The sequence below is a fragment of the Mauremys reevesii genome, linkage group 2 (assembly GCF_016161935.1).
Source record: "Mauremys reevesii isolate NIE-2019 linkage group 2, ASM1616193v1, whole genome shotgun sequence".
NCBI classification, from domain to species: Eukaryota; Metazoa; Chordata; order Testudines; family Geoemydidae; genus Mauremys; species Mauremys reevesii.
The window spans coordinates 187,155,396-187,292,509 of NC_052624.1; the positions used below are offsets into that span (position 1 = coordinate 187,155,396).

At 41.4% G+C, this 137,114-nt stretch overlaps 1 protein-coding gene and 1 long non-coding RNA gene across 2 annotated transcripts; both read right to left on the reverse strand.

The window, feature by feature from the left end:
- Nucleotides 1-60,584: 60,584 nt before the first annotated feature.
- On the reverse strand, nucleotides 60,585-85,105 carry LOC120396414. The gene is made up of 5 exons (XR_005593115.1): nucleotides 84,986-85,105; nucleotides 79,179-79,232; nucleotides 78,416-78,578; nucleotides 64,109-64,517; nucleotides 60,585-60,818 (listed from the first exon to the last, which is right to left on the reverse strand). It is a non-coding gene; the product is annotated as an uncharacterized LOC120396414 (long non-coding RNA).
- Nucleotides 85,106-98,784: 13,679 nt separating this feature from the next.
- GALR1 (galanin receptor 1) lies at nucleotides 98,785-117,402 on the reverse strand. The gene is made up of 3 exons (XM_039525637.1): nucleotides 116,070-117,402; nucleotides 109,073-109,138; nucleotides 98,785-100,031 (listed from the first exon to the last, which is right to left on the reverse strand). Exons 1-3 carry the CDS (start codon nucleotides 116,766-116,768, stop codon nucleotides 99,714-99,716), a joined length of 1,083 nt encoding a protein of 360 aa, XP_039381571.1. The 5' UTR covers nucleotides 116,769-117,402; the 3' UTR covers nucleotides 98,785-99,713.
- Between the last annotated feature and the right edge of the window lie 19,712 nt (nucleotides 117,403-137,114).

Sequence of the window (137,114 nt, forward strand, 5' to 3'; positions counted from 1 at the left end):
GTAAATGACAGAAGCACAATGTTTTTATTTACAGTCATGCTGGTTTGTCCCTGTCATACAATGTTCACCTAAGTGAACCTAATTATATTTTAAATGTTTTTCCATCCAAATTTCCTGTTGCTGAATTAACGCTCTCTGGCGTGTAATTCTCAAGATCATCCCTGGTTCCTTTTTTTAAGACAGGTTCACCACTTGCTACCTTCCAGTATATTTGCTGACTTTACCAAAATATTCCATATTTTAGAACAGCTAATTCATTCTCAAGTTCCTTCAGTACTCCTGGATGAATATCATTTGTCCCTGGAGGATTTTTAATACATGAAATAACTAAGCCTTACACCATCCCTGGGAAATAGCCAACTATTTACAATGACATTAGCTTACATGAGTTCTGCTTCTGCCATTTGAAACCTCAATTAAATTGGATTTTGGGGGCAATATATAGCAGACTGGCTTGATAGCATAGGCCTTCCAGCAGGAAGCTGGGGGACACTGAGGTAGCACAGGGCCACGATCCTGTAACATTACAATTAATGGGATTTTAATATGGGAGCAAGAGCAAACCCCTTGAGGGGAGGGGCAGAGAGCTCTCTCCTACTGACAAAGAGCGGCTACCCTGTGTGCCTTACAGCGGTACGGCCGTACCAGCACAACTGTTCCACTGTAAGGTGTGCAGTGTATACATATGTGACAGGTTTGGTCACAAAGATCCCCTGGAGACTGTCACCTGATGTGATGAAATGTTCTGCTTCTGAAGTTACCTAATCTCATTTTCAAAGTGTAATTTGGTAGAGAACTTCAAACTGCAACAGATATGTCATAGCCAAACACCAATCAGTTGATTTATAATGGCAGCCAGGATTTGATATGAATCACCTTTTATGCTTTCTCTATTTCAAAGTGCAAAGGGTTAATAAGATACCTAATTTGAATAACTATAGATGAGAACAGATTTAACTTTGCTTTCAAATTGTCATCTGCTGCATGTTTAATTCATCCCTACTTCTCTCAAGTTATAAAGGAGAAATGAAATTGTATGGTTCACTATATTTTCAAGAAGTTTGCTTGTATGTTTATGCTGAGCATATGGCTTCACTGATTTCCCCTGGGACTTAATGCAAGTATTTTTGTAGGTCCCTCATTGTTCAAGTGCATGAGCAGGTGTTCCCAGCAAAATAAGGAGACTGATAATGTGACTTGAAAATGGCAACTTCAATCAAGCCACAATTGACCCAAAAAGTAATTTACATAAACATGTTAAACAGAATTGTGGTTACCACAGGGAATTAACATTATTATGGAAAATGCCCTTATTATTTACATGTTATTTAAAATGTGGTTGAATTTCACAGGAGGCAGAAATCATATGAAATGGCATTCTTGAGAAGGGAAAAAAGGTATTTTTCTCTCTAGAGAGAATGTTAAAAGCACAAGAGAAAAATATGCTTGTTGAGGAGAACCAACAATTCTCTCATTTGCTAAAGTCTTATTTATGTAATCAGTGTAATTAGCAAATAAATTCAACATTTTCTGTTTCCCTTCATTATTAATCCATGTAGATACTGACTGAATTTTATATGGGCACTGCCCATTGTTTGTTTCTACATAATTGCTGAAGAAGTTTACCTGGAAAAAAATGATTTAAAAAAACAAAGTTGGTAACTTCCCAATTCCTATGTAGATTTCAATTTCATTCAGCTTCAGTGGCTTTTTGACAACATTTTGTCCTGCTGTTTTGGAAAGGTTATAAGAAATATAGCAGTGACCCACAAGGAGGCTATTTCCTCTGTTACTTTTGAGTTGGCAGTGAGTTGAAGGAGAGATGGTGAAATAACTCCTAAAAAATACAGACTAACCTGAACATTCACCCATAACTTGAATCACGCTACTTGATAAACTTGCCTTTCAATTTCACATGCTTCTGCCAGTCAGTGGGGTTGCACAGATATAACTGAGGGCAGGAATTTGACCCCATATGTATTAAAAGAGATGGTAAAACTGTGTTGTCTCAAGAGGATATTTACATTGAACTGTCCACAATGATGTCAATCTCTGACCTCTTGTCTTCCTCCATAATGCACACGTTTAGTTTTGCAAATATTAGTGAAAAAATCAAAACTGTACCAGCAAAAAATCATAAATAAACTCTTTGCTGCTTTGTTTGTATTGCTCTAATCAAAGGACAGGTCCAAATTATGCACCAGGGAATGGGTGTTCTTTTCTGAATAAGAACACTCTGCACCTGCTCGTCCCTTTACAGACAAGGAGCGGCAGCTGCAAAGTGTTCTTGTGCAGAAAAGAACACCCATTCCCTGGTACATAATTGGAGTACATCTGTAGCTCTCTGTGGAAGTTGGAGTTAAACTGAGGTTTTAAAAGAAAAACCACACAAGCTTACAGAGAAGCCAAGAATCAGGCTCTTAGCTTTTCTAACTTAGTAATGGTTCCAGGGACAAGCTGAAATGCTAGTTTGATATTCATTAATCATGCTGCTGTGCCTGACACCTTGTCTACCCTACAGAATGCTGTTGATAAAAGTTATGCCGACTGTGATGTTATTGACATGAACTGTAACCATATAGCTCATTGTTGCAACCAAGGTCATATAGTGGCACCAAATTTTGTACAAAGAAGGTTAAGTAAGGTGTCTACGACAAGACTATGATTTGCTGATTGTGATTATCCTAGCTGTATGTGTGTGTCATTTTTGTAGTTGAAGTTATAAATATTGGCTATGTATTTGTATCTCAATGTGTTTGATTCTAAGCGCTTTGAAGCGCTAAGTGTAGTCAAAGCACCAGCGCTGGGAGAGAGCTCTCCCAGCGCTGTCCGTACTCCACCTCCCTGTGGGGAATAACGTACAGTGCTGGGAGCCGTGCTCCCAGCGCTGGGGCTTTGACCACACTGGCGCTTTGCAGCGCCGCAATTTGCAGCCTTGGAGAGGGTGTGTTTTCACACCCTGCTGCAGCGCTGCAAATTTGCAAGTGTAGCCATGGCCTAAGTAGCATTAGTGAAGCATTTGGTCAGCATCTTGAGAAAGGAATTTGTAAATTAAGTGCCCAATCAAGACACACTTAATTGATAATGGACCTTGGGAGACTCCAAACACTTAACTGACAATAGACCTTGGGAGACTCCAATTCACATGAGAAGTCTTCCTGGGGACGTTCAAGGTAGAATGTGAGCAATGGCTGCTGCTTGAAAACTGAGGGCTTGGCTACACTTACAAATTTGCAGCGCTGCAGCAGGGTGTGAAAACACACCCTCTCCAGCGCTGCAAATTGTGGCGCTGCAAAGCGCCAGTGTGGTCAAAGCCCCAGCGCTGGGAGCGTGGCTCCCAGCGCTGTACGTTATTCCCCACAGGGAGGTGGAGTACGGACAGCGCTGGGAGAGCTCTCTCCCAGTGCTGGCGCTTTGACTACACTTAGCGCTTCAAAGCGCGGCCGCGGCAGCGCTTTGAAGTGTAAGTGTAGCCAAAGCCTGAATTATGCATGGGCATGTGACTTGCCCAGGTAGCTACAAACTCCATCTTGTTGCTGTGCTTTTGCACAGGAGAACAAAGGGGTTTCTGCCAACAAGAGAGAGAATATAAAAGGCCCTGGAAACCCCTCCATTTTGTCTACAATCCTGCTTCTTACCTCTGGAGGAACTTTGCTACACTGAAGCTCTGAAGAAAAAAGTGAATGACCCACCCCAGCTGTGGATGTACTCCAGAGACTTGATTTGAGCCTACATTTTATTCCATCACTGGTACAAGCCTGAACCAAGAACTTTGTCATTACTGTATGCAATTGATTCCATTTAACCAGCTTTAGCTTTCATCCATATTTCTTTCGAATGAGAAACTTGAATGAGAGAGAAGGAAGCCTTGGCCCAGCTGGAGAAGGAAACTGCTAAAAGAGAGGAAAGGGCTCATAGGGAGTGTATTGAACTGCTGGTTGCTGAGGAGAGGGTTTGCCAGATGCAACAAGAAACTGCCAGACTTCAGCTCCAAGTCAAAAAAGCAATGTAAGAACAGCAGAAACTGTATCATCTTAAAAGTCCAGTTTATAACAGTGTTGGTATGCTATATTAATTTGAGCAGTTTTCTGTGTTAAACCAGTTTTGCTATGGCCAGGGAGAGGGGGATTCTAACCTGGTGGGAAATAGCTGTTTGTCTGTGAATGAAGTTTCTGAATGTCTGTCTAATGTCTCAAAAGTGAATCTGGAATTAGATCAAGCACAGAAAGATCTCATTGGTCAGGAAAATGTTTCTCAGGAGCAGATTAAAGTGGATGGTCAGGTTAAAGCTCTAACTGAGGAAGGAAAGGGTAGATTTTTGATGGGTGATGAATTGTTGGCTAGTACAGCTTATAAAAGTGATCCTGAGTAACTGTGGTTTACTGGAAGTAGCTCAGAGTATGTCTCTACCCACCGGCTCTGCGGGCAGTGATCGATCCAGCAGGGGTCAATTTATCACGTCTAGTCTAGACGTGATAAATCGATCCCCGAGTGCTCTCCTAATGACCCCTGTACTCCACCGCTGCGAGAGGTGCAGACGGAGTCGACGGGGGAGTGGCAGCAGTCAACTCACTGCAGTGAAGACACCACGGTAAGTCGATCTAAGTATGTCAACTTCAGCTATGTTATTCACTTAGCTGAAGTTGCGTAACTTAGATTGATATCCCCACCCCTCCCACCCCGCAGTGTAGACCAGGCCTCACTGTAGTGAGAAAAGCAGCAGTTTATCTGTTGGGAGTGGAAATGTGCCAGGTAAGGAAGCTGCCCCACTATCCCAGTATTTGTCTGTAACCAGCCCTGTGTGCGGGGACAAGGGAGAAGAGGACAAGAAAATTGTGGATGAGCCTAGTCAGCCTTGTGAGCTGATGGCTTTGTCCAATCAGCAGTTTGGGAAGGCAAGGACAGTGGAAAATGGGTACTGTTACTAGTGTGGAGAATTGTGACAATGAAGGAAATGTACCTGTATCTGTTAAGGGTATTTACTTGCCCATGAAGGAAGCTACCCCAATCTCCAAGCCATTGTCTATGAATAGCCATGTGTGCTGGGACAAGCGAAAGGGTATCCCGAGCTGTTGGTCTGGTAAAGGAGAATGTGTCTCCAGTTCTTTGTCTGTGGAGCAGACAGAAGGTTCCTTTCAGCCTGTGATAGTTGAAAGTAGTGCAGTTGTCCCAAAGTTGGTTCTGAATATAGCTAAAGCCCAGGAAGGGAATGGTCCTAAGTTTTTGTCTGCTAGGGAGAATGCTAGGCACTGTAACTAGGTTGCATCCCGTTAGTGTCATGGCAAAATCCCAAAGACCAAACAATTCTGGTGCTTTTATTTTGCCTGTTGCTAATGTGTTGCTGGGAAAGGGTGTAGCAACTCTGTCTGATCAAGGTGATACCATAGCTGGGGCACAAGGAAAGCATAAAGGTGATTTGATTGCGTTACCCACTGATGGTGTGGAAACTTGCAACAAGGAGGAAATGATTTCTAAACTTGTGTGTGTTGAGCCTGACAACTTGCATGTTGCCAGTGACTGTGAGGAAAGTTGCAGAGGGAAAAAGAGTCCCTCTAATCTGAACCTAGTGAGTCTGAATTTGCCTGAAAGGGGATTGTGTAGGAATCTGCCTGATGAGCCAAAGGTGATCCTGGATGTAAGTAAGACCCAGAAAAAGTCTATTGTTGCTCAGGAAAGTGTTATTTTTAGAGCAAGCCCTAGGTGAAGAGGGTAAGGGCAGAATTTCTGTGAGGGGTGCATTGTTGCTTAGAGAAGCTCCTAGGGAAAGGAATCCTCATGGTAATCTGTGCAAGGGTGTGGAATCGATTTGATCAAGGAAGTTTCAGTTCCTAACAGCCAGAAATTTTCTCCTGTGAATGGATCCACTGACTTTCCTTTTGAAAGATCCAGTGTCGATCGCTTTGAGAAGGTCTCAGATGAAGTAAAAGCTGTTAAGAAAGTTGAACAGCCCTATGACCAAGTAGCTGTTTTTGGCCAGCTTGTTGGGAAAACAATGGTGTTGGGACAGGAATGTCTCCATGCTAATTCTTTAAGTGAGCAGTCTGTGCTCCAGGGTCCAAGGACAGATTTGGTTACTTGTGTTTCAAAGCAGAACAGTTTTATGGCCGAATGCTTAAGGATGCATGGGAGAGCAAGCAAACTCTCACCCTCAGACTCTTTGGATTTGTGTGGTATCTCTTTAAGACAGAGTCCAGCCTTGGAATTGGTAGCAGTTAAGGATCTGAAAACTGGTGAACAGGGTCCTCTCTGTGTTGATGCAGATTACCTGGCTGACAGGGAGAAGAAAGACTTGCTAATAGCTGTTAGCAAAGATAGCACACCCAACCAGCCAATGGATTCTGTTAAGCAAAAGAAATCAGGGTTTGATCCTACAGGACAAGGAGAAAAAAAAACCCTGAATTTTGCAAAGGGAAGCCACAGGGTAACCCTAAAAAGCCAAAACCCCAATGGTATTGAGCCAAAAGTGTGGCATGACAAAAAAGATTGTAGATGTACACTTGCAATGAATTTGTTGTTATTGCTAATGGTGATTTTTGTAACTGTGTTGCTATTACCAAAAACTGTAAAAATGTACAATGTGCCTAATCTATTGGAAAATCCATTGAATATGTTAAAAGCGATACATAAGAACACACTTTATGTTAAAAGGCCTTGTGTCTCAAATCACTCACCTCTTGGAAGCACACTTCCCCCCTCCCTCCCCTTCTCCTGAACCACAGGTCTACACTTAAGCACAGCCTGGCCCCTGGCAAATCTCCCTCATAAAGAAACAAAGAACTCTCCCAAGTTCTAAACTTATTAAAGTCACAATAAGAAAAAGATACATCGGATAAAAATCTCACAAAAGAAAAGATAAATAATCAAATATAACATCTAGAATTTGAAGAAAAGAATTCATAACAATCCACAATAACTAGAATTGCAGCACACAAGATTCTCCACAAATTGCACCAGTTCTAGAAATAGAAATCTACAGTACATGCAGAAATGCAGACCGGACAAGCTAACTTGCATAGAAAGAAGAACACACAAAAGTCATAGAACAGACATTGATTAGTCAGTTCTTCACACTGAGGATTAGGTTGCGCTCTCTGGGATTTTCAAATTCTCTTCCAGTTTTGTCAATGGTTCCAACACACAGAAGACTTGTGCTGCATCCTGAACACAGGTACATAACCCTTAACTAAACCCCTTTGACATTACCCCAATAACTAACTGTACTTTTTTGTGGAACCAAAACACTATTACTAAAGCACCATGTGATAACCTTAAACTCACTACCACAAGGTCTAAACTACAATTTCACAGAAATAATAACACATGCTATATTACATAAACTACTCAACTTATAACACTAGATTCTGGGAAACTTTTAAGAGGAAGTTGAGAAAATACTTTCACGAGAAACTGCATCTGCAGTGAATGTCAAAGTCACTGAAAAGTTTCCCTTGTTGGAGCTCAGTTACTTCAAGAGTTGTTTTTTTCAGTTGCAAGTTCTTGTTTTTGTAGTGTTTTAACATGTTTAGTTGTAGCTTTTCAGTTTGGTCCCAATGTAAAAGTTTCAAATACACTGCAGAGCCACAGGCTCAGAGCTATGAGATGTCAAACTGATGTCTTCCAGCATGACATGTTCCTTCTCAAGTCAGACAGCTCCTGTTGCAGAAACACCCTGTGGTGCATCCTAACCGCTCCTACCCCACTGCACAGATCAGTCCACTTAACTGCATTTGGCTGCATCTTAAGCTGGATAAGCATAAGCTGAGCAAGTCAGTGTCAGGTCCTTGGGTAGGTTCAGGCTTCCTCAGACTTGTTGAGTGGGGACACTCGTCAGCTCTTTATTTGGTGGTACAATGCGCCTGTGTTAATACCGGTGCTGGATAGTGATGGTGCTGCCTGGCCTGGCCCACCTGGACAAGTGGAGCTGTAATCCTCGGCTGGCCTAAGAATTGGGCCTTGGTGTTTTTTTGATCCCCACCTGAGAAGTCCCTGAAGTGCTCTTTTTTGGCCTGCCTGACACTTTTGGCCCTGACCCACCTCTTGTCCTAGGTAAGTGCGCTCAAAACCCTTTTTTTGACACTGCCTGGTCAGTGCCCCACCACAGGAAATGGCCCTGTTCTATCAGCCCGTAGTCCTGCCAACTTCATCAGTTCCTGGCCATGAAGCAGAGCCATCCCCCAAGCACAGGCTACATCACAGTGCACTAGGCTCCAGTAAAATCAAACACCCTTGTTCTCATAATGGAAGAGGAATGTAAAGGCACACACTTCCAATGGGGGAGCATAGCCATTTTCCACCCCTGCATGGGTGATGAAGATGGATTTTTCAATGCCTGTGCATCTCCCAGTATCTGATGCGTATTTCTGGTTCTTGATTGGGAAGAGAGAAGCATCAGTGATGAGCAGCATCTAGTCAAGGTGTGTCACCATTGGTATGTCCCCACCATCTGGCGATTGTTAAACTGATGATCATCTGGTTTGCCAACCAGGTCCCCTGTCCCCACCTGGTTCAACCAACATGTGCCAATGGATAGGAATGCAACCAATGCAGTCACATGTTGTCAATCTCCAGTGAACAGCAAACTTTGGTCATGTGTCTGGTGGGGTGGACTTTGGGGTGGCTCAGTCCTGGGTGGGGGGGAGGGTAGGTGGCAGGTTTGTCAGTCTGGGTTGGCTGAGTTGCAGAGGCTCAGTGAGGGGGCATGATACTCATCTCAACACACCATTTCTTTGCTGCTGATCTGCTGGGCAGGCTGGAGCTGCCACACTCCCAGTGGGTTCCTTCCTATGACACACCTTGGCATTGTTGGTGGCTGCTGTAAAACTAGAGAGCTGTAAACTGACAGACCTGTTTCCTAAAGTGGCTTGACAGCTCTAGATCTTTACTCCTTGCTCTTTAAGCCTGGACATGGTCATGGTCATGTCTTGCTCCCATCTTGGGGGCCTGTTGGCGACCAGGAATCCTTCATTCCCTTCCCTGACCTCCTGGGCATGGCTTCCTCCAGCCGCTCCGCCCAAGGGTCTTTGCTCCCTCTTCCTAGGTTCTTAAGTCTGTCGCCAAAGGGCCCAAGGTTCTCGGAGGTCGTTTGAAGCTTTTGTTCTCTTCAAGCTGTAAAGGCCGGTCAGAGGAGTCAGCCCTGTGTTGTTGTTGCTACCTGCCTTATCCAGAAATACTGGTTAAGATGGCCATGCAGGATTGGCCCCACAATGGTGCTGCCCCTTTAACCTCATGGCCATATACCAGCTCAAATGCTGTGAATGCTATTCCTGTGTTATCCCTAAACTGTGTGATGCAAACTTGCCCAAACAACAGCAATGAATCCAAAATATGCCTGTTGAATCATTTACCCATTAGTTTCTTTCTTTGGTGATGGGAACCAAGAATGTTCCATGGAACCTTTTCCACAGGTTCTTCAGTGGTGGTTGATACTGGGTGGTAATTTGTTTCCCTAGGTCATTTCCTTCAATTTATTCAGGCCTCCTTGGAAAAATTTGTTAGGGAATTTGTTCCTATTTCAGAGGGCTGAGCACAGTTAAGGCACCCTGGGCAGTTTCCTGGTCTGTGTAAGACAGGAGAGTGCTTGTGCCTTGCTCTGGTCTTCTTGCTGTCAAAGAATATGTATAAAGTTCACAATCCTCTGGTCCTCTGGTTTGGGTTGCTTCCGGGCTAGATGGGGAGAGGAAACTTGTCTTGAGGTTAGCTCAAGTATGACCTGTACCTCAGGAGACCGGACATACCTAGCGTCCTTCCTTGCCTCCCAGTTTTCACCATAGACCAGTACCACAAGACCTGCATACTTCACCCCAACCTGTCTTTCCCCCATTTCACCCACCTAAGACCACTTTTTTGTGGCTGGGTTCCTCCCAGCCCCCTTTGGGATGACAGCTGCCAAGCTTCCACCTTTTAAACTCTTTTCCTTACTAGAATCCTCCCTGATTGAGGCACCTTAAGGCCAGTGTGGTGAGCTGAGGCTGTCACTTTGCGCCAATAACTTCGATGCTCTGCAGCCTCTTGGCGGATCCTTAGTGGTCTCTGTCTGGTGGCTTGCTTGACCCCTGCGAGACTCCAGTTCCTCGTGGCTCTGTGCTTGCTGTGGAACTGTCTGTGTTAGCCTCTGTGCTCTCCTCTGGTTCTCCTGGAGGAACTTATCTCCTCTAGGTGTTGAAGGTGGCTGCTGGTCTTGGCTCGAGTTCCAGGATCAGGCTCTCCGCTGGCCCGGTGGGGTTGTCCGTCGGGCTTGGCGCGGTGCTGGCGCTGCAGTCGCTTGCTGTGGAGTGCTGGGACTGGCGTTGGCGCAGCTGGGCGTGTGGTGCCCAGTGGGATCCGCCTCTGGGACTGTCGCTTGGGTAACACAGAGCACAGGTGGGTGGGGGATGCTGGGAACAGGGATGGGTGTCCTGGCTCGTGGCACAGGATGGGGTGTGGGGCTCCCTCTGTTCTGGGGGCGGTGGGCGAGCCGCCTCTGCATTGGTTCACGTGGCTGGTGGTACTCTGCTCCTCTTGGGTAAACGGCCCAAAGTCCACGTCGCTGCAGCAGACATGAGCCAGAAGACAGCCCTTGGCACTGGGGGTACAGGCAATTGTGAAGAGGTGTACTGGTTTGTACTGTTTTTAGGGATTACTTGACAAGGTAGGGGCACTGGTTCGGTTTTGGACATGGTACACATGTGTGTGGGTCTCGTTACTTTGGTTTCCAATTCCTCTCACTCCATGTGCTGCTTCAAAAAGTATCTCTCATTTACCTCTTCCATCAGTTTCCTGGTTTCCTTGGTGCATTCCGGGTGAAGTTGGTGTGCAGGTGCAAGGAGTTGGGGGTGGTTTGTTTCTTTCATTAGTTTTGCCAAAAAAATTGGTGGGGGGCATTTGGGTTGTCGCTTTGGCTTGCATCTGCACGCTGGAAATGGGGAGGTAGAAGGTGTGGTGGTGGTGTAAGGGAGGTTGGTGGGTAGTGGTTGAGGTGGGGGGTAGGTGTGTTAGGCCTTGTGGGGTACCTTGTGTGATTGCCCTTGGGGTACCTTGTGGTGTTCTACCCCTTGGCAGTAGCTGTCTCCATCTCTCTCTCATGCCTCAGCCTCCAATGTCTCCTTCCTCAGTGGTGGGTTTTGTTCTCCTGCTCCCCTGTCTCTCCCTAGGAATCTCTCCTACACCATCAAGGAACATCATCATCATCATCAGGAGGCTCTCTGGAAGGAATCTTCCAATCTCTGATCCATGATTCCAGGTAATGTCCGTTTTCCAGATGATTGCAGTAGTGTCTTCAAATGTTATCTCTGGTGCTCTTTCGTCCATCTGGGGCGTGATCATTTGAGCTGCATTCTCTGGTTGGCTTGCCAGGCTGGAGCTGGGTCTGCGTGATGCCCATCGTTTTCTTGGTCTGCTCTAGCCACTAGGCATGTAGCTGCCATCTGAGCTGTGATTGTCTCTCCATCATGTACCTCAGCTCCATCATGTAGTCAGTGACCCTCAAATGAGATTTTCTAAAGGCCTTTCAAATCCATCTCAACAGGCTCCAAAATTTTCTCAAAAAGTTTGGGATCTAGTAGGCATTGGGGTGGGTGGATTATGCTTCTAGCCTGTCTCTGCCTGCCTGGTGGATGGGGTGGATCTTTCTCTCTTTCTCCTCTTGTTGGTTGTCTCTCCATCTGCTTCTGTCTCTTTTTCTGCTCTGCCTCCATCTCTGCCATGGCATATCTGTGCCTCTCTGCTTTTCTCTCTCTTGTTTTATTCCAATTTTCTGGCAAGCTTCCAGTTTTTCACGTTGCATCTTTGTTTTGTGTCCCTTGTGGTGCTGCTGGTGTGTGCTGGGGATAAGTTGAGTATGATAATTTGAGTTAATGTAATTGATAATGAAAATTAAATTGTGTGTTGCAACTCTCTATTGTTCTGTATCTCTCAAACTCAAAAATCTAAAAACTAAAAAAGAAACTGAAAACTCTCTAAAAAGACTGAAATCTCTAGTGAGTGAAAAAGTCAAAAAAAAAAGTTTCAAAAAAAACAAAAAAAAAAAAACTTTGCCTTCTTTAGCCAATTTTTCTTCTCTCCTGGAGGAGATCCAGGACCAGGGGCACTCCCACCACCCAAGGAATCACAAGGACACAAAGGACCACAACCTCCAGAAAACTTCCTCCACCTCTGTCTTCTGACCAGCATCCCTGTCCCTCTGTTCACCCACCCCACCACTTCAATGCACACCTCCTGCACACACTTTTTGCACAAACTTGCTTTTTTTCCTATGCCAAAAAGCTTTTTCTCCAAAGCTTTTTCCTCAAAGCAACCAAAAAAAAAGAAAAAAACTCAACTTCAAAACTGGCTCTCTCCTTCTCAATTCCCAGCTGAACCTTCTAACAGATTTCTTCTAACAATGGGTTGAAAACCATGTCTGCCACCCCTTCATCCACCTCTCCCCCCTTTCCTTCTCCCGCACAGGGACTCTCTAGGACCCCCCACCGCTCTCCACCACTCAGGATTCCTTCTTCGGTCCACCACAGGCCAAGGTTCCCGTGTCCCCCGCCTGTTCCTGTCCCAAGCCCCCAAACCCAATCCAAGACCCTTGAATGAACCCACACACCCTCACTTCCCTGCTCTCCTCCTCCTCTCTCTCTCTCTCTCTGAGACAACTCTTGTCTCCACAGACCCCTGCTCCTTCCCCTTCTTCCCCTCAGGTAAGGAAACTAACTAAATTCTTTAACTTTTTTAAAAAAAAGAAAGAAGAAAAAGAAAAAAAAAAAAGAGAAAATCTATAATCCAAAATTCAGGATTCATTTAGGATTTAATCCCTAAATCTGGAGAAATCCTCCCTCTTTTCTACACTACAAACAAACAAAAAAATTAAAAAAAATCAAACAATCACACAACACACACAGAATTGCACACAGGACTTATATATTACACAGTTCTTCTTCTACTATACTCACTAGCTTGAAGAAGAGAAAATAGTTCAGAGATGAGCAGACTTGGTTAGCGTCTGGGCTGGGTGTAGTCAGGGCCAGGCAGAAGAGAAAGAAAACACACACACCCAAGTTCCCACCTCTCTCTTTGGATTTTTTCTCTTCCCTGATTGGTCCTTTGGTCAGGTGTTTCACCAGGTCTGTGTTAACCCTTTACAGGTAGACCTTAACCCTTAACTAACTACTTATGACACCTTGTAATGCTGATATTTCACAGTTAGTGCCTGTAAACAGTCTTGGAACTTTTCACAGGAAAAAAGACATTCCAAACCTAATGTGCTGTAGGAAAAGGGAAACTAAGGCACGCCACTATATTGCTTTCCAGAGTCCTATACTATGAACAACATCAATATCTACATTGTCTTGATATTAATTGGGTTCCAAACGTTTGCCAGAGCTTGTATGGATAAAGTAGCTATGTTCTTTAGCTCTTGGCAAGATCACATGAAACATACAGGAACCATGCTGCAAGAGCAAATCCAATTCACTATTGTTCTAACCAAGTTTTACCTTGAGTTTGTAAAGATATTCAATCATGTTATTGAACATGACTTTGATAAAACCATTTTTGTTATACGCTGGTATGGCTTCTAACCCAATACTAGCTGTAGTAAGACAGAACCAAGGAAGGGGGGTTCTTGGGATGCAGTCAGCAATGTTTGTATCATCCCTTCCTGCATAAATTTTGCATTGGGGGTGTGATGTTATTGACATGAACCGTAACCGTATAGATCATTGTTGCAACCAAGGTCAGATAGCGGCACCAAATCTTGTACAAAGGAGGTTAAGTATGGTGTCTATGACAAGGTTATGATTTGCTAGTTATGATTATGCTATCTGTATGTGTGTATCATTTTTATAGTTGAAGTTATAAATATTGGCTATGTACTTGTATCTCAATGTGTTTGATTCTAAGGAACATTAGTGAAGCATTTGGCCAGCTTCTTGAGAAAGGAATTTGCAGATTAAGTGCCCAATCAAGAAACACTTAACTGACAATGCACTCTTTAGCACAGTCCTGTCCAGGGCACATTGCAGGAAACTTCCATCACTTACTCCACCGAGCGCTCACATAAGTAACTTATTCATTCCCCTCACCCCACTGTGGGACCATGTGGCACAAGGACAGGTAATGGGGCAAAGGTTCCACACTAAATTCTAGGCTTTGGAGAAAAGGGTGGGGCTTAACTTAATGGCTTTTGTGGGGTTCTCAGACTCTCTTGAATCACTCCTGCTTTATCATTTTCCAGGGCACTACCTGTTGTGGCAACTAATTTAAAAAAAACAACCAAGCTGAATAACTACTACTTGTATCAATAAAAGAGGATACACCTGCCTTGAATATATCCTGGTTATTTCATCTGATGGAAATCCTTCAGCGTAGGAGATGCTTCTGTGTTCTTTGTAGCCATGTTAGGACCCTGGGGCCCCAGTCCCAAAATTAATTATGCTCACTCAGGCCCATGTGAAGCTCCCATTGAAAGCAATGGCGCGCTACATGCCAGCACTAAACCAGTTACAGAATCAGGGCCGCCTTATCTCTTATTTTAGTATGATCCCCATCAGCCAGAATCATCTGTACTTCTGAATTTTGACCAATGGCACCAGTAAATTCTGCGTTGTTAAAATATTAAAACATCTATTCCCTCCCCATCACAACCAGTACAGTCAAATATTTTCTGCTCTTAGTATGACATTGAAACTGTGTAGACAAACAATTGCAATAAACTAGGCAGGAAAGAAAGACAAATATTTGTCAGTATTGTGGTATTTGTCAGTATTGTGGTTGATATGCTATGAGGCAAACATACTGCCATTGCTGGTAACTTGTTTACTGATGCTATAAAGCAGCGTAATGACATATTAATAATGATAAATACTGTGGAAGAGTAAATAAAAGGAACCAGGGCACAAATTATGTAGCCACCCACACAGAGTAGGAGTGGATATATTAGGATAGGTCACAGTTACAACCATGGTGAAATAAATAATCTTTTTCCCTTTTTTGTCTCACTTATATTTCACTGGAAACAGTGTTTATATTATCTACTGACGGGTATGTGTTACTTTCCATACATGTGCAAATATACATGTATATGTAATATGGCGGGGATAATCATGTGAAAAAATAACAGCATTATTCCGTGCTGTACACACCATGCTCTGTTACAAATGGATGAATAATGCCAAAAAATTTCCTCTAATATGAATTAGGATTTTTTTTAAATAAATTTACAACAGCCAAGTAGTGCCACCTGCTTGGTCACTTTTTTATGAAAATTCAAGATACTAAGTTCTTCTGGCTAAAATAGAAGCAGCAAGAAAATTGTCAACAAGCAAGAAAAGAGGCTAAATTAACTGAATACATGCTAGTTTCTCATGTGGTCAGTATGCACTGTGACAGTCTCTAACACATTGGTTTTAAGATGTAGTCAAAACAGTTTAAAGTATTCTAGGCTGTATCTGAGGAGGGCTGGTGTTGAACTGCTAGTGGCTGAATATGGAGTTGCAGTATGAAAGAATGAAAAACTCCTGCTTCAACCTGAGACTACAAAAAATTAGACCATAAATAGGAGACTAGGAGAGGGCACTGTATTGTTGCACCTATCATAAGAACATAAACATAAGAATGGCCATTCTGGGTCAGACCAATGACCCATCTAGCCCAATATCCTGTCTTCCAACAGTGGCCAATTCAGGTGCTTCAGAGAGAATGAACAGAATAGGCAACCATCATGTGATCCATCCCTTGTTGTCCAGCTTCTAGGGACACCCGGAGCAGGGAATTGCACCCTGACCATCTTGGCTAACAGCCGCTATCCTTCATTAACTTATCTAATTATTTTTAACCCCACTATAGTTTTGGCCTTCACAACATGCCCTGGCAACAAGTTCCACAAGTTGAATAAGCATTGTGTGAAGAAATACTTCCTTTTTTTTTTTAAACTGATTGCCTGCTGCTTGTATAGAAGGAAGAATGGGCTCCAAGGGACTTGAACACTGACCCAAAAGGCTTAAATATTACAACTGGATGGGAAGATGTAAAGTTATTATACATTTTTTAAAGGAACTTCCTTTATGAACTAATGAAATATTGAGCTTCCCCTGAGACCTCTCACTTGGGTCTTCAAGAATTCAGTTCGACTTTAGTATTATAACTTATGTTTCTTTATTTGGCATACAGCGGTGCTAAAGTGAATTGATCAGGATCAAGCATAAAGGATGGGTATAGGATATATCAAGCATCCGCAGTTATACAGCAAACTTCTTCCTTTGTAGACATTTACACATTACATTGTATATATTATACATTGCATCAATCATTGGGATTGGCTTGGTCACTTTGTGGGAACCACTGTCTGTATAGCATGCTTTGTCCACACACTGTCCATGTTTGACTCTCATCTTTAAGTTCCCAACTTCTTATCCATTGTTCCGTTTATCTTAGCTAGTACAGACATTCTGTTTCCAGCTTGCTGATTTATTTGCCTCTGTAATTGTCTTTCATGTCAAGGCAGGCTTAAATTCTACTGCCTTTGTTCCCTTTTCTGTATTAACATACCTTTTCTTTGCATTATATTTGTTGTGCATTTTTTTAAAGTGTATTACCCAGCAACATATTCCTGAGACTACAGTATTTGTAATCATTTAAATACTAGGCTCAGCGTACAAACTGGGGGTGCAAGCTTACCTTCTATAACTCATCAGGGTGTAATTTCACATTATTAACTTGCTCTGCCTTTAAAGCATACTTCTGTAATTTTAACTTTGTTTTTATTTTAATTACATTATAAAAATTGTACAAAATATTTTTTTCAATTTATCAATAGAGAAAATTTAGGTGTGAAACAGAACGTAAGTTAATTAAAATAACATCCTTGGCTCAACATCAGAAATGGTCCTTTTCAGCCACCAAACAATACTTATTACCAGTATAGGCAATTTTTACTTTATTAGTGTCCCAGCATCTCAACAGTACTGTGCAATTTGGGGACTGTTCCCCTCACATGAACGCACAGGCCAACAACTCTGTCTGTAAAACATTACATGTGCATATGTAAGCCTCCCCCAGGTGCAAACAGCAGTACAAGTCTGGGGGTTTCCATACTTTGCATTGTCTTGCAACAGTATTTGAGGAGGGAAAACAAACTTCTTCCACATTGTATGGGTTGCAATGGTTTTACATTTAACTTCATGGTACGGACCCTTGCTAATTTTCTTATCCTTCACCAATTCTTGTTCCAAATGTTTAACTTTTTTGTGGAGATAGAAGAGTGCAAGTTTTCTTACTTCATACCACTTAAGGCCACTTTTACTTTGTATAGTATGTATCCCCCAAATACTAAAAAAGGATAGTGGTAGTAGTTGTCACCACATGACTTTCTCAATTAGTTTAGTTACAAAGGATTTCACCAGGTATGACTGCACTAAGTTATATTGCCATAGCTTGTTTTCATTATTAAACCAAGTATTCCTTTTTTTATATAAACACTTAAACATCATTTTTAACACTTTATTCCTTCCATTGCCCTGGACTATTTAGTTCCCTTCAAGCTTTGAAGTATTAATTTGTGGGCAAGCTCCTTTTAACTGCACGTACCTTTTTTTTAAATCACTCACTTCAGTTTTTCTTTAATAAGACACTTCCCAAGACCTCACTATCTACTAAATTCTGGGATCATAACTCTTCTATCTTATCTACCAGAAGAACACATTTCTCAGACAACTTTTCTTTGGGAGCAGCTAAGCTTATCTCTTACATTTTTTCCACTTATTTCTTAATTTAGTACACTTTGCCTAAAAAGCTTTACTCACTAAATACAGTCATTGAAGTATGACAGCCTTTTACTTTGGATTTATGCAAACAGGCAACAGACATGTTCACCCTGACCTTACAAGAATCTTTTGCATTTAGTGTGTTCCCTCCTCTACAACTCTGATTTGCTCTTTATGCTTTTAGCCTTCATCCCTCAAGATAGCACATTTTATTATGTTTTAGTCACCAGAAGTAATCCTCGTAAAACTGCTTCTTCGATCTGGGCTTTCTTTGCCTTAAGATAAAAAAAACCTAGATATTTTTTCTCAGTTTGCCAACGGGTCCTATTTTTGGAAAATGTCCGTGGCATTCAACAGACCTTTGCTATGCTCTGCTAATAACTTATTTATTTTTGGTATTTAATGGACTTTTGCTGTGCTCTGCCAAGCATTCTTTTCTTTTTATCTAATACCATTTTCTGAAGTTTCTTTTTTAGCCAGTCCCAAGTACATAGGGTCTCCCCTTTATTTAATACACTTCTCCAGCATGGTACTAACTTCCTAATATTTAAACTGTTAAACCCTTCTGTAATGGGGTCCAACCCACCTCTCGTGAGTGCCCTCCCTTGGTCAATGGTTTCTTCAGCAGATCTTCAGTGACTCAGCCCTCCAGCCAAGTCACACACACTCCCTGTAGGTGGAACAGAACTAATCCCTTCTGGGGTATACAGGCTTTACCTTCTTCCAGTCCTTATTCAGTCCCAGCAGCCAGCCAGGAGCTCCTTCTTAGCTCCCCAGTCCCTTCCTGCACTGAGCTGTCCATGGTTCTGCTGCTCTTTCAGCCAGCTAGGAACATGGTCCTCCCTCTTTTAGCTCCAGGCAGCAATTGACTGCCTCTGTCTTTGCTGCTCCTTTTTATATGGCCCTCCTGGCCCCCAATTGACCAATTCTGAAGCCCCTCTGATTGCCTGCTTCCCCTGCAGCCATTCTAGGTCACTTGGAGGACTTCTCTTCTGATCCTCTCCAGGATAGTGTATGGCAACACCCTGAGGCTTCCAACAGGGGACCTTGGGCCTAGTCCAACCCGTCACACCTTCCAAGACATTTCACGTAATGCTAGGTTGCAAACCTCACACTAAGGAGTGTATATGTTTCCTGCTCCAGACAAGCAGACCCGACTCATGGTACTATGTTGAGGTTTTCCTGAGACCTATTCCAGTTGGTTCCCCAACAACTCAGTTCAATTCTAGGTTCCTTTATCTGGCATACAGCAAAGCTCCTCTGAATTGATCAGACACAAATATGGGGAGTGGGTATAGGGAACACTACACATCCAAAGTTACACAGCAAACCTCCTCCTTTATATACATTCATATGTTATGTTGCATTTACTATATATTGCATCAAACTTTTGGGGTTGGCTTGGTTACTTTGTAGGAACCAATGCCTGTGTAGCATGCTCTGTCCACAGAGGCCATGTATGATTTACTCTTTAATTCATCTTTACATTCCCAAATTATTTTATTCATTGTTATTAGTTCCATTGTAAATGGTTCCCTGTGTGTCCCCTCACTTACCTTAGCTGGTACAGACTTTCTGTTTTTAGCCTACTGATCCATTTACCTCCCTAATCCTATCTCCCAAGAAATGAGGCGTCACCTATGTTCAATTATTCATGTCATCAAGCCTAGGCTAAGAAATATTGCAAGAGCTCTTATGCTATCAGAGAATTCTAGAATATTACAGCTTTTCATTCAAAGGCATAATATGACCCCCCATAATAATGCTGGGCTCAGCAAACGCAGTAAATACATTAAGGACAAGTTTCAGCCTAAGTAGATTTCCTTAATTACAATTGGAAATCTCTAAGTTTTTAAGATAAATAGAAAGAAAACTTCACAGCATAAAACAGAGTTGAGGACAAATTAAGGTAAATCAATGCCTACTCTTGGGCTGCTTCTCATCAGAACTCAGAAGCTAAGTGAGGTAGGACAAGATAAAATACAGATTCTGTATGAAGTGCTGTCACTGGGTTATGAGGATGGTTGCTTTCCCTCTTTATCAGTATTCAATCCTGAATCAAAGTCTTGGTTCAGCCTTTTCTGAAGAGTTGAATTTCGTCTATGTATTTGTTTCTTATAGGTGTAAGGCTTATGATGACCTTGTTTTTAAGTGCTTGGGTTTGGTATATGATGTGATAAGTGTATTATTGTTACTTAGCCATCTTAGTTTGTTTTGTATATGATTTCTGTTTGCTTGGGAATTTGTGGCAACATCTTCTACACTGTTATTCTTTTTTGCTATTATTTTAGGGAGATTGTACTTTTTTAAATAAAATGTATGAATAGAAATTAATTTCAAACCTAATGAACATTTTTCCCTGTTACTTTTACATCCTTCATTCTGCATGTAGATATATAGGGAAGGCCTTATTGGCACTGTCATAATATGCTTTCCTATACAGGTCCAGGTGTTAACTGGCTGAGCATACTCAGATTTTACTGAGTCTCTACTTTTACAAAACAACCATATTTTAAAATGAGATCCAAATTCTTCATTCTGTAGTCAAACAAAACTCCCAATGATGTTAATCAATTAAAGACTGCAGAATTTGGCCCTGGTCTTTAGGATTTTGCTCACATATTTTATTCTGTGCACAAGTGTGATATATCAGCTGGAAAGAAATAATATATATAATAAAGTAATTTTTTAAAAACCCAATGGTTACATAAAATCTAAGACTGAGCTTTATGCATCTTTTCATGGAATAATAAAATAAGATATGCAATAGTGACTATCAACAATACATTATAATCCAAATACTTATATATGGGTGTGACGTTCCTCTCTGGTCTTATCTGGACCTGTGATCTGCTAGGTCACTCCAATCCTTGACTCTGGGAGCCAGCCTTCTCCTGCTCTGCTGTGATAACCCCCACTCCTGGGCTGTTCATGCACAGCCGCTGGCATGTAAGCTGCTCCTTGAATTGTGCAACTGAATGACACTAGCCAGCATCTCTGGTTCAAGACAAAACCCTAGGAACCTCTGTCTTGTAGTGTCCAGTTATGCCCACTGGACGCTGCAAGCTTATATGAGTTCGTCAATTTAACAAAGAAATTGATATGCACCAGGCTTGTTATCACAAGGGGAGTCTCTGACATGCTTCAAACCAAATGCATTGCTTCAGGTAGAATAAACAAAAAGATTTATTAACTACAAAGATAAATGTTAAGTGATTATAAGTCATAGCATAACAAGTCAGATTTGGTCAAATGAAATAAAAGCAAAATGCATTCTACGCTGATCTTAACACTTTCAGTGCCCTTACAAACTTAGATGCATCTCACCACAGGCTGGCTGGTTGCTCTTCAGCCAGGTTGTCTCATTTGATCAGCGCTTCAGTCTCTTGGAGTGGTGTCTGTAGATGTAGGTGAAATAGAAAGGAAGAGTATAGCAAACATCTCTCCCTTTTATCATGTCCTTTCTTCCCTTGTGGCTTTGCCCCAATGCACTTCAGAGTCAGGTGAGCATTACCTCATCGCAGTCCCAAACTGACCAAAGGAAGGGGAGTGACTCACTTAAGAGTCCGACAGATCCTTTGTTGTTGCCTAGGCCAGTGTTCTTTGCTCCTGTGAGGCTGGGCTGGGTTTGTCCCATACATGCCCTGATGAGATGTGAACTGCCTCTCTGCTCTTGGAGAGTTTTTTTCCTGGGCTTGCATTAAGCCATGAGGGCACATTTTCAGCCTCATAACTATATACATCAAATTACAACCTATAACATTACTGTAGCAACAATTACTATAACATCACTATAACAACAATGCTCAGTGCATCATGAGCCTTCCGAAGACACGCGACATGACAAACTTTGCATTGAATACCAAACAATCATTTTACAAGGATGAACATGGGGGTGTTGGGTGTTCCCCCGAGGTACAGAGCATCACAATGGGTTCAGTGATGGGCAACCTGCAGCCCACGGGCCGCACGTGGCCCATCAGGGTAATCCATGGTCGGGCCATGAGACAGTGTTTACATTGACTGTCCGCAGCTCCCAGTGGCCATGGTTCACCATTCCCGGCCAATGGGAGCTGCAGGAAGCAGCACGGGCCATAGGGACATGCTGGCCGCTGCTTCCCACAGCTCCCATTGGCCAGGAATGGCGAACCATGGCCGCTGGGAGCTGAGGGCTGCCATGCCTGCAGACTAGTGGTCCCCAACACGGTGCCAGCGGGTGGCATGGTGCCCGCCAGGGCATTTATGTGCGCCCGCCTAGTGCTCAGCAGGGGAAAGAAACCGCGGCCCCGCGCCTGCCGGGGACAGAGAACTCCAGGGCTGCGGGCGCCGGTGCTCTCTGTCCCCGGCAGGCACGGGGCCCGCCTCATGCCCAACAGGGGAGAGAAGCCAGGGCCCCCTGCCTGCTGGGGACAGAGTACTTTGGGGTTACAGGCTGCAGGCACCGGTGTTCTCTGTCCTCGCAGCTTCTCTCAGGCTTCTCGTTGCACTGCCCAGAACTGTCGTGAAAAAAAAAAAACGCTCCGCCTCTGCAGAATGGACCAAATGCTGCCCCGTAGCATGTGCTGACACAGGCACCTGCTTGCTCCACTAGTGCCTGAAGCCGGCCCTGTATGTGAGTATTCTTCCTGCACTGATACTACTGTTTTCTTGTGCTCTGCAATTTATTATTTTTTTTAACATTTTGCTCCAAAATGAGTGGTTCAAATAAGAGACAACGTACGTATTATTTCAACCCAGAGTGGGAAGAATCCTATTGCTTTATTGAAAATAAAGGGAAATGTGTTTGCTTATTGTGCAGGGGTGCTGTTGCAGTGCCGAAAAAACACAATGTTGAATGCCATTTTCAAACTAATCATGGCTTTTTTGACATTAGCCATCCACTTAAATCTGAGTTGAGAAAGGTTTGATTTGAGTTGATTAATTTTCTTCTATCTGCCCAGCAATCTGTTTTCACTAGACAAGTGGTAAAGTGTAAAAGTGCTACTGTTGCTTCCTTTAAAATTGCTCATCTGCTCGCAAAGAAGAAAAAACCCTTTCAAGATGGTGAATTGTTGAAGGAAGCATTTTTGACAGATGCCTGTTTTAAGGATTTCCTAACAAGGGTGAGATTTTGTCAGCAATACAAGACTTGCAGTTATCAGAGAACACAGTTACAAGGGGGATACATGCAATTGCAAGTGACATGCAAACTCAGCTAAAGGATGACTTAGAAATATTTGACTGGTTTTCACTGCAATTTGATGAGTTGACAGATATATCGGATACAGTGCAGTTGGCAGTTATGGTGAGGATGGTATTTAGTGACTTCACCGTAAAAGAAGAGTTACTAAAAGTATTGCCTATGAAAGGGCGAACAAAGGGTGAGGACATCTATAATTTATTCAAATCATACACAACATCAATTAGTATGCCACTACACAGGCTGTCTGCGATCACCACTGATGGAGCACCAGCAATGATGGGCAGCGCCAATGGATTCATTGCACTCTGTAAGAAGAATGAATCCTTTCCAAACTTTATGTCTTATAATTGCATTATCCACCAAGAAGCTTTGTGCATCAAAGTTCTCTCTTTTCAACACGTCGTGAATGTTGTTATTAAAATAATTAACTCTATTCGCAACACCAACTTTTTAAGGCCCTGTTGGAAGATGTTGATGATAAACAATCTGATCTTATCTTGCACACAGAAGTACGATGGCTGAGCAAAGGTAAAGTTCTTGCACGTTTTTTAAGCCTAATAGAAGAGATCAAAGAATTTCTGAAGTTTACAAATCAGAACTTCGAGCAACTAGAAGACACTAGCTGGTTAATGGACTTGGCTTTTCTTGCCGACATCACTGACAAATTGAACATTTTAAATCTTGAACTCCAGGGGAAAAGACAAAAATGTGGCTCAAATTATAGGTTCTGTAAAATCATTCAAAGCAAAACTGATCTTGTGGATGTCACATATGAAGATGAAGTCTCTCGAACATTTCCCAAGTATGAAGAAAATGGTATTTGACAGTGATTTTAACCCATCACCATTTGTTATCCACATTCATACACTTCTGGAACAATTTGAAAAGATATTTCAACAATTCACCATCATTGAGCCTGTAGTTGTCTTTCTTGTGAATCCTTTTACTTGCCAAATAGAGGTAACAGAAATGGCTATCAATTGCAAGTCTCATTCAAGTAAGAACAGAAGATGTGGAACTGGAGATTTTGGACCTTCAAAATGATATTGTTCTAAAATCCTGCACAACACATGAAAACTTTTGGAATCTGGTTGACCGAAAAAAGTTTCCTACCTTAAAAAATGTAGCATACAAAATAAAATCTTATTTCGGTTCCACTTATCTGTGCGAAATTCTGTTTTCAACAATGAATATCATAAAATCAAAATACAGATCTCAGATTACAGATGCCCATTTTGATGATTGCTTACGAACGGGAATATCATCCTACTCTTGGGAGAGTACGAAAAATTGGCTGAAGAAATGCAGTGCCAAAAATCATACTGACTTTATTAGAAAAACCATGTGAATTAATGATACCTATTTTCCATTAAGTGCTGATGAGCGCATATGATTAACTTGTGTTTAACTTTTTTCATACTTGTTTGTTTGTTTATTGAAATATAGATACAAGGAACAATACAAAGAATATTTTTAATTAACCATAACTGGCTATCTATGTTAAAGTAAGAATAATAAATATATTTGGACCAGCAGTTCAACAATGTTTTACTTTTTTAAAATAAATAAGATGAAAACTGTTTATGATATTTATTTTGTAAAAACTCCTTAATTTTTCTTACAGGTAGATAAAAAAGAGCAAATTCACATGGTAAGGTGAAAGAGTGAAAGAGTAATTGACAAATAATTTAATTAATACCTTTTCCATGTACAATTACCTTTTTTATCTTATGGATTCATATAATATATAATATTAAATATGATGTTTTTCATATTATTTAATGTACAAATACAAAATAAGCCTTGAAAAATTGTTGGCGCCCACCACACTCTTCTGAAAACATGAATGTGCTACTGGCCACAAAAAGGTTGGGGACCACTGCTGCAGACGGTCAATGTAAACACTATCTCGTGGACCGCCCATGGATTTCCCTGATGGGCCAGGTGCTGCCCTCAGTCCACAGGTTGCTAATAGTTAGATGAATATGTGAGTCACAAATTTTCCCCAAGCTACACTGTATTTTGATTTTTCATTGTGTGCATTTAAAAAAACTGTCAAAAGAGGTAAACTTCAGCAAAGTCAGCATATCAATCTTCCATATTTTAAATATAAGTAGTTAAATTATACAAACATAAGAAAGCAAATAAAATATATACATTCTTTAACATTTGTTTATTTGTAATGGGACAAACTGTTAATCAAAAATATGCATTAAAAATCGATATTTTGTTTGTGAAAAGGCCCAATCATACAACTGTTAGATGCATGCAATTATCATTGAATTCAGTGGCAATTGGCATACACCAAGACTGCAGAGTTACATAGCATTAAGGACAACAAAGGGGGAAGACTGTTAGTGAAATACTGATTATGACATTTAGAAAAGCCATGTGATTAGTGCCGCTGTGTTAATGTGATCCCTATAACTGCTATTCTTGAGAAAATTTAAGGATTTTGATTAGAGTTCTTTTAAAACTCACTATTCCCTTTGTACTGTGTATATTTATACTGTGTACAAATATAAATATAATACACACAGGTTAGGAATCAGTAATATTAGGTGTAGCAAAAAATGGACAAAAACAGTTCCCAAAACAAATCCCTGTACATGAATTCAGATTCTGCTTAGTGGAATCCTGAATACTTTGTATCCTAACAATGCCTCAAGCACAACTTGTTTGACCAGAAACAAAAATGTGTGTGATTCATCATGCTGCTTTATCCTTTCAATAAAATGAAAAAGAAGCAATCTTTCCCCCCCATCTAAACATTTACTAATTGTTTCCATAAATTCTAATCACACAGGTGTTTACATTTAAGACCTATTGCCACACTTCAGAATTCTCAAATTCTTTCCTGTTGCTGACCAAAGACAAAAAATCATTCGCTATGTTTGAGATTTTTAGAGGACTAAAATGAATTAGATACCTAAATTCCATTGCTTTTTAATGGGATTTGGGCACCTAACTTTGTTAGGTTAATTTTAAAATCCTAGCCTATTTCTTTCCTAGGGGGAGCTTTGGATGCACTAACCAAACATTTTCAAATTAACTATACAATATGTACTGTAGTATGTGTATTTACTTAGTAAGATCACAGAAAGATCCAATACTGTAACGGCAGCAAGCGCTTTTTCTTTAGAAAATTCAGTGAATTATTTCAATTTTCTGTGTAACTTCTTATTCTGAATTTCTCTCCAAAATATAAATACCAGCCAGGGACAGAGATGATAGAAGTTTCACCCCTTTTTTCTAACCAAAAAAAAATCTATATTGATGCCTCCACCAGACAAAAAAAATTCTCTTTCAGGATATTGTTGTCATCATGTACTAAGTTCAATATCATTTGGACATTGTCACAGATAACTCTTGAAAGTGCTTGGTGAAACTGATCAAGATTAAGGAATGCAGTAGTGGCACAGAGCCAGTTCTGCTTAAAGAAATCTTCATTAGGAAAGACAATAAAATTAACTGAACAACAAGGTATATTCACCCCCACATTTCTGTTGTTTGTATCATTAAATCAATGAGACTTATATATTTGCTTTGCTGAACAAGGATAGATTTAAGCATGTGCCAAATTGGTGTGAACTGAACTAAATTAGAATAACTGAATCAGAGTAAGAAGCAGCTCCAGACAGTTGTGCAACTGTCTTGCTTGTCAAGTCCCAGGTACTTCAGATTCTCTTTGCTACACCTAATATTATCGTTCTGAAAAATCACTTCTGAAAAATTATCTTCCCAGAACTAAATCAATGTAGAAATATTTACAAAGGTATTTAACAATGATAGGACCTTTAAAACATTTCAGTTCTCTGAGGATAAAGAGAACAGAGACTCAGGATTAGATTCTTCCTATCTTTAAACCATATTATTTAAATCAGATTAATGTTTCTGATGAAGGAGTAGGTTTTCAGATTTTTATGTCAGTGATAAAAGCGTCTAGCTCAAGAACCTTCCACAAATATTTCTCATGGCTTAATGAAAAGAGGTAAAGATTGGCTTCAATTTTGGCCATCCAGTTAAAAAAAAAAAGGGAATTTTATGGTTCAGTAAATCAGTAATAGGATACATAGACTTTCACTTCTTGTCACCACTGGTTCAAACCCTGCCCAGACTGATAGCTAATGAAAAGTTCAAACATCTGAGAGTTGTTTGGCACCCACATGGTGCTTTTATCCTAGTCCCTAGTGGACAGATGACTTGTGCACATAAAAACACCATGAGCTCTAATTTGCATGCTTGCTGTCAGCATCATTAGCGATGTCAAAGATTTAAGTGAAATCTTGGCAAAACTCCCATTAACTTCAGTGCTGCTAGGATGTCACCCTTGACTGGGCCTGGAGACAGACCGTGTCAGTGCAAGCTTCTTTGTCACTGTGACATTATTCACAGGACAGATATCAGTATGAGAGGACTTCAGTTGAGAAGATTTTTAGTCTGCCTCACCAACCAGAACTAAATTGATGGAAATAAAAGCATCAGACCCATGGGAACTGCCTACTTAAAATTCTCATCAGGCAGTTGTGTGCCCAGGATGAGATTAGGCTCCTCGGTACCATACTACAATTCAGTGAGGATTCATACATTTGTCCTCAGGGCCCAAAGGGTTAAAAAAATAGTTTGTTCAATCAGTTTTTCGCCTACCAGGTTTTATCATCATTGTTTTACCTAGCTTTCTTTATATAGTGTTTTAGTTATCATTCCAGCAAAGATCTTGACACAAGACATAGTTCTAGTTATGCTGATAAGACTCATACAGTTAGGCTATGTCTACACAACACAGCTTTTAGTGACATGACTGTGTTGCTACAGCCATGCCACTAAAAGTTGTGCAGTGCAGCCGCTATTTGTCGGCTCTCCTGACAACAAAAAACTTCCACCAGCAATGAATGGCATTTGCATTGTCCAAGGGCGGCTCTATGTTTTTTGCCGCCCCAAGCATGGCAGTCAGGGAGCCTTCAGCAGTGTTTCTGCATGAGGTCCGCCGGTCACACAGATTCGGCGGCGGTTCTGCGAGTGATCTAACGGTCCCACGTGTTCAGCGTATCCGCCGCTGAATTGCCGCCAAAGCCGTGGGACTGGCGGTCCTCCCGCAGAAACGCCGCCGAAGGCTCCCTGACTGCCACCCTCACGACGACCGGCACACCGCCCCCTCCGGCTTGCCGCCCCAGGCACGCGCTTGCTGCGCCGGTGCCTGGAGCCACCCCTGGCATTGTCAGCAGGAGAGTGCTCCTGCCAACAACACGCTGTTCACACGGGCACTTGTCATGGCAACTCTTTTGTCTTTCGAGGATGGGGAGGAGAGGGCTTAACGCTCTGAAAGACAAAAGTTTTGTCGTTCAATTGCTAGTGTAGACATAGCCTTAGAAACAGAGTTCCATTACACCAAGAAACGCATACTGTCTACATCATATTTTTGATATTGTTTATGATACAGAATGCAATTGATTGTCTCTTCACTGAAGTTTGGATCAAGGATCTGATGGAGTCTCTTGATAAAACACTGCAGCAAATTTGAGATTTTTTAAAGCTTTTTCCCCTTGTATGTATAAAAAACTAAACCGAATTAACTGTTGAGGGGAGAGACCTTTATGATGAGAGTGCAGTAAGTACTCGCAGAGCTCTGGGGCTAGATTCTGCTCTCAGTTACTTTGGATTTATACTGGTTACTCTGGATTTACACTGGTGTAAATGGAAGCAGAATCTAATCCAGGGATTGTAATTTCCTGTTTAACTTTTAATGTACAGTCCTGGTGTTTGGAGATAAGTAGGAGAAGAGGATGGAATGCTAATTATTTTTATTTTTTTACTGCAAATGACACTTTCATCTCCTAAAGTTTCAAAGCCTTTATTTTATACTGGGAAGAATAAGCAGTGGTAGGAGGTCAGGTAGAGGAGTGGGTTAAAAAAAGTGATATTTAACTTAAATTTAACAAAAGCTGAAAAAAGACTAGTGCAGAAGACAAAAGAATAAAACAGGATAATAGGGTAGGGAGAGGATGGGATAATTAGATAATGAAGTAAACTATTTTAATGCATTTTCATATTGAAAAGGTTCTATTCAAATTACTCTGTTGCTTTATCTGCAGAAACTAGAAACCACTTCTGAGAGTGATACCACTGAACATTTGCAGTAGTACTGAAAGAAGTAGCACTTCTAACTGATACCAAGAGGGGAAGCTGAAAGGATATACTGTGTATAATTAATGTCCACTGTGAAAGAAGCAACGAACTGACATCAACCTGAAAAGTTTAGATCCAGATCCCAAACTTACTCAAAAAGTTGCAGGGTGTTGGGATCTGAGCTTTCTCTGGACCCCTCTCCAATAAGGACTGGGGACTAACAGTAATATCTAGCTCTTATATAGTGCTTTTCATGAGTAGATGACAAGACACTTTACAAAGGAGGTTAAGCATTATTATCCTAATTTTACAGATGGGAAAACTGATGAGCTGATACATAACAGAATAAAGTCATTTTTAGCCACCTTTTTCTTTTATCTTGCTATTATACTACAGGAGTGGAGCCAAATCCCACTCATGTATGGAACTAATAGCATGAACAAAAAGTCAGTGAGAATGAAGAAAGGTGAATAGGATTTTGTCCCTATTCATTTACAGTATAACAGCAAAGCGATAATGTCAGCACTTTATGATATAACTGGGTGCATGAACTTGGAGATGAAGTGTTGGGATAAAATGATGCATTAATTGAAATTTAGTTCCTATAAAGTATGTATTTAGATTTACTGAATGAATTAATACCAAGGCCCTGGGCGCCTTCATTCTATATTAAAATGACTAATGCTAGTACAAATAAAAGGGAACTCATCAGCCCCCTAAAACTGCTAAAGGGAAAAAAAATAAACCCACTCCAATTTCTATTAGGAGCTGTCAGCAGACAGAACCCAGCTATCAGCACACCCAGCCTGTGATAGAGATGGGATTTGCAGCACATCCCAAAGGTCCAGCGATCTGAGCTATTTTAACCAGGGAAGAGAATGAACTAAATGTAAGGTCTATCAAAGAGAATGCCCTGCCTTGCTTTTAAACCAAGGAGTTTCCGATTCCAGAGCCTCTGCTGATCAGAATTGCAGTAGTATCACAGAGACTGGACAGGGGAATGGGTACAGGCACGGTATACAGTCTCAAACAGGCTAGGCTTTATAGGTCAAAGACAATAAAAATTAAAAGTGAGTGTTTCTCCCCCTTCCTCCTCCCCCGCAATTAAATGTTTTCATAGAAAAGGTGAAAAATTCACTGAATTTTTAACAAAACAATGTTCTTTTTTTTTTCATTAAATATACTTACTTTTTTGACCTCCTCTATAAATAACTTGTTTCCTTTTTCAATTTTCTGGAAGAAGGAAATATTTGTCCTTTGTATCAGGACTAATAGCTGGAGAAATACTTTTCCAGTCCTGAGTTGTTTTTGTTATTTAAGTGAAAAACTACTTAGTTTTAGAATGAAAACGTACTGGTTTTCACTGCATAAGGATTACTATGCCCAGTAGATATATTAAAAATTTTAAAAACAGAATGACTAGTATAAGAAGATGAGTACTGTCTGTGTATTCACAGCACATTTAGTTATAATTGTTAATAATTACACTTAACAATGTAAAAGCTCCACAATACACGGTGACTCAATTCAGAGACAAATTGTAGATCCATTTAACATTTCCATACTGTTGATTAGTAAATGTCTAGTCTAAAAAAGAACTAATCAAAGACTATAACTCATGTAACACTGAACATGTTTAAATTTTATATAGTTATAGGAGCTAAAACTATTATCGCAACAAAAGTTGGAAAGATCAAATGTCTCTGAACGGATATTTTTGTTACACTGTATGATAGGTTGCACTAATAGAGTTTTAACAGCTAAAACCTCTGGTCTGTCCTTCCTGAGAATGCTTTAGCCTCTTACAGCTTCTAATGCTGACCAAACTGCACAGCCAACCTTAATTATGGAATTTTCTACCTTTTGTCCCAAGGTCATTAATGAAGATGTTAAATAAGACTGATCCTAAAACCAATCCCTGAGGAACTCTACAAGTAACATCACTCTGGCCTGAGAGTTCACCATTCAGTATGACCCATTGTAGTTTCCCCTTTAACCAGTTCCTTACCCACCTTTCAATCCTCATATTAATTCCCATCGTCTCCAATTTCACTAATAGTTTCCTATGTGGAACTGTATCAAATGCTTTACTGAAATCCAATTAGATTAGATTTACTGTATTTCCTTTGTCTAAAAACTCAGTTATCTTCTCAAAGAAAGAGATCAGGCTGGTCTGGCATGGCCTACCTTTTGTAAAACCAGGTTGTATTTTATCCCAATTACTGTTTACCCCATGCCTTAATTATGCTTTCTCTTTCACAATTTGTTCCAAGACATTGTATACAGTTGAGTTCAAACTAACAGGCCTGTAGTTTCTTGGATCACTTTTTTCTCCTTTCTTAAAAATAGGTACTGTATTAGAGATTCTCCAGTCATAGGATATGACCCAAATTTACAGATTTATTAGAAATCCTTGGTATTTCATCTGCCAATTCCTTAAATATTTTTGGATGGAGATTATTCATGGCCCCCAGTCTGGTCCCATTAAGATGAAGGAGTTTGACATCCACCTTAGATGTGGTAATTTCTACTTCCATATCCTCTTTTCCATTAACCCTGCCACTATCCCTAATCTCCTCATTATGCTTATTAAAAACTGAGGCAAAGTATTCATTTAGGTCTTGGGCCATGCCTAAATAATCTTTAATCTCCACCCTGTTTTCAGTCTTTAGCAGTCCCGCTTCTTCTTTCCTTGTTTTCTTTTTATTTATATGGCTATAGAACTTTTTACTGCTGGTTTTAATTTCATTTGCAACTCAGCTTGGCTTTTGGCAGTGCTCACTGCTTTCCGGCACTTTCTGACCTCCAAGAAGTAGCTTTCCTTGCTTATCCATCCCACCTTCCATTCCTTGAAGGCTTTCTGCTTTCCCTTAACCACCTGTCTGAGATGCTTGCTCATCCGGTTTGGTCTGCAACCTTTCCCTACAATTTATTTCCCCTTGCTTGGGATGCAGGCTTGAGATAGCATCTTTGACTTTGTAACTCCAGCCTCCTCCACATAAATAGTATAGCTGTGGTAGTATGGGCAGTGGCAGCACGGCTAAGGCTACATACCCACTATTTAAGGGGTATTTGTACTTGGCATAGCTCAGCTATACTGCTGCTCCCCTTGCTACCATGATTACACTGCTACTTTTACTCTCATCGAGCTCCCTCAAGTATGTGAACATGAGCCGGTGAATCACACCCCTAGCTCGTAGTTGCTGATAGTAGAGGAATGGTGAGACTCAGGTATATTGGATTCCATTCCAGTGTCTGTAGGGGAGTGTGCTCTAGTGAATACAGACTCCTCTGCCCATTTCCTCCCAAGTTTGATGACTCCTGCCCTGTCCTGTCTCTTTCCCACCCCCTTGGCTCCTTTTCCCATTCTCCTGGTCCTCACAGTCCCAGTATCACAGTCCCAGTCTCCTTGCCCAGCCAGTTCTCCTTTCCTAGCTCATTGTCCAGTTTCTCTCTCCCCATCTCTCCCCACACTGGCTCTCAGTCCTAGTCTCCTTCCCTGGGCTCCTCATCCAATCTCAGTCTTCCCTGACCTGCTTCCTCATTCCTTGTCCCAGCCTTTCTGGCCAGTCAGACTCTGCATGCCAGATGGGTCTCCACTCCCCCAACCTATCCCCCCACTGGTTCCTAGTCCTAGTCACCTTTTCCATCTAGTCTCAGTCCCCCAGCAGCTCATCTTATCTCAATGTTTTCCACTAGCCAACTGGCCTCCAGTCTCTTTTTCTCTTTGGCGCAAGCGCACACACACACACACACACACTTCCCTCACTGGCTCTCATTCCCAGCCTTCCTTCTGCCCACCTCCAGTTCCCAATTACAGTCTCTCTGTCCAGCCAGTCCCTCCAAATTTCTCCCCCAACCCTTTCTCCACTCTGTCACCAGAGACCTTGTCCCGGTCTATTCTTTTGTCTCTCACCAACCCAGATTTTGTCCCTTCTGTATTTGAACCAAATGGTTTTCTCCTCTACACTGCCTGAGTGCCAGCAGTGAAGTCTTAAACACAGGAGAGACAGACTCCCTGCTCTCATTTCTGGTGCTCAACCCCACGCAGGCCTGGAGCAGCCATTACAGAGAAAGTCCAGCTTTGCCTCGGTAGCCATTTTGGAGCACGGTCACTCTGGGAATGGAGCATGACACTTTGGTCAGGAATAGGAGCTGTGAAGTGATGAAGCATGCTCTGTGGAGGTGGTGCATGTGCAGTCCAGTCACATAGAGGTGCTGAGTAAATCAGCCGACAAACCCTCCATGCTGAGTTGTAACATGCGTAAAGCTGGACCAACAACATACGTTGGGGTTGTCAGTGATGACAGTGCCAGGATTCATTGAGCTGGTGCTCATGGAATTCAGCTCGCAGGTTGGATCATTTGCTTCCCTGACTACTGCCAGGTACTGGCGGGTGGCATGATGAGAACACTGATCCACTGCCCCCAATGACCTTTTTAAACCAATGACCTTTTTAAACCACCAGGTTTACGTTTGCCATCATGTCTCCCTTTATGGTCTCATCCACTACGCCAGGATGTTAGGGTGGAAACACTCTGGTGAGAGGAATGGATATCTGTTATAATCCCCAACCAGTCCCTCATCACCGACCTCACAATTTGCCCACCTGGATTTGACCTGCCCCGTTGCCAATGATCCCCGTTAAATAGGTTCTGGACTGTGCAAGGTCTCTGTGCAGCCAATCAGTATCACTGGGGCCTTTGTGACAGCCCTTTGTGCAGCTGCGGTGCAACACGGACTATGACGCGCATAGTCGATGAATGCCTGCTGATTAGGTTCAGCAGTGGCCTAGAAGAACTGCATCACGCCACTGAAGATGCCATTGTTTGGCTATATGACTATGCACCTGCTAAATAAATAGAGGTGCTATGAGGAAATGGAGCATTTGCTTCGGGGGAGGAGGGGAGGTAGTGAATGCACAGTCTGGTCAGCACTGGGAGAGATGAGATTCTTGAGCATGCTCAGTGAGGAAGGACTCTTCAGATACTTTAGCTACTAACAAAAGAGACTGTATATTGTGCATGCGCAAACTGAGATTTTTCAAAAGGCTTGTTGGCTAAATCTGGGCAGATTTTCACTGAGATAGCAAAATGGATGCTCCTGACACAAAGACCACCCAGTCCCAGATTTCAGGTCCCTGCTACAATACAGGGCCACCCAGAGGATTCAGGGGCCTGGGGCAAAGCGGGGGAGCTGCAGCGCTTGTACTCACCTGGCGGTGGTCCGGGTCTTCAGTTGCATTTCGGTGGCGGGGAGCCCTTCAGTTGCTCCACGTCTTCGGCAGCACTGAAGGGCCCCCCACCGCCGAAATGCCACTGAAGACCTGGACTGCTGCCAGGCCAGGGCTTGCGGGGCCCCTGTGGGGCCCAGGGCCTGGGGCAAATTGCCCCACTTGCCTCTCCCCTCTGGGCGGCCCTGCTACAATACATGGACACACTTCAGCTATTGAAAAGGTGGCCAGAATATTTTAACATGCTCTATACAATATATTTTTCCCTATCCTCATTCTCTGGAATGGCTGAATCATTTTGGCTGACATTTAAAAAAAAATTCAGTCTGAGGCAGATACGCAGCATGCACAGTTCCAGTCTGAACAGTTAACATTTGGCCAAGTTGTAAGCAACTGAAAACAGGGTCTTATAATGGGATGTGTCAGGAACCTGAATAATAAGTGGCACTACCAGTCCATCCTACAATAGTACTAATACAGATCCCTGTTTTTAATCATGCTTGAGAGGACAATGGAAATGAGGAAAGGATCCAATTTTCAAATCAACCAATTTTCTCATCCCAAGTTCAAAGCAAAATTATTCTCAGCAGAGGAAATGAATGTTTACCAATGGCACAAAGACACTTTGTACAACCTTGATAATGCATGAATATGAATAACAACTTGGGATCTTAATGTACAGTTTAATCTTCAAGTATCTACTTAGACACTTACAATGCCAAAGAGGATAATGATAACAGCTCTTTGATCCATACAGTATGCATGAATGTTTTTTTTTGTCAAAGAGATGCCCATTTGTCTTCAGTAATAAGAAAACATTCATATCATGTAGGTTTAATTTAATTCCCATTAGCAATTTACTGATTCATCCCCTTAAGCTTTCTCTTATTATTCTTTGACATATTTTTGGTCTACCAGTCTTGTTTATGGAAACCAGAACACTAATACATATTGACTATGCCAAAGATATGATCCTATTTGGTATACCAGAGCACAAACTGAACATGATCCTCAATTTTTGAATAGTTTGAAACATATATTTTACGGGATAAACCAAATTGGGGGGGGACATTTCTGATAAGCCACTCATATTGGAACATACTGAATCAGATCATTCTAAGCCAGTATAAAGTCCATTGTACAGCCTCCAGAAGTTCCTCATACTTCTTGATTGTGCCACCCCAAGCATGGCAGGCAGACTGCCTTTGGCGGCTTGCCTGAAGGAGGTCCCCGGTCCCGAGGATTCGGCGGCATGGCTGCAGGAGGTCCGCCAGTCCCGCAGCTTCAGTGTACCCACCGCCAAATTGCCGCCGAATCCACGGGACCGGCAGACTTCCCGCAGGCAAGCTGCCAAAGGCAGCCTGACTGCCACCCTCACAGGGACCAGCAGGCCACCCCTCGTGGCTTGCCGGCCACGGCACAGCTTGGAGCGCTGGTGCCTGGAGCCACCGCTTATAGCTATGCAAATTATTTTGTTCTGTATTCCAATTTTAAACATCTAAATCTGCTGGCTACACTGATGGCTGCCATTATGTGAAGCTGAGTGATGTAATATGTTACAGAGGAGACACATTTTTAATTACTCTCATGATTTTTGTTTCCCAGACCTTTTTGGAAATCCACATTATTCCTTTTAGAAACACAGACTGTGTGATTCCTTTATTATGTTAGCTTTTCTTATGTTTTAAATACAATCACCAGTGGTGTACTACTAACATTTTATTAGAAGTATGAACTTCCTTTATTCAGCCCCTCAGTTTTTGCCTTTTTTTTACATTATCACCAGTAGTAATGATGATATTGCAACAATACCTCAAGTCTCATCTATTCATTTTTTTCTCTTCTCTGACGAACAGATTCTTTTATCACTTTTTGTTGCATATTTCTTAATATGTTTTTAATCCATAGCAGCACTTAAAAAAAAGTAAATTTGTCATCTTTACCTAGTAAAGTATTAACTTTTTCAAAAGACTAAGTTTAGATGCAAAAATTTCCTTTACAAAAAGAAATCCTATTGACGTGACCTTATCAGGTTTTACTTAACCAACTGTCTAATCCTTAATTAGACAATTAAGGATCTAATTAGTTTCTTATTATTAAAATGAGGATGCTTGGGCTGTAATTCTCTCATTCTGTCTGGGTTCATCAACACCCACTGTGTTTCTTATCCCAAGGTAGAACAAGAAAGCCATCAATGCAACACACTGTGACTGAAGCAGTAGTCATTAGCAAGTAAGTAGTCTGCATATGCAAATTGGTCAGTTTTAATAATAGCAGCTCTTCCTCATTAACTGATAAAACATCCTAAACAGATTTTATAGCCAACTTGTTTATTGTTTCAAAGCTATTAATCATCAGGATGGATTTGATTTAAATGAAAGTGATTTAAAATCACCAATTTTAATAATGATTTAACTCAGCAAGCAAGAAAACCTGATTTAAATCATCAATTTTAATCATGTTTTGTACTTGTACTTTTTAGATATTTTCCTAAAGAAAGTTTGATTCTAATTGGTGGATAACCATTAAAACATGTGCATTTGCAACTAAACATAGCCTTCATGCTATATCTGGTGTTTCTTTTTGCTAACCAGAAAGATACACTATATCTATACACATTTATTTAAGCAGTTATATTGTCAATTTACATCTATTCAGATTCTTAATTTTTACACTTTTATTATGTTAGAAAATGGTGAACAATACATTTCTTACTATATTATTTTTTTACTTATGATTTGTGTCAAGCTCTACTTGCATGGGAATACAAAAAACTAGCATTTTAGAGGTTTGGTGGGGTTTTTTAGATTGAAGAGAAAACCAAGTTTTTAAACTTTGAATAAACTAATTATTGAACTGAACTAATTACATAAACTGAAAGGAAGAAAATATTCTCTCTGGACCTGCCTAACAGGCTACTTTTGTCAAATGCTCTTAACACTTCAACAAATCCTGGTTCTTAGCTAGTGGCTAGCAGCTTCCACCAGTCTGACTTTCTTTAAAACTTTGGCAGCAAACATATACCGCTTAATTTTTTATTTAAATGATTTAATAGATTAAAGTAAATTCAGGTCTTTACATAGGTTGTTATTTTCAAATTTTATTTTAAATAGGCTTATTTTAAAATATAAACCTGTAATTTAAATTAAAAAGTCCTATTGAAATAAAAAATCTGATTTTTTTTAAATTATTGATTTTAGACATCCTGTTAATCATCTAAATTAAGTGTGAAAAGTAACAATTAATATATACAATAATCATTGCACTGTTCCCACATATGCCTTTATGATACGTGGGCTGGATCCCTAAGACCAACTGTTTGGTGGTCCTTACAGCTTGCAGAGAGGGAAGAGCTGGCCATCAGCCACTAGTCTGGTCTGAAGGAGCAAATCAGAATTGATCGAAGCCCTCATCCACACACAAAGTTGTAGTGGTTTAATGAAAGGTGTGATTTTTGTAGTGATTTGGTTAACTTTTTGAGTGGGCACAAGCCTTTGGATACCTAGGACAAGCCAGGATAAAGCTAATGTCACACAATACTCAGTAAGGCATGTACATACTTTGATGGAACCATTAATAGCATGGGTGACTGGACACTTAGAACGTCACAGAATCCCTTGGAAATCTACGGGACTGTGGTGAGGGTAAGGTTCTGCTCTCATGAATCCCTTTACAGGCTCAGGTCTTTAAGGGTTTTTTTTGTTGTTGTTGTTTTTCATTTGCTTCTCAGTAGATGGGGGAAGGGAGGTGGGTTTTGTTTTGTTTTGTAGAGGGATTTTAAACATTCCTAAATTTGGTTGAAGACAAAATGGGTTACTAACACATTTGTGCAGCCAGTGTGGATAGGGCAATAGTATGTTAGGAGAGCCATGATATAGCCTAGCCCACAGGCCAAATTATATTAGAAACCCCATTTGGCTACAACTAGCATTCAACCATTTTAAAACATGTCTGTATGGTTAAATAAATAGGATTGGCTGGGCTTAGAAGTTAATAGTTCATTGAGGTGAACAGGGGTAGCAAAATCAATTCACACCTTTTGCCTCTCTTTGTATAGCTGAAGGCAAAAATCTAATTAAAGTTTGATTAGGACATATAATTAGGAAAAAAACATTCACAGTTGTTTTTATATCAATGTTTTTAAGCCACTATTTGAAAGTGTAAGGACTGAAGATCAGAGACCGGTGTACATGTAAATAATCATTGAAAGGAAAGATATTTTAATAAAGAATAGAATTGAAATGTAGTAATACCAAATCTTAGATAAATAATCCTTCCTAGCTAAATTTAAAATCTCCAAATGTAAATGTCAGATTCGCAGTGATTCTTATGCCCTTGACATTAAAATACTGTTGTAAAGGTCACTTTATTGAAATGTTATGTCTGAAAAATCTATACACATTTACTCATTCTAGGTCTCAGAAATGACAAAACTGAGGAAATGACCTTCCAGACACCAATATTTAATTATCTTAAGGTCTCATGCTATCCAATTGTTATTGATAAATACCAGTTTACAAATCCAAGTGACTGGGAAATATATTTTATATTTAATGTATTTTACATGTACGAGATAGATCTAATGCAAATACTCAGAGAATGTAGCATACAAAAGCACTACTTAGTGACATATTCAAATACACAGAGAATGTAGCATAATAAAGCACTACTTAGTGACATAACAAATTGACCAATATGAAATAAATAAACTATCACTCAAAACAGAAAGCCACCAGCCATTCCACCCAAGGAATATGCCTGTGTAAAATCTTAAACTGAGCCTTGCAGATTTGCTATGCAGGAAGGAAAGTGAGGGTGAAGATGACTTTACACCACCTCCATCTTGACTGGACTGAGGTTCAGCAAACCTACTCTCAACTGTACCCACTTTCAGCCAGGCAGTAGGAAAGAACAGACTTCCTCATTCAGCTGTGGTAGAAGGAAGCCATAGAGCTCAGAATCACCAGTTCAATGAAAAGCAGCTGAGGACACCTCACTATCTTTCCTTGTGGTCCAGCATGCATGCTGGACAGCAGGGCTAATAGAAGAGAGCCTGAAGAACCACTTAGGGCTGTTGAGCAATTGCCCAAAGTAATCCTTTCTGACTTCTTTAAGAGGAAAAAAGTGAAGTTACTGATGTGTGACTCTACCGAGCCAAAATCTTCAAATAAGTCAAAAGAACAAGATATTTTTCTTTGAGGGCCTCTGTGCATCCCCACTTGTGGAAGATAGTGCCCAGAGTTGAGTTGCAGAACTGGCTGTACATAGGAGGTTTTTCCTAAGGCTACTAGGCCTGATGGCCTCATTGACTCATCTCATGCCTTTTACTTGTCTGAACGCAAGACCCTTGCACTGGATGGTGGGTCACTAAAACAATGAACGTGTATAGCCTTTACAGAAGACTGACCATCACTCCTTGAATGCCCAAACAGCTTCATATGATTGGAAAACAGGGAAAAAGTCTTTCATGGCGAGGGGGCTTTTGTTCCCCTCTTCTCTACCATCACAATCACCACCAATGCCTCCACTCTAGGCTGGGGTCCACATTACCAAGACTTCCTGGTGTATGGTCTGTGGAACACCTGGGAATCCAGATTCCATATGAATTCAAGGCCTTTTGCCCATCACTGCAGCATCATGTAGTACAGGTACTTGCAGACAATACCATGGCCATGTACTACACCAGGGGTCTCAAACTCAAATGACCACGAGGGCCTAATGAGGGCTAGTTCATTGGCCTGAGGGCCGCATCACTGACACACACACCCTCGCTGCCCCAAGCCCTGCCCCCACTCCACCCCTTCCATGAGGCCCTGCCTCTTCCCACCCCTTCCCTGCCCCCATTTCAACCCCTTTCCTGAAGTCCCCACCCCAACTCCGCCCCCTCTCTGCCCCCAGAGGACGCATGAGGGGTGTGGCGGGGGCTCAGGGCAGGGAATTGAGGTGCAGCAGGGGTGTGGGATGCAGGTAGGGAGCTCAGGGCAGGGGATTGGGGTGCAGAAGGGGTGTGGGATGCAGCATGGGGCTCAGGGCATGGGATTGGGGTGCAGCAGGGGGCTCAGGGCAGGGGGTTGAAGTGCAGGCAGGGGGCTCAGGGCAGGGAGTTGGGGGACGGGGTGCAGAAGGGATTTGGACTCTGGGGTGACAGCGGCACACACCGGGGCCAGGGCAGGCTGCTGGTCCCGGCCCCAGCCCCATCCCCGCTCCACTCTGGGATGTAGCTGGAACCATGTCCCTGTGGCCCCTGGGGGAAGGGGATGCAGGGCTCTGCAAGCTGCTTGCCGGTAAGCAGGTACCTCCCCCAAAGCTCCCATTGGCCGCGGTTCCCTGTTCCCGGCCAATGGGAACTGCGGGGACAAGGGTGGTGCCTGGAAGCCAGGGCAACACACGGACGGAGCCCTCTGCTTCTCCCTCCCTCCCCACCCCGGCCGCAGAGATATGATGCCAGCCGCTTCAGGGAGCGGCACAGGGCTCAAGGGGGGCAATCCTGCAGCTGTAGTTTGCCCACCCCTGGCCTGGAGGTAGGCCGAGGGAGCAGGCATGGGCCGCTTGGTGGGCCGCATGAAATAGCCCGCGGGCCGCATATTTGAGACCCCTGTACTACACCAACAGGCAGGGAAGAGTACATTGCTAACTCTTATCTGTAATGGTAAGAAAATGATGGATGTGGTGCACCCAGAACCACAGTAACTCTTCATTTGGCTGAGGAGAACATGCAGGCAGACTTGCTTAACAGGAGGTCTCAGGATCAAAGTGAGTGGTTCTTCAAACTTGTGATGGCCCATGCACTGCTTCACAGATGGATTCACCTGGTGATAGACCACTGCATCTAAACAAAACACCACATGTGACGAGGATTGCACAAGAGCACAGAGACAAAAACTTTCTCTTGGCTGTGTCTCTGCCGGACTGGAGCCAACATCTTCTTACCCCTTCCTTTCCATTCCCCTTATGGCCAGGGTCCTAAGGAAGATCAGATTGGCCAGAGCAAAACTTGCATTAATAGCACCAATGTAGTCTCATCAGCACTGGTATCCATATCTCATGCAGCTACCCAAAAACCATAGACTCTGTCCCCAGACCCCTTGTCTTAACAGCAAATGGAGGATTCTGCATCCCAAAATGGGCATTCCAAGTTGCAGCTTATAGGATAACCTGTTTCCAAGCCATCTTCTCACAGCCCAAGAAGGGTTCCATCCTGAAATGCTATAAATAAAAATGGAAACTGTTTACTGTTTGGGTCACTGGTAAAGGACTCACTCCATCTCAAGCAAGGGTTCCTGTAGTCCCAGAGTACATTCTATACTTTAAGTCTAAAGGCTGACCCTTAGTCTCCCTTTGACAGCACATTAAAGTCATGTAAATCTCTTACCCTGCAGTCTCTAGGTTCCTTAAAGCCTGGTAAATTCATTTCCTCTCAGCAGGGAGACCCACCTTCAGGGGATGAGATCTAAATATTGTTCTAACAAAGCTGATGGGCGCTCGTTATGAGCCTCTGTGCAAGCATCTGTCAAACATTTAGAGATCAAAACAGTCTTCCTCATAGCAATTAAATCTGCGAGGTGGGTGACCTTAATGTTTTGATGGCTCCTCTAGATTAGTGGTTCTCACACTAGGGCTGCCGCTTGTGCAGGGAAAGCCCCTGGCGGGCTGAGCCAGTTTGTTTACCTGCCACATCCACAGGTTCACCCGATCACGGCTCCCACTGGCCGCGGTTCGCCACTCCAGGCCAATGGAGGCTGCAGGAAGCGGCGCGGGCCAAGTGACATGCTGGCCTCCCTTCCTGCTCTGATTATAATGAGGTCCACAAGAACAAAATCACCATGCGGCCCCATCCCAGCTTTCCATGTATAGTGAACTCAGATTTCCACCTGTCTCATTGTATTTCCCTTCCTGGGAAAATATACCTCCATATCCTAGTGTGAAGGGACAGCCCCTCACTCTGGTGGAGAGGAGACTAATGAGCTCTTCTGGGCCTGTTTAGCTCTAACAAGGTGCATCTATAAGGCTTGTTCTGCCTGGAAAGTGAAGCTTAAAAAGAGAAATCCTGCTACAAGAAAGGGTGGTGGATAGGAGGAGGGCTGTTCTACCCCCTCCTCCACAGCTGCCGATGACAGAGACAGGTCAGCTGAGATGGAGACAGTTGCAAGCCTCATTGCTCCCAAAGCTGCATAGAGTAGTTGCAAAGCAGTATGTCCGAAAAGAGGGGCTGGAGATAGACCCAACTAAGGGGTAATAGACCCTGGCAAACCAACCTTATAGAACTGACTCCGGAAAGACTGCCTGAGAGATGGGCTACCTTTCCCTTTTTTGTTGTTTTTTGTTTGTTTTCACTCAGATTCCCTTCTCTTATAAGGGAAAGAGATCAGAGAGGACTTTTCTTTTGTCTGTTTGTTTGACTCAAAGGGCAGGTCTACACTAAGGGCGGGGGTCGAACTAGGGTACGCAAGTTCAGCTACGTGAATAGCGTAGCTGAATTCGAAGTACCCTAGTTCGAACTACTCACCCGTCCAGACGCCGCGGAATCGAAGTCCGCGGCTCCAAGGTCGACTCCGCCACCGCCTTTTGCAGTGGTGGAGTACCAGAGTCGACTGCAGCGCTTCCGGAGTTCGAACTATCGCGTCCAGATTAGACGCGATAGTTCGAACTCAGAGAAGTCGAACTCACCGCGTCGACCCGGCTGGTAAGTGTAGACTAGCCCAAAGAATCCCCTCATGTGCTATGAACTGGGGGCAAGAGCAGCATCTTGACTGGCAGAAGGGGTTTGGGAGAGTTCTCCCCCCCCCCCCCGATATAAAGATTGGTCTTTTTTTTTAATCTGGTAAAGATGAAGCCATTAAGAAAAACCAATAGATTATTTGTAGCATATGAGGAAAGATGTCAAGGAAAACCCATTACCAAACAGACTTTCACACTGGATTGAGTGATGTCTATACGCTCTTATATCTTAACTAGCAAATCAGTATCCCTGATTTAAAGACCCATTTTATGAGATCCACTGTGGCACAAGTGCTGTGCCTTAAATGGGTTCCCCTGGTGGAGATATGTGACTTTAAATCTCTGTGCACACTTCATCAGACACTACTCCTTCGACTTAGCATTATGCTCCAATGCCCATTTTGGGTGAGTGGTGCTACATTCCATATTTATCTAAAAACTCCTCAATCAATGCCCTGGTGGTAGAGCAGTGCTTACTAATCTCCCAAAAGTGGTAATACACAGAAGGCCTTGAAAAAAAAGAAGAGCCAATACTTACCAGTAACTCTTGTTCTAGATCAGAGGGGTAGCCATTAGTCTGGGTCTGTAAAAAGCAACAAAGAGTCCTGTGGCACCTTATAGACTAACAGACGCATTGGAGCATGAGCTTTCGTGGGTGAATACCCACTTAGTCAGACGCATGTCTTATAGACCTTATAGACTAATAGATGCTTCTGACGAAGTGGGTATTCACCCACGAAAGCTCATGCTCCAAAACGTCTGTCAGTCTATAAGGTGCCACAGGACTCTTTGTTGCTTCTTGTTTTAGAGTCACCTTAATGTATTCATGCTACCTGCCCATCTTCCTCTCTACCTCCATGTTCTATATAATGGCAGGACCCTGCAACAGTAGCAAAGGAACAGAGGTTGTGAACTTCTGTACACAGAGTAGGACAATGACGTCGCTCTCCTGTGAAATCTTTCATGTGCTCTGCAATGGACATGGCTTTTTAAGACACTCCCACAGCTCAGTGCCAGGGGTACCATATCCCGCACGTTTGAATGCTCAGCAGTTAATCTCAAAGAACAACAGTTACTGGAAAACAAAAAGCAGCCTCTCCTTTTGCATAAAGTGAAACAAGATTTTATTTAGATTTAATATTGCCTCATATTCTAGACATGACAAATAGATCATATGATACTGCCACATCTGCACTGTGGACATTCTGATATTGAGCTATATTTCTGCATTTAAGGAGTTGACAACATTTGCCCTAGCTAAAAGTCCCCTGGTATATTCCAGTCCTCCAAAATGGATGGATTTTCAGATACTTTTGAACCTGCAGTGTTTGGGTTGGTAGAACTTATACCAAACATCTGCCAGTAATGTGCATGTAACTTCCATTAAATTTCACTCATATAACCAAGACTCTTCCTGCCATAAGAACATAAGAACATAAGAAAGATCATAATTGCATTTTTCTTGGAATTGGCATTTTCCCATCCAGAAAATTCAATTTCAGTGAAAGAGGGGGTTTAATGACAGGAAAACTTTCTGCACTAAAAGTTTCAACCAGCTCTAGCTTTAAGTGGTATCAGAAGTTATTCTGTTTCTTCATATGTAAAATAGAGATAATACCTATTTACCTCCCTGTGTGTTGTGAGATGACATTAATTCTGTTTGTAGAGCAAACTGAGATCAGAGAGAAGGCACCATGTAAAGTACCAAGATTTTATTATTACCACATTGACATCTATAGAAGAAACCACTGTCCAATCAACTATCTGAGACAACCTGACTAGCCAACATCCTGCCTTAAATTTGTCCTTAAATTTGTACCTAAATACTCCAATTAAAATTTTACTCCATCTTTATTTTAAATCCCACCTCCAAAGAATGGCCCATTTTCGCCCATCCCTTGACTGGTCACTTAAGATACGGTAAATTTTGCATCATTATTATTATTGAGACAGAACTTTAGTAGTAGGAGATAATTAATGGTACAAGAAAAATATGAATGACTTATTCCTTAGGGTTTATTTCTTTTTTTCCCCACACATAGGATAACTAAGGCTGAGTGCTCTTGAGAGGTAGTATGTTTAGTGCTGAAAGGGAAGTTACACTTCATATCGCTCTTGATGACTGATGCCTTCCTTTTAGCCCACTGAAGAAGATAATACAGAAAAACACCAAACATCTAGCCCTCTTCATCTGAAGATCACGTTGCTTTGTACAGAGCTACCGCTGGCAGAGAAACTAAAAAGAGATGGAATCTCAAAGTATTTCTCTCTTTGTTATTATTAAATGGTATTTTGTGATCCAAGTTTTCTTTCACTGCTTAATAAGCCAGATGGACACATTTGTTCTTCCAAACAGCTAAAGGATGTGCTAAACCTCTGATAAAAGAAATACACATCTCAGACTACACTGGTCTACAATTTTTTAGAATTCATCTGCTTCAGAGATAAAATGTGATATTTATTATGTATTTTGATGTGCTAAATTCAAATGTGACAATTAAAACAACTGATTGGCTACTGTTTCTAAGATATTTAAGTTTTTACATTTGATGTCTATGTATATTGTGTAGATGGTAGAGTTTTAATCATAAATTGTAAACCTAGGTCTTTTCATGTGTTTATGGTTGCTTTACATGATAATATTTCACCTGTCCTGTTTATGTAACACTTTAAAAATCAACAAAAGGGTTATATAAATAAAATTTATTATGAAACAAAAGGCAAAAAACTATTATGTACATAGTTTAGTCCTATTCAGTGTCTACTCGGCGCTTCTTGGCTTGTCTTTTGTATTCATTAAATGGAGCATCTCTTGTCACTGTCCAGCAATAGTCTGCAAGCATTGATGGGCTCCATTTGCCCTGATAGCGTTTCTCCATTGTTGCAATGTCCTGGTGAAATCGCTCGCCGTGCTCGTCACTCACTGCTCCGCAGTTCGGTGGAAAAAAATCTAGATGAGAGTGCAAAAAATGTATCTTTAGTGACATGTTGCAACCAAGGCTTTTGTATGCCTTGAGGAGGTTTTCCACCAACAACCTGTAGTTGTCTGCCTTGTTGTTTCCGAGAAAATGTATTGCCACTAACTGGAAGGCTTTCCATGCCGTCTTTTCCTTGCCACGCAGTGCATGGTCAAATGCATCATCTCGAAGAAGTTCACGAATCTGAGGACCAACAAAGACACCTTCCTTTATCTTAGCTTCACTTAACCTTGGAAATTTTCCACGGAGGTACTTGAAAGCTGCTTGTGTTTTGTCAATGGCCTTGACAAAGTTCTTCATCAGACCCAGCTTGATGTGTAAGGGTGGTAACAAAATCTTCCTTGATTCAACAAGTGGTGGATGCTGAACACTTTTCCTCCCAGGCTCCAATGACTGTCAGAGTGGCCAATCTTTCTTGATGTAGTGGGAATCTCTTGCACGACTATCCCATTCGCAGAGAAAACAGCAGTACTTTGTGTATCCAGTCTGCAGACCAAGCAAGAGAGCAACAACCTTCAAATCGCCACAAAGCTGCCACTGATGTTGGTCATAGTTTATGCACCTCAAAAGTTGTTTCAGTTGTCATAGGTTGTCATATGGACTGCATGACCAACTGGAATTGATGGCAAAACATTGCCATTATGCAGTAAAACAGCTTTAAGACTCGTCTTCGATGAATCAATGAACAGTCTCCACTCATCTGGATTGTGAATGATGTTGAGGGCTGCCATCACACCATCGATGTTGTTGCAGGTTACAAGATCACCTTCCATGAAGAAGAATGGGACAAGATCCTTTTGACGGTCACGGAACATGGAAACCCTAACATCACCTGCCAGGAGATTCCACTGCTGTAGTCTGGAGCCCAACAGCTCTGCCTTACTCTTGGGTAGTTCCAAATCCCTGACAAGGTCATTCAGTTCACCTTGTGTTATGAGGTGTGGTTCAGAGGAGGAGGATGGGAGAAAATGTGGGTCCTGCGACATTGATGATTCAGGACCAGAAGTTCATCCTCTTCCTCATCTGACTCAAGTGAGAATGATTCTGGTGCATCAGGAACCGGCAGTCCTTCTCCGTGGGGTATTGGGCGTATAGCTGATGGAATGTTTGGATAATGCACAATCCACTTTTTCTTCTTTGACACACCTTTCCAATCTGGAGGCACCATGCAGAAGTAACAATTGCTGGTATGATCTGTTGGCTCTCTCCAAATCGTTGGCACTGCAAAAGGCATAGATTTCCTTTTCCTGTTCAACCACTGGCGAAGATTTGTTGCACAAGTGTTGCAGCATATATGTGGGGCCCACCTCTTGTCCTGATCTCCAATTTTGCAGCCAAAATAAAGGTGATAGGCTTTCTTAACCATCGTGGTTATACTGCACTTTTGTGATGCAAAACTCACTTAACCACAAACATAGCAGAAGTTATCTGCACTGTTCACACAAGTACGAGGCATCTCTGCTCACTTTGGCTAAACAGAAATGTGTCCCTTTGCAAAATCAAACACTGACAAATAAGAGAGCACGACACTGTATGATTTCTAGAGCTGATATAGGGCAATTTGTTCAGCAGAGTGATGTAAGCTTCCTTATGATTGCATCATCCCTGACTTCTAGGAATAACATGATACAATTCATATCATGTATGACACAATACCAGCTTCAGATTGCATCATTCATTGTTTTGCCTAAAAAGCAAGTACCGTCCAAACCCAGTCATAGATTTATTCATAGATCCAGTCAAAGATGTATTTTAGTCATTTCTGGTTTAAATTGAGATCCCTTCCCTTTATAACTCACTTATCCTCCGCCATTCCCAAGTCAAGGGTCGTATATACTGACCCAATAGCATAACTTGAAAACTAGAGCCAATCAACAATTTTAAGCATCATTTTCGTTCTCAGTGACCCAGAATTAGTAAAGTTTGACTACATTTATTTCAGAAGCATTTTGGCTGTAGGGCAGTCTTATATCTCTTTTCCTCCTTCCTCTTTTTATTTATTCTTGTCTACATATTCACTGTTTGTATATTGCCCACCACGATGGGATCCCAATCTCAGCTGTGGTCCCTAGGTGCTACTGGAATACAAATAATAATCAGACTGTAACAAAAAGGTAGGCAGTGGTAAAAAGTGAGAGATTGCTGTCAGGGGCTGCTATGATGGGGAAATAGTTCAAGCCCCCTCACCAAAATGTTAAGTTACCTCTGCCACTACTCTCAGTGGTGCAGAGGAGATGCAACCTAGCAAGAGCCTCTACCAGCTGCTTGGTGCCAAAATCCCAGACCACCTTCTGAGGTTCCAAACACCCCAGCTGTCTGAACCTCAAGATAAACCTCCAGCTTCCTCCATGTCCATTTCTACAATGTATTGTCAGTACAAAAGGTTTGCAACATATTGAAAAGCAAATCTTTTAGTGCCAGTATAAAACAAATTGCAGTTCAAATCAATGTAAATAACACAAGAGATACTGTTCTAACTCCATTATTCATTTTTCATATTTAATTCACTAAAACCTCCACTTGTTAAAAACGTATCTGAAACTACCATAGAATTTCCAGTTTGCCACAGAAATTAGTAGGCCTGGTCATAAAAATTTAGACCCAGCATATCACAGTCTATTCAAGGCCTATAGACTAACTTCCTGTGTAATCTGATCTAGAAATTCTCCCTGGAAAACATGTTGGTTCAGGTTACAGATCACCAAGAGAAAGATCTCTCCCTTCAGAAATAGACCCGGCTCACAGTCCTTGAAAGAAAAGAACAAAGTGAATGTCATTAACTGTGTGTATTTCAGACTTACGGGAATTATCCTTGCTTTACTGAGCAAGAGGGGCTTCCCTTGAGTTGGATGTTGAGCTATACTCTACTGCAGAAAAGGAGATAGTTATTCCAGAGAGATAAAGTGGAACTCCAGCATTTTGTGTTTCAGCTGTTCTCAACTCAGCTAGGTCTCTCCCAGTGCTGCTGTACAGTCACATTTGGGCCAAATATTGATATGTCAATACAGAGTGTTGTGTTGATAATTCTTTGGGGCAAGGGAGAAAAAATTGGGTGTAAACAAAGATTTCTAAAACAGGTGGGTGACAGCACTTGACTAATTTTATAAGCATGAGAGCAATAAAGTAGATATACAAAATAATCCTAAATTTCTCAAGAGGTAGTGCAGCTAGACACAAAGTGACACGTGGATAGAGTTAGCATTTCTATTTTTAAACTAGAGGTGCATTGTTATTACAGTTCCTATGAGGTTGTCTGGTTGTAAGGTTTCCAGAAATGATTGCTTTATTGTTGGGTTTTTTCCATGGTGGGTGACCCGGAGTCAAGCTGAGCTTTATCCAACAGTAGAAAACTATTTGATATGCACAGCAGTTTTCTGACTGAAATTGATGGACAAGTTCAACAATGAGAAACGCTAACAAATTATATCTCTTTTAAAATTAATCTTTCTGAGCAATATTTTCTCCCATGCATGTTCAGATCACCTCTCTAAGAAATGTCAGAAATAATCCAGCATTAGTTTCTTAAAGAGAAATTGTACCACTGTGCAGAAAATGGGATTCTGTGTAAAGATGTATGAAAAATCAAGAGCTTGATTGTGCCATTCAGGTAAACCTCTGCATTGCTGCTGATGTAGAGGCATGTTGTCCCAGAGGTAGCACCTGGAGGTAGTCTGCTTCAGGCAGCCAGAATGTCTTTTTGTGTGCAGGAGGACAACTACATTCTGCTATGCTTCTTTATGGGGTGAAGTTTACTATGCTGCCTCTGTGGCACAGTGCAGAGGCTGGATAGAACCATGGTGCCTCCCAGCACCTCCACATTCTCTCTGTGGCAATGTAGATATCTGGGGAGTATGGAGGGAGCAGTCTGTACGGTCCCAAGTGCAGTGTCTGGATTTCTGTTTGGCACTTATGCAAGTGGGTCAATGTGTTTGCAACCCTAAATTTTGGAAACATTATCCATACTATATAAAGCAGGAAAGAAGGTTGGAACAAAAGTTCTCTCTACTTTAGAAGCCATTATTACATTTTCTTTTAGGAAGGGTCTAATCTGGCTCCTATTGAAGTCAATGGCAAAACTCCCATTGATTTGAATATGAAAGGATAATAATCAACTACTACGTTTCTAAACATTTCGAAAATGTGTTTAAACTCAGTATTTCTCCATTATATCACAATATTAACATTGACGTTGCAGACAGCAAAATCTTCCCCTTGCTTTGAGTTTTATAAATGAGTCTTATACTTAGAGTTGGGTTTACTCTATAAAAAGTGTTCCATATTCACTCAATTTTAAATGACATTTGATTGCATGCTTTATATATTGCTTTCCAGGAACAACTCAGAGTACACACTTTGTTGACGTGATTTTTTGTGAAAAGTGAATTTCAGTCTCATATACTAGTGTTTGTAACAACCAAATTTCAATTTCATGTACATATTTGTATTGAGAATACTTGTGCTCACCCAGCCAGAGAATTGAAAAAAAAATGCATGTGACCTAGGTGACCATTCACAACTAACCAACCAGAACAGGAGTACATAAGAACATCAGAACATAAGAAAGGCCGTACCAGGTCAGACCAAAGGTCCATCTAGCCCAGTATCTGTCTACCGACAGTGGCCAATGCCAGGTGCCCCTGAGGGAGTGAATCTAACAGGCAATGATCAAGTGATCTCTCTCCTGCCATCCATCTCCATCCTCTGACGAACAGAGGCTAGGGACACCATTCTTACCCATCCTGGCTAATAGCCATTTATGGACTTAGCCACCATGAATTTATCCAGTCCCCTTTTAAACATTGTTATAGTCCTAGCCTTCACAACCTCCTCAGGTAAGGAGTTCCACAAGTTGACTGTGCGCTGCGTGAAGAAGAACTTCCTTTTATTTGTTTTAAACCTGCTGCCTATTAATTTCATTTGGTGACCCCTAGTTCTTGTATTATGGGAATAAGTAAATAACTTTTCCTTATCCACTTTCTCAACATCACTCATGATTTTATATACCTCTATCATGTCCCCCCTTAGTCTCCTCTTTTCCAAACTGAAGAGTCCTAGCCTCTTTAATCTTTCCTCATATGGGACCCTCTCTAAACCCCTAATCATTTTAGTTGCTCTTTTCTGAACCTTTTCTAGTGCTAGAATATCTTTTTTGAGGTGAGGAGACCACATCTGTACACAGTATTCGAGATGTGGGCGTACCATGGATTTATATAAGGGCAATAATATATTCTCAGTCTTATTCTCTATCCCCTTTTTAATGATTCCTAACATCCTGTTTGCTTTTTTGACCGCCTCTGCACACTGCGTGGACATCTTCAGAGAACTATCCACGATAACTCCAAGATCTTTTTCCTGACTCGTTGTAGCTAAATTAGCCCCCATCATGTTGTATGTATAGTTGGGGTTATTTTTTCCAATGTGCATTACTTTACATTTATCCACATTAAATTTCATTTGCCATTTTGTTGCCCAATCACTTAGTTTTGTGAGATCTTTTTGAAGTTCTTCACAATCTGCTTTGGTCTCAACTATCTTGAGTAGTTTAGTATCCATCTGCAAACTTTGCCACCTCACTGTTTACCCCTTTCTCCAGATCATTTATGAATAAATTGAATAGGATTGGTCCTAGGACTGACCCTTGGGGAACACCACTAGTTACCCCTCTCCATTCTGAGAATTTACCATTAATTCCTACCCTTTGTTCCCTGTCCTTTAACCAGTTCTCAATCCATGAAAGGACCTTTCCTTTTATCCCATGACAGCTTAATTTACGTAAGAGCCTTTGGTGAGGGACCTTGTCAAAGGCTTTCTGGAAATCTAAGTACACTAGGTCCACGGATCCCCTTGTCCACATGTTTGTTGACCCCTTCAAAGAACTCTAATAGATTAGTAAGACACGATTTCCCTTTACAGAAACCATGTTGACTATTGCTCAAGAGTTTATGTTTATCTATGTGTCTGACAATTTTATTCTTAACTATTGTTTCAACTAATTTGCCCGGTACCGACGTTAGACTTACCGGTCTGTAATTGCCGGGATCACCCCTAGAGCCCTTTTTAAATATTGGCGTTACATTAGCTAACTTCCAGTCATTGGGTACGAAGCGATTTAAAGGACAGGTTACAAACCTTAGTTAATAGTTCCGCAACTTCACATTTGAGTTCTTTCAGAACTCTTGGGTGAATGCCATCTGGTCCCGGTGACTTGTTAATGTTGAGTTTATCAATTAATTCCAAAACCTCCTCTAGTAACACTTCAATCTGTGACAGTTCCTCAGATTTGTCACCTACAAAAGCCAGCTCAGGTTTGGGAATCTCCCTAACATCCTCAGCCGTGAAGACTGAAGCAAAGAATCCATTTAGTTTCTCCGCAATGACTTTATCGTCTTTAAGCGCTCCTTTTGAATTTTGATCATCAAGGGGCCCCACTGGTTGTTTAGCAGGCTTCCTGCTTCTGATGTACTTAAAAAACATTTTGTTATTACCTTTGGAGTTTTTGGCTAGCCGTTCTTCAAACTCCTCTTTGGCTTTTCTTATTACACTCTTGCACTTAAGTTGGCAGTGTTTGTGCTCCTTTCTATTTGCCTCACTAGGATTTGACTTCCACTTTTTAAAGGAAGTCTTTTTATCTCTCACTGCTTCTTTTACATGGCTGTTAAGCCACGGTGGCTCTTTTTTAGTTCTTTTACTGTTTTTCTTAATTTGGGGTATACATTGAAGTTGGGCCTCTATTATGGTGTCTTTAAAAAGGGCCCACGCAACTTGCAGGGATTTCACTTTAGTCACTGTACCTTTTAACTTTTGTCTAACAAACCCCCTCATTTTTGTATAGTTCCCCCTTTTGAAATTAAAGGCCACAGTGTTGGGCAGTTGAGATGTTCTTCCCACCACAGGGATGTTGAATGCTATTGTATTATGGTCACTATTTCCAAGCGGTCCTGCTATAGTTACCTCTTGGACCAGCTCCTGCGCTCCACTCAGGACTAAATCTAGAGTCGCCTCTCCCCTTGTGGGTTCCCGTACCAGCTGCTCCATGAAGCAGTCATTTAAAGTATCGAGAAATTTTATCTCTGCATTTCGTCCTGAAGTGAAATGTTCCCAGTCAATATGGGGATAATTGAAATCCCCCACTATTATTGGGTTCTTAATTTTGATAGCATCTCTAATTTCCCTTAGCATTTCATCATCACTATTACTGTCCTGGTCAGGTGGTCGATAATAGATCCCTAATGTTATATTTTTACTAGAGCATGAAATTTCTATCCATAGAGATTCTATGGAACATGTGGATTCGCTTAAGATTTTTACTTCATTTGAATCTACACTTTCTTTAACATATAGTGCCACTCCTCCCCCTGCACGGCCTGTTCTGTCCTTCCGATATATTTTGTACCCCGGAATGATTGTGTCCCATTGATTGCTCTCAGTCCACCAGGTTTCTGTGATGCCTATTATATCTATATCCTCCTTTATCACAAGGCACTCTAGTTCACCCATCTTATTATTTAGACTTCTGGCATTTGTGTACAAGCACTTTAAAAACTTGTCCCTGTTTATTAGCCTGCCTTTTTCTGATGTGCCAGATTCTTTTTTATGTGACTGTTTATCATCTGATCCGGCCCTTACATTATACTTCTCATTCCTCTGCTCCTGACTATAACCTGGAGATTCTCTATCATCAGACTCTCCACTAAGAGAAGTCTGTGTCTGATCCACACGCTCCTCTGCAGCAGTCGGCTTTCCCCCATCTCCTAGTTTAAAAACTGCTCTACAACCTTTTTAATGTTTAGTGCCAGCAGTCTGGTTCCACTTTGGTTTAGGTGGAGCCCATCTCTCCTGTATAGGCTCCTCCCATCCCAGAAGTTTCCCCAGTTCCTAATGAACGTGAACCCCTCCTCTCTACACCATCGTCTCATCCATGCATTGAAACTCTGAAGCTCTGCCTGCCTATCTGGCCCTGCGCGTGGAACCGGGAGCATTTCTGAAAATGCCACCATAGACGTCCTGGATTTCAGTCTCTTCCCTAGCAGCCTAAATTTGGCTTCCAGGACATCTCTCCTACCCTTCCCTATGTCATTGGTACCTACATGTACCACGACCACCGGCTCCTCCCCAGCACTACACATAAGTCTATCTAGATGCCTCGAGAGATCCGCAACCTTCACACCAGGCAGGCAAGTCACCATACGGTTCTCCCGGTCATCACAGACCCAGCTATCTACATTTCTAATAATCGAATCTCCCATTACTAACACCTGCCTTTTCCTAGAAACTGGAGTTCCCTCCCCCAGAGAGGCAACCTCAGTGTGAGAGGCAACCCCAGCACCATCTGGAAGGAGGGTCCCAACTACGGGAAGGTTTCCCTCTGCTCCCATTGACTGCTCTACTTCCCTGGGCCCTTCTTCCTCCTCAACAGCACAGGAGCTGTCTAAGCGGAGGTGGGACAATTCCACAGTGTCCCGGAAAGCCTCATCAACATACCTCTCTGCCTCTCTCAGCTCCTCCAGTTCCGCCACCCTGGCCTCCAAAGTCCGTACATGGTCTCTGAGGGCCAGAAGCTCCTTGCATCAACTGCACACATACGCCACCCGCCCACAGGGCAGGTAATCATACATGCGACAGTCAGTGCAATAAACTGGATAGCCCCCACTCTGCTGCTGGGCTTCTGCCTGCATTGTCTCCTAGTTAGTGAAAGGGTGGTTTACGGAAAGTAGTTTTGGAATGTAGTTTGGTTTATAGGTTTTAGGATTTTAGGGGCGGGCCACAGGGAAGGGGTTACGGCCGGCAAGGGACTCCCGATCCCTTCCCACTCCCCTTCTAAACTCCCTTGCGAAACTCCCTGTTAGCAGCCCCTGGTCGCAAAGCTCCCTGGTCGCTTGTGCGCGGCTTTATAAAGCCCTGGCCTGGCCTGAGTGAATGCCCCGCCCACTGATTAAGGCTCAGCCAATTACCAGAGGCTTCGAGCTTTCAAACCTGCCTCCAACTGCCAGCCAGAGCACACGGTCCCTCAAACAACCAAACAAACAAACAGACTGACAAACACAAGCTCAGCACACAGCAAGTAACCCCCAAACACAAACAAACACACACTACAGACAGTCACTTACCCCACAGATGCTGTATTAGCTCCTCCTTCACCTGGAGAACTCCCTTGCGAAACTCCCTGTTAGCAGCCCCTGTTCGCTGCTAACATGAGTAATGAGTAATTAATAGTAATAAATAATTAATAATTAATGAGTAATTAATAGACTCATAGACTTTAAGGTCAGAAGGGACCATTATGATCATCTAGTCTGACCTCCTGCACAATGCAGGTCACAGAATCTCACCCACCCACTCCTGTATATAAAGTATCAAACACTAACCAATTGGTCATTATCAATACATGCATTTAAAAAAAATCCACTCCAAAAAACCATTTAATAAATTCAACTAAGTATGGCCGTACCGGGTCAGACCAAAGGTCCATCTAGCACAGTATCTGTCTACCGACAGTGGCCAATGCCAGGTGCCCCAGAGGGAGTGAACCTAACAGGCAATGATCAAGTGATCTCTTGACAGGTAAGGAGTTCCACAAGTTGACTGCGCTGCGTGAAGAAGAACTTCCTTTTATTTGTTTTAAACCTGCTGCCTATTACTTTCATTTGGTGACCCCTAGTTCTTGTATTATGGGAATAAGTAAATAACTTTTCCTTATCCACTTTCTCAACATCACTCATGATTTTATATACCTCTATCATATCCCACCTTAGTCTTCTCTTTTCCAAGCTGAAGAGTCCTAGCCTCTTTAATCTTTCCTCGTATGGGACCCTCTCTAAACCCCTAATCATTTTAGTTGCCCTTTTCTGAACCTTTTCTAGTGCTAGAATATCTTTTTTGAGGTGAGGAGACCACATCTGTACACAGTATTCGAGATGTGGGCGTACCATGGATTTATATAAGGGCAATAATATATTCTCAGTCTTATTCTCTATCCCCTTTTTAATGATTCCTAACATCCTGTTTGCTTTTTTGACCGCCTCTGCACACTGAGTGGACATCTTCAGAGAACTATCCACGATGACTCCAAGATCTTTTTCCTGACTCGTTGTAGCTAAATTAGCCCCCATCATGTTGTATGTATAGTTGGGGTTATTTTTTCCAATGTGCATTACTTTACATTTATCCACATTAAATTTCATTTGCCATTTTGTTGCCCAGTCACTTAGTTTTGTGAGATCTTTTTGAAGTTCTTCACAATCTGCTTTGGTCTTAACTATCTTGAGTAGTTTAGTATCATCTGCAAACTTTGCCACCTCACTGTTTACCCCTTTCTCCAGATCATTTATGAATAAATTGAATAGGATTGGTCCTAGGACTGACCCTTGGGGAACACCACTAGTTACCCCTCTCCATTCTGAGAATTTGCCATTAATTCCTAGCCTTTGTTCCCTGTCCTTTAACCAGTTCTCAATCCATGAAAGGACCTTCCCTTTTATCCCATGACAGCTTAATTTACGTAAGAGCCTTTGGTGAGGGACCTTGTCAAAGGCTTTCTGGAAATCTAAGTACACTATGTCCACCGGATCCCCCTTGTCCACATGTTTGTTGACCCCTTCAAAGAACTCTAATAGATTAGTAAGACACGATTTCCCTTTACAGAAACCATGTTGACTATTGCTCAAGAGTTTATGTTTATCTATGTGTCTGACAATTTTATTCTTAACTATTGTTTCAACTAATTTGCCCAGTACCGACGTTAGACTTACCGGTCTGTAATTGCCGGGATCACCCCTAGAGCCCTTTTTAAATATTGGCGTTACATTAGCTAACTTCCAGTCATTGGGTACCAAAGTCGATTTAAAGGACAGGTTACAAACCTTACTTAATAGTTCCTCAACTTCACATTTGAGTTCTTTCAGAACTCTTGGGTGAATGCCATCTGGTCCCGGTGACTTGTTAATGTTGAGTTTATCAATTAATTCCAAAACCTCCTTTAGTGACACTTCAATCTGTGACAGTTCCTCAGATTTGTCACCTACAAAAGCCAGCTCAGGTTTGGGAATCTCCCTAACATCCTCAGCCGTGAAGACTGAAGCAAAGAATCCATTTAGTTTCTCCGCAATGACTTTATCGTCTTTAAGTGCTCCTTTTGTATTTTGGTCGTCAAGGGGCCCCACTGGTTGTTTAGCAGGCTTCCTGCTTCTGATGTACTTAAAAAACATTTTGTTATTACCTTTGGAGTTTTTGGCTAGCCGCTCTTCAAACTCCTCTTTGGCTTTTCTTATTACACTCTTGCACTTAAATTGGCAGTGTTTGTGCCCTTTCTATTTGCCTCACTAGGATTTGACTTCCACTTTTTAAAGGAAGTCTTTTTATCTCTCACTGCTTCTTTTACATGGCTGTTAAGCCACGGTGGCTCTTTTTTAGTTCTTTTACTTTTTTTCTTAATTTGGGGTATACATTGAAGTTGGGCCTCTGTTATGGTGTCTTTAAAAAGGGCACATGCAACTTGCAGGGATTTCACTTTAATCACTGTACCTTTTAACTTTTGTCTAACTAACCCCCTCATTTTTGTATAGTTCCCCCTTTTGAAATTAAATGCCACAGTGTTGGGCAGTTGAGGTGTTCTTCCCACCACAGGGATGTTGAATGCTATTGTATTATAGTCACTATTTCCAAGCGGTCCTGCTATAGTTACCTCTTGGACCAGCTCCTGTGCTCCACTCAGGATTAAATCTAGAGTTGCCTCTCCCCTTGTGGGTTCCCGTACCAGCTGCTCCATGAAGCAGTCATTTAAAGTATCGAGAAATTTTATCTCTGCATTTCGTCCTGAAGTGAAATGTTCCCAGTCAATATGGGGATAATTGAAATCCCCCACTATTATTGGGTTCTTAATTTTGATAGCATCTCTAATTTCCCTTAGCATTTCATCATCACTATTACTGTCCTGGTCAGGTGGTCGATAATAGATCCCTAATGTTATATTTTTACTAGAGCATGAAATTTCTATCCATAGAGATTCTATGGAACATGTGGATTCACTTAAGATTTTTACTTCATTTGAATCTACACTTTATTTCACATATAGTGCCACTCCTCCCCCTGCACGACCTGTTCTGTCCTTCCGATATATTTTGTACCCCGGAATGATTGTGTCCCATTGATTGCTCTCAGTCCACCAGGTTTCTGTGATGCCTATTATATCAATATCCTCCTTTATCACAAGGCACTCAGTTCACCCATCTTATTATTTAGACTTCTGGCATTTGTGTACAAGCACTTTAAAAACTTGTCCCTGTTTATTAGCCTGCCTTTTTCTGATGTGCCAGATTCTTTTTTATGTGACTGTTTATCATCTGATCCGGCCCTTACATTATACTCTTCAGTCCTCTGCTCCTGACTATAACCTGGAGATTCTCTATCATCAGACTCTCCCCTAAGAAAAGTCTGTGTCCGATCCACACGCTCCTCTGCAGCAGTCGGCTTTCCCCCATCTCCTAGTTTAAAAACTGCTCTACAACCTTTTTAATGTTTAGTGCCAGCAGTCTGGTTCCACTTTGGTTTAGGTGGAGCCCATCTCTCCTGTATAGGCTCCTCCCATCCCAGAAGTTTCCCCAGTTCCTAATGAACGTGAATCCCTCCTCTCTACACCATCGTCTCATCCACGCATTGAGACTCTGAAGTTCCGCCTGCCTACCTGGCCCTGCGCGTGGAACTGGGAGCATTTCTGAGAATGCCATCATAGAGGTCCTGGATTTCAGTCTCTTCCCTAGCAGCCTAAATTTGGCTTCCAGGACATCTCTCCTACCCTTCCCTATGTCATTGGTACCTACATGTACCACGACCACCAGCTCCTCCCCAGCACTACACATAAGTCTGTCTAGATGCCTCGAGAGATCCGCAACCTTCGCACCAGGCAGGCAAGTCACCATACGGTTCTCCCGGTCATCACAGACCCAGCTATCTACGTTTCTAATAATCGAATCTCCCATTACTAACACCTGCCTTTTCCTAGAAACTGGAGTTCCCTCCCCCGGAGAGGCAACCTCAGTGCGAGAGGCAACCCCAGCACCATCTGGAAGGAGGGTCCCAACTACGGGAAGGTTTCCCTCTGCTCCCATTGACTGCTCTACTTCCCTGGGCCCTTCTTCCTCCTCAACAGCGCAGGGGCTGTCTGAGCAGAGGTGGGACAATTCTACAGTGTCCCGGAAAGCCTCATCAACATGCCTCTCTTAGCTCCTCCAGTTCCGCCACCCTGGCCTCCAAAGTCCGTACATGGTCTCTGAGGGCCAGGAGCTCCTTGCACCAACTGCACACATATGCCACCCGCCCACAGGGCAGGTAATCATACATGCTACACTCAGTGCAATAAACCGGATAGCCCCCACTCTGCTGCTGGGCTTCTGCCTGCATTGTCTCCTAGTTAATGGAAGGGTGGTTTACAGAAAGGAGTTTTGGAATGTGGTTCGGTTTATAGGTTTTAGGGGGACCACGGGGAATGGGTTAGGGCTGGCGGGGGACTCCCACTCCCTTCCCACTCCCTTGCGAAACTCCCTGTTAGCAGCCCCTGGTCGCAAAGCTCCCTGGTCGCTTGTGCGCGGCTTTATAAAGCCCTGGCCTGAGTGAATGCCCCGCTCACTGATTAAGGCTCAGCCAATTACCAGAGGCTTCAAGCTTTCAAACCTGCCTCCAACTGCCAGCCAGAGCACACGGTCCTTCAAACAAACAAACAAACAAACAGACTGTGACATTCTGCAGTGACATTCACCCTTATGCAGGGGCCCAGCACAAGACCTGTGAATAAAGGTGAATTTTGCCTTTAAGAAACTTTCATGGAAATCACAATCTGTTCGTGGAAGTTCTTTGTGCAGAAAAAGAGCCTAAATTCATCAAACAAATTATTCAATACTATTATATATTATTATAAATTAATTTCTCAGCTCTAGTTTCACCATATTTACTTTGCCAATTTGGGATGTCAATATGAAATTTAGATTTTAAAAAACCTGAAAGATAAGATTTATAAAATTCATGTGAGAGGCTAAAAAAAAAACCCAAAACAACCCTCAACAAATTACAGAGCCGCAAAACACTAGTGCCCCTTAACTCTCCTAACCTACAGGTTTAATAGTGAGATTCCCTATTAAAATAGCCAGCTGTATCAATAACAGAAAAGCTAATCACAATGGAATGCCAATAGAAAAATTCCACTCTGGATGAAGCAATCAATCATTTTATATTCAAGCATTGAACAAATCCCCAAGCAAATAAAATCTAATCTCATAAAAACATAAAAATATGAACCAAAATAGAAAGTATAAAATGCCTTCTGGTGTTTCTTTGAGAAAAATGCCCCATTTTCCAGTTCATAAGAAGTGGAGGAGGAAATATGTTTATAAATGTAAAGACTTGCAATGTAATGATACCTGTTAGTGGTTTATAGAGGCACAGGAGAGCAAATATTTTATTAAATTCACATATGATCATCGCTTTTGAATACCTGATTAGAAAACAAACAGATAAACAAAACCACGATTGGCCACGTATTAAAAACATTGCTTTTAATAGAAGATTTGCAAACAGACTTGAATTCATCTGGCAATCAAATGCTGAGAAATGAGACTTTCTCTAAATAAACCCTGCCATTAAATAGTGTCAGTAGACAAAAGATATGACTAGATCAGTGAAACAGCAGATGCAAGCAGTCAGCACAGAGCAGGATGCTTCAGTAATAATTCTTTTAAAGACAGACTGCACCCAATATTTTACAACTCTCATACCTATAATATTTTACATATGATCATTCCAGATATTTGTAAAAAAAAGTGTTGTTTTTCCTTTACAAGTGGAGATGCCTCAGATTATCCAGCATAAGATATCTATAAAACAACGGAGAAAATATTACAATTAATTTTTTTCCATTAGATGCCTACTTGGGAATATACTTAGACATAGAATTCATATGTATCAATTGGAACTTTTTTATGTTAGGGGTTTTTATTCCCACCCTCTCCCCACACACCCTCCTTTGAGCTGCAAACTCAGCTGATGGGAGGATTCACTTGCAAGACTCATCTTCATGGGGTTGGGGGAAAGTAAACAACAAAGCCTTTTAGTCCTTTTCAGTAATCCACTCTAGTCCAACTGATGTGAATGGGCCTTCCTTGACAGCCAAGATTTAATACCTCTGCTGGAGATCAGTACTTTATTCTAGTTAATGTCTCTCTCCGGTCTGGTGATTCACAGTTACAGAGGCTCCAATACGATCACTCTAATATTACTTTATAATTCAGGTCCTACTTCATTCACGATCAGGGCCGGCTCCAGGCACCAGCTTATCAAGCAGGTGCTTGGGGCAGCCACTCCGAAGCGGGGCGGCACTTTCAGGTATTCAGCGGCAATTTGGCGGAGGGTCCCTCACTCCCGCTTGGAGCGAAGGTCCTCCCGCTGAATTGCCGCAGATCGCCATCGCGGCTTTTTTTTTTTTTTTTTTTGGCTGCTTGGGGCGGCAAAACCCCTGGAGCCGGCCCTGTTCACGATATTGTGGAAATTGCAGATTCTGCAATAGTAGGCATCCACTACAATTTTGTTTTAAATTAGCTTACTTTGCACAGTTCACAATTTTGCATACATTTTGAGGTTTGCAACACACACTTTTTCCCCCATTAGTACATGAAATGACACTGGAGAGTTTTGGGATTCACCTGCAGTTCTACAGCATCCAGAGTTATCTGAGACACAAAAAGTGATCACTATTGATCTTGCCTAATTTTGTGGAGGCCGAGCTTGCTGTATCTTGGTACAGACAAGTTTTCACAAAGCAAACACTGGCCATGAAGGAGACCACTGTAGTGGGGTGTGTTGCACTAACATTCAATGCCTGTAAAATGTATATGGCTAAAGTGACTGGGCTGGATTTCTACAACAGTTGTGTTAAGACTTTTAAGGTTCTGAATTTTATATTGTACCAATCACTTTTTTTTTAATGAATTTTCTGATTATCCAAAAAATTCAGACATAACCTAATAAGGTGAGTGTTTATGTCATTCCAGCAAATTTTTCTTAAACAAATAGGTCTATTGTGGCTTTTCCAAATTACCCCTATTAATTTACTTTACGGCAATTTTCCATGTCTTGTCCACAACTCAGCAGCAATTATTTGAAGAACATCCCACAATTCAGGTAGGGTCTTACTTATAATATGGGATACAGGTATTATCAGTGAGATTAATGCATGCAGCAATTTACAAGCATTCCATAAAACTAAACACTAAACACATTCTTATAAACTAAATACCTATTTTAACAATACTAACATACAGGTGAGTCACACTAATATCAGCTCTATATTTGTCAGTACTCAACTGAGGCATGGGGACCTTGGCCTGAGCTGGCACCTGGTCTGTCAGCATCCCAAAAACTACTCCGGCATAATGACTGACGTGTGTGTGTGTGTGTGTGTGTGTGTGTGTGTATATATATATATATATATAACATGGAATAAGGAAGTTGCAGCCTGCTGGCTGGAGATGGGATCCAGGCCTTTCCATCAAACCTGTAAGGCGATATACACAGATTTTGATGGAAAGGCCTGGATCCCACCTCCAGCTCAGCAAGCTGTAACTTCCTTATTTTCTGCCCAGATAAATTTACTTATTGGTGCCTCCACCCACCTCGCTCCCTCCTGGCAGGATCACCAGTGGTTGCCAGGTGTCCAGTTTTCAACCAGAAAGTCCAGTCGACAAGGGAATCTGGCAGTGTCTGGTTACCCACAGTAACCCACCTCCGCCACCGCGGGCGGGAAGTGCAACAGCTGTGGGTGAAGCCTGGAGGAGCTGCTCTCTGCTCAGCTGCTCACAGAGAGAAGTGGCTGGCTGGCTCTCAGCCAGCTCCAGCTTCTCCGTCAAAGAGGTTGGTTTGTGTGTGGTGGGAGGGGAAATCCCCATAGTGCCCTGATTTCCCGACCCCAGCCCCTTGCTTCAGGGACCAGCTGCCCCCCGATTTGCCCATCCCAGCCCAGCTCTGCAGATGGCAGATGAGTGCCAGGTCAGGGGGAGTGAGCAACAAGGGGGGAGTGAGCAACAAGGGGGGAGGGGCCTGAGGAAGAGGCAGGATCAGAGGTGGAGCCTCGAAGGAAGGGGCAGGGCAGAGGGTGGGGTAGGGTGTCCGGTTTTCAGCAATTATAAAGTTGGCAACCCTAATCACCACAGGGTGGCTCAAGTTAATTGCCATATAATTGGAGGCTCCCAAGGAATAACAAAAACAAACACAAATTCAGTAGAGTAACTGTATTAACAGGAAATAAATATGACACAACAGGGTAAAACAAACTCCTGGTCACTCATGCTCTCTGCATGCTGATAATACCCATAAATTTCTCCAAAAATACCAATCACATGAACTGATGTAATAGGAATAAAACGTAGTGTCCTGTTGGTACATGTACTTCATGTGGGAACTTACTGACCAAGGAAAACAATATCTTCTAGAGTAGCAAGAAGCAGTTTGTCTGACTTGATGCAGTACAGCCCAAAAGAGTCTCACTTGGGAGAAGATAGTAAGGGCCTCCATAGGTTTAATAGACAGTAGGTAATAAAATCCCCAAACCTTACCTCATGGTTTGAGGACACAGTCTGGGAACAGGGGGTCTCCCAAGCAATTTCCCTGGCTATCTAACTAAATGATGGTGTACTCACAACTGTACGAATGATCCTCAGGTTCACATCTCAATCGAACTCTTCAGCAACTGCAGAGTGGCTGATAATTGCAGTTGGCAGCATCCCCTTCATACAGGGCTTAGGCTGCTTCTGTTCCCAATATTACCCCTCAGGATAAAGGATTGCAGGGATTTTAATAACTACCCTAAAAAAAACTGACTCTTAGGCTATGTCTACACTGGCAACTGAATAACAAAACTTTTGTCTTTCAGAGCTGTTAAACCCTCCTCTCCCCCAAAAGACAAAAGCTTTGCCATGACAAGTGCCAGTGTGAACGGCGTGTTCTTGGCAGGAGTGCTCTCCGAGACAATCTCAGCAGATTGGCAACCCTGAACTAGCAGCAAGAGTAGTACTTGCCTTGTCGTAAATGGCTTATCTAGGGAGCTGAAGGACTAACTCAGCCTGACTGGGTGGGGAGTTTTTACCAAGAAAACCAGGAGTCATAAGCTCACCAACAGCAAGTGCCACCCTTCCAGTGACTGGCTCCAGATTCTCCCAATGTAGTTTCTCTCCTCTCACAGTGCTCCTGCGGGCAAGCATCTCACTCAGGACCTTTCCTATTATGATGTTAACTCTACTTTTTGGCTTTTTCCTGTCAATCATTTGAATTCTAGCCGCTGCCACTTTTCTCTCAGACATGTTCCTCCTCTGAGAGGCAAGGCCCTGGTAGCCATCCAGGTGCACCTGCTATGACTCCCCTGAGCCAACTGGGGCCCCATCAACATGGTGTCTCTTCTCTCTCCTTCTCAGTTGCCCTGGGCCCCTCTGCCTCCCAGGAACAGCATGCCTCTCCATGAGATGCTAACACAGAGACACCCAGCAACTAAAGTAAGCTCCAATCTGAACTGATAGGGGGAAATCCTGTAAATAGAAGAAAGAAAGGAAATAATTGACTAAAGCAAGCAAAAGGTCTATAAGGCAAACAAAAATTTGATTACTATTGATATTTTATCAAAGTGAGACCATGCTATTCCGGTATTTTTCACAGCTAAATGTGGGAACATTTATAGGCACACACTGTACATCTGTCAACATCTCAAAATCCGTGTAGATCTGGGCTGTGCTTCACATGTGTTTTTCTTCCCACTGACCTCCCCTCTGGATTTTTCCCCCAAGAAACATTTAAAGGAGTTTTCTTTTCTAAAATCTGTGCTTGAAAAGTATTGATTGGTCTTACATCTGTGGATGCCTTCTCTTCCAAGAGTCAGACTCATGCTTTTTTGCACTGGCTGTTAATTTTGAAAGTACTGTGATTTACAATTGCTTTGACATTTATTCTGGAGGATTTGTGCTCCTGAATAAAAATTTGTAATTTATTTACCCTTAGTTATTTTTGAAGCTCAGAGAAAGTCAAAGCATGATCATTATGAGGGATTGGCATTGAGTGTTCAGTAATTATATTAAGAATCCCTGTGCTTATTTTACTGCTTCCATTACTGCTTCAGCACTTCAGGTATCCTGGCATTTCAAGTTAAAATGACCTTTAATTTAAAAAAACCCTAGTGACTTAATTATATGTATTTAATACATGTGTAATGAGCTTACATATATTTATTCAATACATTTATAATGTATCTCTATTCCTTTATTTAATACATGTATAATGTGCCTGAATTATTAGTTAGCATCAGGAAACCATACGATATAATCAAGGCAAATGCTAGAATAAAAAATATTCATCTAACCAGCCCAAACAGAATATCACTTGGAACCAAAGGGAAGACCTTCAGGGAAAGCCACCCCAAAAAACAAAAAAGAAACCATTCCCAGATAATACATAAAATAATGAAGCAGTTAGGTTGGGAAAATGAGAACAAAGGAGGAGACTCAAAAAAGGGATCAAAATGGCATTTTTTCTAGGAGCCCATTGCAGCTAAGCACTTAAGCATGTGTTTAACATTAAGATAATAGTGGCACTAGTTACATGGTTAAAGTCAAGCATGTGCCAAAGTGCTTTACTTGACAGGCATGTAAAAACAGACAAGATAGGCCACTCTTCAGCTATTCTGGGCTAGACTTTCACAACCAAAGAATCTGACTCCAGCCTGGACTAAGCTGATCCTAGGCAACCAGAGCTGTATGCTTAACAGTTCTGTGGTGACAAACTTTGGTACATAAGTTTGGTTTGGGTAGCTCTCTGCTCACTTAATCCATTTTAGGAAAAGGCAAAGAAAATAAAGATTCAAAGTTACTATTTCACAACTGTGCTCTTTCCTTATCCCTTGTTCTTAATTCCCATATACTTGAATAATGGTTTTCTGTGTCTTTTGGCTAATGAGTATTTGAGTGAGGAAGGAGAAGCCTTTTAGTTGAATGAGCTCTTCATAGAACTGTAAGCAGAGTCAGGATGAGCCCCACCCTGACATCTGGTGGTAAATTATGGGGAGTGCGGAAAGTGTTGCATTGGTATTTCGGTTATTTGCATGGGCACTCCCACCCCACTTAGCATACCGCAAAGCAGCATGGGATGGTTATTTTCACAGCTGTGGGAGCCCCAATTTCGTTGTTATTGGGGCAGGAGCAATGAAATGTTGTCACCCTGATTGGGTAAATGGGGAACTACAAAATTGTCTTGTGATGGGGGGTTTCATTGTCAGCTGGATAGCGCTTGCTAGATGGGGCACATGGGTTCCAAAACCCATTGAAGAGAGAGAGGCTGGGGACAGGTATCTGTACTTGGTGGTGCAGGCTCCTTGTGTGAGTCAGAAGCACCAGTTCCACCTATGCTTCTCTCCATGGTGGAATGTCAGAGTTAACTTTTGATTCCCTTAAGAATCTAGATGCAGGTTACTGAGCTGAATTTGCTGGGGCTCCCCTACTATGAGCTGAAATCACTGAAGAGCTGGACTTGCTGAGCTGAGAGCACTGTGCTAATGAGTGGAGCTGAAATCACTGAAGAGCTGGACTTGCTGAGCTGAGAGCACTGTGCTGATGAGTGGGGGAGCCTGAAGCAATACTGGCAGAGCAGAGTGGAGCAGTTTGTGCAGCCACTGGGTGAGTGGAGCTGAGCAGCTTGTGAGGACGGCTGGAGCGGATCACAGGACAGCTGGTGGACCAGAGCAGCTGGCAGAGTGGAGCAGCCCACAGAGTAAGCAGAGCCGAGCTGTTTGCGGGGACGACTAGTGGAAGCAGAACCCCACGAAGAGGCAGGGCAGTTGGCCCCGAACCATGTAAGGTGCCCCTTTCTACCTAGGCTGGGGAGGGGGACCTCTGCAAAGAGACTCTTGAACTCTGGGCTGCCTGACCCGGGACAGAGACTTTTGAATTGTGGGACTTTTGGGACTGTGGGTGATTTAGGGGGGTTGCTGGACTCAAGGGCCCAGAGAGAAGGACACGGCCCAAGTTGCTGGGGTGGGTCTTTGCTCACGGTTTGACCTATGAACTCCAGTTGAGGTATTTTCCAAATTTCATGCTTGTTGTTGTTTATCTTATGTAATTAAACCTTTTCTGCTACACCAAGAATCTGTGCTTGCGAGAGGGGAAGTATTGCCTCCTTGAGGCGCCCAGGGGTGTGTGTAAGATTTTCCCAGGTCACTGGGTGGGGGCTCGAGCTGGTCTGCATTACGTTGTGGGGAAGGGACCCCTAGGTATTGAACCTGGCCCTTGCTGCTATTGTTTCAGCCTGGCAGAGGGGTTACAGAACTATAATTATTTCTTATTCTTTGAGCAGCTGTCACTATGTGTTGTGCACTTCAGGATGTGCATGTGCCCAGGACTGAAGATTTATCCCTAGCAATGTCTGTCTGGTTCACAGATTTGCCTTGTTCTCTTCATTTACTGCACCAAGGGCATGAAGGGGGTGCTGGACTGCTGCCATCTTAGTTTCTAGAAGGAAACCAGGCAGCAAGGAAGCAGTGTGCTGCATATAGAGACAACACCTCTCAAAGAACTCAATTTACTACAAGGGGAATAAATAATCATTTCTGCTCTTCTGGTTGTTTTTTGTACAACTTTCTACACATCTTGGTTACCTCCTAATCTTCCATTTCAGTTTGTTTGTTTGTTTGTTTGTTTTTAAAAAGTTAAAATTGTAAATGTTAACATGCTTATTATGCCTGTCTTTATTTCTCCACCTCTGTTAATCATTGGTTTCTGTTACTCATGTATTGATTTTAGCATCGTAAAACAATGAATGAAATATCCCTTTGTATTTCAGATATTGCAATTAGTCACACTAGAGTAAACCGTTAACATTCTTGTCATTTAAAGCATTGTGGGAACACAACCATAATTATCCATTATAATGCGAAGCTCCAGAGACATCATTACACTGTGTAGTATAACTTGTTCAGAGGAGAGTAGGGTTGCTTTTGAGAGATTTGGTGGGTGCACAGGCACTTTGACATTTATGAAGAGAACACTTTTGGTCCAGTACTACTTCATTCTAGGCTCCTTTGTGACAAAGGACACTGACCCTGCGAGGAGGAAGTGGTCTCATGGAAATGTTCTACATAGGGTGTATAGAGAAGATCCTGCTGCTGACTCTGGCTTTAGGGCTGGACCCCAGAGTTGCATAAGCGGGTAAGCTGGAACTACCCTTTCTTTTCAAGGTGTGATGGTTGTAGTTCTTTTCTTTGCCACACTTTCCTGGTTGTCACAATCTGGGAAATGTCCACCCATGACAACCATATTAATAGTCTTAGTTTCGGCAAGGCATGATGACAAACAATGGGAGTTGTATAAACAGTACCCTTTCTTCCAGATGGAGAAAAAAACCCAGAGGGAGCCAGATTGTTCTGATGATCTTTCCTGTGAGATGTGGACAAGTAAACAGACATTTGTTTATTTTATTTGTTGTTTTGTAATGGAACTATGAGATTGACACTTCTGAAGAGCATCTAAAACAATCTGAGACTGCAGGAAAATTTTGCTGTGACGTTATGATTTTGGCCTGTGCAAAAATCCAAGCGAAATGTGAATTTGTAAGGGAAAGAAAATTACTAACATGGTCTTTGTATGGTGTGACAAAGATGCTGAATAATCCTGGTGCACGCTACTGAAAGACATTATGAAAAGCAAGTTAAAGTCTTTCTTGGAGAATCAGTTACACGTAGCAAACATCTTCAGGATGACTGTACCAACAGTATGGTCTGTATTTAATATAATGAATTTATCTTTCAAAAAAACCCAACAACTCTGCATCTATTAAAACTAAACCTTCTGTTAGGCAGGCAATTCAGTCCAGAAGTAACTCAGCAGTGAGGTCACTTTGTTGTACAAAGCACAATTGGATACCAGGCAACAAGGAGCGAAGATTAAAGAGTTCACCCACAGAAGAATAAATAATGAGGAACATGCAAAATCTCCGCTATTAGAAAAAAAACCACCCGCTCAAAGCGAGCATCTGGAATCAACTGTGACTAAGCTGGAAAATCAAGAAAGAAATGTATGTTATTGCTTCCTTTTCCTCATATTTCTTCCTGAAAATTAGAAACATAAAATTTGTTGCCAGACTTTTTAGCTCCTGATCTAGAAGCTGGATGCTAAGGGCACTTGTACTTATGGAATGGGATTGGGTTGGATGGACTCCTTCCTTTTAGAAGAAGATTTAAGGACTCCAGAGTGGAAGAAAGCCAATCCACTGCGGGGACTGAGAGGAAGAATTTGGAGAAAGAAGGCAGGGAAGACGAGGTCCTGGAACTTTGATGGAACTGGGCCAATTTTTAGCCTTAACCCACACACCACCTTTCATCAAATTTTAAGGATGTACTAGTGGACAAATCTAACAAATCTTTAAAGTCAATGGGAGTTTTGTGTGAGTAAGGACTTTGGTCATAGTTACCTAAAAGGGAAGGGAGAGCATAAAGAGGCAGAGAATGTAGAAATAATTACCTAAGTTATTTGAAGAAATTAGTATCTTAACATTTCTTAAATGTACATACAAAGTTATTTGTTTTTTTTTACAAATAAGAATTGGGACTGTGACCTTTTTTACTTGTTTTGCTGATTTTGTTTTTTAAAGGTTAGAAATACCATGAGTGTCATGTATGTTCTTTCCTGGTGTTGCTGAAGGATTCTTTGGAAGTCTCAGAGATGTGTAATGTGACTCTTATAATTGAATTGAAGGAATCAAGGGGTTAGCAAGCTTTTTCCCAAGTGTTCGTTGGCAATAAAGTTAAAAAGTTGAAAACATATACAAATAACAATCCAGAAGGCTTGATTCTCCATTGTCCTGCCTCTGATGTAGTCATTTACAAAGCATGAGCAGTATCATCTACCCCAAAATTATAAATCAGGATGCAAAAAATCATGACTTGGGCCAAGAAATCATGATTTAAATAAATATGGTCTTTTGTCTGTCTTCTGATTTTTTGAACACTCTCTATCCATCCCAAATGTGTGACAATTAATCTTGCAGAATCTCCCAGACTTTTAGTGAATACGGTATTGACAACCTCAAGTGTTTTGAAATCGCAAGCAATACACTCCTTCCCATCCCTCCAAAAATCAGGACATTTGGCTTATAAATCAATTATAAATAATAATTAATGAATTAAAAAATACCAGGTAAATAAAAAGAAATCAAACTATATTATTATTTACCTGATATTTTTGTTAACCTTTATGGTGCACGCAGATGGCATTTTGAAGCTCTCATCCACAATCATGAGGGTTAGAAACTTTAATTTTTTTAAAGAGAATAAGAGTTAAGGTTCTCACATGACTCCAGGAGCTGGGGCTTTAAGAAAAACATCAAATATCATGAGAATCATGATAAAATCATGAGAGTTGGAATCTGTGGAAATAAAATGCTATCATTCTCAACTGGTAGTGTTTTACCCCTACTTTTGAACTAGTGTAAATGACTGCAAAAGGTTCAAGGCGATGTAGAATCAGGTCCAGAGTTTTAAGCAACCTAACTAAATAGGCAGATCCTGTCAAATACTTAACTTTAAGTCTCTTGTATGGTCATAATTTCAACACTTGTCCAGTTAAAATTTTCGACATCAGGTGGCCTTGATTTTTTGTATGGATTCTTTTCATATATGATTTTTTTCTTTTGTATGCTTACAATAATATACAGTACCCCAAGTATATCATTCCAGATGAAGCAGAGATACGTGAGACAAGATATAAATGTGCAAAGGGATAGAAACTTGGAACAGTAACACGAAAAAGGCTTTTTCTGTAGTAGTTGAAAGTACATATTTAAATTAATAATTTAGATAAATATTATAGACATTAGCAACCCAAAACTATGACCCACGCAGCAAAAAATTAAACCATAAGTATAGCAACATAGTGGCTTAATAGAGCTCTAGCCTGCTAATATTCTGTTGTATTTGTCACCTAAACTGATAAAACTTGGGTCATCTATATCCCTTGCATATTAGTCTTAATTAACTTTTATTACTTCCTATGTCCCTGTTAGAACCAGAAGAAAAGCAGTTGCAGAATGATTAGGCAAATGCTTTCCTTAGTAACATGCCCCTGGGCTGATCTAATGGGTATTTTTTATCTAGTCTGGTATATTTCACAAAAACTGTGTTCTCTCTACAGAGCGCTTGGCATTTACAGAGGACACAACAAATATTTACTGTCTTTTACTATATATCATAGTATCCATTAGATATCATAGACTTTTACTGTATCTGTATAAATTGCTAGGATGAGAGATCCTTTCTGCCATCATGCATCCATTTTTATAAAATTTGTTTCTTCTAAGCCCCTGACAATTAATATTTAGACATTTCATATGCAGGGCCGGTGCAAGGATGTTTCGCGCCCTAGGCAAAATTTCCACCTTGTGCCCCCCCCCCGCACTCCCACCTTGAGGTGCCCCCTCCTCATGGCAGCTACCACCCTCCACCCTGGGGCACCTCCCCCCGCCCCAGCTCACCCCTGCTCCGCGCACGAGCACCCCGAGCACGCCTTAACATTAATGTTAGACTTTTTTGTGGATTTAATTAGTTTCATCAGCTGTCATAGTTAGGACCACAGAAGAAAAATCAGAAAGACAAGGAAAACACCCAAAGACCTTTAACAAGGGAACAGAGAACAGCAGAAGATTCCACTGAGTTCATTAAGGATCTGGTTTGTCATTTTAATTAAAATAAGTTCTCAGATGCTACAGTTATGAATGGTATATATCAATTTATCATCACCTCAGTGCAGTCTTTTCTGTGTGATAATGCTTTAAGGCACTCTCTGAGGATGATTTTATTTGAAAATTAGCCTTTTTTTTTTCAGATGACAAACTGACACAGGAGCAAGGTATTAAGATTTTCCTGATCATAACATTGCAAGATTTCATCTTTAAAATTTTTCAGTTACAACCTAGAACCTTTAGTTAGGTGGAAGCAGTGATTAGAAGCTTACAGTAATGTTATCCATTTAAAGCAAAATGCCAGATCTTGGTGATTGAAATAAAATGCATCAGACCTCAAGATTACTTATATCTGATTTGATAACAAGAAAATGAATTTGAATATTTATTGCCAAGCTGTCATCTCTTATTTTAGAGTAAATGTAATTAAGGATATATGAGCACTCGAATGATTGCATTTTTTTAAATGGAAAGATTAAAAGTATTCTGCGCAAATGAAGATACATCATGTTTTAGATTTAAAAGGCAAGGGATCTGGTTAGCACTTTGTTTAACAGAATGCAAATTTCACATGAACACACCAACCGATCAGGAAATATCCTCAACCTTTTGAGACATAGAATGCCAAGAAGACCCTGGATATTGTCTCCACACCAAGTGGACCTTTTCAGGAGAAAAGCCAGCCTTCCATGCAGTGCACAAAGCCCCTCTCATCCAGGCATGATGGGAAGATGAGGTGCTTCATACCCACTCTGCTTTGGAAGTCCTTATGATGAACATATACTTCTTCTGCCTCCTGAAGCTGCACAACCTACAGCCTGGGGGTGCACACAAGTTTGAAGAATTGTAAAGATTACCTTTGAATAATCTATAAAACAGAGGGGGTGAGAGAGAGAGAGAGAGAGAGAGAGAGAACACACTTTTCCTATATCTCAGTCAATGGGGGTGGGGAGGATCACCATTGTAGAAAGGGTCTCCTTGATCACTGAAGAATATCAACCCTTGATTAGTGTTTAATTTGTGGGGAATCCTGAAGTGGGAAAGGAAAATCTTCATTCTTCAGTTAACTGGGACTCTCTTCCTCCCTGTATAAGCTTTCTGATGAATATATTTGCCAAAGAGTCATTTTCAGACTGTGGATTACCTTTTACAATTCTTTTCTGACCAACTGAATGTCAACAAGGAAAGTATCCTACCTCCATGGGAGGACGTTATGGAACTCACTAACCATGTTCAGTGCATTCCATAACGTCATCCCCTTGAATCAAATTTCCATATATGGCAATTGCTCCAGCCTTCAAAAGGGCAACCTTAAACTGTCACATAAAAAGGTTAATGGTGACTAGATACTCAACACAAGTAATATTAACAACTGTGGGAAGGAATGTAAATCAAGATAGGTAAAGATCTGGTTAAACAATATCAAGTCAGCAGGGCTTGATGAAATTCACCCCTAGGGTACTTAAGACTCTACCTGAAACAATCTTGCAACCATTAGTAATGATCTTTCAAAGAGTTATCAATGGTTTGTTGTCAAACTGGGAGGGCGTGTCTAGTGTGGCACCGCAGGGGTCAGTCCTGGATCCAATACTATTCAAGATTTTCAGAAATGACTTGGATAATGGACTGGAGAGTATGCTTATAAAATTTGCAGATGGCACCAACTGGGAGGAATTGCAAGCAGTTAGGAGGAGAGAATTAGAATTCAAAATGACCTTGACAAATTGAAGAATTTGTCTGAATTCAACAAGATGAAATTCAGTAAAGACAAGTGAAAAATACTTCACTTAGAAAGGAAAAATCGAATGAAAAACTACAAAATGGAGGAAAACTGTCCAGGTGATAGTACTGCTGAAAAGAATGTGGGGATTATTGTGGATAACAAATTGAATACAAGTCAAAAATGTGATGTAGATGTGAAAAGCTAATATCATTCTGGGGTGTCATATGTAAAACACAGGAGGTAACTGTCCTGCTGTACTCAGCACTGGTAAGGCCTCAGTTCTGGGCACCACACTTTAGGAGAAAAATGTGGACAAATTGGAAAGAGTCCAGAGGAGAGCAACAAAAATGAAAAAGGGTTTACAAAACCTGACTGATGAGGAAAGGTTAAAAAAAAAACTGGGCATGTTTAGTCTTGAGAAAAGAAGACTGAGAAGTGACATCTGATAAGTCTTCAAATATGTTAAGGGCTGTTGTAAAGAGGATGGTGATCAATTGGTCTCCATGTCCACTGAAGGTAGGACGAGCAGTAATGGGCTTAATTTGCAGCAAGTGAGATTTAGGTTAGATATTAGGAAAAACTTTCTAACTATAAGGGGATTAAGTTCTGAAATATGCAGATTTTGGAATCCCCATCATTGGCAGTTTTTAAAAACAGGTTGGACAAACACCTGTCAGGAATCGCATAGTTTACTTGGTCCTGCACAATGCAAGGGGCTAGACATGATGATTTCTTGAAGTCTCTTCCAGCCCTACATTTCAATGATTCTACGATAATGCCAAAATTGGCAATACATAGCAGCTAATGAGGGAGACATAGCCCCTCAAAATAGATAGCTGTCTATCAGGAAGATGTCTTTGGCCCTTTCAACTAAATAGCTAAAGGAGCTGACAGTTTCTGTGGGCTAGCTGCCAAAGATTCTTATTTCTGATGGATAGGACTTGACGGTATCTTGTAACTGTGGAACATTTCATTACACAATAAGAGAATGTACTAGGTAGATAACAAGATACCACAAATAGGGCCAAAAGTGGGTCAAAGAACAAGTTGCTACAAGTTTCCATACCACAATACAAATTGTTCGATTATTATAGAAATGAGCCATTTTTTAAGGAAAACATTCAGTAACTCAGTGACAGCAGAGAAAACATTAATGCTGTCATTAATCATAGATTTATTTATTGATTCAGAAACACAAGTGATTTACATCTTGGAGATATACAGCTATTTAAAATTTTATTCCAAAATAGGCTCGGTATGTTCCTCCCTTGGTACAATGTATTATTTTCATAAGAATTAGGTACTCTTATGTCTTCAGTTGACACTGTCCCTTTTTAGATTTTTGTTGTGCTAAGTGATTGATAAAGTGCAAACAAGTTAAATTTACAGTACTTGGGAACAGTGTCAAAAATTCACCCTACTTTTCCTGTATAAACACAAGAGTTATATGGGAAAAGACCAAAGAAAACTGCTGAAGAATATCAGTTACAAAGGAATGAGCCTCCAAACAGCATACTATTGCTCCATTTATGATATGAACCAAAATATAATTCACAAGGTGAAAGCAAAGGACCGGATCCCAAACTAGGGTAAACCAGTGTAGTTCCATTCACTTCAATGGAGTGACACCATTTTACACCACCTGAGGCTGGCCCAGTAAGTTGGAAAGCTAAAGGATCAAAGTTTTATAAAAGATAATTAAAGCTTGCTTCATGATATATTTTAAAACTTATGTTTCTGTTTGAGCGAGGAATATGCCAGTTTTACCCTTTATTTTTCCTCACCCTTGATTGCAGGTCTATAATGGAGGGGCCTATTTGACCAAGAAATGGGGACTGGCAGCTAAGGAAAGTGTTTAGCAGAAGGTTGTGCACTCCAGAAAAGAGATTTAGGCCCCACAAAGGGAGAAAGGCTCTTGTAGCAGCAATCGTTTCTTTGTAAGGGGTAAACAAAAGAAGACAGCTCTGGAGTGGGGAAAAGAGCTGTAAACCAGGATAGCAAGGTTAAGGATCCAGGAAACAGTCATAGGGGAAAGTAAGGAGACAGGTAAAGAGCTGGAAAGCAGGGCTGAGAGAAGGATCTAGGCCCAGGAAGAGAGGAAGAAGCCAAGCCAGGAGCAGGAATGGAACTGGGAGTCCAGGCATGGGGATTAGGATGTAGAATCAAACCTCAGCAGCTCAATCCAACTACCGCTGAAGTCCATGGAAGTTGAATTAGGGATGAATCAACTAAGCAATATTATATGTTGTGGAAAAACTCTTTCCTCAGTCACAGTGCCTGGAATGGCTCGCAGCTGAGAGTGCCAAACTCAGGTCAGACTGTCAGAAATCAGGGCAGACACTCCAGACTGGTGGTATATTCTATCTTCGTGTTTATTCCTGAGACGGCATGCCCGGAGGCACTGCAGGGCGTGTGTTGGAGGGGGAGCCCCCCCCCCACAACCCGCTAAGTAGCAAGACTGCAATTAACAACTAACTAAAAACTATCATCTAACAATGGGTAACTATATACAGAGATTAGCAGAAGAGCTAGGGATTAGTGGGACACTTGCAAGCAAGAGACCACTGTTCTAACAACTGTCACTGGCGGTAAGAAGGAACTGAAGGGGGGTCGGGCCGGCAGGGTCGTAGATAGAGCGCCATACCAGTGCCACTCCAGGGGGCTGCACACCTGGCCCGACAGGTAGTTGTGAGGGACGCGACGCATGCACACACCTAACTGGAATTGATATGAGCAAGCACTAGAAGAAGAACTCAGTGTGACAACATCTTCCTTTGTTCTGTTCTAACAAGTGAATACAATAACATTAGCAACCAACAGGTTCATAGACAAGTGAATACAATAACATTCGTATTTCTTCTGATCTAGAGTTATTTACCATAGGGCATGAATAATAGCAAATAAACAACAGGATATAGCCAAATTTAACAATCCACTTGCATTTTACGAGTGGATTAGTTTGCACGGTTCAATGCCTCTTGACATTCCTCTGAGGTTCACGGACAGGTGAACTGCCTATTGCTTTTAATCTAAACTGTTTGCCTGTGTCAGACCTGCTTTTCACTGGTGATTAGGTATGTCCTGAAATTCAACAATTGATTATTCCCATAATTGTCTACATTTACTAACCTGTTATCTTACATCCCTGGTTCTCATATGTGGTCATTAAGCATTTCCTGTACATCTGAAGGCCCACAGCACTGGCAGCAATGCACTTTATAGCAGAGGACCCTTACCCTATGCCCTCTTGTCTGAGAATTTGATGCAGGGAAGTTTCCAGACACACTTCCTTCAACTACCTTCTCTTAGGGATCTTTCCACCTCTCCAGGACATCCTGCATGAAATTCTCAAGCATTCTAAGACCGAAGTAATACCAGATTTATTAGGAATAGAGGGGAAAAATCACATTAATGCTAAAGAAATGGTTTGTATACCATATGGTGTCTAAAATTCTTCAAAAAATAATCCACTTAGTATTATCTATGCTGTTACAGTGAGTAAGGTATATTGTACATTTCCTGAGCATATCTGTCCTAGATGGTCAGGTGACAGGGGCCACATAACATAGGTCATCTCCTCAGCTTCCCTGTTATTTCCTTTTCCTTTGGACCTTTGGGTAGTTGGCCAGACAGCCTCTCATCTCACAACAGATACTGTCTCCATTCTCCCCTGCTCCCTGACATCCAATTCCTCTGTAATCTGTTCTGAAGGTGTGACAGTGTTCATTATCACATCAGCATTTTGCATCTATGGGGATGTAAAATAGTCTTTGTCCTTGTACAATAGCTGTTTTCCTCTTTCCCCTTCCCTGCCAGATTGCCACCTTAATCTAGTTATGGATTTATTTCCTAGGTTCTTCTCTCAAAAGCAAGGCCCCTTTGATCTTGTCTACAATTTAGTCCACCTAAGTATCCATTAGATACTAGGTGATTAGATTCTGGTTTGCATGTCAATTATCCCTGGATGGAGGTGCTAAGCAGAATCCATATCACTGTCTGCCTTTGAAAAAATAGGGCTCAGATTTTCTTGTAAATCTCTTACCTTTGAAATATTGATAGCTTCATACTGATTTGCCATAATTAAACATTCCTCTTTAAAAATCAAGCCACGCTCTATTCCTTGAAGGCTTCCTGTGAATTTTACACTGTGTAAAAAGACTCTAGTTCAGGGGTCAGCAACCTCTGGCACACGGCTCGCCAGGGTAAGCACCCTGGTGAGGCGGGCCAGTTTGTTGACCTGCTGCATCGGCAGGTTACGCCTATCACAGCTCCAACTGGCCGCGGTTCGCCGTCCCAAGCCAATGGGGACGGCGGGAAGCAGCACAGGCCGAGGGATGTGCTAGCCGTGGCTTCCCAAGGGTCAGCAGGGACAGGCATCGGACCTGGGACTTCAATACATGAGCTTCTACTGCCTGAGCTGAAAGACACATATCTTTTAGCCAAGGCTGAAGAAGGTTCATCAATCTCTAGCTGGCCTAGCCATCTCCAAAGTGGGACAGAATGCCACACCAAGCAAGTAGGGGTTACATCTAGATAAGTATCAAAAATGTATAAAGTATTTATTGCTTGTCCACACGCATGTTGAACTGTGTGCAACACAGTACAGGCGTCATTCTCCTCTCGCACTGATATAAAACAAAAGTTATTCCATTGAAATGAGTGAAGTTACAAATGTGTAAAAGTTAGACCATAATCAAACCTTACATGTCCTGAGTTACCCATGTGCAGCTCCTATTAAAGATTAAAGTGAGACCATCTGAGTCTCTTCAGATCAGGAATAGCTGTGGATTCCAACATTCAGAGAGGAATTGCCCTCTCAGGACTTATCTGTAATGGGATCCCTTTTTATACTGATGTAAAACTACAACAGAAGTTTGCACCTCTGTAGCTACAGAAGTGCAAAACACCTCTGGTAGAATAGTGATAATATATACCACTTATATAGTGCTTTTCATTTGTGAATCTTACAAAATAGGTCAGTATAATTACCTCCATTTTACAGATGTGGAAACTGAGGCACAGAGAGGCGAAATGACTTGTTAAGGTCACCCAACAGGCCAGCAGGAGAGACAGGAATTGAAAGACAAGTTCTCAGTTACAAAGGAGCAGCTACCCTTGACTTCTCAGTACTTCTCTTTCAAACTGTAAAATGCTGAAAGGAATAAATTGCATTTACTTGTTAGAGAGGCAGTTAGTATATCTGTAATTGTTTCGTTCTAACTGTGCAGCCAGATTTCAATCACTGGGCCAGAATCAGCCCAATGTCCCAGGCAGGTGCAAAGTACAGTTACATGAACCAGCCTGGCCAACTGTGTCCTTAGGGATAATTAAAATGCACCCCCAGGCTGCACAGAAGGGAAGGTAAACAAGAATAGATGTTAAGCTTTTGAAAAGGGAGTAAATACGTAAAGGAAATAGTACTGTACTGACTGTACTAATTGCTATATTAAGCCTCTGAACATGACTCACATGAACTAGGGGTGAAATTCTGGCCCCATTGAAGTAAGTGGCAAAATTCCCATTGACCTCAATGTGGCAGGATTTTGCACTAGATGTTTCCAGGAATCATATTGAACCAATATTGCCAATCCCAAAGATTCAAAAATCAAGAGATCGACTTAAAAATCATGATATTTGAAAAACGACATTTAGGTTCTTTTTTTATTTGCCTCTGTGTTTTGGACCTTTAGGGCACACTTGGGTCATGTCTGCAAGATTTCCTTTGCAAACATATCAATATAGAATTACTTACTTTTTAAATGAAAGCTGAGGCTCTCACATGCCCCCATGGATCCAAGAACTGGATCTTTAAGAAAAGCAACAAATATAATGAAACTCAAAATAAAAGCACTAGAGTTGGCAACACTATGAGCTGAATGCGGATTCAATTTATAAAAGTACGGATGCCATGTCTCCTAACAACCCTCAAGAGTTTATTCATCATTACAGAGAGCAGGTGATATCTCCACAGTATTCATGGATTCATGGAAGGATGGATTCATTTAAATAACTGATTTTAATCATGATTTAAATCAGCAACTTTATTACATTTGTACTTTTTTGGTTATTTTCCTAAAGAAAGATCAATTTTCATGTAATGGTCATGCAAATCAGCATGTTTGTTGGCAACTATTACGTAAGAACATAAGAACGGCCATACTGTGTCAGACCAAGGGTTCATCTAGCCCAGTATCCTTTCTTCCAACAGTGGCCAGTGCCAGATGCTTCAGAGGGAATAACACAACAGGGCAATTATTGAGTGATCCATCCCCTTTCAGTCCCAGCTTCTGGCAATCAGAGGTTTAGGGACACCCAGAGCATGGGGTTGCATCTCTGACCATTTTGGCTAATAACCATTGATGCACCTATCCTCCATGAACTTATCTAATTCTTGTTTGAATCCAGTTATACTTTTGCCCTTCACAACATCTCCTGGCAAAAATTTCCACAGACTGACTGCATTTTGTGTAAAAGTACTTCCTATGTTTATTTTAATTGCGACACCCATTAATTTTATTGAGCGACCCCGGGTTCTAGTGTTATGTGAAGGGGTAAATAACACTTACCTTTTCACTTTCTCCACACCATTCGTGATTTTATAGACCTATATCATAACCCTCCTTAGTCTTTTCTGAGCTGAACAGTCCCAGTCTTTATAATCTCTCCTCGTATGGAGGCTGTTCCATACCCATAATCACTGTTTGTTGCCCTTCTCTGTACGTTTTCCAATTCGAATATATCTTTTTAGAGACAGAGCAACCAGCACTGCACACAGTATTCAAGATGTGGGCATACCATGGATTTATATAGTGGCACTATGATATTTTCTCTTGCTATCTATCTATTGCCTAATGTTTCCAAACATTCTGATAGCTTTCTTGACTGCCACTGAAAACTGAGTTGATGTTTTCAGAGAACTACCTACGATGACTCCAATATCTTTCTTGAGTGGCAACAGCTAATTTAGACCCCATCATTTTGTATGTGTAGTTTCGGATTATTTTTTTCAAAGTGCATTACTTTGTACTTATAACATTGAATTTCATCTGCCAAACCATTCACCTAATTTAGTGGGATCCCTTTGTAAAGCATCACAGTCCGCTTTCAACTTAACTGTCTTGAGTAATTTTGTGTCACCTACAAATTTTTCTACCTCATTGTTTGCCCCCCACTTTCCAGATCATTTATGAATATAAGAACATAAGTGATCCTTCTCTGAACCCTTTCTAATGCCAGTATATCTTTTTAGAGACAGAGCAACCAGCACTGCACACAGTATTCAAGATGTGGGCATACCATGGATTTATATAAGGGCAATAAGATATTCTCCGTCTTATTCTCTATCCCTTTTTTAATGATTCCTAATATCCTGTTTGCTTTTTTGACTGCCACTGCACACTGCATTTGTTTAACAACACATGCCCCAGTACAGATTCTTGAGGGAACCCACAATTTACGTCTTTCCACTGTGAAAACTGGCCTTTATTCCTACCCTTTGCTTCCTATCTTTTAACCATTTACTGATTAATTAAAGTACCTTTCCTCTTATCCTCTGCCTGCTTACTTTCCTTAAGAGCCTTTGGCATGGGACCTTGTCAATGGCTTTCTGAGAGTCCAAGCACATTATATCAGTTGGGAGGTATTGCCAATACCGTGGAGGACCAGAATATCATACAAGAAGATCTGGATGACCTTGTAAACTGGACTAATAGAAATGGGATGAAATAGTGCCAAGTGCAAGGTCATACATTTAGGGATTAACAAGAATGTTGCTATAAACTGGGGATTTATCAGTTGGAAGTGACAGAGGAAGAGAAAGACCTGGGTGTACTGGTTGATCACATGATGACTATTAGCCATCAATGTGATATGACCATGAAGAAGGCTAGTGCAGTCCTAGGATGCATCAGGCAAGGTATTTCCAGTAGAGAAAGGGAAATGTTAGTACCATTATACAAGGCCTGAGGAGACCTCATCTGGAATACTGTGTGCAGTTCTGGTCTCCCATATTTAAGAAAGATGAATTCAAACTGGAACAAGTGCAGAGAAGGGCTACTAGGATGATCAGAGGAATGGAAAATCTACCTTATGAGAGGAGACTCAAAGAGTCTAGTCTAACCAAAAGAATGCTGAGGGGAGATATGATTGCTCTCTATAAATACATCAGAGGGCTAAATACCAGGGAGGCAGAGGAGTTATTTAAGTTAAGCACCCATGTGGACACAAGAACAAATGGATATAAACTGACCATCAACAAGTTTAGACTTGAAAATAGGTGAAGGTTTCTAACCATCAGAGGAGTGAAGTTCTGGAACAGCCTTCCAAGGGGAGCAGTGGGAGCAGAAAACCTAACTGGCTTCAAAACTGAGTTTGATAAGTTTATGGAGGGGATGGTATGATAGGACTGCCTACAATGGTGTGTGGCCCATCAGCAACTACCAATAGCAAAAATCCTCAGTGGCCTGAGATGGGACACTAGATGGGGAGGCTCTGACTTACTACAGAGAATTCTTTCTTAGGTATCTGCCTGGAAGGTCTTGCCCACATGCTCAGAGTTTAACTGATTGCCATATTTGGCGTTGTGAAGGAAAAATTGCCTTGGGGCAGATTGGCAGAGACCTTGGTGGGTTTTCACCTTCCTCTGCAGCATGGGGCCCGGGTCACTTGCAGATTCAAACTAGTGTAAATGGTGAATTCTCTGTAACTTGAAGTCTTTAAACCATGATTTGAGGACTTCAGTAACTCAGCCAGAAGTTAGGTATCTATTTCAGGGGTGAGTGGGTGAGGTTCTGGGGCCTACACTGTGCAGGAGGTCAGACCAGATGATCACAATAGTCCCTTCTGACCTTAAAGTCTATGAATCTACCTCCATGTATTTAAATAAGATGAACTGTACTGAGCCCTATGAAAACACCTTTACTATCAACATAGTCATTGAGACTATGTAAAGACTTTAACTAAAAAGACTCCAATCAGTCACTATTTGTTGATGCAAGCAAATTTTATTTTGAAGTAGCCTGAATGGATAGTAAAAGGTCACAGTATAACTAAAGTGAAAAGAAGAGCATACTATTATTGAAATAAACTGGAAGCAGAAAGTGTGTTTATTTAAATGTCAGTAACCTGATATCTTTTCTCATTCATTTCTCATTTTGAGTTTTCTCTTAAGAATATTTCAAAGAATTTGCCATCCAAAACATGTCTTTGTCACATCTTTCTGACTCAACCACTAAGCCCCTGACATAATTATTGCAAAATATTCATCTAGCTCTCATACACTCATAAATAACCTTGATTGCATTCACTGAAGAACATAAAATTAACTACTCAAGTATGAAATGATGCTTGTGCTGCCACACCATTCCAATCTGTCTATCCTGCAGTATTCTAGCCTGTGCAAGCACCACCAAAGATTTAGGAAGGCGATAAACTCTTTGGGGAAAGGACCACCTTTTTATTCTGTGTTTGTGCAACACCTAGCACAACAGAGTCCTGGTCCATGACTAAGGCTCTTAGACATGACTGCAGTATAGATCATAATAATTAATAAATAATAAAAGAAATAAAGTCACATTGTTTAGAATGTGCCTTGAATTAAACCCTACCAAAATTGTCACATTTTAGAGTTCCAACCTCTTTTAAAAAATAAAATAAAATAACCCCTTAGACCTTAAATATTGCTTTCTGAAATGGAGTGTCTGAGCACTTGCTGAAATGGAGTGTCTGAGCACTGTACCAAATTATAGAAACCTAACAAGTAATCCAGTCACAGTTTCTTTGCTTGGTTCTGTCCAGCACAGTTGAAGGGGATTTTATTTGTTTGGCTTGTTAGTTTTGATTATTTGTGTTTGTTTTTACAAACCCTAGGAACAGTGTTCCTTCAGGATCTGCACACAGCAGGTCATGTTCTCTGGTAGATATCCCCCAGGGATATCTGTGTGGAAAGGAAGCTAGTCATTTCCATTGCACCATCCCTCCTACCCCTAGATGTACAGGGAAACCAAAAGGGTCAGGGATTCATGTCTGGAGGAGAAACAGATGGGACGATAATATATTCACAACAGCAAATAGCACAGCAAATAACAGAGAATCCACAAAAAAGTAACGCAGCCTCGGCTGGAGAGTCTTTATCAGAATAGCTGCAATGGAGCCACACCACCAGAGAGCTGAAATTGGTAAAGGACCTTTACACAGGTGACCCTGTGCCTCTGGGAAAGCCATGGAATTAGAGAACAACTGCAACTTCTGTGTATCCACCATGTCGGCTTGAGAGGGAACAACCAGAGCAGGGGTAGGCAACCTATGGCACAGGTGCCAAAGGCGGCATGCCAGCTGATTTTCAGTGGCACTCACAATGCCCGGGTCCTGGCCACCAGTCTGGGGGGCTCTGCATTTTAATTTAATTTTAAATGAAGCTTCTTAAACATTTTAAAAACCTTATTTACTTTACATACAACAGTAGTTTAGTTTTATATTATAGACTTATAGAAAGAGACCTTCTAAAAACGTTAAAATGTATTACTGGCATGCAAAACTTTAAATTAGCGTGAATAAATGAAGACTCGGCACACCACTTCTGAAAGGTTGCTGACCCCTGTACCAGAGTGTAATAATACAGCTTTAAGGTCACAAATGTATCAGTCATTGTGGCGAAGTCCTCATTTGTCAGGACATGACAAAGGTGCCTGCCCAGCTACAGGTTTGGAAGAAGGTTTTTTGTTTGTTTTTCAGCTGAGTATCTAGTGTCTTTGACAAGTCCAGCAGGGCACATTTCTATAGCACTCAGCTTGCAGTGAAAAATTGATACAACATAGATTCATGTGAAGTGTCAACTACTGTGATGTATCTGTGGCAGACAACAGTTTTCTCTTTGTACTTACAGTGGCTATTCACAAATCCTAGCTCTGGGCCTAGCTGCAGTTCTAAAGGATATATTTATGCAACTGAATTTTTAAGGAGGGAATATATTATGTAGCCCGATCATATATTCACACTTTGTTTCAACCATACATTTTTGTTGCTGATCAGTAAGGCTAAAACAAGACAATATAGAGTATGTTTGGGATTTTCAAAAGCACTTGGTATTGGCATAACTGTATTTTCACTGAAGTCAGTGGGAGTTTTACCATTGACATAAATAGGAGCAAAGTTAGACCAAAACCGAACATTTCTAAAAATATTATTCTGTACCAAAAGAAGAAAGAGGAAATTCTACATGGAAACCCTTCTGAACACAAGTCCAAGAAAGGACAACCTTTCAGATAGTAGCAGTTTGCCATTTGCTTATAACAATTTAACAGAACTTAACTGCCATGTTAATCCAATCACAGAGCTCTTAGATGCCAAATCTGGTACTATAATTAACTATTCACTAAAAACCTTGTTAGATGCAGTGAGGGCTAGTCATGACCAGGTACAATACACAGATGCATACCAACTACATAATGTTTTAGACACCAACTATAATCAGCTTGTTCCCAGTTTAATAGAACAGAATGTAACAGAGCTCTTAATGAAAATCACATAATTTGACCAACTGTCCAGTGAAACAATCCAGACCTTCATAGGGCCAAAGTGATCCTCACAAATGAGTGAAATTCTGTTATATCCTTGGGGGCAGCAACTTTAGGAAGAAATCACTGGAGACACAGAGAGCTGTAAACCTTGGAGCAGCCATTTATTGCTACCACAGAACTAACCAACAGCCAGTCAAACAGGCTGGGCTATCCCCTAATAATCCGACTCAGTTGCCATAGCAACACAAGATTCTATTACTATGACAACCAAATACACAACAAATTCCAATTTCTCTTTCTCTGGAAGTTTGATCTCTGCAATTTTACTGGTATCTTTTATATCAGTTTGGAATTGTTCTACTTCTCTTCCTTCAGTAACTTCCAATGTTAAAGATTAATAGATATGATAAGAAAAATAGCATCCTTATCACTTATTTCATTGCCAAGAATATTGTAATTGAGACGGAAGGGTTTTTTTAGGCAAATTAAATAGTTTTCCCTAAAGATAAACTATTGCATCTGGTCATTTAAAGTCAGGTCAAAGATAAATGAAGACAAATGCAAAGATTATTTGTTGGTCTTAGGAAATAAAAGCAGATGCTGATTAATAGCGAGCATATATTATGAAATAATAGCAATGTCCTCACTATGACAAAAATGTGTCAATTTTCAGACAAATATATAAAAGCAGACTTTTAATCTCCATTGGAAAAAAAGTTAGCAGAACAAATTTAGAACACATAATACAGTGTAAAACTATTTGGAGGGATTTTCTTCATCTTGGGGAAATACATGCTTGTTGTCAGTATATTTATATAGAAAAAATGGTAGCAGTGGCAGAGAGCTTATGTCAATGTTGTACAGAGGTCAATCAGAAAAGACTTGGCTGTTGTATTACAGTACAGGCAGACTTCCCAGTGGAAGCTCCTCAAAGCATCAGGCCAGATTCTCAGTTATAAATCAGTATAGCTTCAGTAAAGTCATTGGAACTATGCCATTTCACACCAGCTGAAGATCTGGTTTACTGGGCCTCAGGCACTCTACCCAATGTACTGTGTGTGCAACATGCAGTCACTGCATTGGGACAGCTCACATAAGTAAACTTACAGACCTGCTTAAGTGTTTGTAGGATTGGGGGGTTATGTAGGTTAGTGTAATGAAGGGAAGATGTGAGAAACTTCGGAAGGTACCTGACAAGGCTAGACAATTTGACAATGCTGTAGCAGAAGAAGTTCAGTGTGGACAACGGCAAAGTAATGCACGTTAAAGGAATAAATGTGAACTGCATTGGTGAGTTCTAAATTAATTAAAAACACTCAAGAAAGAGGCCTAGACAAATTTTGAAAACCTCTGCTCAGAGCAAGGGAGTGGCCAAAAAAGGTTTATTAAGAAAAGAATTGAGAATAATTCTGAAAATTATATTGCTATTATATAAATCAGTGACAAACTCTCAATTGAATATTGTGTTCAGTTTTGGTAACCTCATTTTAGCAAAGTTATAGCAGAAATGGACTTTTCAGTGGAAAACAACAAAAATGACTAAAGGCATGGAAAGATTAAAAAGATTAATTTAGAGATGAGATAAATAAGAGAACTCAAGAGTGAAGTATTATAAGTAGCAAACATAGTTATTTCCATAATGTAAGAACAAGGAGGCACATAAATTAAAAAGCAATAAATTTAAAATTGATGAAGTGAAATAGTACTTTACATGATACATTATTAACCTATAAAACTCATTACCACAAGTTATTTCGATAAAGACCTTAGTAAGTTTTTAAAAAAGAATGACATATTTATATGAAATCAGAACATCATCATGGAAATATATTAGAGACTAGGGATAGTTGAAAATTTCCATCAAAATTATTTTTCAGTGGAATATTGGGTATTTGATAAAGCACATTTTTTCACAAGAAGTTTCTGCTTTCCACACACAAAAAAAGATATTTTTGTCCAAAAAGCAGAATATTTCAATTTGGAAATACTTCCATGGCACATCAAGGGAGTTGTGGATCAGGTGCCTCATGGAAACTGTAGTTTGGCAAGGGTCTTTCATGATGCACCACAATGGCTCAGCAAGAGGTGAGAGCATGTGCATCGTGGGAAATGTAGCCAGCCAGGCAGCCCAGCCCATGGAGGAGGAATGCAGTATGAGGTACCTGAACTACAGTTCCCATGAGGCCCCAAGGCAGCAGTTCCAAATCACAAATTTTGGATTTAGGCTGACAATGGTTGGGTTTTGATTTTTTCATTATTATTATTTTTCACCAAAAAGTTGAAATTTTCTGCAGATGACAAAAAGAATTGTTTTCTGACTATAAGAGGCATCAATGACTATTCTTCAGGACATAAACCAATTACTAACTGTCTGAGGTTACAAAGAACTTACCCATAAGCTTGATATTGCATTGATCATTATGAGGGCATTACACTACATATGGCCATTGTCACATATGAAACACCAAAACAGAAGGACAGTTGGCCATATCTGGCATAGTAATGTATTTGTTGCAGAAATTTATCATTTTGAGACTGGTGGGCAGGCCAAGAGGAGGAAATGATGGGCGGGAGGGAGCCAGCGGGCTGGCAGGGTCTCAGGACACAGTGCAAGCAGAACAGACTGGGGCCCCTTCTGAGCATGGGCCTGGCTCAATGGCAGCACCACTGTCACCATTGTAAACCAAATACTGCCCAGATGTGGCCAGAAGGAGTCCCTCCAGTGGTGAATAGAGCACCCTGGGACATTGTCAAATTATTAATAATGCCGTAAAGAGTTTATAAGTGGGTAAAGTAAGCAATCTTAATCAAATCATATGAAATCAAATACAATATTTAAGTTAGTTATGTAAGCAGAGTCTGAATGAGCTCTCATAGAATCATAGAATCATAGAATATCAGGGATGGAAGGGACCTCAGGAGGTCATCTAGTCCAACCCCCTGCTCAAAGCAGGACCAATCCCCAACTAAATCATCCCAGCCAGATCTTTGTCAAGCCTGACCTTAAAAACCTCTAAGGAAGGAGATTCCACCACCTCCCTAGGTAACCCATTCCAGTGCTTCACCACCCTCCTAGTGAAATAGTTTCCTAATTTCCAATCTAAACCTCCCCCACTGCAACTTGAGACCATTACTCCTTGTTCTGATACCACTGAGAACAGTCTAGATCCATCCTCTTTGGAACCCACTTTCAGGTAGTTGAAAGCAGCTATCAAATCCCCCCTCATTCTTCTCTTCTGCAGACTAAACAATCCCAGTTCCCTCAGCCTCTCCTCATAAGTCATGTGCTTCAGCCCCCTAATAATTTTTGTTCCTTCCACTGGACTCTTTCCAATTTTTCCACATCCTTCTTGTAGTGTGGAGCCCAAAACTGGACACAGTACTCCAGATGAGGCCTCACCAATGTCGAATAGAGGGGAATGATCACGTCCCTCGATCTGCTGGAATGCTCATACTTATACAGCCCAAAATGCCGTTAGCCTTCTTGGCAACAAGGGCACACTGTTGACTCATATCCAGCTTCTCATCCACTGTAAGAGATTCTTCTTTTAGGCACATCCCAGATATATACACTGCACTATCCTTTCAGGAAAAATTGAGGATGATTCACTATGCTCCCCTTCTCGGTGCTCAGCCATTTCTCCTTGTAGGAATAGAGATGGTGGGATCAAGGCCCTGACTCATGCCATCATTGTTGAGGTGGCTTAATAGGAAGGTCCCTGTACTCCCCTGAATATAGAGATTGCAGTTAGGTCTATCCTTGGAAAGTGCAAGGGTGACAAGTCAGCACACACATACCCTGAGCACCAGCACATGAGCCAGATACAATCTAGCCCTATACTTGTTGCTCATTTTGAAACTCATTCGTTGGAAGGGTGTGATGGCTGAGGAAGTTGAAGTGTTTAGAGGAGACCTGGAAATTCTTATCTAGAACCCCTAAATATTGGCATTATTGTGAAAAACTGAAGAGAAAAAAAGTAATACCTTGGCAATTCTGGTCCTTATCCAGGTTAAAACTCCTGAGATTACAATGAGTGTTGCCAGCCTGAGCAAAAATAGGGCTGTATGATAGGTACTATAGTAGCCTTTGAAAATGATTGCAACCTGGGAAAAGGGCTGTTGTCATTTTAACAAAGGTATCCAAATCTCTGACTTTATAAACTGGCAGGAGCTAACTGACATCTCAGTGGAGGCAGAACACTCATTTTCTGAGAGTTAGGAATGCCTCATGTCACTCAGAAGTCAGGCCCCCAATTGGCTAACAAGTGGTTTTGTAAAGGGTTTGCTATTCAGGTCTCAGCCAGAAGTGTGGGGGCTGTAACTCATGCCCTCTGTGATGTAAGGCACAGGATCAATATTAAATGGGAAACTCTTCAGTGCTTCAACAGTAGCATGCAAGACCCACAGGAAGGAGAGGAAAGGAAAGAGACTGATTCAGCCCTGAAGTCAATGAGGCCCAGATCGTCAAAGATACTAAATACCTTTGAGGATCTGGACCTGAGGCTTTAATTTAAAAATAGAGCAGGGATTCGCTAAGATAATTTCCCTTTATTTGAGCATTGTTTGTTTGATTTTAGTGTAGAAATATAGGGAGCTTTTCTCCATCCATAGTGGCATATATTTAAATGACCTTATAATTTGATATATGATTTTGTTCAGAACAGTGGCTGCAAGACAAGGGGAAGGGAAGGGAAGGGAGATGAAAGGGGGGGTGATAAGGAGAAAAAGATTTCATGTACCACAGATAACCACACCACAGTCTGCTATTATTTCTACCATGGCAGATCCATTCTCTTTCACTGAATTTATGTCAAGGCCAAAACCTCAAACCATATTAGTTATGTCTGAAACTTTATTGTCATATTTCAGATGATGTCCTCCAGTCTTCTTATAGGGGATTGTGCTGCATAATCTTAGTGTTAGATTTTTCCACAGACAGATCAGAGCATAATCATTCATTTTAAACAAATGTGACGTAAATATCAGCTGCAATAATTCATTCAGAATTCTAGATTTCTAAACTCCTCTAAATCTCCTTCTTTGCCCTCCACCCCCAGAGAATGATGCTGCTGAGCCCTTTTGGTATGTCCATGATTTTGGGGCATAATTTTAGCAATAGCTGGTTAGTTATTCTACTGGTGGTTTAATGTTAATTTAGGTCTAGATTATGCCTTTTTCCCTCTGGTGGTGCAGAAGTGGGAGAAGGGCAAGAAACCTCTTTGCTCTACAGAGCTAGCGACACTCCTTGAGTTTGAAGAGGAGGTAGCACGCAGAGACATGTTTCTATTGAGTTTGGTACAGGAAGATACAAAGAGAGAAATCCATGAAAACTTAAGGGATCAAGTTCCAAAGTCCTACCTTGGTCCTCATCCAGGCAAATTCCCTATTGACTCCCCAAAGGGAATGTTGCATGAATAAGGACTGCAGATTTGAGTCATACTTTATAAAGCTGGAGAAGCTGCTGTTCAGCAATCACCTTTTTCTCTCTTCTTTTGTCTCCTCTGGTATCAGTGATGATAAAATGATTTTTATCTACCACATCAGTCCAAGTTATTGGAACATCACTCAGCCTACTGCAGGCAGTGTAGTTTGGTTTGTACAGTCTCCTTTTTTACTCTTTTGTTTAATTCAGATGGAAACAAAAGACCATTGACACCAGAAAATTGAGGAATTGATTGTTTCATTACTGTGCTTATCTGAAAAGTCAGAACAAAATAGAATGTCAGCTGAGGGAGGGGAAGATATTCCTTGTATTTTTCCTATGTTGCGTGTGTATGTCAAAGAATCACAGACTGCAAGGTCTGCGGCACAAAAAAATGGTTCTCATGATCCTGATACCAATAGGATCACTTATTTATCATGGTCCAGAGAATTCTTTTGCATCTGTCTTGTAGCACAAAGGAAACAAAGCCCCTAGATTGACCCAGCTGGAGATGCTGGTGGGGTGAAGTTCACAGCAAGCATAGAGCTGGCATAGCCAGTTCTTATACCCGACTCCCCATCCAACAGACCACATGAATCATATTGGGGCAGGGAGGCAGGCATGTAAAAGCATGCTGGGGTTGGGATGAGGCATGGCCAGAGTGTGCCATGCTCTAGCAACCCCCAATTGGCAGACCGTTCTTTTGGGGGGGGGGCATTGTCAGCTGGTACTATTTAGGGGCAGATTGGCCCAGAGACTCAGGAAACCATAACCACACACCTGCACTGAACAAATTTCAAAGCCGGAGAGAATCTGGACCCATGTGTTTAAAATGGAACTACAAGACGTCAGGGAATCAGACAAATTCTGCACTGACTTACACCTCTTGTATGGATTTGTAGGTTCATGCAAAAATTCATCCACCATATTTAAATGTAATGCTAGATCAGGGTAGGCAACCTATGGCATGCATGCCAAAGGCGGCACACGAGCTGATTTTCAGTGGCGCTCACACTGCCCAGATCCTGGCCACCAGTCCGGGGGGCTCTGCATTTTAATTTACTTTTAAATGAAGCTTCTAAAACATTTTTAAAACCTTATTTACTTTACTTACAACAATAGTTTAGTTATGTATTATAGACTTATAGAAAGAGACCTTCTAAAAACATGAAAATGTATTACTGGCACGTGAAACCTTAAATCAGAGTGAATAAATGAAGATTCGGCACACCTCTTCTGAAAGGCTGCCGACCCCTGTGCTAGATGATATATGTCAATATGACATTGTTTGGTGAACTCTGGTGTATGCTTAAACTAAATTAACACATGACTCATTTTGCAATAATTTCAGTGTTGCAATTATCTCAGTGCTCAAACAGTATGCATAATCCTACTAAAGGTTCTACATAATTTTATAACAGCTTTAAAAACTATCAGATTTTCCTTATTGAGCAAAGTGCCATTACCTCAAGGTTTTTCAGATATACACGATGATATCAGTGCTCGTAATCCTCATGAAAACTGTGACATACCTTGTGTAACTACTGCAGAGTGATCAAGCCAAGGGTAATAGTGGTAAAAAAGTAATGAAGTGAAACAGGGAAAAGGGGATAACATCATTTTATTTCTGTCATTAACAAGAATCATTTATATACCAGGATTTTTAATTCTTTCTTCACTGTGCTTTTTGAGATGTATTTCACTTGCATACATAGCTAGACTAGTGGATACATGTAAAAGGAGATCATTTTTAAATTAAACAATTTTAGGGATCTATTTTTTTCTTTTGATATCTGTATAGTTCCTATAACATTAATTCCATTAATAGATTTTGAGGCTAGAAGGGACCATTATGATAATAAAATCTGCCATGCTGCATAACACAGGCCACAGAACTTCACTCAGTGATTACTTCCATCCAGCACAATAACTTGTGGTTGAACTAGAGCATATCTTTTTGAAAGCTATCCAAACTAAATTAAAAGACTCCAAGGTGATGGAGGATCTAACACATTAGCTGGTAAACTATTCTAAAGGTTAATTGCCATCACTGTTTAAAAACATTGAATTTTATAGCTTTGCTTCCAGCCATTGAATCTTGTTATGTCTTTGCTAGATTAAGAGCCCTGCAGCATCAGATATCTTCTCCCCTGGTGAGTATTAGACTATGATCAAGTCACCTCTTAACTTTCTCTCCAGGAAATTAAATAGATTGACCACCTTAGACCTCTCATTGTAAGATATATTTTCTAGATCTTGAATTGTTCTTGTAGTCCTCTTATGAACACTCTATATCAACATCATTTTCAAGTGTGAACATCAAACCTGGTTACAACATTTCTGTGGCAATCCCACTACTACCATGTACAGAGTAACATCATCTATCTACTTTCTTCTATTCAGTATTCCAAGAATTCCCTTAAGCCCTTTAGTCACAGCATCACACTTGTTTGATTACACTGGGTACTGAGAAAACCAATATAAATTACCTATCCTTATTACTATTTACCAGTTCACCAATCATTGGTCAGATATATCAGTTTGCCATTCTTAAATCTATTTAAATGCTGATCAAGAGACACAGAGATAATTTAAAGCCAGACTCTGCCCTCAGTTGGACATGAATCCCAATGGCTTACAGCCAAGCACATCCATATCCAGAGGCACAGGAAAGATCAGATGTAAGGCTACATGTACAACCAAGAGCAGAGTGTGACCATTAAGCAAACATTTTTTTAAAAAATAGAGACGTAGAATCATAGAATCTCAGGGTTGGAAGAGACCTCAGGAAGTCATCTAGTCCTACCCGCTGCTCAAAGCAGGACCAACCCCAACTAAATCATCCCAGCCAGGGGTTTGTCTATGACCAAAGTCTATGTTCAAAAAATGTGACTGGCAACGTGCACCTATATTTGTGCACACATCAAGTAAATTCACATGCAAGTGGCTACCTAAGCACTTATGGTGTGTGTAAATTTTCCCCGTTTAAAAGCACAATCACAATTATCCATGTTGTCACTTGTGCATATGCATTATTTTGCATGCAGATACTGGGCTTTCATTTGGAAAGAAGACCCAAAGGGCTTTATTCTGATCTCTTTCTGGTTTTACACTGGTATAACGCCTTTTATTGCAACAAAGTTACCCTTGATTTATGCTAACAGCTGGTCTACTACTCCTGGAGAATTCTGCGCCACTGCACATGTGCAGATTTTTTTCTCTGCAGAAAATTGATTCTGCCGGAGGCGCTGCAGTTATACCTTTTGCCCACCAGGGAAGCAGGTTCATGGGCCAAAGCAGTATCCTGCCTGCAGGGCCAGGTGAGGAGACACAGGATACAGGAGGGATGGACAGAGCTGGGCACACGGGGCTACTGGGGGGCGGTCACATAGACCTGGGTTCAGAAGGCCTAGTGAGGGGATAGACTAGGGCAGGGACACACATGCAAGTGAGGTTACAGCATTGAGCTGGGGCTCAATGGGAGTAGGGGTGGCAGAGCGGGGGTACAGAGACTAGGGAAGAGGGGTGTTTGAATGGGGTGCAGAGACACATTGGGATGGAGGAAGCGGGGTGGCTGAGTGGGGGTTCAGGGACACACAGGGACAGGCGGGAGGGGGTGTAGTGACACATAGGGCTCCAGGGACATATGAGAATGGGGAGAGGGATGCAGGGCCTCATGGTGACAGGGGGAGGAGGATGGTTGAGCGGGGGTGCGGGGACACATGGAGACAGGGGCAGACGTGCCAGACTGAATGGGGGAGGCTAGGGGTCAGCCAGGCGTTGCATGGGGGAGGCTCCCCAACTCCCTAACAATCCCTCCACACACACCCCAAAAAAACCATTCCATGCTTCTCTCACCCACATCCAACAACCCTCCAGATTCACTCACAGGCTCCTTCCTAGCAATTACTTCCCTCTCCCTCAGCTCTTCCATTGCCCCTGACTTCCCTAAGCCTTTGCACGGCTTCTGAGGGATACGGGAAATTCATTTCTGTATTGTAGTTTAAATGAATTATTACTCAAAGTTCTGTATTAATATGCCTAGTAAGGAATCTACTTATCAAAAAACATTTTCTGAATCTTTTTTGTTGTCTGTATTGTTATACACATATTTGCTGACTGGTATTTTGAAATAAATTACCAAAATAGTTGAAACTGGCATTGTGTTATTGTGTTATTTTGACAAACAAAATATGCAGAATTTTAAAATATTGTATGCATAATTTTTAATTTTGGCACAGAATTCTCCCAGGAGTAGTCTACGCACAAACCTGCACCAATTAAATTTAATGAGTTACCTCATAAGACCATTACCAACCTTATTCATTATTATTCCAAAATAAGAGGCGCCACACATAGACTTGCACTGAAATAACTAAATAAGCTATGATTCACACATTTGGTTATTGTGGTACAACTGTGTTTGTAAACTAGTGCTAATGTAAGTGACACCAGAATCTGGCCCTGGGGGTGTAATTCATGAGTAATGCACAAACCTGTGGGGCTCAATTCTAACCTTACAGCAGTTTTCTATTGGTATTGCTCCCTTGACTTCAGTAGCTCTTTTCTATTTACACCAGTCTAGGGGAAAGGAAACCTGCTGCATTTAAAATATTTAAATTTCAAAGGCTTTTAAAAATTCACTAAAATGGCACAACGAAACTTCAATAAAGGCATTTGCATTCTGATATGAGGTTGTTTAACTATGGGACTCCATCTGATAATTGGTGTAGCACTGAAGGTTAATCCCCCGTAATTCCCTGAAAGATTACCTTTGGGTTGTTAGATTGTTATACAAACACACTAAAACTGTTTTAATATTTCAGTACGTATTACAATTATGTGCAGAAACATAAATTGTACAGATGTATTTAAAATTAAGGCAGAATACAGATATAATTTAGAACAGCTGCATGGTACTTTAAATCAACTATACACTGACACAAATACAGATTAAATTTTCTGCTCTTTCACAATTTATGTATGTAATTAATACACAATACTAAAACAAATATTCTAAGCTAGATGTTCTTTGCTCTTATCTGAAAATGTAAAACTATTGTTAGGCACAATATAAATAGACCAAAGTGTGCAGCAGCCATGAATATAATGCAGTCTAAAATATTAACATTCATAGCATTATCACTGTACATAGATTTTCTCCACTGTCCACACAATTTATGCATTCAAAACAAAATTTCTTTATTGTAACATTTTAAAATACAATACACCTGGTGCTTATCTCTTGGAGATAGTAATGTTCTTTTTCAAAAATGAGTGCCATAAGCTTCAAAAGTTAGGAAAGACATGCACAAGTTCAAAATGTCTGACTATCAAAATTTGCAGGACCATGAGTTTTAACACTTAATTCAAATGTTTTATCTTGACAAAAAAGTAAGCTGTTTTATTAAGCTAATTTATAGCATGAAAACCACTTTTAATTGTTGAAAATAACTCCTCTACCAACACCACAATATATTCCATAATAACAAACCTATCTTAAGAGAATGTTGAGATGGCACAGTTAAGCACTCAAAAGTCAGGAAATAGCAATATTAAGGGTGAATCCCACACCAGGTTGACTCTGTCCTCTTTTGCATATGCATTCTAATGCAGTTGCTGTTTACCTTATCACATTATTTCTCAAATAACCATTATAATTTTCCATTTTTAATCCTCCTTGAGATAAATGGATACAGCATTTTCTCATATTTCTTTCTTGAATATTTATACTATTTTCACTGTCAATGGACCAGTATGTTTGTATTGACTTAGACTTTTAATTGACTTAGACTTTTAAGTATGTATTTTAATAATTTATCAGCAGCCATGTATTATCCATTTTCTTAACCAGGACTGCATTCCTCAGCTGCAATTCAGGAGATGAGGCAATTGCCTATGAAGCTAACGTAGCTGAATCTGTAGGTAGCATTGATATGCCAGCAAGATTTTATTATAATGTAGTGCAGTTGCATTTATTGTGTAGTATGATTTTATAAGATGCAAACTAACCACGACTGCTACTCTGAAACCTGTCATTTTATAAGATTAGTTTACTTTCTGATTTTCAGATAAATGATTTATGGATTGTTTGGCATATACATAGTAGTGCACAGTTTTACAAGATGCTACAGATGTGTACCTAACATGTAGAACAATTTATGATGCGTTGTATTACTTTAAAGAATATGTGATCATGTAAATAAATCCTGGTTTAATAATGCATACACAAAAATTTGCAGAGCTAAAGTTGAATGAGAAACCTTAAAAAAATCCAAGTTCTCTTAGTGCAGTGTTTTCTAATGAAATTTCAGATTACTTTTTTAAAAGAAAAAGAGAAAAAAGAAATTCCATAATGTGAAAATATTTGGCTAGTAATCATCAGCAGCCTTCCTTCCATGTGAGATCTGTAAGAGCGAGCCTCTTTCTAGAGGACTTTGGAATTCTGCAGGAGGGAGACACTCTGACGTGAGGAGGAAAAGGTGCACAGCTTTTACCTCGCTATATGCCATTTTGCCTCAACCTCTTTCTCACTGAAAAAATATAGGCCCACGAAGTGGACTTTCCTCTCCTTCCATCCAGTCCATAGAGACAAATATGGAAATCACGATCTTGTCCTTATTCAATTTTAAAGCAGACTTGGCTAATTCCTAGTACTAAAATAATGTATCACATTAAAATTATGTTTTGAATATTTTAAATGTGCACTTTAATTCTAAACTTTTTTGGAGATAGTCAGTGTGAAACAGCCTAAACAGGAACCATTTGTTGACAAAATACACATGACTCACATGAGTAAGTACTACTCATCTAAAGTAAGATTGGCAGAAACTAGCCCAATCCAATGCCCACTGAAGTCCGTGGGTGTCCTTCCTTTGACTTTAAATTCAGGTCTCTGGTTGTGCATGTGCAATTCCCCAAGACCTGCAGCCAAACAGGATCTGTAGGGTACAACTTCCCAAAATACAAGCACACATTAACACTGCTTTTAAAGCATTAATGTCTATCCATCCCAGGTGAAAGCACTTAGGGCCTCAATTTGGCCTAGGCTTGCCAGGCGTCTGGTTTACGACTGGAACACCCAGTTGAAAAGGGACCCTGGTGGCTCCAGTCAGCACTGCTGACCAAGCCATTAAAAGTCAGGTTGGCAGCACAGCGGGCGCCCGGGACTAAGACAGACTCCCCACTTGCCCTTGCTCCGCGAGGCTGCCAGAAGGGGTTGTTAGGTCCCTGCAGCCCCTAGACACATGGGTGGCCAGGGAGGTGGCATGCGCTGCCCCTGCCCCACGGGCCAGCTTCATAGCTCCCATTGGCTGGGAATCATGACCAATGGGAGCTGCGGGGGTGGTGCCTGTGGGCACGAGGGCAGCGCATGGAGCCTCCCTAGCTGATCATGTGTCTAGGGACTGGGAGTTGCGGTAAGTGCCACCAGGACCCACATCCTGAACCCTCTCCCACACCCCAGCCCAGAGTCCATTCCCCTACCCAAACTCCTTCCTGGAGCCCTCACCCCCCTTTGCCCCAACCCCCTGCCCCATGCCAGAGCACTCTTTCAGAACCACTGCTCAAAATAACTGTATATCTTTATAGAAATGCTGCAAGATCTCTCCATTCTATTCTCTATGGGTTCTTATACCACCCCTCTTCACCATAGTATGTAAGCCCCTTCCAGTAGTACATGACTAATACCAATCACATGATGTTTGTTCTCTCTCTCATACTCTTCCCAGAGAAAGAATTATGTTTGCAGTGGAGTCTTGTGGTAGGTTTTTAAAACATATATATTTCATTTATGTATATATGTTGCTGTGTATACCATGTTAGAGAAGGCAGGTCAGCAATGTATGCCATGCAGTAGGTGGTGAGATTTCTGGTTGCCCCTAGTTCCTGTGGAAATTCAGTCCATAGTCTTAGACTAGCCCCTGAAAGAGCTGTGTCCCAAACTACATTTAGCATTTTCTATTTTAATAACATAAGAACAGCCATATTGGGTCAGACCAAAGGTCCATCTAGCCCAATATCCTGTCTTCTGACAGTGGCCAATACCAGGTGCCCCAGAGCAAATAAACAGAACAGGAATCATCCATTCCTTGTCGCCCATTCCCAGCTTCTGGCAAACAGAGGCTAGGGACACCATCCCTGCCTATCCTGGCTAATAGCCATGGATGGACCTATCCTCTATGAATTTACCTAGTCCTTTTTAAACCTGCTACCTATTAATTAATTTGACTCTGACAATGTACTTTGCATGTGGGAAAATAGCTCTATGCCATTTCATGTGTACTCAGAGATATGTAACAGAGTAAGCCATTCACATACAGGAGGAAAAAGTGAATAAATAAACAATAGTTCTATATACACAGTACAATTTTCTGGAAAGATGTTTTCTCTACTGTGTCTAAGTGCATGAATTGGTGTGTAAATGCGGAAATTTTTGTGTGAATTAAGCCATAGTAAATTTCTCTCTAGCTTGGAATTTCACTTTATATATATACACACACACACACACAGAGAGAGACCTGAAACAAACCCTTCCCACTTTGACTACATCAACCTATGTTATGCCACAGTTATGTGAGTGCCTTAAGCAAAATTTTATAAAGGTGTAACCATTGTTTTGTATATGCAGCCAGGCTAGGCACACAAAGTACAACCTCAGTACCTCAATAACATGATGTAAATTATACAGTTGTATAGTTAGTTTAGCATTTCTTCTCTAAGTAATTACTTCAGCATATGAAAATTATTTCTGCTCAATATTTGCTTAAAAAACAAACAAAACCATTGTCAGAACCAACCTGAAGAGATGACTGAAGTTTTAATTATCTTTGAAATCTAACCATTTCTCTTGAAATCATAGTACTGCACCATTAATTACCTTTCTTTGAGGTGAGAGATAATTTCTCCCCCCCCCACACACACACACAATTTATAGAATAAAGTTTGACTTTATAGAACTGGATTAGGAATTGTACAATTGCATTCTATGTTAACATATTTGTGTTATAGGCGCAATTCAAATATGCTGTATGTCAATATTTATAAATAGCAAGTTATTAGCTTTCCTACTAAAATAATGAGAGCTAGTACTGACATACCATTACCCACTTTTTCTGGAACATCTTTCAAAGGACAGATCTTCATTTGAACCATGCTAGACAAAGATGTCTAATATTAAGAATGGCCACAGTTATCTCGTAATTGTAAGGAAACTGAATTTTTTAATTCTACCAATTATCGAGCTGAAGCTGAAGCTGCAGCTCTTTTTAGAAGCTCACTGTGCTTTTTCTAGACGTCTAGTCCACACATATGAAAACCAACATGATAGGATTTTTTTTCTTATTGTTGCTCACACATGAGTACAACTGGTAGACGGTGCTGTATCTATCCGACTTTTACTTTCTTTAACATCATTCAGAGGTGATTCGTTACCTATCTGGCATTTGAAGACTTGTTTGTAGGCCTTCCTAAAATTTTCAGAGAGGAATGCGTATATAATAGGATTTACAGAAGAATTGCTGTAAGCCAGGCAGTGCGCTGTTACTCTGAAGAGAAATGAAGCTTGAGTCAGTGGGAAAACTCCAAATTCAGCCCAGAGGTGGATCACATGATGTGGCAGCCAAGATATTCCAAAAACCACCACCACCACCAGCACAGTCTGGGCTGTCTAAGGCAGGAAAAGAGAAACATGGATGATTTATTAACACTTGAGCAAACAGTTTCAAACAACGTCTTCAAAACCATTATTTAGGGATACAAAAATATTAGGAAAAAATACATTTTTAAGTATTTGCAAACTATTTCAGTTTATCAGCCATATGTATTTTATTTCATATAATTGGATTAGGTCAAGAAGAACATAGGCCCTCAAACTTCACTTGATAAACATGAAGTTTCCATTGCACGGACTGTGTGAATTCAAATGGCAGGGAGCAGTATGTAAAGATTACGGCTCTGATTAACTAGTTTGTTAGTTCAATTTTATGTCAGTGGAACTCCACTGAGTTGCAATGGAGTTCCACTGACACAAAACTGGTGTAATGCAGTGATGATGCAAGCCCTTGGGAAATGCCATCACTTTAAATTTAATAGGCTATGTTTTCTGTGAAAGATTTAGGGCCAGATTTTCAAAAGACCTCCACCTAAATTCAGTTGCAACATTTTCAAAAGTGCTCAGCATCCAGCTGGCCACTTAATTTAAGGGCCTAAATGGGGACCAGAGGTCTTTTGCAAATCTGTCCATTAGCCATATAAATCCCATTAATGTTGGTGTATATCATGGGAGTACACCCTGGTGCCCAGCAATGAAAAATGACCACAATATATCTATTAAACCTGAACTGGGAGGAAGGGGCTAATATATGCTTTTGATAACCTGGAAACCCAAGCTCACCAACAAAAACAGAATTTTAGACAAAACTAACGAATTGAGCAGAACAGACTAGACCCACTACTGCTACCTGACTTCATTGTCCTTATTTTCATAAGGAGATGCCATCCATCTCCAATGATAGACTCTGTCAATGGGGAGTACTAGGATATAAATAGAGAAACGTTAGGCTTCTAGGACAATGGAATGCAACCGTATCTTGGAAAAATCATTGTCGGGGCTTTCTTTAAGTTTCAGTTACTTCTTTAGGAAAATACTTATTGTTTTGCAATTATTTGACAAATTAAGACCTATTACGTTTCCAGCTATTACTTCTTTCAATTAGTTCATTGCTGAGAGACATAAGCTCCATCTTAACTACCAAATTTGTCATTCACTGTTATTACATAAATAGGGTCCTGTCACTTTTACAACATGATTTGATCTTGCCTGTGTAGTCAAACCATGTTACAGAGTTATCTTATATCCCTGGGCATAGAGCCTAGTCCCATCTACTCAAGCAACACTAAACTATGTTATAACACGGAGACATGAAACGGTACACATCAGTGTACATGAGGCCTAGATATTTTGCTAGGTTCTTGAATTTGGGTTCTATTTACCTGTAATGACTGGTGCAGCCACTTACTCTGAACAATAGATTTTTAGCTCAGGCTGGTAAGAAATCAATCTCATCTCCTTAAGAGAAGGTTGGACTGCTCATGAAAATCATTTCCATTTCAATGATAATGGATAAAAATTTTCTGCATCGGAGATTGTGCTAATTAGTCCTCACTCGAGAGCAATGTTAGCATTAGATTTAATTCCCTTTAGCTGCAAACAGCATTTGGCTGGTATAGGAAATGTATCCAGCTCTGCCTCTAAGTAGCTTCCCTGAGCAGCAGTAGAACTTCAATGCCATTCAGTCACCTTCACTCTTAACCTCACTAACACAATCATCCACACCTAGATTCTTATTTCAATGGGCCCAATCCATCAAATAATATCCATTGCCTTTGGAGATACAAGAGCTCCAGGAAACCATTCAGTAGATTCCACATCAGGGTCATCTAATCAACAGAGCAGCTGTTCTGCTAAAGATGAACCTTCCCCTGCCAAAAGGAAAACTTTCACATCCACAAGTGATGATGGAGTAGCTGGGGGAAATAAGAAGAAATGTAAGATCTTCAATGATCTGAAACGCAAAAAAGAGTCCTATAAAAAGTGGAAAAAAGGTCAAATTATGAAGGATGACTATTAAAAAAACTACACAAGCATGTAGGGACAAACTGAGAAAATGAGATTATCTAACTAGAGACATGAAGGGTAACAAGAAAAAATTCTACAAATACATTAGAAGCAAGAGGAAGACCAAGGACAGGGAAGGCCTATTACTCAATGAGGGGGGAAAGACAATAATAGAAAATGTGGAAATGGCAAAAGTGGTAAATGCCTTTTTTTGTTTTAGTTTTCACCAAAAAGGTTAGTAGCAATCAGACATCTGACATAGTGAATGCCTGTGAAAATGAGGTAGATTCTGATGCTAAAATAGGGAGAAACAAGTTAAAATTTACTTATACAAGTAGAATACTCAAGGAGCTGACATAGGAGATATCTGAGTCATTGGCGATTATCTTTGAAAACTCAAGGAAGACAGGAGAGATTCCAGAGGACTTGAAGAGGGAAAATATAATGCCAATCTATAAAAAAGGGGAATAAGGACATCCTAGGGAATTACAGACCAGTAATATAATACAGCAAATTATCAAGAAATCAATCTGTAATCACCTAGAAAATAATAAGCTGTAAGTAACAGCCAACATGAATTTGTCAAAGCCAAATCACATATAAGCAACCTAATCACTTTCTTTGACAGGGTAACAAGCTTTGTGGATAGGGAGAAGCAGTTGCTGTGGTATATCTTGTCTTTAGTAAGGCTTTTGATAATGTCTCACATGACACCTCATAAACCAACTAGGGAAATACAGCCTAGAAGGAGCTACTATAAAGTGGGTGCATAATTGGTTCCCAGAGGGTAGTTATAAATGAGTCACAGCCAGCGTGGAAGGGACTATCGAGTGGAGTCCTGCAGGGATAGGTCTTGGGTCCAGTTCTGTTCAATATCTTCTCAAATGATTTAGAGAATGGCATAGAGAGTACACTTATAAAGTTTTCAGTTTATACCAAGATAGGAGGGATTGCAAATACTTTAGAGAATAGGATTAAAACTCAAAGTGATCAAGACAAACTGGAAAACTGGTCTGAAGTAAACAGAATGACATTCAATAAGGACAGATGCGAAGTACTCCATTTAGGAAGGAACAATCAATTGCACACATACAAAATGGGAAATGACTGCCTAGGAAGGAGTACTGTGGAAAGGGATCTGGGGTTTACAGTGGATCACAAGGTACATATGAGTCAATAGTGTAACACTGTTGCAAAAAAAGCAAATCCCAGTAGGAGTGTTGTAAGCAAAACACGAGAAGTAATTTTTCCACTCTACTTCACGCTGATAAGACCTCAACTGGAGTACTGTATCCAATTCTGGACACCAGACTTCAGGAAAGATGTGGACAAATTGGAGAAAGTCCAGAGGAAAGCAAACAAAATGATTAAAGGTCTAGAAAATATGACCTACAAAGGAAGATTGAAAAAATTGGGTTTTGTAGTCTGGAGAAGAGAAGACTGATGGGGAACATAAGTTTTCCTAAAAGGTTATTACAAAGAGGAGGGTGAAAAATTGTTCTCTTTAACCTCTGAGTAAAGGATAAGAAGCAATGGGCTTAAATTGTAGTAAGGGATGTTTAGATGAACATTAGGAAAAACTTCGTGTCAGGGTAGTTAAGCACTGGAACAAATTGTTTAGGAAGGTTGTAGAATCTCCATCACTGGAAGTTTTTAAGAACAGACTATGGTCTAGTTCTGTGGTTTTCAACCTTTTTTCATTTGTGGATGTCTAAAAAATGTTTAATGGTAGACCCCTTTTGAAACCTTAGACATAGTCTACTGACCTCCCCAGAGGTCTGTAGACCACATGTTGAAAACTACCGTTCTATGGTAATGACAACCTTTCACAGATCCCTTAGACCTAGTCTGCAGACTCCCAGGGGTCCACAGACCACAGGTTGAAAACCACTAGTCTAGTTATTGCTTAGTCCTGCCTTGAGTGCAGGGAATTGGACTAGATGACCTACTGAGGTCCCTTCCAGTCCTACACTTCTATGATTCTATTTAGTGATCTTCCCACCAGTCATACTCCACAGCACTCTATCCTAGACTTGTCTTACCCCTGCAGCACACTCTCCCATTGTGCCCTAAATGAGTTCCTTCAAGCCTAAAGCCAGATCCATCTCTTGTGTAACTACACTGGCTACAGTGGGATTATGTTACGGATAAATTTAGCAACTAGCCTGAAATAACCCATGTGTTTGATTCTAGAGTAGGTAGTGAACAGGATTCAGGCAACCTATAGTCTCTGGGACAGATCCTCAGCTGGTGTAAATTGTTGTAGCGTAAGGGTTCTCATACTTCATTGCACCATGACCCCCTTCTGACAACAAAAATTACTACACAATCCCAAGAGGGAGGACCAAAGTCTGAGCCCACCCAAGCACTGCTGCTTGGGTGGAGGGGCCAAAGCCCAAGGTCTTCAGCCCCAGGCAGGGGACCTGTAACCTGAGCCCCGCTGCCCAGGGCTCAAGCTCTCGGGCTTTAGTTTCAGCCCCAGGCGGTGAGGCTCAGGCTTCAGCCCTGGGCTCCAGCAAGTCTAAGCCAGCCCTGGCGACCCCTTTAAAATTGGATTGTGACCCACTTTGGGGTCCCGACCCACACTTTGAGAACCGCCGTCATAGAGTATGTCACTGTATCTGACAATTTTCACAGCTGAGGATCAGTCCCTCTGTTTAAAAAATAAAATATGTTTGTGAAGGGGAGTGGACACCAAGAGGACACCTCTCCCAAGTCTGTTTCTAGGGGCAGTAGTAGGGGATAGGAAGGGCAAGACAGAGCAAGGAAATTTTTGCAAAATTTTGAAATATTTGCAAATAATGAGCCAGGTCCTCAGCTGGTGCAAATCAATAAAACTCTGCTGATATCAATAAAAGTGTGCTAATTTACACCAGCACAGAATCTGCCCAATAAAAGATCTGTCTTAATAAAGGATTACAAATAGGACCCTTCAATTTAGGAAAAATTCCCACTGGGAACTGAAATATTGCGTTTATGACACATACATTTTCAAGAGGAAACAAAAAGGAAAATAAACCTACAGATTTTTTTTTCAGAAATTTCTGTTTTTCCTGCAGCTATGACATAAAGAAAACACAGTGCCCTACCCCTTTCATTATGTTAACATTTTGATCCAAAGCAGAATAATATGGATAATTGTATACCTGCCCAATTTACTAAGAGAAATTTGTCTCTGTCCTTATTTACACCCAAGCAACCCCTCCCCCCCCGATTTTAGTTGGATGGCATAGAATTTAGGGCAGATTTTGTCCCTGTGTCTCTTAAATCTATCATGCTTAAGATACATGGTACCTGCGGGATGCAGAAGTGTGCATAATGGTTTGACAATCCTCGCACATCTGTTTTATTCCATTATCCCTCTCAAGCCTAATTCCAAAGCTTATCTTTACAACATTATTGGTATAATCTGCAACCAAGGAAACCCTACCAGGCTGCTCTTGTTTATTTAATGGGATGACTCTTAACATTACACATATATAAATAAAACTACCTGAAATATAATTTCAGGAAATACGCTAATTCTAATATATTAATGCTAATGTTAATCAGGCAAAACCGCCATTGGTTTGAATAAGGTGAGAAACATAGGATTAGGCCCTAAATGCAGAATGAAAATGAGCAAGAGTTCTTGTTATTTAGAAGAAATAATTTAAAACAGCGTTACTGAAAAAATATATACTACAGGTCTGTCGCAACTTATGTGCGTGATTTCAGCTTTACGCTGAAGGGCCGGAGTCCGGGGGGCGTGGCCTCAAGTGGAAGAGGCGTGGCCTCAAGATTTAAAGGTCCTGGGGCACCAGCTGTGGCTGGGAGTCCCAGGGCCTTTAAATCACCCAGGGGGCTCCCAGCTGCAGAGGTGGCTGGTAGCCCCTGGGGTGAACTAAAGGGCCCGAGGCTCCAGAAACCGTGGAGCTCCAGGCCCTTTAAATGCCGGCTGCCAAAGCTGCGGGCCAGCATTTAAATGGCTCCTCCGGGCTCCCTGCGGCGGCGGGAAGCCCGGCGGAGCCCTTTAAATGCCGCCCACAGCTCCGGCGGCCGGGCCGGGGCGGCATTTAAAGGGCTCCTCTGGGCTCCCCACAGTGGCGGGAGCCCAGAGGAGCCTTTAAATGCTGCCCCGGCCCGGCCGCCAGGGCTGCAGGTGGGATTTAAAGGGCTTGGGGATATAATTTTCAGTATACACGGTTTTCGCTTTACGCAATAACCGTAGAACGGAACCCCCACGTATGATAAGACTTGCCTGTATGTAAAATTGTATTGCGAGCCACAAGCATTCAAAACTCATGAGATTGATTTAAAACAATTATAATTTTTCAAACAGTGATATTTTGGTTAATTTTGTTTGCCTTCTGGTTTTTTAGCCCTTAAGGTACATAAGGGTACACTTTTTCATTTTTAAATTAAAGCTCAGATTTTCATATAACCACATGACTCCGAGCTGAATCTTTAAACACCAAAAGTCACAAGATGTGCAATAAAAATCACAAAAGTTGGTGACTTTCTGAACCTTTAATAGTTATATCATAGGTCCCAATTCCACAAAATACTTCAGTACCTTGCTGAATCAGAGATTTAATATCTAATCCATTGAACACTATGCCTTTAAAAAAAAATCTTGACTAGTGTTTCTATCAGAAATTAGGGATTGTATAAATACTGTCTAAATTAGGGCCTGATTCAGCAATTCAATCTGCATGGGCAATGCCCTGCATGCAAATGGATCTCCATTTACTTCAGAGAGACTCTGCTTGGGCATATGATTTTATTTATCAGCTCAGACTTCACTAGAGTGACCAGGTGTCTGGTTTTCAACTGGAACACCTGGTCGAAAAGGGATTCTGGCGGCTCCGGTCAGCACCGCTGACCAGGCCATTGACTGTCCACGCGGCTCCCGGGAAGCAGCCAGCATGTCCACCCTCTGGCTCCTATGCGTATGGGCAGTCAGGTGGCTCTGCACACCACCCCCACCTCAAGCGCCACACCCACAACTCCAACTGGCAAGGAATTGTGGCCAATGAGAGCTGTGTGGGTGGTTGGCCTGCGGATAAGGCAGCACGCAGAGCTGCCTGGCTGAGCCTCCAAGTAGGAGCCGGAGGAGGGACATGCTGCTGCTTCCAGGAGCTGCTTGAGGTAAGCACCACTCAGAGCCTGCACCCCTGGCCCCCTCCCAGGCCCCCTTCCACCTTCCAAACCCCACAGCCCCAGCCCAGAGCACCCTCCTTCACCCCAAAACCCTCATTCCCAGCCCCACCCCAGAGCCCGCACCCTCAGCCAGAGCCCTCACTCCCGCCCCCATGCCCCAACCCCCTGCCCCAACCCTGATTCCCCTCCCACCCTCCAAACCTCTCAGTCCCAGGGCCACCCAGAGGATTCAGGAGGTCTTGGGAAGCTGCAGTGCTTGTACTCACCCGGCTGCGGTCCAGGTCTTCGGCAGCATTTCGGCGGCAGGGGGCCCTTCAGTCACTCCACGTCTTTGCCAGCACTGAAGGGCCTCCCGCCACCAAAATGCCGCCAAAGACCCAGAGCGACTGAAGGGCCCCCTACCGCTGAAATGCCGCCGAAGACCCAGAGCGACTGAAGCCCCCCCCCCCGCCACTGAAATGCCGCCGAAGACCCGGACCGCTGCCAGTCCAGGGCTTGCGGGGCATTTCAGCGGCAGGGGGCCCTTCAGTCGCTCCGCATTTTCTGCAGCACTGAAGGACCCCCCACCGCCAAAATTCCACCGAAGACCCCGACCGCCACCGGGCCAGGTCTCACAGGACCCCTGCAGGGCTCGAGGCCTAGGGCAAATTGCCCCACTTCTCCCCCCACCCCCGGGCAGCCCTGCTCAGTCCCAGCCCGGAGCACTCTCCTACACCCCAAATGCCTCATCCTCAGCCCCACCCCGGAGTCTGCATCCCCAGCCAGAGCCCTCACACACACACCTGCACCCCAACCCCCTGCCCCAGCCCTGATCCCCCTCCTGCCCTCCAAACCTCTCAGTCCCAGCCCAGAGTACCTTCCTGCACCCCCAACCCCACCCCAGAGTCTGCACCCCCCAGCCAGAGCCCTCACCCCACACATACCCCAACACCCTGTGCCAGCCCAGAGCCCCCTCCCACACCCTGAACCCCTCATTTCAGGCCTCAGCCCGGAACCAGCACCCCGCAGTGCAGAGCTCATACCTCCTCCCACATCCCAACCCCCTGCCTCATCCCAGAGCCCCCTCCCATACTCTGAACCCCTTGGCTCCACCCCCTAGCCCAGAGCCCCCTCCTGCACTTTGAACTCCTTATTTCTGGCCCCACCCCAGAGGGGTGAGGCAGGGGCGGGACAAAGGTGTTCAGTTTTGTGCAAGTAGAAAGTTTGTAACCCTAGACTGCATAGCTGTGCCCTAAAGATTTATTTGTCTCCATTGTTCATAAATATAGAAGACAAGCAAGAAACTCCTGGTTTCAAGTCAGCTCAAAATTAGAACTCTATATGCCTCCTGGTGCCAAGTCTGCTCAAAATTAGAACTCTATATGCTGTATTACCAGATAAATTCACTATAATTCAGACCCTTCTATACAGTCCTAAAGAACAATATTAGCTTTGTGATTTAAAGATCTTTTCCAAACCCTATTTGCAGCCTTAGTAGTGGATGTTTAATTTAAGCCCTGAACAGCAGAGAATAAAAACAGTTTTCATGGATGGCAATGTTTTAAAAGAGGATCAGGAAGTACAATAAACCTTATTTAGAAGGTTTATCTTAAAAACCAGAAATTCTTTGTATTACATCAAAAATTACATTAGCAGAAAAAATTCACAAGAAAGGGACAACATACAGGAGAACTGAAAAGTACTTTTATACTAGAAATACATCTGAGTCACAGGGATTGGCTCTGGTTTTCACATCCTCAAAAGTTCAAGGTATAAAGATCTAGAATAGTGGCTTAGCCCATTGTACAGACTAGAGGCCAAATGCAAAATTCAAATCTGGTTTGAGGTTTGGATTTTAAACCCTCAGTGTTCAGGTGTATTTAGATTCAAGTCCATCTCTATGCTACACCTTTGGTAACAATCAACATTACATTGAGAAGTTAGCATGCTTGGTAAGGAAAGCAATCTACCTTCTTCTTGGATGCTTCTGACTTCTTTGACATGTTTCTCAGCTTTTTATGCAGATGATTTAGGACCTGAAAAAGATAAATGCAAGGTGCAAATTAAACTGCTTTTAAAATGAAAGGACATATTTTTCAAAAGTATGCTGTCTAATATTGCTTGCAAATGTTGATGTATCCAGTCTACACATTTCAAAAGTGTATGCTGTAATATCTAATCTGCACCTGTTGGAATCAACAAATATGAAGCACATAAGTTATTTAATTCTAATATAAAAAACAGATGCATCACATAACAAAATATGCATGGCAGTGAACCCAATCTGCCAATAAACATAAACCTGTTCTACAGTAATTTGTAACTGGCAATCATTTTGCTTCCATAAGAATGTCTATGTTTGTGAATTTAGGATGACCTTCTCTGCACATAAAATAAAAAAAATGTATATTTTGAACCATAGCTTTCTTTAATCTTCTGCATAATTTGCATTCATCAGCTGGATATTTGGTTAATATAATCACCCCTTGGAGCTGTCTGATTTTGAAGAAGGAACCTAAAAATGTTTTTTAATTAATTTATACAAAAACATGTCACAAGTCAAATATGACCTTTATGCAAGACTTGCCATGACTTGTCATGTAACTGTAGTAGGTCAGTTTTTTATTCTGGCAACAGAATTGATTTGTCATTGAAGAGCAGCTTTGAAATTGTAACAGAACCTTGATAGTCTGCGCACAAGATTTTTGGGTAGTGTAGCAGGAACATATTTTGGCTGCAACCATCATTCACTCTGAAATTAAGAGTATTTGTAGGCCGGGATCTGAAGAAAAATAAATTGCCATGCAAATGTTTATGGAGAAGTAGATTGTATAATACAAAAAAAGAAACATTCAATAAAATGGAAAGGTGGCAAATTCAAATGCGCAATTAGACTATGGAACTCATTGCCACTGAATGTCATGAAGACCAAGAATTTAGCAAAATCAAAGGAGGGATTGGATATTTATATGGATAACAAGACTATCCCGAGTCATAACAGTGCATACTTTTACAGACTTTTAGAAGGGATAGAAAACCACATGCTTCAGGGTTTATAAACCAATCTCATTTTAGAGGTTAGAAAGAGACTTCCCTGGGGCAGATTATCCTATATCTACCTATCATGGTGTCTTTTGCCCCTTACTCTGTACCATCTGGTTCTGGTCACTTTCAGAGACAGGATATTAGATAAGATGGATCACAGATCTGATCCACTATTAATCATACATTCTGAAAAATGTATCCAATGAGTTTAAAAAGAAAAATAATATAGTTCTGAATGACGATGGTCACTTGTGGGGGAAGAGGAAAGATGTTCCACTTTTAAAAGACTGCCTGAGACCTGAAAAAAATCAATTAAACACAATTTTTATGTAAATCCAAGGCTAAAAGTATTATAACGGTTAAATATTTTAGAAGTGTATTAGTTCAGCAGTTTATACATACTAACAACTCAATCCTGCATTATTATTTTTTTTGTACATCTCAATCTCCATTCTTCTGCATCTTCCTGACATGACTCAGACTGTCAGTAAACAAGCTTGGACCCACAAAGAGGATGAGAGGGACACAGATTGGCCTTTACTGAGTGTGGCCTTGGCTGAACCCCAGACCTCTCCACCTCAATGGTAAGGAGACCAGAGGGCAAGAACAGCCCTTTTCCCAGACTTCCATGAGAAGAACTTCTGCGTTCTTGTAGAGAACCTGGGGCAATGATCTTGCTTCTCCTGACTCCTGCTTCCCTCCTCCCACCTGGGCAAAGGGAGGGAAGAGAAAATCCTGGCTACTTCTGCCAGAGTAATATACAGAATAAGCAGTTTCTAGCAAGTTATGAGTAGGAGCTGGATGAGGGGATAAGAGCAATGAGTGGTGTATATATGGCTGACTTTGGAAGACAGTAAGAGTGAGAGAGAAGTAAAAACCATTCTTACAGCATACACTAAATATGGGCTTGGTGGGATCTATTATGCTGTTTTCCAGATGCCAGTCGGGATTTGACCCCAATTAGTTTTTAAGACATCTACTTCTGCGTTTGTATCTGCTGGTACCACTGCAGGACTTTTAGGGGAAAAACCTGTAACATGCAGAATGCATCCAAGTGAATCTGGTACCAAGATTTAATACTCCATCTGTGCTCAGAAAGCTAGCTGAAGTGAAGGGTCACTTTTTATTTTTTAAAGCAGACTGGAGAAGATAGCTGACTCACACAACTAAATCCCCACTCACTTAGCTGAAAATGTACTCCATACTCTTTTCAAACAACAATTTATATGTCAAAAGACTTCAAATCTGGAAAAACAATTCTTGATGTTAAACTTTTAAAGCTCCCAGTTTCATGTACCTGTTTTTTCAGATCATATTTTGCTCTCAGGAAAGAATAAAGGGGAATAAATTCTCCTGATTAACCTGTGGTTTTGCAGGTCTTTTATGACCATGGAGGTAGAAGAGTCTTAAAGCCATCACTGACGGTTTTACCAAAAAAAAGTGCATAATATAAATTGCTGGAATGTAACCCATGTATATGTCTCCTTTATGCTGGAACAGGCTCTTCCCTTTTTCTCTCTCTCTTCCCCCCTCTCCTCCTGAAATCATATTGGAGGAGAGAGAGAGAGAGCATGGTTTAAGTGACCCTGCTGCTTTTGGCATATATATTTCCATCAAACAACATACAAGCATAAACACTGCACAGTTTTAAAGCATATTTGATTTCTTGCTACTTACAGCTATTTCATTGGTTACACTTTCATTATTAGTAGCTCCTGGAAAGATCCATTTAAAATAATGCCCCCGAGTAGATTACACAAGGTAATAATGACCTGTATGTTGATATATGTAAACATTGCATTCTGAACCACGATTTGTCATATAAATCTTATTTACATTCAAATGTCATTGTCAGCAGTGCCATAGTTCTGATAATGGGACCAACTCCAATTACTACAGCAGAGCCTTTCACTCCATTCTACTTAGTATTGTATCACTACTACTATTATAGATTTTATTTGTTTTTATTTTTATTGGTGGGTCTGGGTTCTACCTCTTCCATTAACATCTTCCTGCTGAAACTTGGGATACAAGATTTCAGTCCACAGTTCAGAATGTTCAGGATATTAGTACATAATAGAGCCAGGTTTCTCTTAGTATTTCTAAAGGCAAAAGTAAAAAATAGGGCAGTTATTAATATTCGAAATGGATAAATGGACAATAATCATTTAGGGCCATGTCCTGCCAGATGAGTAGTCCCATCAAAGCCAATGACCAAGATTTTCAAAAGTGACTAATACTGTAGTTACCTCAGTTTCTGGGTGCCATGATTTTTGGGTGCCCAACATGAAAGAGGCCTGGTTTTCAGAGGATAGCTTAAAGCTTTTTCAACTTGGGCACCCAAAAACTAAGTCACCCAAAATCAATAGTCACTTTTGACTTCCTTGGTAAATGGGAACTGAAGATGCTAAGGACCTCCCAAAATGAGCTTTGGCACTTTGCAGGCTTGAGCCATTGGGCCTTAATTGGCACTTTTTAATGTTTAATCCTATAGTAACCTCATAATAGTATGTACAATAAGATGATATGTAAATAATAAAAGAAATATGTAATCTCATGACAAATCACACTTACTGAAGAGCCATTTCAAGCTATCCATCAAATAATATGCACTTAACTTAATACTCGCTACTGAACTATTAAATAGTTAATCACTGCTTATACATCTCATTACATGTGAATGCCAGCTCTGGTTTTCTCTGCGCTTGCAGGAGGACAGATTTTAGAAATACTCATCATGTTTCAGTATTTCTGTAATTTGTAATGATGCTGTTGTCTCTCAGCAAGAGCTGTCCTTTTGCTAGTACTTCCCAGTAGGATGTGAATTCTCTGATAATGTAATTTAAGAGAGAGGGAATACAGCTAGCCTGCCATTTAAATACATACAAAATGAAGGAAATTACAATTTGCATTGAAAAACAAGAACTTGCCTTACAACAGTCCTGAAAATGCCATACATTCAAATAGAGAACCGCATTCCCTTTGTCTTAAACTATATTATGAGAAGACTGAAGCTTCCTTATCATTATTATTTCACACATCCTCAGCTAGCGTAATTCAGTGTAGCTCCATATAAACTAATGTAGCTTCATTGATTTCTACCAGCTGAGGATCTGACCTAGTAATATGCTCTATAACTAAATGTTGCCATTGATGTACCTGTTATATTACACAGTAACTTTCCTTTCACACTGTGTGTACTGGGAAGCCAAGATGTTCTGGTTGTGTTTATTCCAATAGAATTCTATGGTAACTTGCTGAATGGAGCTTCATGACGACTCCTTTGCTGGACATATACTATCGCAGCAATGGAATTGACAAATTTAAGGCTGAAACTCTGTTGCTGATTTATTGCCATTCCAATCTTAACCTACCTCACCCCCTGCTCACCCGGATGTGCCAAAATACCGCAGGTGGAGTTTTGTCAATGACTTATGTGATAGTAGGAGTGAACCCTTATGTTGCAGACAGATTCCAAGTGCCTCCTGCAAAGGGCTGAGTTTACTCAGTTCTCACTGTCACAAATGAGTGTTGACTTCAGCGGGAGCAGGATTAGGCCTGTCATCTCAGAGCTCTTCAATTCCTAACCAAAACAAGGGTGAAGTAAGGACAGCTTGGTAGTGAATTAAGAATGAGGTTTCAGCTGTAACTTTGAATTGCCTTGATTTCCTGGCTGTGACAAAATTTTAATGTTAATTAAACATACATTTAATTAGTGTAATTATCCCCTATTTCAGGCTATTTTCACTTGACTGTAAAAGATTTGCTCTGGGCATAAACTTGACATTCAGGGACTCAGATTTGAAGATTTTTTTAAAATCACATTATTTATATTAATATTTATAGTAAATAGTTATTTTTAATCAAAATGGTGTGTTTATATTAACTTTAATATTACAATAAAGTCTGTTAACAAAACAAACCCTTTTAATTTTGTTTTTAAATTCCACAAGTAAAATTTTATAATTTTAAAAAACATTCACACTTGTTTAACTTACAAAACTTCTTTCATGTAAAAGACAAGGGTTTAGAGGCTGTTACTCCATATTGTGAATGAGGCTCTTTTGGCTATAAAATTATTAACTAAAAATAATGTTTAAAAAAGGCATATTCTGAGCATGTCCATTAATACTTTCTCCATACCTGTTAATATTTTTATTTAAATATGGAGATGATCAAATTTACGGTATTGGTTACTTCCCCCTCAGTCCACTCCTATTACAGACAATGAGAAATCCACCCACCACACAGAGAAGAGAGAATTAAACCTTTAAGAGCTGATACTAATTTTAATTTTTTGCCTTTTTGCCAGTTTGACACCTCTGTCATTTTAAATGTTGTTTTTGCCCTGTAATTTAGAAACGTTGTTCTTTGAATACAATCATATTTCAAAGTTTTTTAAAATGCATGTTTTCCCTCTATCAACCCTTTTTTCCACATCACAATTAATGAATTTATACACAAACTATATAAATTATACACTACAACCCCCTCAAAAACACGTTTGCTTTGGGGAAACTGATCCCTCAGCAAGAGAGCAGACTTTACTCACATGAGCAGAACTATTAACTTCAATGCAATTTACTGTAGTGAGTAAGATCTAAGGAAGCGAGTAAAGGTTTGCAAGATCTCAGTAAAAGAACTGTCCAGTCGGACTGTATTCAACCTGTTCTAGATTCTGGATAACAGCAATCTAAATTGGTGCTTCCTTCAAAGCTGCAGAAAACACTGGTACAGAAAATTGATCATTGCCTGAGCGGAGACGAGGGGAGAGTAAGTGTGTCACAGTTAAGCCCCTTTCATCAGAAACTTGCTTATCATCAAGTGATTGCTTTCTGGCAGTAAAAGGCGTGATCCTAAAGTCAGCGGCAAAGCTCCCATTAACTTCAGCTGATACAGGATGAGGATCCCTAGCGAGCGGGCAGCGTGCCTGTTGCTCTTAGTGTCTTTTAACTGGACGTTAAGAAATAAGTGGTAGAACAGGCATCGTACAGATCAGGACCCCAGTAATAATGTGGCTGGGTTTTGTTTAAGTGCAGTATGTTTTAAATCATTGCAATTTGATATTTTTATATGTTAACAACTTTGCACACTGTTGCACTTTGCCCAGTTCGGAGCTTATCACCCAGCACTACGGGGAAACACAGGAAGTGTTTACCGCAGCTGAAATGGAGATTTTAAACAGAAGTTTTTTTCTAAAAAAATGAAACCTACCAGAGAATACGCCCACAACCGCCCATACTATACCTCCTCCCCCATTTACTGCCGCATCCTCGGACCCACACAGGTGTGACGTTCCCCGAAACACCTTACAACTGGACATTGCTACCCTATACATCCACACTCGATTCTACCCCCACCCCCTTTCACTCACCGAAACTTCAATCCCTCCCATGTCCTTACCTCTGTACCCTCTTCCCATGCACGCATCCCAAAACTAACCCTCATACCCTAGCGCCGTGCTACCGGACCCATACACAAACCATGTAGCCCACCCATCTACCCGCACTTTTGCAAATACTAACACCCTATACCCCGCCTTATCCTCTAGCTATGCCTCTACCCCTTCCTCTACACACTCATCGTTGTACCGTTACGTCTATAGCTACACCCACCCCTGTAACTATACCCCGTACACACATACACACTTGATACCGGCATCCCATCCCTGTAACCACCCCATACACATACCCTCTATAGCTACACCCTACAGCTAAACCCCACCCCTGTAACTGGACCCCAAACTCTCACACACACCCTATGGCTACACCCCACCTCTGTAACGGGTACCCCCAAACACTCACTAGCCCTCTACCTACGCCCCTGTAACTACCACCCCTACACCCCTATAGCTATAGCCCTTGTAGCTGCACCCCGTACACCCATCCCCTGCACCCCCGACATCCTCCCCTTCGCACCCACCTTGGCGTAGCAGAAGGAGATGAGCAGCAGCGGCAGCAGGTAGCCGAAGACGAAGGTGCAGACCACGTAGACCTTCTTGTGCTGGGGGTTGGGCCACTGCTCCCAGCAGAAGGTCTGGTTGCTGGCGTCCCGGTGGAAGAGGCGCTGGTGGTGCGCGACGGGCGAGGCCATGGCGATGGAGAGTGCCCAGATGAGCCCCACGCCCAGCAGCGCGTTGCGGGAGACCCGCAGGACCGAGGCGCGGCGGGAGTGCACGATGGCCACGTAGCGGTCCACCGACATGGCGGAGAGGGTGAAGATGCTGACCAGCATGGAGACGGTGAAGAAGTAGTGGATGAACTTGCAGATGACGGCGCCCAGCACCCAGGTGGGCAGCACGTAGACCGTGGCCTGGAAGGGGATGCAGAAGAGCAGGTAGGCCAGGTCGGCGATGCTCAGGTTGAGGATGAAGATGTTGGTGGTGCTGCGGGGCTTGCCCGGCTTGCTCCTGGCCAGCACCGTGATCACCAGCGAGTTGCCCAGCACCCCCAAGGCGAAGATCACGCCGAAGACGATCAGGGTGAGGAAGTTCTCGATGCCGATGCCGAAGAGGGGCTTGGGGTCCTGCTCCTCCTCCGAGAGCCCCGAGAGGTTGAAGTCCCCCCAGGGGGGCCCTTCGCTCTGGTTCAGGAAGAGGATCGCAATCGCCTCGGGCTCCATGGCTGCTGCGGCTGCCCCCCAGCAACAGCTGGGACGGGCGGAGGAGAACAAACAGCGCCCTTGTCCTGCACCCGGGGCCCGCACCTCGCCCCCAGAGACGCACCGAGGGAGCCCCAAGCGCCCAGCAGAAGAAGGGGGTGGAGGGGAGTTTGCCGCCGCGCTCACGGAGCTGCGAAACTTTCTGGTGCCTGGCGGGTGGGTGGCATCTCGCCTCTGCTGCTCACCGGCGCAGCGCCTAGTGCGTGGTGGGGGCTCCCGGGCTGCACCCGCCTCAGGGATTTGAGGAGGGGGGTTGACAGGGGAGCTACTGGGGGATCCGCGTGGAAAAATGCGCCCACAGCGGCGCTGCCCAGCTCCGTCTCCTTCGCAGTTCCGCCACGGCTGCGGGGTTTGGGCCCCCCCGCGCTGTGCCACCAAAGGGCAGAGCCGGAGAGCGGCGCTGGGCGAGCGGGCGGGGACCTCAGCTCTCCCTGAGAGCGCAGCAGCCTCCCTCGGCCCTTCCCGCTCCAGCCAGCTCCTCCCCGGCTGCCTCCCGCGCGCTCTCCAGCCACCTGGCTCCGGCCGGGCGCTGCCAGCGCGCTGCCTCTTCCGAAGGGAACTTGCCGCCCCGCCGGGCTGCACCTGTACGCGGCCCCCAGCTCGCCACAGCAGCCTGGCGAAATGCGCAGGCAACAGGCTGCCTATCAGCAACCCCCGTGCCAATCCAGAGCCAGGAGAACTCACCCTCCTCCACCCTCACACCTCCCCTCAGCCCTCCCCCGCTTCCTGTTCCAGCCCAGGCACTGTGGGGCTCATCTTTTCCTATCAAAGGCAAGCAGGGTTAATACTGCTGCATCGCACGCAGCCCGCGTCCCTTCCCAGCTCTGGAAGGCTGGTTGGGGACTTACCTTTCGCTGGATTGTGTGTGTGTGTGTTTTAATTGGAACCACAACCAACTTCTCCAAACAGAGGGCCAGCTCCTGCTGCCACACACATGGGGACTGTAGTCAATCAATAGACACCACTGTACATCTAGACAGTGGTTCACAAAAACACGCCATGATCCCTGCCCTGGTTTAGGTTTTGCCCTTATCAGCCGACGCACAATTTCAAAAGTTAAACAGGTGTATGAAGATGTGTGACTGATGCTGCCTGAGGCCCCCGACCTCTGAGATGCCTCAGCGTCGTTCTTTCCTGGAGGATGCTCAGCCCCTCACGGCGATTGGGTTCATCAAGCCCAATCCTTATTATGGACCTTCTTCAGGAAAGCACCAAAGTTTAAATCCATACCTGTTCATGACAGCAAAGAAGCACATGCTCAAGTCTTGCCCGGAAGAGAGATACCTTATGAAATAGGGACCTGCTTGAGTAGTCCCACTGAAATCAGGTGCAGGATCAAAACTTTCGCTCTGATCCTGAAAACACATGCATGCAAATAACTGTGCATAAATACTGTCCCATTGACATTAAAAGCACTACTAATTTGTGCCACGATGTGTAGGTGTTTGCAGGACTGCAGCCTTGGCCCCCAGTTCCTGGCAACATCTTTCTTCAGGAAGGGTAAAGAAGCGTATCCTTACCTTCCAGTGAAGTCAGTGTGTTAGTTAAAACTAAATGCATGTTTAACCGCTTTCTTGAACCAGGATGGATTTAACCCCATGATAACTGTTTTCCTGAACTGGGGCCTTAGCTTGCTGCAAGCCTAAATCTGGACTAAATATATTTTAAATGGCGTTAATTTCATTTCTATGTTCACAATTTTTATTAAAGTTTTGTAATACAGATAAATTCACAAAAATAAAACAGGTATAGGTTGTTGTTAATAATACAATGTAATGCTTTTACTATTTAAATAATTTTACAAACTTCACACCATCCCTGGCGCAGGAATAATATTATCCCCATTTTATAGATGAGAAAGTGAGGCTCAGAAAGTTGAAGTGAACTTTTCAGAGAGGAGGTTATCAAAACAGAAGTTATATAAACATATTTTCTAAACAATTGGATGGAACTGAAAAAGAAGCTCATATAAATCCCCCCCCACACACACACACACACATTCTTCAAATGTGAGTTTTAGCAGGGTTTCTTGATAGTTCTTAAACATCTCTTGTTTTCAGATTATAAATTTAGGTGCCATGCCTGACTATATTGTTATTTTATCTCCCGTTTCTCTTTTTAAAACTCTTTTGGTCTAGAATAGAGAATGAATACTGAGAAGGTAGGAGGATATAAAGGTAAGAGAAAATAAGATTAAAGAGGAAACTGGATGTTCTTAGAAGAAAGAATAAGATCTGTATCCTTCATTCTTAATTTTTTTAGATATATGGTTGACATTTTTTTCTTGTTTACATAGCCTCATTTACATATTATTATTGCCCAAGAGCTCAAAGCTACTTCACAGCAATTTTAGTGCCTGAACCAGAGGGATAAATTGAACTATTCTGATGTGATTTTTGGATGCAATGAGTTCTTGCTTGCTTTGCAACCCAGAATTTGAAAGATTTTTTTCTCTGTTTGCCTTCTCTGCTTATATTGATATAGATCGTCAGCTAGTGAAGCTCAGCCAAGCTTCATTGACTTCAGTAGAACTAGACTGACATAAACCTGCTGAGTATCTGGTCTGTTATGTACAAAAACAAAATAAATACTGAAAGAGCAAGATCTAGCTGGTAGAAATTTAAGAGAACGATTTAATTATATTAAAGCTGTTTGCTTTTCTGTAGCTATTGTAACTTAAAAACAACAGAAACAGATTGTTTGTTAGTATTTTTTTAACTAAAGCTTCCTATAGCGTGTTTGTTTGATTTTAGTATATAATTTATCATCTTATTGACATGTTTTTAAATGACATCAAAACACAGTAGCATACATTTCTGCATCTGTAATAGACTCAAGAGCAGACATTTCTAAATGTGTCCATTACATATCAATTACTTTGGAAATATTAGAAATTGTGGGATCCAAAATTAATGTTATAGGTCCCAATATAGATTTTCTTAACATTGTTTATGTATATATTTTTGAATCCCTTCATATGCTGGGATGCAAGAAGTATTTTTGATTAGCACTAATGTTTTGCACTTAAATCATATCTTGCAACCAGTTACCATTCTCTAAAATATTATGAATTAAATACTGGCTCCATTGAAGTCAATGGCAACATTCCTGTTGATTTCACCTTATATGTCTGAAAATGTAATTCATTTGAGCTTCTTCTTTTTTGGCTTGTTACTCTTAATAGATGTTACATTTTGAGTAATATAGCCTGGATTATAGATACAGACCAAATAATACAATATTGCTTAACAGACAGAAATAACCAGGAAGAATAGATCCAGGAACAAAATTGGTTTTATGAGAAGACAACCTGGACATTTCATTTGTGGTATTGGATAGAAGTGTTGGCACTAACACAGTTTCCTAGGTGATGTATAGCCAGATTTGCAACTCAGACACTGCTTTTCACATGTACATGCATAGTATTTGTCAGCCTGCAAAACAGTACCAAAAATGTCTACCAGATAATATAATTATGTTATATTTTTGCTATCTTGATTAGTAGTGCATTAGTAGACTAGAATTGCACTACTAAATTTCCATTTAAAAACCCAGTGCTACAAAATACTTGTCACTTACAGTATCAGGTTCTTAAATCAGGAAGGAAAAGTAAATATAACCAACCTGTAATTTTCAGATTATTAGAATCATTTTGTTCCCCCAAATTTATTAAAGCTCATGATCCTTGTGAAGGATTGTGTACATACCAAGTTTGGCATTTTAGTTCACATTTTTGTATTATAGTTGCCCAAGTGCAATAAATAACTGAACAATTTCATACAACGCAAAACATTTTTCATATGCACAATAAGCTGTTTAGTTTACTTCCTTCAAAGACTCCAGAAAGATTCACCTTTGTGCACAGAAAAAGCATGCCAAAATTTAGCCCCTAAATAAAGTTTCCAAGAATTCCATACAAATAATTATATTATTTAATATATTTTATTAATGATCTGGAAAAGCAGGAGAACAGTGAGGTGGCAAAATTCAGGCTCTGATCCAAAAAAAAAACACTTAAAGCACATACTAAAGTTCATCCCTTAAGGACTTGAGGACATCTCTTAAGCACATACCTAGGAACTTTCTTGAATAGGGATGCTTTTCTGAATCAGGAATTTAAAGAAGATACCAAATGTTTCAGCTGAGCCAAAACTAGCTGTCTATGAAGAAATTCAGAGAGAACAAAGTTAGGTGAATGTATAAGATCATGACAATGAAATTCACAGAATTTGTGGCCAGGCTCCACAGCCTGTTCTGTGAAATTAAATAAATGTGTGCCCCTCAACAGAATGATCAGGAAGAAATCTGAGATGAAAACTTTAAAGAGATTTCCTTCCCTTTCATACACTCACTCAGGTTTTCTCATAAGAGACTCTGATGGGTGCACCATTACTCTTTTATACAAGGCCTATAATGAAACACGTCAGATACTTCAGTCAAAACCTAGTTTATGAAAGAGGCTGAATTCAATTATGGTTTAAAGTTAATTACCCAACAAATTAATTTTTAAATACCCATGTATTCCATTTTAGAGGTGATTTAGTATTATATAATAAAAGTATAATATTGTATAGTCTAAAATACTTTTTCCCATTGCAATACATTTATAATTAGCAATAATTCTTCTGCTTAGAACAAGGCAACCATAAATATACATATGTGTGTGTTTATACACACCTCACATACTTTTTTCCTTATATACAATTTTTATCCTACCATCTCAGTCTTTTTAGAGACAAATTTATTAAACATGGCAATAAACATGAGGTAGTTAAGTATCATTTTTACCGTTATACTGAATGAAGAATAAAATGGGTTAATGGTGGATGGTAGAGTCCCTCAAAGATAGCATTTCAGCAAAATCTGCCCCCTCATGTATAATTTCATTACAATAGCAAGGATGAAACCAGATTTAGGGCTCAATCCTGTAAAGTGAACTCTTGCTCCAGTCCAGCAACAACTTAAGAACATGCTTAACTGTAAGCATGTGAATAGTCCAATTGATTTCCCATACCATTAAGGGATTAACCCTTTATTTAGGGTGACCAGACAGCAAGTGTGAAAAATTGGGACAGGGGGTGGGGGGGTAATAGGAGCCTATATAAGAAAAAGACCCAAAAATCAGGACTGTCCCTATAAAATCGGGACATCTGGTCACTCTACCGTTATTCATTATACCTGTCTTAGTAAATGGCAGTTTTTATTATTACAGAAGCATTCCCTAGGTTGTTGAATTTTTGTTTATGAGGTTGAAAAGATTAACCTTGTTTCTTTTAATTTTGTGATACAAGATAGTGCATAACAATTAAAGCATCTATGGTTAATTATTTTTACTTAGTTAACTTCCTGAAGTAGAAACCCCTATTTATCATTCAGAAGCTAAATCAAAAATTTTTAATCCATTTTTAACTCACATGCTGGAAGATTATTAGCATGGGAAAATCCACATATTTGAAGATGTGAACTACCCTACTGCTGATATTCTTAGGAAGAATATAACGCTGTGATCATAGATGTCAGTGCAATAAAGTTTCATTTTAATTCCATGATTGAGTGATATTGCTAATAAACTATCTGAGTTTATTGCTAGTTTTACTGACATTTAGAAAAGAAATAAACATCCATCCCTATTCCCATGAGACATTACCATTTTGCCACAGATTAAATGCCTAACTCTTTAGTCTGATTTCTAAATACCAACTGTAGAATAGAAGATGAACGTAGCTTGAATGCAGAGGACTGACTTTACTGTTAAACATGTTCATTATGGTAGTGTGTAAGGGCCCGGCAAGAATGGAGCCTTATTGTGTTAGTCACTGTACAGACAGAGTCATAGACAGTCCCTGCCCCAAGGACCTTACAGTCTAAATAGACAAGACAGGGATGCGGGGGAGAGGTAGAACACACAAGCAGAGAGAACAATGGGATGGTAGGAAATGGCATGATAGTGCCACAATTTGAGGGGGAGCAAGGGGGAGTAACTTAAGAAGGAATAAGCTAAATAGAAAGGGAAGGGAAGAAGAAGTGAGGAGTGGGACAGGCAGGGGAGAAGAGGGTAATACCAGCAGGGGGAAGAGATTGTGAGAGGGGGAAAGGAGGAGGAGGGGGAGGGTTGGAGCAAGCAGCCAATCAGCACAGGGCAGAGAAAGTCCAGTCAAAACTGTAGAAAGTTCTCTGAATGTCAAGAGGTCCCTGCTTTGGCTGCTTCTGCTCCTACCAGCTGGAATCTCTGTCTGGCTCCTCTCGGCATTTTTCCTCTAAAGGCACATAGCAGGAGAGAGGTGAGGTACCACATGGGTCCTAGCATTCCCAAAGCATATGTGTGGTCTCTTCTGTACAAGTCTGGGTGCTGCGGGGGAGGTGTCCCTGTCTGGGCCTCATTTTGCCCTGTAGCAGGGTGGTTATCCGATCCTGCCCTTTGGGGCTTAAAACAGTCCAGGAGAGGGCTGTGGCTGGGGCAAGAAGCCTAGGCTGATTGGGGGAAAGTAGGGTCAGCTGGGCCATGCCCCATGAGGCCCAGCTGGACCCTGTATAAAAAGGCTGTGAGCCAGGAGCCCAAACAGTCTCTCTCTGGCTGCAGGGAGCCAGAGACAGGGTACCTGAGTGGAGCAGGGCTGGGGAAAGGCTGAGGAGCTGGAAAGCCCCAGGCTGCAGCCTAGCAGAAGGCCAAGGGGTACTGGAGGTTGCAGGGGGCATCCCAGGGGTAGGCCAAGGCAGCAGGTCCAAACCCAACCTTGCCAGTGATGAGTAGGCTGATACTGCAGTCTGCCCCAGGGTGTGGGGCTAGATGATGACTGGCAGTAGCCTAAGACTGCGGTGAGGTGGGGATAGTGGGTAGGGGTTCCCCAGGGAGAGGAGACCCTAAGACTGAGGGGTTACTGCCAGGGGGCAGCGCCCCAGACAACAGGGCACTGGGTCTGGGAGGGACATGGGGGGCCAGTGGCAGGTGAATCACTGGCCTGCAGAGGGCGCTCCAGGCTGGAAATCGAGCTAATTCCCAAGGATGACCAGCAGGAGGAGCCACATGGGTGAGTCCGAGCAGCTACATGCCCCTTCCCCTGCTTTCTCTGCTTCTGCTTGTACCAGTTGAAGTCATTGGCTTACTCATCTCTGCAGGGTTGTTGCTTTTTTTTCAAGTTATGGTTTACAGTGCTGTAGTTTCTCTTGTTCTGGGCACTCTGGGCTAAGTACCTCCCAATGAATTATATGAAAATAATTTGTTGTTTTTCAAAAGAATATTTTAATATGCAAAATTGAATGTTCATTGCCTGAACATTTACACAGATGTTTTATAGCACACAGCATTTATTCATTACAAAAGTTGTGTGAATAAATTACCTTTTCTAGTAATATATTTTAATGTTTGATAGGTGTTTTAAAATATTAGGTTTTTTTATATTTGACACTAGCCTATCAAATTAAACTACAGTATGCTTTGCAGAGTTGCACCCAACAGACTTTTTCCTGGATGAAGAAACCTAACTGTGTTTCATTCCACATCCCAACCTGGCTCCCCTCTAAAAAAGAGAGAAAAAAGAGGACAGCGCAACTTAAACCCTCAGAGGTGTGCAAGCTGCAGAAGGCCATGAGACACTGAATGATCCAGCTATAGAGTCAGAGGACTAGGCCACCTCCTAGAATCCTAATAAAAAGCTACACACCAGGGAGTGAGAGGTGTGGGAGGAGGCAGAGAGAAAGGAGAGCTCATGTGAAGTGAGCTCCCTCTCTTCTATCCCCTTTTTATGCTTCTAGGGGAAAACAGAAATCTGAGCAAGAAATAATGCATGAGGGAACTTGGAAAAATCCCAGCTACTATATTTAGGAGTAAAATAATCTGGAACAAGGGTATTCAGTGGAAAGGAAAAACCTGGAAAGCAGAAATGCCACTGAAATAGATAGCAAACTAGACATAAAGTGTCTGGGTGATATGGTAGCAAAAACCATCACTAACACTTTTAACAACAACAAATGCCATTTTGGGTCCCAGATGACAAGACATCACAACTCAAAGAGTGGGGTAATTATCTCTTTTCATATGGCTGCTATTATGGTTGCTCCTGGAATACTGATATCAGTATACCCAACACCCCTTCTCAACTAAGATAAAATAAATAAAAAACCTGTAGTGAACAAAAAAAATCAACCAACAACACATACACAAAAAACTGAGCATAGTTGAGTTTTTACCATGAAAACAAATAAAGCCCGAAACTCCATGAAGTCTGATAGAGATTCTGCTATTAGTATTAATTTTACATGGCAGACACTTGGATACTACAGTGGTAGGGCAGCAGTATAAAACCTTAAGATAGATGGGTAGGGCCTTAACAAATTCATGGCCATAAAAAATGTCACAGACTGAAATATGGCCTTTTTTGTGTTTTTACCTTATACTATACAGATTTCACGGGGGAGACCAGTGTTTCTCAAATTGGGCATCCTAACCCAAAAGGGAGTTGCAGGGGTGTCTCAAGGTTATTTTAGGGGGGTCGTAGTATTGCCACCCTTACTTCTGTGCTGCCTTAAGAGCTGGGGGGCCAGAGAGTGGCTGCTGTTGGCTGGGCGCCCAACTCTGAAGGCTGTGCCCCACCAGCAGCAGTGCAGAAGTAAGGGTGGCAATACCATACCAACACCCTTACTTCTGCACTGCTGCCTTCAGAGCTGGGTGGCTGGAGAGTGGTGACTGTTGACTCGAGTGACCAAATAGCAAGTGTGAAAAATCAGGACGGGGTGAGTAATAGGTCCCTATATAAGAAAAAGCCCTGAATATCAGGACTGTCCCTATAAAATTGGGACATCTAGTCACCCTACTGCTGAGTGAGGGCCCAGCTCTGCAGGCAGCAGCACAGAAGTAAGGGTGGCAATACCATACCATGCCATCCTTACTTCTGCGCTGCTGCTGGTGACAGCTCTGCCTTCAGAGCAGGGATCCAGGCCAGCAGCCACTGCTCTACGCAAGACCTGACTTATGCAAATTCACACTTACAGAAAAATTGCATAAGCCAGAAACAGGATTTTCGAGTTGCGGATATTTTTGCATAACATACTGGTATACATTTCCGACTTACGCAAAATTCAAGTTACATGAGGCTTTCCGGAATGGAACGATTGCGTAAGTCGGGAGGCGTCTGTACATCACAGGATCAGTCCCTTGTGGAACAGAGTATGTATAACTTAGGTGTTGTGTTTCTATTTCTCTAAGATTCAATTCTTTGAGACTTATAGGAAGCAGAACTTGTAAATCAGCATGGCTCTGTTTGACTTAGTTGAAAGCTATGCGATTTTACACCAGCTAAGGAGCTGAATCATAACTTTTTGTGGGTTATGGAAACTTTTGAATATATGTTTACATTTCCCTTTAGAGATCTGATAGAATTATAGTGTCTTGAATTTAAGCAACTTCGTTTTGTCACAGCAACTAGTGTTCAATATTTCAATGTTTTTGAAAGCATAATTAAAATAATAAAAAGGATAGGAAAAAAAAGACTGAGGAAATCTAGTAGTAAAAATAACTCCCAGAGACTTAATTTTATTTTATTTATGAGAATATGCTCGGCGTATATTTGTTTCCAGTTAAAGATTTTCTTGCTGAGAAAAAACATGTGAACAGTGCATGAGGGATTTATCTCCTTTTCTTTTTCTTGATGAAAATTGTTAATGCACAGTAAACCAATTTTCCAATGGACGGATTAATTCCTCTTGTGAAATATGCATCATTGATATCCTTACCACAATCATAAACTATTAAGCATTGGCTGAGGACATAGATGCAACAGTTTTAACACTTCTAATGCAGGTGTTAATAGATTGTATTAACTGTGTACAATTTGTTGCTGATTTCACCTTTGTCCCATGTTCTTCAGTTGCAAAAAGACAAAGGACAAAATCCTAATCTCACTTACTGTATCTGGAATAGTTCCAGTGGAATTTACCCATATTTATGCTGATGGAACTAAGACCAGAATTTGGACCCAGGGTTTCAGTGCCACAGGATTACACTACATTTTTTCCTATTATTTTATAACATCTTATCTTATTTTACAATAAGACTTCCCTAGTATCATAGAATCTCAGGGTTGGAAGGGACCTCAGGAGGTCATCTAGTCCAACCCCCAGGAGAGGTTTTTTTCAATACTATAGGAATAGTGTATTTCATCCAAAAGGGTGTGATATTAAATAGTAATGATGAACAAGAATGGTCTTATTACCAACTTTTTCTTGAGAATAAATCTACCCCATCCTATTATGGCATTACCTTTCCTGGCAAAAACTTCAGGAAGAACTTTAATGATTTATATATGACTAATTATGATACTGAATACAACTGGTTTAACTTAATGTTTTCAAGAATTGATCCAATTTGGCCTCAGACATATAACAGGCGCTAATCCAATGTAAAAGACCAAGGATCTAGATTCTCAGCTGGTGTATATTGACTTAGTTCCATTGCCTTTAAGGTAGCAAATCCCAAATTGTTGTAAGTGGAGGCTTTCATGTAGAACGTTTCTGTATACAAACAGTGTATTACACTGACTGTTATTTTCTTCAATGGGAAAGTAAAAATTAGAGCTGGTTGGAACATTTTTCAATTAAATATCATTGAAATATGCTGTTTTGTCGAAGCCAAAATATTTCTTGAAGACAGATTAGTTTCAACTAATTTTTCATCAGGAAGATAACTTCTTTTATTTAGTTATTTATTTATTTTTGAGAGAGAGAGACTTTCAATTTGGGAAGCGGGGGGGTGATGGAGGCTGATGTTTAGGGCACTGGCCTAGGATATAGGAGACCCGGGGGACCTGAATCTGTGTCTCGCACACCTCAAGTGAGTGCCCCAACTACCACTGCCCCCTCACCCATGCACAACACCTCCCCTAAGTTGAACAGCGCAGGTTTTGATCTGAAAACAGACATTTTGACACAATTCTGTTTTTGTTAAAACATTGGAGAGATTTTGTTTTCATTACAAAGCAGAACAAAATCCAATTTCAAAACTTGGAAAGATGCTGCAAAACAGAATTGTCATCCTTCGCTCAACTCCAGTAATGATGTGAATGGATGTTTAGAAAGTATGTAACACAGAATAATGTAGCATACAAAAATTACAATGAACTCAGCAGGGAACTCATTTCAGAACATTTCCGGAGAGGAGCATAATTGTTTCAGCATCCCTGCCTCTGCCTTGGTCTCCTTGCTGAGGCTGTGGCTGCTCATGGGAGGTTAACCAGCCAGCCAGATCCCAGATGGGGTCAGGGAGTTACCAAGCCAGCCACATCCTGGGGACTGCAGGGCGTAGGCTGGGTGTGGCTGGGATCAGGGCTTGGTTCACTTCACAATCAGCTCCAGGCTAGGATGCCATTGCTACTTTCTGTCCAGCTGGTGGGGAGAGGGGGTTGGCATTGAAAATGCGGCGAGTAGGAGCTCCAGCCTGGCACACCCCACAGCAGCTCCCCACATCCAGGGCAGACACTACAGTTTCAGCTAGCATGGAGCTATGAAAGTTCAGGGCACATTCCACCCCTGGAGCTCAAGAAGTCTGTAAGCGTGCTCTGCTTAATGATCTGCTCAGAGAAATCTCAAACCTGATTTGTTTTTTACTTGAAATATAAATTTGTACTCTCTTCTCAAAGTCCACACGTGCACTTTTCACTACACTTATGTATCAGGAAATTGCACATCTGCAAAATTTCTATTTTGACCTTATCTTCTCAAATGATTATATATTGTGGTGCTTGGCATTTGCCTGCAAGGGCTGCTGTCGTTAGATATTCTATCAGTCCATTATAATTGTGTTCAGAATTTGGCAATAAGAATTTTCTCCTTCTTAATACTTGGGAAAGCATGTGGCTCTGAAAGCTAGAAAGGTTATTACTTTTTATCAATAATACACCTCTACCCCGATATAATGCTGTCCTTGGGAGCCAAAAAATCTAACCGCGTTATATGGAACTTGCTTTGATCCATCAGAGCACGCAGCCGCCCCCTCCCCCGGAGCGCTGCTTTACCGTGTTACATCTGAATTTGTGTTATATCGGGTCACATTATGTTGGGGTAGAGGGGTACAAGTATTTTGAGGATACAACCAAATTATGTGCTATCGCGTACTTTGATCATTTAAATAAAAAACCCTTAACTATTCCCTTGAAACAACCCCATACTCCAAGACCGGTTAGGACCTTCAGATTAATATGCATACACAGACTTTTAAGGAGACAATCTTGAGGTCAGGATTTCAGCAACGAATGATCAGTACAATTGAAACGTAATGAGAGTTTCCAAAAATGATATGGGGATTATTTGAGTGCTGAAAAAATAAAGAAAGCTGTGCAACTGCCTTCTCAGTCTGTCACGCAGTGTGTGCGTGGAGTTTTTTGAGTACAATCAGCTGCATGCATAAGCATGAGTAATGCAGGGAACACAAAACACAACTGCAGCTAATGTGTTGAAAAAAGAACTTAAGAACATAAGAACATAAGAACATAAGAATGGCCGTACCGGGTCAGACCAAAGGTCCATCTAGCCCAGTATCTGTCTACCGACAGTGGCCAATGCCAGGTGCCCCTGAGGGAGTGAACCTAACAGGCAATGATCAAGTGATCTCTCTCCTGCCATCCATCTCCATCCTCTGACAAACAGAGGCTAGGGACACCATTCTTACCCATCCTGGCTAATAGCCATTTATGGACTTAGCCACCATGAATTTATCCAGTCCCCTTTTAAACATTGTTATAGTCCTAGCCTTCACAACCTCCTCAGGTAAGGAGTTCCACAAGTTGACTGTGCGCTGCGTGAAGAAGAACTTCCTTTTATTTGTTTTAAACCTGCTGCCTATTAATTTCATTTGGTGACCCCTAGTTCTTGTATTATGGGAATAAGTAAATAACTTTTCCTTATCCACTTTCTCAACATCACTCATGATTTTATATACCTCTATCATGTCCCCCCTTAGTCTCCTCTTTTCCAAACTGAAGAGTCCTAGCCTCTTTAATCTTTCCTCATATGGGACCCTCTCTAAACCCCTAATCATTTTAGTTGCTCTTTTCTGAACCTTTTCTAGTGCTAGAATATCTTTTTTGAGGTGAGGAGACCACATCTGAACACAGTATTCGAGATGTGGGCGTACCATGGATTTATATAAGGGCAATAATATATTCTCAGTCTTATTCTCTATCCCCTTCTGAGGAATCTTCATTTATAAACCCTCAAGGCTAAGTAAACAATTTTGAAGGCCAACATGAGACTGAGAGTGCCCTCACACATTGAAGGACAGCAAGAACAAAACAGCAATTTAATTGTTTGTTATGCCCAAATTGTGTTCCTACAGCAGAAGTGTAGCTTTGTTCTTTTCTAACTGAAATTTTGCAGATTTGTTTATAATGAGAAATAGGTCCTTCCAATACAGAGCTTCCAATATGAAAAATGTTAACGTGGTAAATTAAGTAGTATAAAGAGTTTCTGCTGCTCTGCACGACTGTCTGTACTTTTGTTAAGAACCTTCTTATTATACTTTCAGAATTATACGGAAATGTGAACAGAAATTGGAATCTGTGTTTTCAGTTAGAGCTAAACTGTCTCCTGAAAACTAATTCAAGGAAGTTGTCATTTTGCAATGCAAGTCTCAGAAGAGTGACAGTTTTAGGCATAGGATAGGGTTAAGATTTAAGGTGGCACATCAAAGGGAGAACTCAACATAAACTTGTCCTCAGTGGCATATGACTACCTATCTGTCTAGATATATATACTCTTCAGTGTTGCGTAGCCATTTACACAGCATTTATCTGGTCAATTTAAAGAGCAGAAGTATCAAGCATATGGCCTGTGGGCTAGATATGACTTGCATTATGCATTTATGTGGCCTGCATGAAATTTCAGATCATGCAGAATTTAAATTTTCATTTAATGAAAAGTAAGTTTCTAGCCATTATGGCTGCAGAGTTAAGCTTTATAGCATGAACCAAGAATAAACTAATGTCATGAAGTCTCTCACTCTGCAAGGAGCCTGAAACAATGACTGAGGTGTGAACTCCCCAGTCTCCTATTAATCTCATTAGAATGTTAGCTCAAAAGCCCACTGACACTGAAGTGTCAACATTAACTATTCCATTGCCGATCATTTTAGCCAATGGAAGAGGAAAGGGAGAGGGAGTCAAATGTGCAAGGGTGGGAATTGGGAGTTACTGCAGTGAAGGAAATGCAAAGGGAAGAACAGAGAAGATACACAAAGACAGAGAAGACTCAGACTCATAGACTTTAAGGTCAGAAGGGACCATTGTGATCATCTAGTCTGATCTCCTGCACAACGCAGGCCACAGAATCTCACCCACCCACTCCTGTAACAAACCCCTAACCTATGTCTGAGTTATTGAAGCCCTCAAATCGTGGTTTAAAGACCTCAAGGTGCAGAGAATCCTCCAGCAAGTGACCCGTGCCCCACACTGCAGAGGAAGGTGAAAAATCTCCAGGGACTCTGCCAATCTGTCCTGGAGGAAAATTCCTTCCCAACCCCAAATATGGCGATCAGTTAAACCCTTATCATGTGGGAAAGACTCACCAGCCAGCACCCAGGAAAGAATTCTCTGTAGTAACTCAGATCCCACCCCATCTAACATCCCGGACACAGACCATTGGGCATATTTACCTGCTATTAATCAAAGATCAATTAATTGCCAAAATTAGGCTATCCCATCATACCACCTCCTCCATAAATTTATCAAGCTTAGTCTTAAAGCAAGATATGTCTTTTGTCCCCACTACTCCCCTTGAAAGGCTGTTCCACAACTTTACTCTTCTAATGGTTAGAAACCTTCATCTAATTTCAAGTCTAAACTTCCTAGTGTCCAGTTTATATCCATTTGTTCTGGTGTCCACACTGGTACTAAGCTTAAATAATTTCTCTCCCTCCCTGATATTTATCCCTCTGATATCTTTTTTATAAAGAGCAATCATATCTCTCCTCAGCCTTCTTTTGGTTAGGCTAAACAAGCCAAATTCTTTGAGTCTCCTTTCATAAGACAAGTTTTCCATTCCTTGGATCATCCTAGTAGCCCTTCTCTGAACCTGTTTCAGTTTGAATTCATCCTTCTTAAACATGGGAGACCAGAACTGCACACAGTATTCCAGATGAGGTCTCACCAGTGCCTTGTATAATGGTACTAACACCTCCTTATCTTTACTGGAAATACCTCGCCTGATGCATCCCAAGACCGCATTAGCTTTTTTAATAGCCATATCACATTGGCGGCTCATAATCATCCTGTGATCAACCAATACTCCGAGGTCCTTCTCCTCCTCTGTTACTTCCAACTGATGTGTCCCCAATTTATAACCAAAATTCTTGTTATTAATCCCTAAATGCATGACCTTGCACTTTTCACTATTAAATTTCAGCCTATTACTATTACTCCAGTTTACAAGGTCATCCACATCTTCCTGTATGACATCCCAATCCTTCTCTGAGTTAGCAATACCTCCCAGCTTTGCGTCATCCACAAACTTTATTAGCACATTCCCACTTTTTGTGCCAAGGTCAGTAATAAAAAGATTAAATAAGATTGGTCCCAAAACCGATCCCTGAGGAACTCCACTAGTAACCCTCCTTTCAGTATGACCCGTTGTAGTCTCCCCTTTAACCGGTTCCTTAGCCACCTTTCAATTTTCATATTGATCCCCTCTTTTCCAATTTAACTAATAACTCCCCATGTGGAACCATATCAAATGCCTTACTGAAATCGAGGTAAATTAGATCCATTGTGTTTCCTTTGAAGAGCGAGAGAAACAGAGAAAGGCACATGAAGAAGGAAGAGAAACAATGGGTAGAAGTAATAGAGACAGGTTTGTATTGAGTGACATTGATCTGACAATAAGTTACTGAATAAATAGAAGTTTAGTTACAGGAAGGCCACAATCACCCCTCAACCTCTGTGCACTGACATCAGTGGAAGATCCACTGTGGATTGAGGGCACTATGAAGTCCTGAATTTATATCCTGGCTGTCGGACCATAATATAACGCAGAAACCACCCGCCTTCAGAATGAGTTTGACACCTTTGTTTTAGACACTATATAAAAATACCCATTTATGCTTGCAACAGTTTGTCTGTGTCAAGAGCTTGCAAAGGAGAACCTACTAGTAGTAGTCAATTTTCTTCTCAATAAAGCTCTCGGTACAGTCAGATATTTTTATCAGGCTTAGTTTCCTTAAACAAATAGTAACTGGTGAAGCCTGTTCCAAGTAATAGACCCACACTGAGTCATCAGCTTCAAATAATATTAGGACTCCAACATGAAACACTCTCGTGCTAGCTTGCAAACTCTCCTGGTACTAGGAGAGGATCCACACCCACCTTATAGCTAGAGACTGCCAGTCAGCAATGAAGGAGAATGACACTCCATTCAGATCCTACCTAATTAATCCCTGTTATCAAATACAAAGTTACAGGAAACAAACACCACCACCCATGGCAGAATAGTTTCCCAAATGACCTCATTCTCTGATGAATTTAGCTACCTCTCTCTGGGGAAGAAGTGAAGAAGAGGTGATTCTGCAGAGCTTTATGATCCCTCTATGTGGGTTTTTCTCTTGGAGTTTATTCTCCAGACCAGTAGAAATTAGGAGGAGCAAATGGGATTAGGGAGAAACACACACACAGCCAATTCTCCATATGATAAAATGATCAGTAGTTCTACTTAGAGTGAACACATTTCCACACTAGCTCACTAGGGGATGAATGCACTACAGTTTTAGAACAGTCATCACAACACCTTACCTTGTATTTTGAGACACTGTTTATTTTTTCTCCTGTTCGTCTGAATGTGAAAAATTACAAGATTTATAAAGGAGAGAGAAGGAATAAAACAGTACGCCATAGCTTTTATACACCAAGATTCTTAATTAAATCAGCAACATATTTAAGCCTTGTGTTCCTTGTTTTAAATTGGATGACGAACAGATGCAGAAACAGAATTCAACAATGACTAGGGAAGAAATACCCTCATTGCAGTGTGCCACCACAAGGCCTATGTACCACTAAAGATGCTCAGCTCATGTATACCTTCTAAATACTTTTTGTAGTAAGATGAGGCCCTGAAACGTGAACCATTATATCAGAAGCCCGGTATGAGGCCTAAGGCCTGAACTAAAGTAATGGTCAAGACTTTGCTAACATAAAGCAAAGTTAAGATGTGAGCCAGAGGCAGGCCCTGCTCACAGAAGTTGGCAAGGAAAGGGCTGATGCTGTAAAAAGATACATACCTAAAAGGTCCTGGCCACTAGATATCAGAACACTCCAATACTTGCACATTCCACACACGTAACAAGGAACAGGCTGACCCATCCTAAAGACAGATGCAAAGGGGTAATATAATGGATAGAGTTGTTTTGTTCGAACCAACATGTACAAGGTGAGAGGCGGCACCTTGCTCGTAGAGGGGTTACACCTCAATACGTCAGGAGTGATGTGTAACTTGTTTTATCTGTGTATAAGAATACACCCCTGGGGCGGTGTCTTTGTCCTGCCTAGGGGGCAGTAGAAAGTCCCGCCACTGACTGAGCTGTGTCCATTGTCAGGGAGCATATATTGATAGTATGTCCTGTAGAGTCTGCAGGAAACTATTACTGTGCTTCGTTTAAGAATAAACCTGGCCAGGTGCCTTCGTACCTTATTGGAGTCTGTGGTCATTAGAGGTTCTCTTGGGGTTTGCTGTGCCAGCAATCTGCAGAGGCAGGGCAGCACACAGATGGAACACATGCACGCAGCCAACTGTTATCAACATTGAACAGAGCAGAGCACCACACCGGTGGCATCTGATGACACTTTTCGCTACACAACTAATTTAGCCATGCATATATGTTCTTATTAGTTTAGCAAAAACAAAAACCCATGCAAAATACATTGTGTATGTACAATGTGTGATTTTCAAATGGTCATAACTTAATCAAATCAAAGCCAAATTGCTCCAGAATACTTGAAAGTGCCTCTTGTGAATGAGAGATGAGGCGGTGAAGTAATATCTCTTATTGGACCAACTTCTATTGGTGAAAGAGACAAGCTTTTGAGCTACACAGAGCTCTTCTTTAGGTCTAGGGAAGGTCTATTTCTATGTCATATATCACCAGTCTACCTCCAACCATTGTGACTGTAAAATTGTTGGGATAAGCATTTTACCTTTCTGTTATAGTAGGAAAATTGTTTTCCTCATTGGCCACATACTCAAAAATAATCAATTTTTTTTCATAGATTCATAGAGTTTAAGGCCAGAAGGCCACATTACATCATCTAGTCTGACCTTCTGTGTACCACAAGCCATTACATTTCACCCAGTTAATCCCGTACTTGTGTTTGACTAAAGCCTAAATATCTTTAGCTTATATGTATACCTCAAACCTTCCCCAAAATTTACCAATAATGACAAATGTTAATGCATAAGATAACATTTTCAGAAAATTATGAGCAATGGAAAATGGGTTATATTGGAAACTATTATGCAGCCTTAACTACAGTAGTCTCTGACATAATACAAATATCTCATCATTTCTATCCACTTAGTGGGAGTTTTGCCTGGGTAGGAATTGACATTCTGGCCCTTAAATATTTCTTCATTGGAATTATTGACCTAGATGACCTATATAAGGTCATTAGCACATATTATACAACCTTAACATGCTGTATTGTCTAGCTTTCACTCTCCACTCTCATTTTTCAGTTTTAAATCAGAAAACCTGATCAAAGTAAAATAAATAAAACCAGACTACACTAGGCTGAGGTCCTTTATTTTCATCTGATGCATCATTTCCTAATTATTTGAACCGTAAAGTAACCCCAGCAATAATACCTTGTCCATAAAATGACCGTCCTTAAGCAAAAAGGAATGTTTTTGTTCCACCAGTTAACCACCAGAGGGAGTGTCAATAGTTCTATGAATGAAAAGAAAAATGTTGAAAGTGACAAAGAAAAAAATATCATAAAAGCTGAGGGACTTATTCTGCCAACTCTTTCCTATATCAGTAGTCTTGACTCGCACAGATATTCCCACTGATTTCAGTAGTGAGATTTGTATACCTGAAGACTATTCATATGAGTAAGGGTTTTCCAGATTAAAGTCTAAAGTAGGGCTTCTGAGTTTAAACAATTTATATTCATTACTTCAAAGAGCGGGCCTGATTTTTATATCTTTATGTATATAAAAGGAATTAATTATTGTCATTATTATTTTCTGTATCAAATATATTCCTTAAAAGAAGTTAAGTAGATTTGCTTATTTGTATATGTAACCAACGTGTAGATATGGAAAAATAAGCAGCAGCAAAATCTTTATTGCTTATTTAATTTCTCTTTCCAACCTGCACCCTCCTCCAACTTTAAAACTGTGAATGAGGTAGTAAATCAGGCCCTGGTTTTGAAGTAATGAAAATAATTTTGTTAAACTCAGTAGCCCTACATATATATAAAACCAGAATAAATTTATATATTTATCTAAGGCATTTGGAAATGTTGTGGGTGATCAATCTATTAAATAAAGACAGATAACAAGTTTATTAAATGACAGTCTGTGTTACTCTGAAAATTGGAGTGAATCTATATTTCTTGGAAAATATAAAATAGCTCACTTTTATGGTAAAAAAACATCAGATTTGAAAACTCAAAAAGTACATTTGTCTCTTTGTCTCCCATAAGGGTAACTGGAGATATTAAAGGAGCATAGTGTCAGGAAGTGTATAAAATAACCTTAAACTTACATGACATGATAAAATGTTATATGATAAATGAGCAGCTCTTCTAAAACTTTTATCATTTTTGTTGCTCTCTTCTATTCTCTTTTTAATTTGTCCACATCTTTCCTAAAGTGTGGCACTTAGAACTGGACACAGTATTCCAGCTGAGACCTCACCAGCACTAAGTAGAGCAGGACGACTACCTCCAGTATCATACATATGGCCCACCTGTTAATACATCCAAGCATGATTAGCCTTTTTTTCAACTGCATCACAATAATAAATAATGATAGTACATCCTCAGCATGCCTCTCCCCACCACTTGCACCAAAGGCCATAAAGGCAGAATGAGCATTGTCAGCTCTATATCATCTGGAGACTCCTCTATGCCAAGAGTAATCCTGTCAGGGCTTATGGTTGATTTTGGCTCCACTTTGCACCACTCAAATGGCATAAAGGAGCAGGGCAGTGCAAAGAATGTGCCCAACACCTTAACACTGCCCTCTGGTGTGGTGTTATAGCGTTTACTTATGTGATCACAGACTTTCAAAACATGTATATGATGTATATGCATACTTAAGATAATTGGTAATTGT

Bases quoted from the DNA above. Each gene is read 5' to 3' on its own strand.
- GALR1 (XM_039525637.1), bottom strand. From the start codon at position 116,768: ATGGAGCCCGAGGCGATTGCGATCCTCTTCCTGAACCAGAGCGAAGGG. The intron at 109,139-116,069 runs GTGGGTGCGAAG...TATCTTTTTCAG, and splicing joins TCTCCTTCTGCTACGCCAAG to GTCCTAAATCATCTGCATAA. The intron at 100,032-109,072 runs GTAGATTGCTTT...TTCCTGCCTTAG, and splicing joins CAGAAGCATCCAAGAAGAAG to ACAGCCCAGACTGTGCTGGT.